The sequence below is a fragment of the Durio zibethinus genome, chromosome 26, assembly GCF_047325235.1.
Source record: "Durio zibethinus cultivar Kanyao isolate XHJ-2024 chromosome 26, ASM4732523v1, whole genome shotgun sequence".
Classification (NCBI taxonomy): Eukaryota; Viridiplantae; Streptophyta; class Magnoliopsida; order Malvales; family Malvaceae; genus Durio; species Durio zibethinus.
The window spans coordinates 6,003,862-6,106,614 of NC_143187.1; the positions used below are offsets into that span (position 1 = coordinate 6,003,862).

Genomic DNA, 102,753 nt, shown 5'->3' on the forward strand with positions numbered 1-102,753 from the left:
ATTGTTTTGATAAAGAGGTTGACCTGTCCTAACCCAGTTGACTCGTATGCCACTCGCGTGCAGATTCGACTCATAACGCAGGTATTCCCTTTTATTTTTTTGTTTATTTTTTGTTTTGATTTTTTTTGTTGATTTTATTTTTTATTTTTTTATATATTATTTTTTACATTTACATTTTAATATTTATTATGTTAAATGGTTGATTAAATTAAAATGGTGAGAAAAGAATTATTATTATTATTATTATTATTTGCATAACGTTTTTATGAATTTAATATATTTTGTATGATTTTTTTTATATAACTAATTGCATGTTTTGTGATTTATTAAATATATTTGGCACAATTGCATGATTATATTTAATTGCATGATAATTAATATATTTGCTTTATTATATTATTTTTGCATGATTATTATTATTATTATTATTATTATTGCATGATATATTATATTTTATTGTATGCTAATTTTTTCATTATAATTTTATTTATTTATTTTATTTGAGTCTTTTATTTAAAAAAGAGAGTTTTCAAAAAGCAAAAAAAAAAAAAAATTTTCAATCCCATCAAACTATTGAAGGATTTAAATCTTAAGTTAAATCTTATCAAATTATTAGAGAACTTAATAAAGTTTCTTAAAAAATATTTTTTGCATAAAATCTTATCCACAAATTGGAGGATAATTTTGGACATGAAGTCTTACCAACAGATTGGAGAGCATTTATGAATAGAAACTCAGTTTAAAGATATTTATTTCTTAAAGCAAAACTAAAAGAATCTGATGACGAAGCCTCTTCAAAGTAGAATACCAGTTTTCATGTATGCTTATGAGGTGAAAGAATTATCTTAAATTGCTACCAAACTATTGAAATAATTTTAAGATCAATTTTCAATATTAAATATGTTGTTAAATCATGAATATGGTTAAAGCTTGGATAATTTGAAATCAAACCGGTGTGACACCCAATTTGGTCCAGGCCCGGATCAATTGGGCCTGACCCAAATGGGTAAGCGCAATTTAGTTTTTATTTTGTATTATTTTATTATTTTTCTTTTTTTCTTTTTGTATTTTATGAATTTTATTATTTATTTATTATTACTATGTATTAATATATGTATATCTTTATTGGTTTTTTTTTCTGTTAATATTTATATGCATTTTATTTATATAGTTATATATTTATTATTATATTATAATTTATTTATCATTATTATTATTATTTATCTTGTAATATTTTTTTGGATTTATCTTATTTTATTTTTAATTATCTGTTATTTTTTTTATCTGATTTTTTTGTTTATCTGATTATTCTTTTTTTTTTTTTTTTTTGGGGTTATGATTGAAGGCTGAAGAATCTTACCGTGAATGGGGATTCAATTAAGAGTCCAGATTGGATTCAAAGATTGAATCTCCGTCCAAAGAGAAATTGAGATTGATCAGAAACTCCTGATCAATCCCTATAAAAGGGACCTCCTGGAACAAAACAGAACACACAGGAAAAAAGAAAATCAGTAAGCAAAAGCTACTGATTTGAGAGAAAAGGGGCGTGTAGAAAATTTTAGAAGGCTAAGAAAAGGTTTAGAGGTGTGCTGGGAATTAGCAGAATTTTTTTTTGAAGATTTTTGGTGAATTTTTTCTGGGAATTTCTGGAAAATTCCAGATTTTGGTTGAATTTTTTGGTGAAATTTGCATTTTTCAGTGAAAATTTTGACCAATTTTGAAGTTTTTGGCAAGCTGCTCAGTTTTCGACGAGGATCCCAGAAATCGACCAACTTTCGGTGAACTTTCGATGAACTTTTCGATGAACTTCCGATGAAAAATCCAGATTCTGACGAAATTTTTTAGAGTCCGGTGAACATTCAACCGGAGTTCTTCGGCTGTTTAGAGAGAAACGAGAGGAAAAATAAAGAAGAGAGAGAGAAGAGAGGAGCTTTCTGCCAAAAAATAGAGGGAACAACCTTATATACCCTCCCAAAATGACGTCGTTTTTACGTTAAGTGACTCAACGGATCCGTGCGTTTTGTCGAGATCCGACTCGACCTGAGCGTCGACCCGCTTCTTGACTCGCGCGTGTCTTCCTCCTCTGAGCCGATAGTCGAGCCGAGTCGAGGTTCCAAGCCGCTTCTCCGAGCCGTTTTCTCTTCCTTGATCCGAGCCGAGCCGAGCTGTACTCCGAGCCGTTTCAGGTTTTTTTTTTTGAATTTTTTTATTTATTTTTTATTTATTAGATTAGGTTTATTTAGTATTCTTTTCACCTTTATTTTATTTTTTATTTTTGTTTTACTTTTCTTTATTTTATTTTATTTTTATTTTCACTTTATTTTGTTTTACTATTTTATTTTCTTTAAATAAAAATCAAAAAACAATATTTTTGGGAAAAAGTTGAAAATATCAATTTTCCTTGAAAATCAAAATTTCCAAAAAATATTTTTAGGGCAAAGTTGAAAGTATCAATTTTCCTTAAAAATAAAATTTAAAAAAAAAGGTTTTTGAGGAAAAGTTGAAAGTATTAATTTTCCTTAAAAATCAAAATTTCCAAAAAATATTTTTAGGAAAAAATTGAAAGTATCAATTTTCCTTAAAAATAAATTTTCAAAAAAAAAAAGGTTTTTGAGAAAAAGTTGAAAGTATCAATTTTCCTTGAAAATCAAAATTTTCAAAAAATATTTTTAGGAAAAAGTTGAAAGTATCAATTTTCCTTAAAAATAAATTTTCAAAAAAGGGGTTTTAAGGAAAAGTTGAAAGTATCAATTTTCCTTAAAAATCAAAGTTTCAAAAAAAAAACATTTTTGGGGAAAAGTTGAAAGTATCAATTTTTTTCGAAAATCAAAGTTTCCAAAAAATATTTTTGAGAAAAAGTTAAAAATATCAATTTTCCTTAAAAATAAATTTCCAAAAAATATTTTTAGGGAAAAGTTGAAAGTATCAATTTTCCCTGCACAAAAACAATTATTCTTTTCTTTATTTTCATTTTGATTTTGATTTTGATTTTTTGCTTTAAATAATCTGACGACGGAGCTTCTGCAAGTGAAATAGTAGTTTTTCTTGCCTACTCTTGAGGTGAGAGGATTTTTTCAATTTTTTGCTAAAAGTATTAGAGTTAATTGAGAATGATTTCCAATAATTAATTACTTGGTAAAATTTTAAGGCTCATTGGATAACACAAATTTAAGCTGGTACCATCTTTCGATGGACGTTGTGAGGGTGTTATAACCTTCCTCACACGTAACCGAACTCTCGAACCTTGTTCTGGTTAGAAGACCTGAACCTATTCTTTTAGGGACCTTTGAACTTAGGTGTTCTCTGAAAGGACAGATTCTTTAGGTGGCCAATCGCACCTAAATAAAAAAGATTAGTGGCGACTCTCTTAAGTCAATGTTTAGTGATAGATCCCCGGATCTAGACGTTATGATAGCTTGACGACTCCACTGAGGATTTTGAGAGTCAAGCCAGCTAATAATTTGTGTTACCTAGAAGCCTAATAAAATTGAACCTTTTTGTATATATGTGTTATTATTCATTCATGTTTTATTTACCTTGTTAATTATGTCATTCATGTGCATGTGCATAACATGAGCTCTACACCCGAGCTTCGTCCCTTTAGGAGGAAGTAAAGTACCTATTGCTTTCGTGAGATATAATGCCTCCGCAGTGGCTAGCGAAATACTCCCACTCAAATTGAACCTTTTTCGCTTGTAACCTATAATGGGTGAGGATTAGGGTGCCTTACTAGTTTGTAATGGACAAAGATGTAAGGAACAATTTGAGGACCTTTAGACTTTGACCTTAAAACCGCATATAGTGAACCTTAAGAGTGCCTAACCTATAGATAGAGCCATCACTCTTCCCTTTTAAAATTGACCAAAAGCATAGGATTCATCCCTTTTACTTTGTGTGATGTTTAAATTTACTTAGTTATTTATTCTTTTTCTAGGTATACTAACCGTTTTCTTATTCTTTTGCATTGGTTCATACACATATCATAAAGTTGCATAAAGAACATTTGCTTAAAAAAATGATCTTCAACAAATTTTTTCATGGATGCCAATGAACGCTTAGTTTGTTCTTCATCAGTATTAGCACCCTGTGGGACACCCAATGAAGTAAGGGCCCAGTCAAAAAAGACTCAACTGAAGATGGGAGATTGCTTGCCAATTGGGTATGATTCTACTCTATCTCAAAAAACATCTATCCTCCTCAAATAGAATAATTTAAAGGATTTGATTGATATCTGGAAGAAGATGAGTCTGTCAAGACAAGAGCAGTTTTGCCAGAAACATAGGCATATAGCACACCTTCTAGCAGTGGTTATTGATGATTAACTAATTAGAGCTGTAACATAATTTTGGGATCCTGCATATAGGTGTTTCATCTTTAATGAAGCTGATATGACTCTCACCATCGAAGAATATTCGGTCTTATTGGGTTTGCATCTCAAGACTCCTGACAAGATATATGTCAAAAAGCATAAGTCAGAATTTCGTAAAAGTCTGGCTTAACTCATGGGGATAGACAAAGAAGTTATGGATTCTCATACGAAGAAGAAACAAGAACAGGTTTGCCTACCTTGGAAGTTCTTTCATGGTTTTTTGATGCAACATGCCAATGAAGAATGGGGGTTAGACATATTTGCCTTGGCTATATACGGACTAGTGATCTTTTCAAAGGTTTTGGGACATATTGAGATAACGATGATTGATTTCTTCGAAAATGTGATCAATGGCTGTAATCATTCAATGGTAATATTAGAAGAGACTATCAGATCTTTAAGTTATTGTCGTCAGAATGGAGGACGTTTCATAGGATGCATACAGTTATTGTACTTGTGGATGAAAAGTCATTTTGAACAAAAAAAATGGTGCTTTCTCGAAGCTTTATATTCGTAATCATTTTTCGATCAAGAAATTCTGTGAAAGTGGGTGGTCAAAGCGAAAGTCTAAATAAGAATGGATAACTTTCTTACAAAAGTTGAAAAGCGCCAGGGTGAGATGGTTGGCCCCATGGATGAATCATGAGCCTATGTTATACCAATGTGGGGATAATACAGTGGTTCTACTTTTGGGTTTATGAGGAGTGACGAATTATGCACCACTCCTAGTGAGAAGGCAATTGGGGGGAGAACAGTTTATTCTTATGACTTATGAGCTTCATCAGTTAGATTTCTCTTACAGTGAGCCTAAAGCATTTCAAAGGATGAATGAGATAATTAAAACATGGAAAAATCCCTAAAGAGTGAGTCCTGGATCATTCACTGAAAAAGTCACCCTAGGTTACTTGGTTTGGAGAACAAAGAGAAGACAAGAAATGGTATTCACTTATGAAATCTCTCAACCACCAACAAAAAAAAAACTTGAAGAGACACCATCAGAGTTAGAGCTGGCAACAAAAGAATTTGAGTTTGAGAAGATCAAGTTAAAGAAAGAGATTCAGAAACTTCAAGAAAAAAAAGCCAGTGGAAAGGTAGAGCTGAAAGTTATGAAGTTAAAGTTCACAATATTGCTAGAAAATGTGATACAGCTACTGAAAATCTAGCAAAGTTACACCAGGAGCATAAGAGGCTATGTGTGAGAGAAAGAGCCAAAGAGATAACTATTATCGAACTGACTGAGAAAAATACAAGATTGAAGCAAGAGTACGTCGAATTGGAAGAAGAACAGTTATTTGAGCAGGTTAAGTAAAAAGTTGGATGAACAAGGAGACCACATCGTTGCATTGGTTAGAGAACATAGAGAATTATCATACCAAGTCTGGTGTGGTAAAAGAGAGAACTTAGGAAGGCAGAAATACATTGAGCACTTAACAACCCAAATCCATAAAGGGGTATGTAAGGCAAGAGAGGTGGTGGAAGAGGCAGAGGCAGTGAGACAAATAGTGACCCCAGTAGGAAAACATGGACAGCATCTGTTGAACTTCATAGAAGAAGCCAAGGCCCAGTATGAACAGATCAAACAATTTTATGGCTATAATTCTAGGATGATAAACTCAATGTAGATCAAAGTTTTTGGAATAAATGAAATTTTTTAGTTGAATACCATTTTAAAGCAAATGTTCTTTTTCATTCATTGCATTCTCATTCATTATACTTAACAAAGTAACCATGTGATGATCATGTAATTTACTAATTTTAAGATATGGTACTCAAGGTTCCAAGATAGCTCCATCTAGCGAAAACCCTACCCATCGATACAACACAAGGTCCAGAACAAGGCAAATGGAGTAAAAAAATTCCTATAGATTTGAAAAGATAGAAAAAAGATTGAAAGTGAACTAAGCAAGATTCTGGAGGCTCTTAATAACATGAATAAAGGAAAAGGAGTTGAAGAAAATACAAGCCAGCAAGTTCCCCCATTACAAGAAGTGGCCGACCTATTGTACCCTCCAGGTTTTGGCCCACCTCAAGCCCAGTCTGCTCAAGAAGTCCCGCTACAACACTTCACATATCCAACATATTCTGGAATGCCATCAGCTTCTAACCCAGGGTAGTATAATAGCTATGTAAATCCTGTCTTCACTGAAAAGACAACAGAACCAATTCCTGATTTAGATGATTTAAAGGAGAAGGAAAAAGAAAAGATAAGAGTGAAAGTTTAGGAAAACTCTAAAATTAGCATGCTAGAGCAAAGGCTGCAGGCTGTGGAAAGATTTAGCTTTTATGGGTCAGTTGATGCTGCTGGGCTCTGCCTAGTTCCTGATGTGATTATTTCCTATAAGTTTAAAGTACCAAAATTTAAAAAATATGATGGTACAAAATGCCCCAAAACCCACATCACCATGTATTGTAAGAAGATGGCAGCTCATGCGTATGATGAAAAATTCTTGATGCATGTTTTCTAAGACAGTCTTACTGGCTCTACGGCCAGATGGTATGTTCAGCTGGATAGAACTCGCATTCGTTCTTGGAGCGATATGGCACATGACTTTATTAGTCAATATCGACATATCATCGATTTGGCCCCTGATCGTTTGTCTTTACAGAATCTGGAGAAAAAGGTAAATGAATCTTTTAAAGAGTATGCCCAGAGGTGGAGGGATGTTGCTTCTCAGGTACAACCTCTTTTGACCGAGAAAGAAACTGCAGTGCTGTTTGTTAGCACTTTAAAACCTCTCTATAACAAAAATATGATAGAAAATACAACAAAAAATTTTACTGATATAGTAATCTCGGGAGAAATCATTGAGAGTGCCATCAAGAATGATAAGCTAGAAGAAAATGAAGCATCTAGCAAAAGAGTCCCGAAGAAAAAAGAAACTGAAGCTCAGGCTGTGAGCTTTGATGGACAGTAACTTAGAGGTTATTCACCCTACCCACCACCAGAATATCTGTCATATCACCCCGCTGTAAATAACACTTTCTTTCACCCATACCAACCATTTACACAATCACCATATCCTCAAACATATCAAACCCCTCATAGACCCCAAAATACCATGTACAGTCCTAACATTCAACCTACCCTAAGACCCCAAAATCACCCAACTAACCCTATTGGTGGCTCGCGGGAGCAACGAACCACTCGTGAGAAACCTATTTTTGACCTAATTCCAATGACCTATTTGAAATTATATAAGGAGCTCTACAACAATCATTTGATTGCTCCAAGTAAATTGGAACCCCTCAAGCCACCTTACCCCAAGTTGTATGATCCCACCGCCCATTGTGACTACCATTATGGGATTGCTGGTCACTCTACCGAAAATTACACTATCCTGAAACACAAAGTGCAACGGTTGATCAAGGATGGGATGATTTGCTTTAATACTAGAGAGATGACTGCACCGAATGTTAGTGGCAATCTTTTGTCGAATCATAATGTGAATGCTATAAGTGAAGAATAGAAGCGCCATGTGAAGAAGAAAGTGGCAGATATTAAGACACCTCTCGACCAACTGTTTGATATTTTATGAAGAACAGACATGATACAACTGGTAAGTCCACACAGCTATTATGGAGCATATATAGCTGGCACCAGTTGTAAGTATCATAGTGGGGTAATGGGTCATTCCATTGAGACCTGTGAGTAGTTTCACTAAGAGGTGCAAAAACTCTTGGATTCACATCAAATTGAGATTTATGAAGAAAGAGAAGACTTGAAGAATGCTAAAGTGTACATGACTGATAGGCCTGTAAAGTTGTTTTCAAAACCAGTGACAATTCAGTGTGGGAACAAACCAAAGTCAGTCATAGATAAACTCTTCCCCAGGCCAGTAACTTTTAAAGTCTCGACGTTTTTTCCATACAAAGATGATAAAGCTGTACCCTGAAGATATAGCTGTGACACTGTAGTTCAGGGGCAAAAAGAAGAGGTCTTCAAAGTTGATGCTTCCAATATAACTGGTGTATGAGGCATTACTCGAAGTGGGAGATGTTACACTCCAGAAATGTTAGAGAAGGCTAGAAGGGAGAAAGTTAAAGAAAGAGAAAGATAGAATAATCTTGAGCTAGAACCTGAAGAAGATCAGTCGAAGCCAGTATCAGAAAGAGAGGTTTGTGAATTTTTGAAGCTGGTAAAACATAGTGAGTATTCTGTTATGGAACAGTTGAATAAAATGCCAGCTCAAATCTCATTATTATCATTACTGTTGAACTCAGAGCCACACCGAAATGCTCTGCTGAAAGTGTTGAATCAGGCATACGTGACACATAACGTATCTGTTGAATATGTGAACCATCTGGCTGGAAACCTAGTCATGCCAGATCATATTTCATTCAGCGATGATGAGATTTTTTTGGAAGAAAAAAGAAATGCCAAGGCTCTGCATATCACAGTCAAGTGCAAGAGCCATATTATAGCCAAAGTCTTTATCGATAATGGCTCTGCTATCAATATCATGCCTATGTCAACTTTGACAAGGCTACCCATTGATTACTCACATATGAAAGACAGCCAAATGATTGTGAGAGCCTTTGATGGGACCAGAAGAGAAGTCTTGAGGGATATTGAGATACCTTTACAAATTGGGCCATGCACCTTTAATATAAAATTTCAAGTGATGGATACCTTTTCATCCTACAGCTGTCCGTTAGGAAGACCATGGATTCATATGGCAGGAGCTGTGCCCTCTACTTTGCATCAGAAGATCAAGTTCAATGTGAAAGGTCAATTAGTAGTGGTAGTCAGAGAAGAAGACATGTTAGTGACCCAACTATTGAACACTCCATATGTAAAGGTTACTAAAGAAGCATTGGAATGCTCCTATCGATCTTTTAAATTGGTCAATTTTGTAAGAGAAGGATTTCAAAATAAACCATTTTCAAAAATAGTGGTGAGCCAAGTCATCAACAAGGGCTGGTATCCAGGACTGGGGCTGAGTAAAAACTTACAGGGAATTAAAGACCTCTGACAATAATAGACAATAGTGACAGGGTAGGCCTAGGTTATGAGATGGCAGAGTGAGAAGTCAAAAGAAGGCCATCAAGGAAGATAGCAAGACTGACGTTTATCCCACACTTGTATGAAACCTTCAGACCTGGAAGATTCATGTACCCAGATGCAAGAAAAAGTATGAAAGATGCTTTTACCCAGTTAGCTATTAATGCTGTTGAAGATGAAGTAGAGCTTAATAGAGAGGAGTGGGTTCGCCTTTGTCCACCAGATTTTGAGCTCAATAATTGGAGTGCCATCAAGATGCCTTTGACTTTTGATTTTGATACAATGTAATTGTAACATCTCAATAGCTAGTGCCCAAGGCTATGGGGTGATTTTTTTTTTGTTTGGGCCATTTGTCTTTTATTATTTCTAATAAAAAATATGAAGGATGCATTTTCATTCATTTTTTTTGTGTCTTTATTATTTCCATCTTTTCAAGCACATCTTGCCAACATATCCCATTTCATTTAATTTTCAGGTCTTTAAATGAACATGAAGATAATCATGATAACAATCAAGATGTTAGCTTTAAGAATTTAATTAACACTGATGAGCTTGACAATGAAGAAAATTTTGAAGAATATGTTGTACCTCCGAACCTAATGAGGATGATTGAATAAAAGAATAAGTCAATTGAGCCTCATCAGGAGGTAGTGGACTTAGTGAATCTGAGAGATGAAGAAAATAAGAAAGAGGTCAGAATGGTACTTTACTTTCGTTAAGAGATAGGCAACGATTGGTAGACCTTCTTCAAAAATTTATAGATATATTTGCTTGGTCTTACCAGGATATGCTAGGGTTAAGCACAGAGATAGTGGAACACAGATTGCCCCTAAAGCCAGAATGTAAGCCAGTTCAGCAGAAACTAAGATGGATGAAGCCCGAAATGCTACTAAAGATTAAAGAAGAGGTAAAAAAATAATTTGATGTAGGTTTTCTGCAAGTAGCTAAGTATCTAGAATGGGTAGCCAATATAGTCCCAGTTCCTAAGAAAGATAGAAAAGTATTAATGTGTGTAGACTATCGGGACTTGAATAAAGCTAACCCAAATGATAACTTTTCTTTACCTCATATTGACACACTGGTAGATAACATGGCTAAGCATTCGATTTTCTCTTTTATGGATGGTTTCTTGGGGTATAACCAAATAAAAATGGCTGCAAATGATATGGAAAAGATTATTTTTGTGACCATATGGGGAACCTTCTGCTATAAAGTCATGCCTTTTGGGTTAAAGAATGCTGGGGCAACATATCAAAAGGCCATGGTAACACTCTTCCATGACATGATGCACAAAGAGATCGAGGTGTATGTAAATGATATGATTACAAAGTCTTGTGAGGATGAAGATCATGTCACTAGCCTCAAAAAGTTATTTGAGAGGTTGAGAAAATTTTAACTCAAATTAAACTTAACCAAGTGTACCTTTAGGGTAAAGTCAGAGAAGTTGTTAGGCTTTGTGGTCAGTGAAAAAGAAATTGAAATCGATCCCGATAAGATATGAGCTATTCAAAATCTGTCACCTCCCAACACACTAAAAGAAGTTTGAGATTTTCTGGGGAGATTGAACTACATTTCTCGGTTCATCTCTCAGCTTACTTACAAATGTGATCCCATATTAAGCTTCTCCATAAAGGTAATCCTGAAAAATGGAATGAAGAATGTCAAAAGGTGTTTGATAAAATTAAGCAATATTTATCGAACCCTCCGGTATTGGTGCCACCTGTTTCAGGGAAACTTTTAATCTTATACGTAACTGTATGTGAAAGTTCAATGGGATGTATGCTGGGGCAGCAAGATGAGGCTAGCCGAAAGGAGAGAGCTATTTACTATCTGAGTAAAAAGTTTACAGAATATGAATCCAAGTATTTTTTATTGGAGAAAATGTGTTATGCATTAGCGTGGACTGTCAAAAGACTCAGACAGTATATGCTCTATCATACTACATGGCTCATAGTAAAACTGGATCCAATTAAGTATATCTTCGAGAAACCTTCTTTGTCTGGAAAAATCACTAGATGACAAGTAATGCTCTCAAAATACGATATTATATATGTGAGCCAAAAAGTAATAAAATGGCGCATTATAGCAGAATTCCTTGCAGATCGTGCTACTGAAGCTAGAATTTTTTAACGAAGACTTAATGACTATTTCTCAATCGAAGGAAAGGGAGCATGTAGGAAAATGTTAGAGAATGTACTTTGATGGAGCTGCTAATGCCTTGGGGCATAGAATTGAGGTAATTCTGATTTCTCTAGAAGAATAATACTATCCTGTAACAGTGAGGTTAAATTTCAATTGCACAAATAATATCGTTGAATATGAGGCATGTATCATGGGCTTACAAGCTGCTATAGATAGAAAAGTGAAAGTGCTGAAAGTGTTTGGAGACTCAGCTCTAGTCATATATCAGTTGAAAGGAGAATGGGAGACGAGAGATTCAAAACTCATTCTGTATCATAAGTATATTCTAGAGTTGACGAAACAATTTGAAGATATCCAGTTTGATCACTTACTTCAAGAAAAAAATTTGATTGCTGACGCATTGGCTATTCTGGATGCGATGATTCGAATTAATGATAATATCGATATTTAGTGCATCAAGTTAGATGTTAAAGATATACTAGCTTATTGTTCTAATGTAGAGAGAGAAGAAGATGGAAAGCCCTGGTATTATGACATCTTACAGTATGTCAAAGATCAGCAGTATCCAGTTCAAGCAACAGAAAATGATAAAAGGGTCATCCGAAGATTGGCTATGAGCTTTTTCCTAGATGGGGATGTCCTGTACAAAAGATGTAGGGATCAAGTACTATTGAGGTGCATAAATAAGACTGAAGCGAAAAAAATCATTGAAGAGGTACATGATAGAATATGTGGGGCACATACTAGTGGACATATGATGGCAAGGTAGATCATGAGAGCAGGATATTACTAGTTGATAATGGAGAATGATTGCATTGATTATGCTTGTAAATGCCATAAATGCCAGATATATGCTGATAAGATTCATGTTCCGTCGTCTGCTTTACATGTTATGGCACCACCATGGCCATTCTCAATGTGGGGCATGGATGTCATTGGTCCAATCACCCTGAAAGCTTCTAACGGGCACAGATTCATTTTTGTGATGATAGATTACTTCACAAATGGGTAGAGACAGCATCATATGCAAATGTGACACGCTCTGTGATTTGCAAGTTCATAAAAAATGAGATCATCTGTAGATATAAACTTTCGAAAAGAATTATTTTAGACAATGCCAAGAATCTAAATAGTAAGATGATGCAAGAAGTATATGCTCAATACAAGATCAGGCATCATAACTCGGCACCATACCGTCCGAAGATGAATGAGACAGTTGAGGCAGCCAATAAGAACATAAAGAGAATTTTAGAGAAAATGACTGAGACTTACAAAGATTGGCATGAAAAGTTACCATTTGCATTACATGCATATCGAACGTCAGTTCACACCTCTACTGGGGTAACCCCATTTTCTTTGATTTATGGAATGAAAACTATACTACCAGTGGAAGTAGAGATCTCCTCTTTGAGAGTTTTAAAAAAAGTTGAGTTAGAAGAAGTCGAATGGATTCGAGAACGTTATGAGCAGTTAAATTTCATAAAAGAAAAGAGATTGACTGCACTGTGCCATGGTCAGCTGTATCAAAGAAGAATGATGAGGGCTCATGATAAGAAAATTCGACCCCGTTGCTTTCGAGAAGGAGAGTTAGTCTTGAAAAGAATTCTCCCAATCTAACACGATAGTAGAAGAAAATGGACTCCGAATTGGAAATGACCGTATGTGGTGAGACGGGTTTTTTCGGGTGGAGCGCTGATACTGACTGAGATGGATGAAAATGATTTACCCCATCCTATAAATTCTGATGTTGTGAAGAAATACTATGCTTAAAAAAATGAAAAAATGAAAACATGAAAAAAAATGAAAAAATGAAAAAATGGAAAAAATGAAAAAATGAAAAAATGAAAAAATGAAAAAAAGAAAAAAGTGAAAAAGAAGGACTCAAGGCGAAAACTCTAAAAGGGCAGTTTGAGTCATAAGGGGTTTGTCTAAGTCGAAAACCTGAAAAGGCAGCTTAGATAAGGAGAATACAACATTGAATTTAAAAGTCCGCTGATATGGAGGCTAACAAATTCGAAAGAGTTTCAAGTTGTTAAATACATCAGAGGGTTGAGTTTTTAGAAAATCTTTGAGATGTGTTATCATGATTATTTGATTGTTCATTTTGGGCTTTGTCCCCACACCTATCCTTGTAATTCTTTCTTGGCCAAAGTTTGCCAACATTTTGCTAATAAGAGACATTCTATTTCATTCTTTGTATCTTTTTCTTATGATTGTTTCTCAACATTCAGATTCTTTTCTTTTTAATACCCCACCATTGAAGAAATGTACAAATGCATTCTTACTTTTTGAGTTTGAAATAATGATAGATGAATGAATAACAACATGAAAGATTTTTACATTACATTGAATAAGTCAAAAGTGAAAAATGCAGAATCGAGATGTTCAGCTCCTGATTAGTGCATTGAATCTGGGAAGAGAATTTTTACAAGAAGAATGTAAATGGAATAGACAATTAAGAGCTACACTGGTTTGATCTCAGAAGAGCAGTGTAATTGGATCTCTGAAGAATCAAAAGGCTTGATGCCCAAAAAAAAAAAAGCTTGAGAAACTTGAGTACCATACATTGAATAGGAATTAATTGGCCAACATTTGCATAGCATGCATTGAAATTCATATGCATTTTGCATAGCATACACTACTTTCAGGAAAGTATAGAAGCAGGGGTGTTCCAACATCCCACATGAAAAAGACAGATATGAAGATATTTTACAAATTTGAGAAGAAACTTGTCAGGTAAGTTCATAATCCTTGAAATATGATTCTTTTGGTATCAGAGTTGATTTATAAGACCTTTGGGCATAATCTCCTGAATTCTTTCAAACATAATTTTCAACTTCTTTAGACATGATTGTCAAGGAGCAATTTATTTTCCAAAGTTTCGTTGCCTCTGTTTAGAGGAGCAATTTACTTTTCAAAGTCGTGGTGCCTCTGTTTAGAGGAGCAATTTACTTTTCAAAGTCATGGTGCCTCTATTTAAAGAAGCAATTTACTTTTTCAAAGTCGTGGTGCCTCTGTTTAGAGAAGCAATTTACTTTTTAAAGTCGTGGTGCCTCTGTTTAGAGGAGCAATTTATTTTTTTAAAAGTTGTTAAGCCTCTGATTAGAGGAGCCATTTATGTTTCTCAAAGTCGTTGAGCCTCTGTTTAGAGGAGCTTTGGTCAAAAACAAAAACAAAAAAATAAAAAAAAACAAAAGATGAAAATGTTGAGTTGAGTCTTGATTGGGTGTCTATGTCTTTGCGTAATTTTTGTTTCACAGAAAATGTGCAAAGAAAGGCAGCTGTAGACACCCAATTTGGTCCAAGCCCGGATCAATTGGGCCTGGCCCAAATGGGTAAGCTCAATTTGGTTTTTATTTTGTATTATTTTATTTTTTTTCCTTTTGTATTTTATGAATTTTATTATTTATTTATTATTACTATGTATTAATATATGTATATCTTTATTGGTTTTTTTTTTCTGTTAATATTTATATGCATTTTATTTATATAGTTATATATTTATTATTATATTATAATTTATTTATCATTATTATTATTTTTTATCTTGTAATATTTTTTTGGATTTATCTTATTTTATTTTTAATTATCTATTTTTTTATCTGATTTTTTTGTTTATCTGATTATTTTTTTTTTCTTTTTTTTTGGGTTGTGATTGAAGGCTGAAGAATCCTACCGTGAATGGGGATTCAATTAAGAGTCCAGATTGGATTCAAAGATTGAATCTCCGTCCAAAGAGGAATTGAGATTGATCAGAAACTCCTGATCAATCCCTATAAAAGAGACCTCCTGGAACAAAACAGAACACACAGGAAAAAAGAAAATCAGTAAGCAAAAGCTATTAATTTGAGAGAAAAGGGGCATGTAAAAAATTTTAGAAGCCTAAGAAAAGGTTTAGAGGTGTGTTGGAAATTAGCAAAAATTTTTTTTGAAGATTTTTGGCGAATTTTTTTTGGGAATTTCTGGAAATTTTCAGATTTCGATTGAATTTTTCGGTGAAATTTATATTTTTCGGTGAAAATTTCAGCCAACTTTGAAGTTTTCGACGAGCTGCCCAGTTTTCGATGAAGGATCCCAGAAATCGACCAACTTCCGGTGAACTTCCGATGAAAAACCTAGATTTCGATGAAATTTTCCAGAATCCGATGAACATTCAACTGGAGTTCTTCGGCTGTTTAGAGAGAAGCGAGAGAAAAAAAAAAGAAGAGAGAGAGAGGGGAGGAGCTTTCTGCCAAAAAACAGAGGGAAGAGCCTTATATACCCTCCCAAAATGACGTCGTTTTTGTGTTAAGTGACCTAGAGGATCCGCGCGTTTTGTCGAGATCTGACCCGACCCGAACGTCGACCCGCTTCCTGACCCGCGCGTGTCTTCCTCCTCTAAGCCAATAGTCGAGCCGAGCCGAGGTTCCAAGCCGCTTCTTCGAGCCGTTTTCTCTTCCTTGAACCGAGCCGAGCCGTACTCCGAGCCGCTCCAGGTTTTTTTTTGAATTATTTTATTTTATTTTATTTATTATTTATTAGATTAGGTTTATTTAGTATTCTTTTCACCTTTATTTTATTTTCTTTAAATAAAAATCAAAAAACAATATTTTTTGGGAAAGTTGAAAATATCAATTTTCCTTGAAAATCAAAATTTCCAAAAAATATTTTTAGGAAAAAGTTGAAAGTATCAATTTTTCTTAAAAATAAAATTTTAAAAAAAGGGTTTTTGAGAAAAAGTTGAAAGTATCAATTTTCCTTAAAAATCAAAATTTTCAAAAAATATTTTTAGGGAAAAGTTGAAAGTATCAATTTTCCTTAAAAATAAATTTTCAAAAAAAAAAGTTTTTAAGAAAAAGTTGAAAGTATCAATTTTCCTTAAAAATCAAAGTTTCAAAAAAAAAACATTTTGGAAAAAAGTTGAAAGTATCAATTTTCTTTGAAAATCAAAATTTCTAAAAAATATTTTTAGAGAAAAGTTGAAAGTATCAATTTTTCTTAAAAATAAATTTTCAAAAAAAGGGTTTTGAGAAAAAGTTGAAAGTATCAATTTTCCTTAAAAATCAAAGTTTCAAAAAAAAAAAACATTTTTGGGGAAAAGTTGAAAGTATCAATTTTCCTCGAAAATCAAAGTTTTCAAAAAATATTTTTGGGGAAAAGTTGAAAATATCAATTTTTCTTAAAAATAAATTTCCAAAAAATATTTTTAGGGAAAAGTTGAAAGTATCAATTTTTCCTGCACAAAAATAATTATTCTTTTCTTTCTTTTCATTTTGATTTTGATTTTGATTTTTTCTTTAAATAATCCGACGACGGAGCTTCTGCAAGTGAAATAATAGTTTTTCTTGCCTACTCTTGAGGTGAGGAGATTTTTTTAATTTTTTGCTAAAAGTATTAGAGTCAATTGAGAATGATTTCCAATAATTAATTACTTGGTAAAATTTTAAGGCTCATTGGATAACACAAATTTAAGCTGGTACCATCTTTTGATGGACGTTGTGAGGGTGCTATAACCTTCCTCACACGTAACCGAACTCTCGAACCCTGTTCTGGTTAGAAGACCTGAACCTATTCTTTTAGGAACCTTTGAACTTAGGTGTTCTCTGAAAGGACAGATTCTTTAGGTGGCCAATCGCACCTAAATAAAAAAGATTGATGGCAACTCCTTTAAGTCAATGTCTAGCGATAGATTCTCGGATCTAGACGTTATGACAATCGATACTATCTTTTAGATAGGTGCTATGAGGGTGCTGTAATCTTCTTCACGCATAATCGCACTTTCGAACCTAATATTTGATTTCATTGACTAAAATATACTATTTAAAGATACCTAAGTCAACTTGAGACTTCTCTTTAAATGAGATAGTTTCAATTAGGTGACCAACCACACCTCAACAAAAAATATTGGTGATAGCTCTTTAAGTCTATGTCTAGCGGTAGGTTAATGAATTTATACATTATGATAGTTTGACAACTTTATTGAAGACATTGAGAGTAAGGGCAGTAAATGACTTCTTATTATATAAGCCTAACCTAATAAGTTTAAGATTTTTTTTCCTTTTTTGTTTGTATTTTATTTGTTTTATTTATTTATTCATTTTATATATTTGTCATTCATTTGCACATACATAACATGAGCTCTATACCTTGAGTTCTATCTCTTAGGAGGGAGTAAAGTATCAATGCCTTTGTGAGATTTCATATTTTCGAATAAGCCAGCAAAAACTCTTACTCAAATTGAACAATTTTCACTTGTAGCTAATAATAAGTGAGGATTAAAATGCCTTACTAGTCTATAATGCATAATGATGTAAGGGACAATTTTGAAACTCTTAGATTGTCAAATCTTTGAATCTAGCATGTAATTAAACTCTAAAAGTATGAATCTAGGTTAGAGTCATGCCTTTCAATGTATTAGAAGACCTTAAATAAGGCATATGATGAGATATTTATTTTACTTGTAAATTTATGTATTATTTTTGTATATATTATTTGCATACTAACTTTTTATGTGATTTTTTGTAATTATATATTGTTCCTTGTATGCCTACTAACCTTTTTTTTTTAAATTATGTGTGTGTTCACATCATCACTCTGTCATAAAGAGTAGTTGCTACAAAATAATTTTAACAAAGAAAATCTTAGTTACATCCATATAAAGCTTAACAAAGTCTTTTATTGGCCTGAAAAAGGAATCTGAAGAGTTGAAACTTGCAAACAAAAGGCTAAAAGGAAAAGTTCAAGTACTCGAACAAGAAAATGATGAATGGAAGAGTTTGTTCATTGACCTTAACACAACATGGTCATCCACCAATAAAGAACTAGCCCAACTTTTTTTAAAAAAAAGACAATTACAAGCAAAGCTTCAAGAAAAAGATGAGGTGCTCTCTAAAACACAAAGGCACATCTAAATGTTGAATGAAGTGATGGTGAAAATTAGAACACAAATGAGGATTGTAGATGAAGAATGTGAGTAATTAAAAAAGGCATAGTGAGAAAGTATAATCAATTGAAGTCTCTGCTTGACCAAATTACTATGACTGCTTACAAAGCCAAAAACATGATAAAAAAGTTTGAATAATGGAAGATAAGGGTAACACTAGTGGGAGCACGTAGCTAAGAATTGATAGATTTTCTTAATGAAGTACAAAACTAGTATCGACAAATTAGAGATTTATTTTCTCAGTGAATTCTAACTTTTCATGGATGCACTAGTGGATTTAGTTAGAGATAACTTTTAATTCAATAAAGATTTTTTTTATAACAATTGTTAAGTGGTGAATTCTCTTTATTTTATTCATACATTCTTTGTATTCATTCTCATACATAATCTCCTAGGAATATGGATGATTGAGAATATTGATAAAATACTTTTTTGATAAAGAATTCTGAGTTAGAGTTCATAATTATCTGAACAATTATTGTTTTGGATGTTAATAACCCATTTCCATAATATTTTGCTTTTGTTCACCTTTAATTTGCTATTGGCCAAACTTTCTTTTGATAATGAACACCTATTTTTCTTGTTTGCATACCCTGAACGAATTGAAAAAATGTATCATGTGTGTCATAAATTGGAATGATAATAAATAAGTGAATGAAAATATCATTCTTTTGAAAAAAATCCAAGATGACATAAATGAAAGAAGTTTGAGAAGATAAGTTGGAAAAGGCAAATAAGGTGACCTAGTGATAAATGCAATGATGAACTAGTAAACATAACTTGTGAGTAGTGATTAAATAAGGAAATTGACATGGATTAATTGATGGAATTTGTTATAAAATCATTAATGTTGAGAAGCTAAGAAGGAATATATGAGATGGTAGAGTTTTAAGAATCTTGTTACCTCAATTGAAATTTTATGGCATTAGTGACATCTACATTACATACATTGTGTTTACATTATTTAATTGTATTTGTATCATAGTTGGGGCATGCATTTACATAATGTAGAAAACATTTGCATCATTGTTTAAGACATGCATTTGCATTATTTAGTGAGAATCTGGATTGTTACATTTGTAGCATGTAGAAGACATTTGCATTGACATTTATTGCATATAAAATTTATTTTGATGGGAGAAAATGTTCAACTTTTGAATCCTCAAATGAGTAAGATCTTTCATAATAAGATTTTTTGTTGACAAACTTTCCAAACTTTTAAAGTTATAGAGCCTTTATTTTGCAAATGAGAATCTTTGAAACTTTGGATGAGAAACCCTAAAATTTTTTTGAATGAAAATCTTAAGGTGTGAAGCTATAAAGTTTTTGAAAAAAAAAACTTTTTAAACTATGGATGTGAATCTCTAATCTTTTGAATATGAATCTTTAAAATTTTGGATGTGAATCTTCACAATTTTTTGAATGTAAACTTTTGAAATTTTGGATGCTAAAATTTTTTGAATGTGAATCTTTAAAATTTTGGATATGAATCTTTACAATTTTTGGAATGTGAATCTCTAAAATTTTTCAAATATGAATCTTTAAAATTTTGGATGTGAATCTTTAAAATTTTTCGAATGTGAATTTTTGAAAATTTGGATGCAAAACTCAAAATTATTTCATATGATAATTTTTGAAATTTTAAATTTTGAATGTGAAATTTTAAAATTTTTTATGTGAATCTCTACATGTTTTAAAGGAAAATCTTTAACTTTTGGATGTGAAACTATGAAAATTTTTCCAATGAGAATCTTTGATGTGAATCCTTGAATTTTTTTATATAAAGCTTTAAATTTTGGATGTAAATCACTAACAAAAATCCTATGAATGTAAATCTTTAAATCTTACATTATAGTTTGCAAATCTTTACAATGACAAAGTTGAATCTTTTACGAATCTTTAAAGTCTTGCGAACCTGAATTTCTTACAAAGCTAAAATTATTGCGAATCTTTGAAGTTCTTACAAGTTTAAAATTCTTGTGAACCTGAAGTTCTTGTAAACTAAAAATTTTTATGAATCTGAAAGTTTTCTTAATATATCAATTCTTATGAATATTTGAAACTTTGTGAAACTAAAAACCTCACGAATTTGGAACCTATGCGAAACTTGAAACCTTTGTGAATCTTGAAACCTTTACAAATCTTGAAATTTTTGTGAATTTTAAAATTTTTACAAATCTTAAAATCTTTGTGAATCTTAAAACCTTTATGAATCTTGATATTTTTTAGAACCTTGAACCATTTACCAACTTTTGGAATCTTTGCAAAACTTGGAATTCTTACAAACGTTTGCGAATCTTGATTTTTGACAAATTATGAATCTTTTGCGAATCCTTAAGTCTTAGAATCTTTCAATTCTTGTTATGGAGCTTTGCGAACCTTTAAAATTTTGTGAATCCTTGAATTTTTAAATTGTGAATATTTGGATTTCAAATTTTTAGTTTGTTTGAACCCGAACAAAACAAATGTCCTTTGTGTTTGTGCAATTTCTATTTCATAGAAATTGTACAAATAAAGACAATTGTAGACATCCCATTTTGTTTGAGATTTTTTTTAGAATTGAAAATGGGCTTTTGGCCATAAATTGGGGTTGATTGGTGAGCTTTGGGCCCAACAAGAAATTTTTAATTTTATTTAATTTTATTGTTTAATTTTACTTGTTTAAAAAAAAAGAAAGAAAATAAAAAATTGGGAACCTGGGGATCGGATCTTAAAGTTGATTATGGATGAATCTTTGGGCTTAATTCATGCAATCATTGCAAAATCAAATAAAATCATGCAATCAAATCACATCCCAAATCATAATCAATTTGATTCCCAGAATTAAAGGGATTCAATCCTTATAAATGAACAGAAACCACAAATAGACAAAAGGGAGATTGGTTGGATTTTTAGGGTCCTAAGTGTTTTTTAAATTTGGTTTGAGGGTTTTAACATTCAAGAGGGGGGAAAGATTGGACTTTGGGTTGTTTTCTGGAATTGTAAATTTTTATACTTTTTATTTTTAAGGTTTTATGAAATTAGTTGCAATTTTTTTTTTTAATTAAGAAGCTTTCTAGGAAGCTTAGGTTGTCTGAACAATTTTGGTTTTAAATTTGGCCTTTTAATTGGTTCAAGCTGGTGATTTGAACTCCTAGTGAAATTTTGTATCTAGTTTTGTTTGGAGATTTTCTAGGATTTTGGGGGTTTTTTAGGCAGTTTTTTAGTTTCCTTGAATTGTTTATTAAGTTTTTAAATTTTTCGATGAGTTCACGGTGGCCGGAAGATTTCCACGATGATCGAGTTCTTGAGTCTACAACCATTTTCTGGGTTCATATAAGTTTCTAAAAACATTTGAAGATTTTGACTGCCGTTTGAATATATCGATGCCAAAATCTAGAAAAGCTAGCTGGTGTTCATCAGCCATCTAAAGAGAAGGCAGAGAAAAGCCAACTTAAAGGGAGAAATGGGATTGAGGCAACTAAAGGAAAAAACATATTTTTACCTTTTATGCCTACAGAAAATAATGATGTTTTGATAGAGGGGTTGACCAGTCCCAACTCGATTGACCAAGTTGCCATTCGTATACATATCCGACCAGCAGCATAGGTATTTCCTTTTCTTTTTTTTTTGTTTATTTTTCTTTGTTGATTTTTTTTCATATATTATTTTTTACATTTATATTTTAATATTTATTATGTTAAATGGCTTATTAAATTAAAATGGTGATAAAAGAAAAAAATATTTTATTATTTTTTTTGCATGATATTTTTATGAATTTAATATATTTTGCATTTTTTTATATAACTAATTGCATGTTTAGTGATTTATTAAATATATTTTGCACAATTGCATGATTATATTTAATTGCATGATAATTAATATATTTACATGCTTATATTATTTTTGCATGATTATTATATTGCACAATATGTTATATTTTATTGCATGATAATTTTTGTATTATAATTTTTGTATTTATTTTATTTGAGTTTTTTATTTTCTTAAAAAAAAAGTTTTCAAAAAACAAAAAAAATACTTTTCATCTTACGAAATTATTGAAAGATTTAAATTTTGAGTTAAATCTTAGCAAACTATTAGAGAATTTAATAAATTTTTTGAATAAAATCTTACTAATAGATTGAAGGATAACTTTCAATGAAAAATCTTACCAACAAATTGGAAAACATTTTTTTACTATAAACCCAATTTATAAATATTTATTTCTAAAAGTAAAATTAAAGGAATCCGACGACAAAATTTTTTCAAAGTGGAATATTAGTCTCTATGAATACTCTTGAAGTAAGAGAATTATCTTCAATTGCTACTAAACTATTAGAGTAATTTTAAGATCAAAATTTCAATATCAAATATTTTGACAAATCATGAATATGATTAAGGCTTAGATAATTTAAAATCAAATTGATACCATATTTTAGATGGACAATATGAGAGTGCTATAACATTTCTCACGTGTAATCGTATTCATGAATCTAAAATTTAGTTTTGGAAATTAGAATATACTATTTGAAGATACCTAAATCAACTTAAGACTCTTCGTTAAATGAGATAAATTCAGTTAGGTAACCAATCATATCTCAACAAAAAAAATTGAGAGTAACTCTTTAAGTTTATATCTAACGATAGGTTCATGGATCTATATGATATGACAAATCGTTTTCTTACAACTCTGCACTGCTATTGCTTGTTTTGAGTGTGTCGATTGTTGTTATGAACTCTTTGCTTGTTTCTAGAGATACTATTAAAAGTAGTTGAAGTCTTGAAGACCAAAAAAACAATGGGATATGAATATTACTGTTATTGTATATCTACACTGTTGCAAATCATAGGAACATTTTTATTATAATGTTACTTACACGAGCATGCCTGAAACCTATATCATACGATGCCATCCTAGTCCTTGTGTGATACTCACTGGTTTTCTTTTTCCACAGCCGGCTGATATATGATTCAAAAGGAGGCTAAAAAATGTTATACTGTAATACATCAGACAATTTTCAAGAAGTTTAATTGCATAGAAGCCAGATATCTTAGGCCAAGTAATAAGCCAAACGATTAAGTTTACCCCATTTCCAAGGGGGATTATAGTTTTCTTCCTCTGCAGCAAGCTGGGGTGGAAGATCCGTCATCCGAATGTGCTTGCTTAAACCAAGATGTGCCATGAGAAGGGCTACGTGAGTGAGCAGCTCTTTACCATCCCTCAGCTGTATTATGTGATCTTTCCAATCGCAATGATTTGCAGCAGAGACCAGCATCTCCATCCACACACAACTGATTATTTCCCACACCTCTTCCTCATCCATCCGCAATTTTTTGCCCCTGTCCCGTGACAACGATCGCAACTGGATGGCAAGCGCACTCCCTTCGAAGAATACTGACTTCCCCTCCCCTTTCATCTGATAAAGGAAACTTCTACATTCAGCATCAATAGCTAGCAGTGTCGTGGCCGCTAATCTAACGCCACGGCCTTTCATTTCCTGGTTGAAAAATTCGACTGCTTCCCTACAAGTGTCTCTGTATCTCAACTCACCAATTCCTTTTCGAAGCATAAATGGGACCTTAACAAGGAGGTGCATCATATAATCAGACAAGTGCTTACTAATTCGGCAATGGGTACTGAAACTTCCTTTTGGATACCTTCTTCGTTGATCATAGTAAAGAATATCCGTAGCAATATGCCAAACAAGAAGACTGTGGGTAAACTCTTGATCCTTAAAGCTCCAACTCACTTCCTCGTGGAGTTCTTTTCCGTTCAGCAACTCATGAGCTCCCTTTTTAAGTAAACGTGAGAGAAACTTGAATTCATTTTCTTCATATTTCTCACGTTTCTTTTTGAGATATGAGTAAATGAAATTCTTCAGTTCAAGGTCTATGTCCATCCAAGCAGGAGGCTGCAGCTTCTGATATAATTGATGCAGGGAATTCTCCAAAAATGAGTTTCCCAGGCAAAGTCTCTTTGCAACTGCAGTAATCGTGGCTGCCTTGGACTTGAGGCAATATTTTAGAATGCTGCTTTGTGCCATGCATGTGATTCCTTTCTTCTTTTTTCTATAATTGAACCAACGATTAATAACGTGATAGAGACATTTAGATAGCTTCTTGCTGTCAGGTTTGGTCAACCTGCGCAATGTCCACTTGGAGAATAGCTGTGTAACGAGTGCAAAGGTGTCTGCAAAAATAGCTCCAACCAGCAACAAGTAAGTTATGGCAATGTCGACATGTGGGTAGGCACGCTTGCTAATGATAACTGAGAAGGCAATGAATCCTGAAATACATGACAGTAAGCTGATGGAAAGGAGGATGAGAACCCCGACAGAGTTAAGGATAATGGTCTTGGTGTAAAGCGAATCGTATAAGAATTCTAGTTCAATGTCTACCAACTTGAAGGCCTCTTCAGCATTCATAGATTTCTCTAAATCGAAGATGTCTTTTAAGTTCTTGTAGACCTGGAGCTTCAGGCCTGAAAACAGTGGCACGAACATCTTGAAAGAAAGATATGCTTGATGGAGATATTCAGCTTCTTGACTTACACCTTTCCCTCTCAAGTAAGACGCCAGTAGCTCATGCTTTGGAAAACCGAATTTGCCCTCGGAGCTGTCTGGAGTTTCAGGGCTAGGAGCTCTCAACACTTTTTTTTTGTAATTCTCAAAGCCTGAGAAACGGAGAATCCAAATCCGCTCCCCACACTTGATAATCCCAGCTATGAATATCAAAATGGCTGGAAAATTGAACCCAGGATGTTTAATTTGGAACCTCAAGTAGATATAAAAGGCCATTCCAATTTGGATGAGTAGGCCAACCAAGTATCTTAACCACAATGCACTTTCTTCCAAGTAATTAGCAGCCATGGTTTCGGCATTCCCAAGATGCAAGAGAAGGAAAGGAGCCCATAGCACTTCAATAGCATTGAACTTCTCTGCTTGGCGCTTTAGGAGGGTAGTAAGTGAAGCAGTTGACACCCAATCTCCCAGGTGGTATACAACCCAAGCCAGGAATATAACCCAACGGTTACCTTTTCTGTTGCTTCCATATCCAAATCCAATGAGAATAATGTGGAAAAAAAGGCTAAGTCCTATGAGTGAACATAGCTCAATTTTGTTCCACAATTCCTTGCTAGAGCTTGATAGCCCACTACTGTTCGTAGCCCACCCACTGACCTCCGCAAAGATCAGGCCACTCGCAACTGAAAAATTCGGGATACAAGTATTCAAGGCAAGGGAAGAAAGATGAAAAGAGTCCGTGCAAAATGTGAAAAATCATGCTTTCAAAGTATGATTAATTACCCATGTTAAAAAGATAATTGCGTAATTAATTACCTCACAATTTTAATTGATACAAAAAAAAAACTTTTATAGGAAGGTTTAATACAAGAAAAAAAGAAATCAAAAGGAGAAGCAAAATAGAGCAAAACATACTTGAAATTAGCATGGATTACTGGTTTTGAATTTTGTATAACGAAGATGAGCTGATGATCCTTAATACGCTTGGTGCTGCGCACATGCCAGATGATCAGCCTGCTTACAAACAAATTTTGTAGAAGTCCAGTGACCAACAATCTTGAGTACTTGTTAAACATAGGCCTATGAGAAAGGGGATACATACATATATATGTATATATACTAGTATTTTACGCTTGCTTGAAGTACGTGTAATTTTTATATATAAAAATTTAATTTAATAAATAATTTTTTAGAAACTATGATAATAATAATAAATACAAATAATTTAATTTTGATTTTAATAACTTTTGATATATTTTGATAATATCTTATGAAAGTTTAGATAATCTTATAAAATTTGGATAACCTTCTATATAATTTTGATAACCTTTATATTAGTTTGATAACTTATAATATAATTTTAATAATTTTTTATAAAATTTTGATAACCTCTTTATGTAATTTTGGTAACCTTTTATGAGATAATTTTTGTAATCATTGATAAAATTTATATTATGCTATATTAAACAATAGATTTCTACAACAAAGTATGGGTCCCATTCTAATATAAGATAATTTTTTTATTTAATAACATTATTGTTTAATTTAAAGTTAGATATTTTTACTAAAGTTTTTTATTAAATAAGTTCATGATAATTTATCCTAATTTTTTTAAATGAAAGTTTTAGTTTCATTTTTGCTAGTAACAAAGGTTCAATTCCTAATAACTTCAAAAATAAAAATTTATCAAAAATTAATAATTAAATTATCATCAACTTACTACTATGTTATTAGTGATTTGCTACCAAATTATTATTAATTTAAAAACTAATTTATAAATAAATTACAATTAAGTTATGAATGATTTATCACTAAATTATTAATAATTTACTATTAAGTTTCTAATAATTAATTATAAAATTATAACTAATTTACTACTAATCTATCGATTATTTATTACAAAGTTATCAATTATTAACTAATTTATTACTAAATTATCACTATTTTATAACTATGTTATTAGTAATTTACTATTAAATTACTAGTAATTTATTATTATATTCTTATACTTTTACTACTATGTTAATATTAATTTATTACCTAATTTTTAATTATTTACTATAAAATTATTACATATTTATTATTAAATTATCTATGATTCACCATTAAATTATTACTGATTTATATAAAATTATTCATAATTTACTATAAAATTACAATGATTAACTAATAAGTTATCGATTATAATATATATATTAAATTATTGATGATTTACTACTAAATTAGATTGATATACTTTTAAGTTTCTAATGATTAACTATTAAATTATCATTGATTTATTACTAAATTTATCAATTAATTATGATTAAAGTGAAAATAATGTACTATTAAATTACCATGGATTTATTACTAAACTATATATGATTAATTGCTATGTTATAACTTATTTTTTGCTAACATATCCTTGATTTACTAATATTTTGTTATATATTTACAATTATAAAATATGGAGTTTAAAAAGTCGCTAACAATATATAAGATAAATTTTTTATATAATAACATTATTATTTTATTCAAATTTAATTTTTTAAAAATATTTTTATTAAATAGGTTCATGGTAAATTTATCTTAGGCCCCGAGATGAGAGTTTTTGTTTCATTTCTGCTACTAACCATAGTTCAATTCTTAACAATTTCAAGTATAAAAAAGTTTATCAATAATTAATAATTAAATTATCATTAATTTACTATTATGTTAGTACTAATTTACTATTAAGCTATCAATGATTTAATACTAAATTATCACTACTCTAATTTATGAATGACATGCCATTAAATTGTTATTAATTTATTACTAAGTTATTGATAATTTATTATAAAGTTATAACTTATTTACTACTAATTTATGAATAATTTATTACAAAATTATCAATAATTAATTAATTTACTGTTAAATTATATATTATTAATTTATAATTAAGTTATTAGTAATTTACTACTACATTATTAGTGATTTACTATTAAGTTATCAATAATTTACTTTTAAATTATCAATGATTTACTATTGCGTTATAATTGATTTACAATTTAATATTTGATTATTTACTACAAAATTATCATTGATTTACTACTAAATTATTCATGATTCCTTACTAAGTTATAACTAATTTATATTAAATTATCTATAATTTATTATTAAGTTATCACTGATTAGCATTTAAGTTATCAATAATTTACTATTAATTTATATTAATTTACTTATAAGTCTTCAATAATTAACTATTAAATTATCAATTATTTACTATTAAGTTATTATTTATAGTATAAAAAAAGTTATTTATGATTTACTACTATTAATTAATTACTATTCAACTAAAACTAATTTACTATTAAGTTATCACTAATTTACTATTAACTTGTCATTAATTTATTATTAAGTTATCAATAATTAACTATTAAGTTATCACTTATTTTCATTAAATTCTTTTTTATTTATTACTTTATTGTTATGTATTTACAATTATATTATAATTGGTTTACTACTAAATTATTATACATTTATTATTATGTTATTATTAAGTTATCAATAATTAACTATTAGGTTATCACTTATTTTCATTAAATTATTTTTTATTTATTACTCTATTGTTATGTATTTACAATTATATTATAATTGATTTACTACTAAATTATTATACATTTATTATTATGTTATTGCTAATTTATTACTGAGTTATTTATGATTTATTATTAAATTATTACTTATTAACTATTAAGTTATCAATAATTATTATTAAGTTATATTGATTACTTTTAGTTTTCTTTAATTAATTACTAAGTTATCAATTATCTACTACTATATTATCATTAATTTGTATATATCCAAAAAGAAAGTAACCAAAGTGTATACTAAATGATATATAGATAACTTGAAAAAAAAGAGTAAATGCTCCTCATTTGTTATTTGTAGTTTAATATGTAATAATAAGTTAAAATCACAACTTTTTACACTAATGCTAGAATCAAAACTAAATTAAATAAATATACATTAAGTTAATATTTCTAAGAAATTCTTCAAAATTTTTAGTTCATAGTAAAAAAGCTCATATTAAGGTAAGTTTTATTAGCGATTTGATTGAATGATTAGTGTATATATTTTCACACTTGTTGGCAAAGTACAATTGCATATGAAATATTAAAAATTTTGAAGCATTGTGCCAACAATGAAAGTAATAAATTTCCCCCTATATTTCTATCTTTAAATATATAATTTTAATTTGTTCAGTTTTATAATTATGTGTGTTATATTTTTTTAATTATATTAAAATTTAAAATGAGTAAAAATTTTATGTACATTCAATTTGGGTTTTGAATTGTTTCAAGTTTAAATTGATTAATCCATATTATTTTTAGCTACACTTTTATGACATCGGTAATAAATTTTGAAATAGAACAAGAAAAAAACAAAACAAAAATTTAAGTGCAATAGTTGTAGAGATATTAATGATAATTCTAGAAAAAAAATTTTATGCCTAAGTCATGCAAAGATTAAAAAATATATATTCTTTTAAAGATTTTAAAATTCGTATTGCAAAAATTTTAATCTAAATAAAAAAATTTATAATCATTTATTTGTTGATAAGTTGTTATATGGATTGAGGGAAATAACTCAAACATTTCATTTAAAACAGATATTATAGTTTATACTCATTCAAGAAGATAATATACAATTAAATATTATTTGCGTTGTTATGACATTATTTTTAAATATAAAAGTTGGTTGACATCAATATATATATATATATATATATATATATATATATATATATATACCTTCTGTCCCAAAATACTTGTCATGTATTGACTTTCACGGAGTTTAAAAAAATTTGTTGATTTTAATGTATTTAATATTAAAATTTAAAATTTTTTTATAAAATGAATGCTTCATGATTTTTAATGTAAAAAAAGTAAAAAAAAATTCATAAAAATAATTTTAAAATAAAAAAAGAGTTTTAGATGTTCAAAAAATAAAAAAGGACATAATTTTGGGACATGTAAAAAAAGAAAGATTTATAAAAAAATTTTTTGAGACAAAGGGAGTATCTTTTATTTAGTAAAAAAAAATTGGAGGAAAATGCGAAGATAATTATTCTCAACTTAATATTTTTTAAAATTGTTATCTGTTTATTTTATTCAAATTTTATTTATAAATTTTTTTTCTTATAACTTTTATTTCAATTAATTTTAAAAAATAAAAAAACTAGTAATTATTGAAAACTTGAAATGATTAAAAATAACCAAATTTTGAATTAAAATAGTAACTCATTCAAAATTTAATTTTTGTTATTCATTTTACAATCAATTTAAAAGTTATTTATTTAAATTTTTTTCTTTCATTCACAATGTCTCATTTTTGTTATTTTTATGGTTGAATTATGTAATTAATTTTTAAGAATATTTCTAAAGTGGAATTGAAATTATAAGTAATTTAATATACTTATTTTTTATTTAGATTTAGGATTATTTGAATTCAATTTTTTTAAAACATGAAAAGCATGCACTAATTATTGAATCAAATTTACTTGGGCGATAAGTGAATAATTGAGTATATGATGAATAGACATAAATGATAAAACTTGATTTAACGTAATTGATTGTGAATCTTAAGTTTAAAACCCAACTCAAAATTATGAAAAATCAAAAATCAAAATAGTTGAAATATTAAATATATAATTAAGTAAAATTTATTAGATGAATTTTGTTAATAAATACCTTTAAATCACTTTTATGTTTAATTAAAGTATAATTTATAATAATATTTCATATTAAATGTAATAGTGATAATTAATTTGATGAATTTCAAATCATTTAAACAAATATTATCCAATATGATAATCTTAAAACTTTTTATATAACCATGAGCATTCTTCAACTTATATAATGAAAAAAATAAATGAGTATACAATATTTATCTTAATAAAAAAGTTTTATATTGATCCTAAAGAAAAGTGAAATCAATAAATCTGTGTATTTTTCATTGAAACTTCATATAGTATTATCATTATTTGTTACACGGAGAAGACAGAATAATACACAACTAGTCAATCATTTATTTTATTTTTTTTTATTTGCTTAAGATAATCTTCAATCAATACTTTCATCAATAGAGTGTAATTGTACATTTTACTAATTTAAAACTTAGATTTTCTTTGGTTTAAATTCTTTATTATATAAAACTATTACAATAAATAATTTTAAAAATTAAAATAAAATAAAAGGATTTAATTAATTTCTCTTTTGAATTATTTAAAGGGACTAAAAGGATTTAATAATATTATCAATGATCAAATCATCAACTAATAAAACATACAAATAATAAAATCATTAATATACATATATAGTTAGCAAATCCATTAAAACAAAAAAATTGAAAGGAAAAAATGGAGAAAAAACAAATATACTTCAATGACTTAATTATAAAAAATGAGTTTAATAAAAAAAAATTCATTTAAATTAAAATTTATAAAAAAATTTAGTATGGTATTTTAATCAAACATTTTTAACATTTTTAAAATTAAAATTTTATTTAGAGTATTTTAACCAATCTCTTTTAGCATTTTTTTAGTGTAATTATAAAAAATTAATCAAATAATAAAAATATTTTATTTAAATTAAAATTTATAAAAAATTTACAAAGAATATTTTAGTCAATTATTTTTAATTCTTTTGGTATTAACATTTCAAAATTTTAAAATTTTAACTAGTTTCATTTCATACAAATTCTATTTTAATTTTTAGTTAATTTATTTTAAACTTGAATAAATTAATAAAAATTATATATTTAAGGGTAAATTTGTTAAATTAAAAATTCAAAGGGGTATTTAAGTCCTTTTTTGTTTGCTTAGGGTAAATTTCAATCGGTGCTTACATTTTGCCAATTTAAAACTTAAAATTTCTTTTATTTAAAAATTTTATTATATAAAACTATTACAATACATAATTCTAAAAATTAAAATAAAATAAAAGAATTTAATTAATTTCTCTTTTGAATTATTTCAAGGAATTAAAACAATTTAATTATATTATCAATGATCAACTAATCAACTCCTAAAATATACAAACAATAAAATCATTAATATATATATAATTAGAAAATCAATTAAAAAAAAATTAAAAGGAAAAATTAGGGAAAACATAAATTTCAATGCCTTTATTAGAAAAAAAAAGAGTCTAATAATAAAAAGGAAAATTCATTTAAATTAAATTTATAAAAATTTTACTATGGTACTTTAATAAAAAAAGTTTAACATTTTTTGAATTAAAATTTTATTAAGAATATTTTAATCAATCACTTTAAATATTTTCTTAGTGTAATTATAAAAAAGTCTAATAATAAAAAAATTTTATTTAAATTAAAATTTATAAAAAAATTTTATTTAAATTAATTTATAAAAATTTTTAATAAGAATATTTTAGTCAATTATTATTAATACTTTGGTATTAAAATTTCAAATTTTCAAAATTTTACGTAGTTTAATTTCACATAAATTCTATTTTAAATTTTAGTTAATTTATTTTAAATTTAAATAAATTAATAAAAATTATATATTTAAGGATAAATTTATTAATTAAAAAATTTATAGAGGTATTTTGGTTAATCACTTTTAACACTTTTAGAGTTTGCATTTATATATATATATATATAGCAACAGAAAACCAGAAAATTTACTTCATATTGAAATAGGTTTTTTGGCTCTTGGTTAAGCTTGGCAAGATTGAGGATTTAGACAAGTTCTTGGAAAAATAGCAGTATGACTAAAAAATGTTTTAAAACAATGGTAAAAAAGTTTGCTAACCCATTATCAAATCCAAGCATTTGCTTCGTGCCTGGTAGTATTTGTTAATTGTTACTACTGTCTCCACAACTTCAATAGGTAAAGAAAAAGAAATACAAAATAAAACCAACTTACAGTTTAAGTTTATTCAAGCATTTGGTTTAGTGATTGTTGTTTAATCATGTTCAAATTTCCTTCTCTAAATAAAAAAAATATATATATACAACAACAACATACAGCTCAGGTATGCAGCCGTCCCAGTTGGTGAATGCTCTGATTTCTCCTCCAAAACTATTGTTAGAAGCTGCAGCAATACCAAATAAAATTCAATCACTTTTGTTTTTTCTTTTTCAGTATGAATCAAAGGAACAACACCTTGCATTTACTCTGCTATTTATCTGCAGTTACACTTATAAGGTGCATTGGCCAATGATACTAACAATGCAGACAAATGGATTTAAGCAGTAGCAGCATAAGCAAGAGAAAGATTAAGGTACTGCTTAGAGTAAAATGGAAATGGCATAAAATTCTAGTCTTGATGAGACGGGGAATGAGTTCATAAGGGGAAATGTAGAACTTACCCGGTTCTGAAACTATTGGTTCAACGTGTCAATTATCATTACCCAAGAACATTTGGCCATAAAACTAATGGTGAAAATGATATTTATGCCTTGAAACAGGGGAAAATGATATATAAAGAAAACTGGTAGTGTATATATAGTGATTCTGGGTGATACAAAAAATGGAAGCATAACTTGCTAGCGTTAAAAGTTGCCATGTATTTTCCTTGTCAGAGGCAGGCTTTATAGAAAGAGAATATACTATAGTAAGCAGTGAGGAAACGAATAGATGCAAAAGAATTTAAACAAAATAACACACTTGACTTCCACAACCTGACGTCATGGGGATTAAATATGTCGAAATTACGGCCCTAAGTCCGAATTTCTGTTAATCTTTTCAAAACTAAACATGATACACGTGTTCACGTGTAACGTGTTAAATCGGAAAACATATTTAAAAAAATAAAAATAAAAGTAGAAGAGATTATTTTATTTTCAAGGACAATGTAAATCATTAAACCGCAAGTGAGATTTATAAATCTTCTAAGATTTTTCAACTTATAAATTACTTATCAATAAAAGATTATAAATATTTGAATCTAAGTATTTTACATTAAGATCATAAATTCTTTCGATCGATACGTGAAATCAATTTAATTTAATAAAAAAAATAATATAAAATTATCAAACCTAAAATAAAAAATAACTCAAATTGAAAATGATTCAAACTTCAAATAATTTATATCGTAAATGATCCAACTAAAAATGATTTGAACTAAAATTAAATATAATTTTATTTTTTTAAAAATAATTTAATAAAAATAATAAGTATAACAAAAATTATTAATTTATTTTAATTGTGTAACTTTAAATTATCTTTTAAAATGTTTTCTTTACTATTACAATTTTATATCATTTTAAATATTATCCTTCTTAATTATAATCAAACAATGAAAACAAATTATTTATTTTTATAATTGAATTGAATTTTTATGTTTATTAGTATATATTTAAATAAAATCAGGTATATTATATATATGAATTGGCCATATATATAAATATATTAGTATATCACACACACACATACATATATATATAAATATATATATATATATGTACACCAACACACACACTTCATAGTAGATGGTAGTCTATTAATATTGGATGATATATGAAAAGTATGACCTTTTAAAAGTTTGAAATTTTAAATTTATTCTATATAAAATTGAAAATTGAGATGATTTTGAGTTAAAAGTGAGCCAATGGCTACAACAATGAAATATTAAGGCGATGTTTGATCAATATTTTATTTTTTACTTTTTGCTATTTGTTTTTATTTTTTATTGAAATTTTATTTATTTATTTTTTAAAAGGAACAAAAAAGAAAAGAGAATAGCGTTTATCAAATGGAATTTAAATAAAAAGCATTTTTATTTAATACAAAAAGTAAAATTAAGTATTTTTCATTTATATAAGATATAAGAAATAATTTTAATTTAAAACATACAAATTATAATGTTTTATTTATTTTTCAAATATTATATATTTTTTTTGCTTCTTAAAATAAAATCTATACCTCTATATATTTTTATCTACATATCATTTACCTGCGCGCGTGACATGTGTACTTTTTGGAATAAAAAGGATATTACATAATATGTTTATAATGTTTGTGGCATTTTACAAACAAATACTAAAATCTAAAAAAAAAAAGAAAAACCTAAAGAAAGAGAGAAAAAGTAGGTTCTGGAATGATGTAAAAAGGAGAAAAGGGATAAACAATAACGGATTTAAATGGTGTTGCGAGTGTCTATGGACACTGTAAAAAATTGAGAAATAAGAAAATTTAAAAGAAAATTTTGTGTTGGACATCTCAAAATTTTCTTATGGACATTTTGAAAATTAAAAAAATTAAAATTAAAATTTAAAGGAAAATTTTTTATAAACACTTCAAAATTTTCTTCTAGATACCCTTTTCATGAGTAAAATTAATAAATTTATTTATAATAGTATAATGTATATATATATATATATTATGAATGAATATCGTGATAAAAATCCTAAATCCACTATTAAAGATAAAACAAGGGATCTGCAAATGGGGGAGAGGGAAAGAGAAGACTGATAAGAAAGGTACGCACCATTCTAGCTCCTTTGATATAATAATAAAGATGGTTTAATAATAAAAATGCAAATTAAAAGACAAAGGAAAGTTCGCATCATTTAAAAATGTTTTCATATTTTTGTATAGTTTTTGGATATTTGGGTTCTGTCTGGTTTTAAAAGAAAAAATCTATAGTTTTTGGAATGTTTTAAAACAATATGATAAGTTATTTGGGTTCTATCAGACTATTTGTTTTGGTTTTCCAACAATTTTTTGGATTTTTTTAAAATACGAGTAAACGTAAAAATTGAGAAACTAACAAATTGATAAGTGGAGTGGTTGAAATTTTTCAGAGTTTACTAATGACTGTTTCATTAGATAGCAAGCGCAAGGCTAGGAAAAAAAAAAAAAAGAAGGAAAATGGAACGCAATAAGGATGATGCCATCGGAGCTAAAAGATGTTGCTGAGAAAATCATTGCGAAGGATATTAAGAGGGCTAAGAAATTTTCTTTGAAGGCCCAGAATTTGTATCTGGGCTTCAGCGTATTCTCCGAATGATAGCCATGCTTGAGATTCATATCTTATATGATTTGGAGTGGTTTGATTATATATTTTAATATTTAAAAAAAAAAAGGAAAAGAGTTTATTTTTTAATTCTGATAAAATTTGACATGATTAAATAATTTGTTTAAATTAAGTATGATTTTAAAAATTAATAAATTAAATCTAAAATGATAAATTTTAAATTTAAATGTCAAACTCAAATTATTTAATTTCAAAATAATTTAAAGAATTTGAAATAACTTGGATCTAAAATATTCAAAACGATATAAACTCAAAATTAACCCGAATTAATCCGACGGGAATTGATGTATATTTTTCTGCAGTAACTTTTTAACGGGAAAGATTATATACATTGCTGTTATAAAATGATCGCGTACTGCTGATCTCACATTTCAATTACAAAGTAACCAACCACCAGATCCCAAGTAGTTATCGTAGTCAACGGTTGACCTCCGCAGCTTATCAGCTATAAGTAGAAGCCGTCGTCTCCCTATCTTCTTCAGACCGATATTTATCCAAATTTATTTTTTCACCCGACATTTCCTAAACTCGTGTATTTTTCTTTTTTTAATTTTCCCGCTCCCTCCTTTTTTCCTGGAAAAATAATCTGGTAAGTCCTCCTAAGAACAAATCAAATAATTCAAAATTTTGGGAAATAAAATCTCTTTTGTTAAATGAACCAACTATTATTTTTATTATTATTATTCTTTCGATTTATGTCTTCTCTTTTTTTCTTTTGTTTTTGAGAACATCGATTTAGGATTAACAACTAATTTTCTCTGTTTTTTCTTTCAACAGATTTGATTCGACAAATGAAAGTTGGCGTAACTCAGTTTCTCACCAGATTTCTCTTTTTTTCTATAATTTTGAGGTATATAATTTTATTTTGAGTAATTATGAATATCTTTTATTTTAATTGATTCTTATGCTTTATTTTTAAAAAACAATACTGTAGGTGTTGTTCAAGTAACGGAAGTGGTGAAAAGGAGAGAACTTTAGGTATAATAAAGCCAGATGGATTATCTGGTAATTATTCTGATAGAATTAAACAAGTAATTCTTGAATCCGGTTTCAACATCAATAAGGAAATGGTAATTCAACTTGATGAAGAAAATGCAGCGAATTTTTATGCTGAGCACTCTTCCAAGCCCTTCTTTACTAATCTTATCAAATACATGACTAGGTTATTACTTTTGTCTTAATTGTGTAGTTCTACTTCATGCCGTCTTTAAATTACCGCGATTTTGCAAATGTTGTGCATTTGTTTTCGCCTAATTTTGTTATTTCATAGACAAAGAATGTATGTATTTTTCACACTTTTTTATTGTCAAATACCTTAATCCAATTGGCTAATATATGACTAGGTTGTTGCTTTTTTCTTGATAAGTTTATGCATGCTGTCTTTAAATTATGTGATTATGCAAATGTTCTGCATTAGTTATTTTAACTACTTTTGTTATTTCATTGACAAAAAATGTATGTATTTTCACACTTTCATATCGTCAATGGCTTAATCCAATTAGTTGTGTAGAAAATATATCTGAAACACTGTCTTGCTATTTCGATGATAAATTCTCCATGCATTTTCAATTTGATACAACAAAAAAGAATATAGAAGAGGCAGAGATGTTGAGCATGTGAAAAAAAGCTTTTTCTTTTTTTTTTTTGTTAATACACTTCTTATGTTATTGCACTTGATTATCTGAATTGTCATGGCCTATTAGGGCCTGCTTTTTTGGTTTTGAATGTTTGATGTTATTATTATTTGTTGTTTTTTAATTTGTGAATCGAAGAGAAGTATTGATGCAGCATTTGCTTTAGTCTTGCCATAAGTTGCATATGATTGATCTCATATCTTGCTAATGTGTTTTTGTTAACTATTTATCATATCAACCTGTGGTAGCGTCTTACTCTGTTGCTACATAAATATTTCTATCTCCTTCACTGACATTTCATTTTTAACAGTGGTCCAGTGTTGGTTATGATTTTGGAAAAGGAAGATGCTGTTATTCATTGGCGAGAGTTAATTGGACCCACTGATGCTGGCAAGGCCAAAATTACTCATCCTCAAAGGTTATACATATATCTTGTTGATCTCGTACTTTGTTCTTATATTCCTATTCTTTGTGGGTTTTCTTGTATAATTACTTAAGCTTCAAAATTGGATGCATGTAAAGACGGAGATTAGTTGTCCTCCCATTATATTGCAAGATAAAGGTCCCTGCCTACTTTAAATTAGATCTTCTTTCCAAATGTTCATCCTAGAAGAAATTTGATTGGCTGATGACATGGCCTCTTAAGTGATCTGCCTTTCTGTTGGTTGTTTCTTCTGTTCCAGCCTCAGAGCAATGTGCGGGGTAGATATAGAAAAGAATTGTGTACATGGTTCAGATTCCCATCAGTCAGCTCAAAGGGAGATTGCATTTTTCTTCAAAGAGGCACCTTCAGGTCAGCTCTTGTTCCCCTTTTACAGTGAGTGTAATGATGGAAATATAACCTAGTCCATGCAGATCTATGATTTATAACTGAGATGGGATGATAACAAGCATATGATAATATGTAATAAGTAAGGAGTGAGCAAATATAACCTAGTATCAGTCATGATTTTGTTTCCATCTTATAGAAAATAGAAAGACTTCTAATGCATGTTTTGTAAAAAGGCTTTATGTATACTTTTGTTTTCATATTTCAGCTTTCAAAACTGAGGCAGTCAGAAAGCATGATGAACTGTAAGTGGTATGCGCTCAAAGCTGAAGCTATATATTATGGTTAACCTATTTTTAGATTCTCCTTTTGTCTGTGACTGCTTAGATTATAACATATAAAAACTTGACAGTTCTAAATTACACACTCTCTGTTGTATCTGGAAATTGGTTTAGTTTAGTTTGTAACTGAGCAACACTATAGGAACTAAATGTATACTGAGTGGATATTACAGTATGTATATTTTCTTCTGTTGTGAGCACTTTTTTATTTGAACTGCCAATCAAACATTTTCTGATATCCTCACAAACCAAATAGAGAGTGAAGTTTTTGAAAGGGTTAATGTCATATTCGGCTTCTAAATTATAGTAAATTGTTTAATATGGTATATGTACTTTAAAAACGCTCAATGTGGTGTTTGTATTTTGATTCCATTTTTTTTTTAATACAAGACGTTGCAGCCTGAGAGTAGAAAAAGTAGTTGTATGTATTGGGATTTGAACTCTAAATTTGCTGGATGCTACTTAAAAATGATTTGTATGAACTATTAAGTTATCAGTTGTGCCCAGGCATATATAAATTTGCAATGGTTAAAGCCAATTCATAATATTAGGGGTATACAATGTCCAGCAGCATCATTCTCAAAACATTACATTCCTCTAACCACAACATTATTATAAGACAAAAGGGCAAGTGGGGAGGGATTGAAAGAAAAGAAAAACCGAATTCATCTGAATAGTTGAAAAGGAAGTTAATCAACAAGCAGGAAGCCAGATCTCAGTGTAGGCTAGCTACATCTTAAGCCAAGTAAGAAGCCATTTGACCAATGTTATCCCAGTCCCATGGAGGCTCATAGTCAGACCCTTCGTGCTCCTTTGGAAGCTTGATCATGTGAAGATGTTTGCTTAGACCAAGATGAGCCATGAGGAGGGCAACATGAGTCAGCAGCTCTCCACCTTTCCCAAGCTGGTGCATATGCTCTTTCCAATCACAATCATATGCAGCAGAAAACAGCATCTCCATCCACACACTGCTAATCATTTCCCAGAGCTCCTCAGGATCCCACCTTGCATTCAAGGTGAAACACTGCAACTTCTTGGCAAGTTCACACCCTTTAAAGAATACTGATTTCCCAACTTCACCTTCCACCTCAGAGATGAAATTTCGAGATTCAATGTTCAGAACAAACAATATCATGGCAGCTTCACCCAAGTCTTTTATATTCATTTGCCGACCAAAAAAGTCCATAGCTTCGAAGCAGGTATCTCTGTATCTTAGCTTACTAATGCCACTACGAAGCATAAATGAACGCATAACAAGGAGGTGCATCATATAGTCAGATAATTTCTTACTAATTTGTGGGTATTTTCTTCCAGTACTGCCCGGATATCTTCTTCCATGATAATGGAAAAGAATATCCGTAGCAATATGCCAAAGGAGAAGGCTGTGGGTAAATTCTACCTTGTTTATGCTCCATTGAATTTCGTCATAGATATTATGGTTATCGTTAGAGCCTTTATCTCTGAGCACGTCGGAAGCTCCTTTCTTAGCCAAACGTGAGAGACATGAGAACTTGAACTGTCCTTGGTCATATTTTAGACGCTTTTGTTGGAGACGAGAGAAAATGAGATCCTTTAAATCAGCATCAACAAGGGCCCAAGTAGGACGCACATCCACCCAAGCATGCTGCTGCATGTTCCAGAAGATTTTTAAAATTCTTCTGGCATCCACTCTGTTACTGATGGCTGCATTAAACTTGTTTACCTTGGCCTTGATGCAATAATTTAAGAGGCTGTGCTGTGCCATGAATTTTACTCCCTGCATCGACCTTTGTAGCTCTAAATGAAAAACAATAAGCCGATAGACAAACTTAGGGAGGCGCCGCCAGTTCTCGGGAGAGGTCCACCAAAGCAATGCCCAATTGGAGAGTAAATGTGAAATGACCGCAATGCCATCAGCAAAAAATGCTCCGAACAGCAGCAAGTATGTTATGCAAATTTCGAGTTTAGAGTGATCCGCCTTATGAGTATTAGCGTATGAGAAGGCCAGTAATGCGACAGTGGAAGAAAGGAAGTATATGATGCGAAAGGTGAAACCCCGGTAAAATTGAAGTATGATAGTCTTGGTATAAAGAACATCGAACAAGAAATCTAGTTCGGCTGCTACCATTTGGAAGGCCTCTTCAGCTAACATGGATGTATTCAGGCTGAAGATGTAACTTAAGTTCTTATAAATCGTGATATCGATATCTGCAAAGAGTGGCACAAACATCATAAATGATAGATGTGCTCTATGGAGATGTCTACCTTGTGGAGTTGACTTCCGAGTTAAATGATCATCCAGGCGCTTCTCATTCTGATCACGTTGCCTGAAGCGTTTGGATCTAGACGATGTTTCGGGGTGAGCTCCTGATAACGCGGAATCTTTAAGTTGTTTGAATCCTGAGAACCTGAGAATCCAAAGCCTTTCCATACACTTCAAAAGTCCAGCTGCAATTATGGGCATGGCTATGTAAGCCAAGGCATTATCAGTTCCCCTTTCGAATCTCAGAACAATGTACGAAGCCATCCCAGATTGGATAATCAGGCCTAATGTGTATGTTCGCCACAATTTCTTTTCATCCAAAAATTGAGCTGCAATGGTTTCAGTGCTCCCAAGGTGCAAAAGAAGGAAGGGAGCCCAAAAAACTTGGAGTGCGTCAATCTTCCCATGTAATTGGCGCTTGAGAAGGGTAGTTAGTGCAGCAGTTGCCACCAAGTCTCCTGAGAAGTATCCTAGACTAGTAAGCAATGCAACCCAAGTTTTTCCTTTTCTATTCTTTATTACATATCCAAGTGCAATGAGGACTATATGTAGAGTGAGGCTAAGTAGAATGAGAGCATATAGCTGCAGTCTGCTCCAAAGTTCCTTAACGTCCGAGGAGCCCCTGATATGTGCTGTCCTCCTTGCAGCAAAACTACTGGCCTCCGTGATAATTAGGGCAAGAACAACTGAAAATTTGATGATGTTTTCAAATACATTATATTTATGTATTGTTTAAATATTGAATAATATATCAAACTATAACTAGTACTATAAAATTCTCACTCCTCCATTAATGGACTACTCACGAGCAGATAATCTTATTTCTTAAAATAGAATAGTTTTAAATTTAATTCCCAAAACGAGATACTTGGAACGCATGGAATCTACGTTGCAACGCACGTCAAAAAAAATTTACAAATCATACCAATATAAAAAAAATTTACAAATCATACCAATATAAAAAATTCACAATTTTTAGCAAGATGGAAGAACGGAAATCTTGTCTAAGGAGTTAGGGTTCTTTTTCTATCCATTCTCCTTTTCTAAAATGATTTTTCAAACATCTATAAAGAATGAAATATTTAAAATTTTGAACTATTTACTTTTACAAAAAAAAAAATTCATAAAATCCTAAAATCTAAAACCAAAACCTAAATTTATAGAGATTTGAGGTAGTAAAACAGAGAAGGGAAGGATCTCATAACATAATAATTTAAAAAAATATGAAGAGCACCTTTTGGTTGGAAAGTGAATGGGCAAGTAAATAACAAGAAAAGATGAATTTATTTTCGAAAATTCGCATCCAATTTATAAGATATTATTATTAAAAAGTTTTATAATTTTATCTCACAAAAATGACTTCACAAATATAAATTTAGATTTTTACGTATATATTATAATATATAATTTTAATCTTATTATATGAGAGTAGGGTATCAAAAGCTTTGCCATAAAAATTTAACGTTTTCATCAAACCTAAACACAAAACTAACAAAGAATCAAGATCACAACAGATGTTATGATTCTAGAGATAACTTTTATCGTATAACACTTAGTTATCTCAAGACTTTAGATGTGATTCTCACAATGTAACACTTAATTTTTATTCGACTGATGATTATTCTAATATTATTTGTAAAGATTCATTCCTAATCTAAGAGATTTATCTATTTTAACTTAAAAATCTTATAATTTTATCCCATAAAAGATATTTCATAATAATAAATTTAGATCTTTACATATATATTATTATAGATACACAAAATCTTTTGATATCTGAATAAAGAGAATATATTACCTATAATTATTATAATGCAATTAACCAATCATAATTTAACTTTATGTGGGACTTATCAAAAATTTACATGGAGCCCAAACTTTAAAGTGGTGGACCCCTACATAATCCTTAATTGATTAATTTTAGTATGGTAGAAAAGAGAATTGTACGTGAGGAGGGTTATTAGAGTAATATTATCTCATTTTTAATAAATATATAATTTTTTATAATTTTATATTTAAGTTTGACACATTCACTTATAACTAATTGATTTTAAATTAAATATTTAATATAATATCAGACCCAAAATTTTTTTCTGTTATTCTTTTCAAATTTATCATGTGAGTCTAATAAATATATAATTTTTTATAATTTTATATTTAAATTAGACATATTCATTTATTACTAATTGATTTTAAATTAATTGCTTAACAAATGTCACGTTATTAGAGAAAATTGATAATTTTTTGTAGATCTCAAGAAACTTTGGAGAATTTTCAAGATTTAAATAATTATTTTTCGTTCAAATATTTGCTTTTTACTTTTCTTTGTTGATGTTCTTTTGTGTTGGCAAAAGAAAAAGGAAATTTTGATAGGAATATAGATATGGTTACAGGAAAGAAAAAGGGAGAAGGGAGGAACATGGGAAAAAACCTTGAAAGAAACAACAGTGGCATCAAAGTAATTTTGATTTATAAAATGCTGACATGAAACTTAGTAGTCTCAAATTACATGTTTTTAGGAATAAAGTTTAAAAATACCTCATTTTGAGAAATAATATTACAAACAATATTATTTGGGGGAAAAACTCAATTATATATTTGGGCAAAAAATTCAAAACTGGAGTCACAGATGCATCTCTGCGGGTGGTAAGAAAGGGTTTCATGAAATCTATATTGCAATCTATGTCTTATCACACTATGTCATGTTTCTTTTTCCCCAGAGGTTTGTGCCAATAACTGACTATAATTATGGGAACATACTGGTGGAGTCATAACAAAGGGCATTAAGGTACTCATTGGATGGCCTGGACAAAGCTTTGCAAAACGAAGAAGGAAGGTGGAATGGGGTTTCGGAGATGAAAGCTTTCAATCGGGCTCTCTTGGCAAAGCAAGCGTGGAGACTGCCACAGGACAAAACATCACTAGTCTACAGGGTTCTTAAGGCTAAATACTTCCCTCATTCTTCTTTTCTTGAAGCAAATATGGGACAATGCTCCTCTTATATGTGGAAAAGTATTTTTAAGGGTAGGGAAGTACTAAAGCTAGGTCTCCATTGGAGAGTGGGAAACGGACAAAATATCACGATGTGGTATGATCCATGGATACCAGGGGTTAAAACTTTCACACCCATACCAGTAGAAGGTGGCAACCTGGATGTTGGAATGGTTAAAGACCTTATTGATGAGAAGGTAGGTAGATGGGATAGAAGTAAGCTATTACAATGATTTTCAACAGATACGGTGAAGAACATCATGGAAATACCGCTGAATAGAGTAGATGCACAGGACTTTCTTGTTTGGCACCATATTAAGGACAGGGTGTTCAGTGTAAAAAGTGGATACCTCATTCAGAAAGTACATGAACAACAAGCGCATGTAACTCGGGAACAAAACATGTACGAAGTCGAGGCAAGAGAAATGAAGTTATGAAGGTTTTCGGCTGAAGGAGTATAACAAAATCCTTCCTGTCTATAAAAATTTACAACGAAAGAAAATAGTTGCACAAACGGGTTGTCAGAGATGCAATGTGGGGGAGGAAACGGTGCTACACGCTATAGCTGAATGCCTGAGAGTTGAGGCAGTATGGCAGGAAGTGGGACTGAATAGCCAAGATGAGGAATCCTAGGAACAGAGGGTTGATTATGGTTAAGAAGAATTACCAGGGATTTTGAGGAAGATATGATGGAGAAGGTGTTAACGGCATCTTTGGCGATATGCGCAAGTAGGAATAATCATGTCAAGAACCAAGTAGACCGAAGAAGCCTACAACTCATTTCGCCATACAGTACTAGAAAGAGTACAAGAGAGCACAGAAGCATACCAAGAATTCAACAGCAAACACCACAGGACAGTGGCCGGCACATGATGACAAGGTTAAGATAAATTTTGATGGGACTTTGGACGTAGACAAGGGCCTGTGGGGCATAGGCATTGTAGTTCGTGACTCAGCAAGTGGGGTCCGAGGAGCAAGGTGCAAACAGATCCCAGGTATAAGAGACTGCGTGGTAATTGAAGCACTGACAATGGTGGAAGTAGTTAAGATGGCATCAGAGATGGGCCTTCTCCAAATTGAGCTAGCGGGTGACGTAAGGGAGATAGTACATCAATTAAAGCAGATGGACGGGAACCAATCCCATATTGGCTGGCAATCTCATGGAGGAGATTAAAAGTAGACTGCAAAACTTTACGTCATGCGAAAGCATGCACGTCAATAGGAAAGGAAAAGTTGTGGCCCACTATGTGGCAAAAAGGGCCTTAGGGGGAGAGGGATGAGTACCGGATTTGAAAATTAAAAAAAAAAAAATAGAAAAGTAGTACAATATTTAAATTATAACCTTAACTAATTTCTTTCATGTAAGCTTTCATTTATCTGATGTTTAATTTAAGGATTTATATTAAAATTATATTTTTAGGAAATGTCATTATGACTTTACTTATAATGTATATATAAGTAAGAATTGATCAATTTCAGCACGGAAATCTTGAATTAATAAGTAAGAATTGATCAATTGCATATTTAAAAGTTTGAGATTTCTGTTAATAATATTAAATCGAATTTATCCTACAACTTATTATTAAAAAAAAAAAAAGAGAAAAGAACTTACTTTTGGTTAGCATCACTAGCTATTGTTGGTATGAACAAAATTCAGCCAATGATCTCAGATGTTGTTGCCACAAACCTTCACCCAAAACCAATTGTGAATTCTATTTAGTTTCTAATGGTGGTGAAGGCAAAACAAAGGTGGGAAATGATTTTTATAGGAAAACAAAATGGATTCTTTTCCATGAATTCTTCTGCCTCTCAGTATAAATTACACTTGTCTACTAATAAAGCACACGCAAAACACGAAAGAATATAAATGCCAAATTATTCTGATGGGATTGGTTAGTTTTCATGCAATTAAGTGCCATTTGCATATAAAGGTTTGCCTTCCACTTTTAGTAATATTGCAGTAGCATATGATACAGCATGGATATCTTGTTACCTTTAAAAGCTATTGTACTTGGCATAATTATCATAAGAACAATTAGCAGCAAAAGCAATAAGCTAGGAATTTATGCAAAGTGCTGAAAACATGGATTTAAGCAAAGAGATTCATGGAAGCACATGAAACAAGCAGACAAGCAAAGTATCTCCCGAATTGAATTGAGTCAAATATAAATTAATTGATTTAGTGAAAAGTTTGAGTTGATTGTCTCAATTGCAAAACTCAAAATTTGAAGCTTAATTAGCTTGATTTCCATTGATCTTTGTTTTTCACAATTGAAAATAATCACTAGCTTAAGTTACTCAAGTTTGACTTAAATCTAATTGATTTTTATTAACTTAAATAATGAGTTTCCACACTCTACTTTAAATTCAAGTTTGAAATTAATAGAATTTGTACTCAATCGGTTGTACAATTTTTATTATGTAAAATTTCTATCTGTAATGTGAATCAATGTATTTAGCTTTCATTTGACTATTTCTTTCGATAAAAGAAAATGAATAATAACTATGAAACAAGTTATAATTAAAGAAAACTGCATGCATGACAAAATAAAATGAGACCCATTGCATTATCCGCGTGTTCAAAACACGTGGATACGTGAGCAGCTAACTTAACAAATTGTACATTCGTCTATCGATATCAGGTTCAGTAACTACAACTAAGCAACTCCCTCAGACTCAAACACTCATAAATACACATAGACTACATGCTGGATATGGCTGTCTTGCTAAATAGACAAACAAAGTCCTAGTTAGCGGCCAAGAAAGGAGGAATTTTCCCTTCATAATTGAGAACAAAGGGCCGTGCTTTCTTACCATCCTGTTAGCTAGCAAGATATACTAAATAAATATCTTGTACATTCTGGCAGCTTCATCATGCCCCTTCTCGCAGCAATCAAACATTTGCTTAATCTTAATGCAAATCAACCTTTTTTGGTTTAAATATTGATGTGATTTGATTTGATTTGATTAAAAAATGTAGTGAAGATCCAATGAAAGGCGAGCTAGTCAAATGCATGATTGCTTCCACCTCCTGGAGGAATGAGGTCCACATCACCACAGGCCTTAGTTTATGTTAGCCAATGTTCCTAAACATTCCAGAATTAGTAAGGTTTTGCAGATTTTAGTTTGGTTCCTAAACCCTAGACATCTAGTAGATACACTAACTCACATGGCTTTGCTTTGCAACCTTTTTCTTTGATTTTAGTAGTATCTTGGTGGGAGTGATCCTTCCTTAAAATATTTACATGCATCTCGAGGAATTCATTTTTCTTCACAAAATACCTTAATTTATTAATTAATCAATATTACGATGTTACGAGTTAGATGACGGTATAAGATTTTATTTAGACTAAAAAAATTGTTTTATTTTTTATACACGAGGTTTTTAGAATTTAAACTTTACTTATTAAAATTAAAAGTATAATAATTTATAAATAAATCATGTAATTGTTGATAAATTTGTTTTACATTTTATAATAAATTAGAGATATTTTTAAATTTTATTTGAATTTACGTTAAGAATTTTAGTTTGAAAAGTCTTTGTAAAATGATAGAATTTTAATTACCAATAAAAAAGAAATCTAAAACTAACTTTTGTGCATGATATTTTATTTTGTTATTATTTGCTTTCGAAGGAACGTATTCTTTGCATTGGTTTAGGAATCTAACCAAAGAACATCCTACACATAGCTCGTTGTGTTTCTAATTACTCTTAATCGAAGCAATTAGCCACGTTAACCCACATAAACCACACAATTAACCAATAATCCTCCTCGCTTGGAAGCTGGCACGAGCTCTCATGCATGCAGGTTGTTTATTTTGTGGTCACAAACTGAATTCGTGTCAGCCAATCAAAATGGCTTGGATTAATTCAAAACCTTTCAATCGTTAATAATTAATCCTGTTTATATCTAGTTTAATTTGCCTTGGATACTGTTTGAATCTATTGATCAGATCATGAAACGGGGTTTCTTTTTTAATCGGGGTCAATGAATTTTGAATGGCTATAATTTGTGGAAAGTCAACCCGACCCCTTTGGTACACGTGTTGGACCGACAGCAGATGATGGGATTTCACTTGTCTTTGACTGTTTGACACGTAGCGTGCTGCTCTCACCGAACCCAACCCCATTATGCTTTGGTGACAGAATATCTGACGTGGCAGCGATCCATCACGTCAATGGCTCGTGCCTGATGGGCCCCAAGTTTCTTCCTACTTGGAAAATTCCTAGTGGCTAGCGAAATCAGCAACATTCATTTTAGGATGTTACCCTTGCTTTCTGACCCTTTCTGCCAAATTCCATATTGAATAATTTGACGACAAATTGAGGCTCTTTTCGGGTAAAAGCGAAAGTAAGACACACAATTGATGTTACAAATGAAAAACTTTATAGCAATCAAAACCATACATCTGTAATCTGTTACATGAAAGGGAAAAGGTTTGTCTTCCAATGAACCTTTTTTCTTTTCTGAGTAGTTGAAGTATCGCGTAGCTTTAATAAACATGGTAAAGCATTAAGCTTGTATGTACTAAAATTGATCTTGGTCGTTGCCGTATTGTTCATGGAATCAAAGGCGTACAGGTCTAAGGTCTTGGTAGGTTTCGGGTGCCCTACATTCTGTAGCAGGTGAGATTGAGTGGCTGATTTGGTCGGTGAAGGGGGCATTCCCACGAGGGAGTGGGGTTTCTTCTCTCAAAGTGTTACCTCTCCCCTGTTGCTCCATGCTTCAATGTTTGGTCAATCAGTTTTTAGGTCATTAGTCAGAAAATCTGTCTTCTTCGTTGCTGAATTTAGCTGATAAAAAAGGTAAAACACTGAAATTAAGCTACTAGTAATAGAGAATGATTCCAAATACAATGTGATGATAAATAGATTGTCTTTTACTAAGAACAGAAGAGAAAACTTATATGGTTTTGATTTGAAAACTCATGGCATAGCAAACAAATTATGCAATAGAAAAGATCATTTGCATCACACTCAAGCTCCCTGTGACAAATCCACCATTTTGACAAGCTACCTAACTCTCTATGAATAAAGAAACATTTTCCTTTTCGTTTTATAATAGACTGAGCAGAACTGAAATCGACAATAATTTTAAGCAAGGCATTATTTTAAGTAATCTTTAACATAATTTTGATAGCTTCTAGTGTATGTAACATGTGCAAGCGCAAAATATCCTGGTATATGATCAATAAATAGAGCCGCTCATTCAAGGTAGATGGGTCATATGAAAGTTATGTTTAACATGAAAAGAGAAACACTGTATAACACAATACTTTTTTATATATTTCATATTACAAGTTGTCGTTTAAACCTTTTTCGCAACAGTATCTTGTGTCACTCCAACAACCGTTGGATAATTTATAGAGATTGATTCTAGCAGTTTCACTAGAAATTTTGTCTTGAAATCAGCATTTTTCGAGATCTAATGGACTAAACCGAAGCCACGAGGGCGTCTGCAGCCGGATGTTCCTGAACCATGACCATGGAATCCCCAATTCACGTGTTATTGCATAGATATGGACATACATGCATAGATTATATATATATATATATATAGAAGAGAATGTCTTTAAGCTATAGTGGGGAATGGGTATGTTAGTTGTATAAGGTGGTAAGAGAGGGAAAGAGGTTAGGAACTCAGAGAATAAAAGGTTGAACACTAAGAAACAAAAGGTGGGAAGGAAGGGATGAAATTGCAGAAGGCCGCCGTTTAGGAACTTGAACCAATAAAGGAATGGTCATGAAATTCATCAAAATCCAAACCATTTTTTTATTCTTCCAAAGCTCAATTCTCATTGGCTTTTAAGATCTGCTTCCTCACACCCGAGTTTTCCAAATACATTTCCTCCAGCACTTCCACCTCTATCCATATATTCATTGCAAAAAACTCCTAAAAGGCAGTTAGCTTCATCCTGTTCTACTTCTGAAAATGAAGGTAAGTTTGTTTTGCTATATGTTTCTCTACGCCTGAGCTGTTAACAAAGAAAGCTCAAGTTTTTCGACATGTTTGATTGCAGTTCTTTGGTTGGATGCAAAACAAGCTTAAGGGGAATAAACAAGGAAGCAGTAAACCAAATGCAGTTTCTGCTACTCGTAAGCATTATTATTTTTGTTTTCTTTTATTTAGTTTTGAGAGTTATATTACATGCTTGCATGCACGCATATTTTCATGTTTATACAATATATATCAATCCTTTTTTTGATAAGATGAAGAAAAATTCACATCCAAGACAATATTTCAAGATATAGAACCCTAGCTTCAAATTGGGCTGAATCAAGATCTTAAATGACAATATCAGGGTCTGCAGCAGGGTGTCAGAAAGAAGTAATTTCCACAAATGGTTTAGTCAATAGGGTAATGGATGTAAGTTTCAATTGAAATTGATAAGCAAGAATGTTTTTGAGTATATATATATATATATATATATATTGCAAGTTGTCCTACATTATTCTTGTTTACCAGTGCTCCCTTCTCATGCACTTCCACGGATCCCGAGTAAGTTCTTCGACTTTGTTTTTTTTTTCAAAAAACCAAAACAAGAGACGGGATCTAAGTCTTTGATAAATTCATTTTCTTTGTCGTTAAAAACTGCACCAAGCAGGTTAGAAGAACCTGACGATGGTCCAGGACAAGTAGAACATGTGATCTTCAATCTAGAACACCTTAACAAAGTTAAAATAATAAAAAGAAAATTGTTCTACTCTTTAATATCTCGTTTCCTGTTCTTTTTTCTTGTAGGTCATATGGAAAAAGAGCCTCGAGAAGAGTTCAGTGATTGGCCTCATGGGTTGTTGGCAATAGGAACTTTTGGTAACAATGACCTTAAAGAAAACCCTCAATCCCAAGATATCATTCAACAAGATACATCCGATATTCAAGAGGAGTCATCTTCATCTGAGGAATTACAAGAATTTACACCTGAAGAAGTTGGGAAGCTACAAAAGGAGTTAACAAAACTCTTGTCCCGAAAGCCTGCTTCCGATGTGGAAAAAGAACTAGCAAATTTACCATTGGATAGATTTCTTAATTGTCCATCGAGCTTGGAAGTGGACAGGAGGATCAGTAATGCACTCTGCAGTGATTCAGGGGATAGATCAGAGGAAGATATTGATCGGACCATAAGTGTTATTCTCGGCAGATGCAAAGACATTTGTGCTGAAAATAAGAAGAAAGCCATTGGGAAAAAATCAATTTCTTTCCTTCTGAAGAAGATGTTTGTTTGTAGCAGTGGATTTTCACCTGCCCCAAGTTTGAGAGATACACTACAAGAATCAAGAATGGAGAAGGTAATGATTTATATTAATGTCTTTATTAAGTGCAAATAGTCTCTTTTCTTCTGATCTTTGATTGATTTTTTCTTTTGTCAATCAAATATTTGTCATCAACAGCTTTTGAAGGTAATGCTTCACAAGAAGATTTACAGTCAGAATCCATCTCGAGCATCATCCATGAAGAAATACTTAGAGGACAAACATACACCAAAAAGGCAAAATAATCAAGATGAAACGCAGGAGAGAAAGAGTGAAGATGGATATAAATGGGTCAAAACAGATTCTGAATGTAAGTTCATCTTGGATTTTCATGACATTTAATTATTAACCAAAACAAGCACAAAGTAATTAAAACTTTAAATAAAAAAAACAACAACAAATGGATGTTATTTTTTTAAATTCCTAATCTATTTTTTACCCTATTAACCCCTATATAAGATATCTAGTTAAAAAAATATCATGTATCTTTAATTTTCGAACTCGCAATCTTCAAACTCCCCTCCAGAATTATTTTATAATTACTTGTTCTTGACTTTTTTTTTTTCTTATTGCAGATATTGTTCTGGAGATCTAAAATCTACATCTATATTTGAAAGCACCAAGATTACAAGGTAAGAGGAACAATTTTCCTATAAATGCTTCCAAAATTAATGTTCTAAAGTGTCCATTAATTTCTAACTATATGGTTTCTAACTTTGCAGGTTCCAATGTTCAAATCTAGGATTCAAGAACTTGAATAGCTGCCTTTATTGATTCAGGACAAAAATTTGGAAGAAGTAACTCTATGAATAAATCCGATATCTGGAGGCTCAAAATTACAGGGCAAAAAAACAATTGTCTGATTCAGACAGCAATCTCTGTTTTGTGCTAGCTGTGTTCCCCCCCTTTTTTCATGGTTGTACCTGTGGATGCAATGCAACCCATGTTTATTAGATATCTCCAATGGATATCTGTATTAGCACTGGCACAGCTAGACATTATTTAATTTTTATCCAATTATTCTGCACCAGCCCCTTTTTTCTAAAGCTTCGCCTTTTGTAAGATGAATTTTAGGTGAATAATATTTTGATTGACAAGAAATTATTGAGATGTGGGACACTTCATTGTACAAATCATGTTTCTTGAGCTCCAATCAATTAGTCTTCTAGAAATCAAGTTTAAATAAACCCCATTTGTTGGTAAAAATTTTATAACCTTTATCAAGTGTACATTAATTTAGAGGCGAAGCTAGAGGCAGGCAAGGCCTACAAGTTATGGCTCCCAAAAAATTTTAAATATCTTTATAAAATAGTATCCAATCCTGCCCAAAATAATACTTAGCCCTTTTTCTCAATTTAATTTATTATTTGATTTTTTTTGTTTATATGATTTCGCTTTTGGTTAATTTGATCATCATTTAATTAAATGTTGTCTCAAGGAAATGATAACTATAATGAGAAATAACATCAAAATAAAACAAAACTTAAATTGTTTTCATGGTTAGATACTCTTAACATCTATGAATTTCTAGAGTACTTCCTCATTCAAGAAATCCCAACTTTGCCTTTTATTCTAAGGGTTAATTTTTTGAGCATATGAAAGAATCATAAGGAGACAAAGTTACCTTTTATTGTGTAATTCAATGAACAAAACAAAAAGTTCATCTCTCATTGTTTCATTGATTAAGAACTTGACCATATCATATATTAGTACCACTTGAATAAAACTAGTTTTTATACTTGGCTTTGAATTCTTCAAGCAAATTGGCAACTTGGCATTACAAATATACAAGCTGTTCTTTTGTAAAACACCAAACAGGGATGGAAATTAAAAAAAAAAAATTTACCCCTTGAATATTCCCTAACTTTAATGTTCTTAGTACATGAAATTAATTTTGCTTTGGGAATATAAGAAAAAGTGGATTGGATCATCAAAGCATTGATTTGATCATAATTATTGATGCTTTGCTCTCTTTTTTCTATTTTTTTCTAAAGTTTATGTCACAAAGTTTGGACCCTTTTCTTGATTAGAGCCATGGATTACTTATCAAAGTACCAAAGTATTTTTCAATCATTCAAGACCTTCAATTAGTTTCCTAATTAACTATGTCTCAAAAAAATAAAACATCTTACTTTCATTATTTCTATATTTTTTTTGTGTGATTAAAAAATTTTTATTATTTTTTATACAAAATCAAAACATATAAGAATTAGAGAAAATTATAAATAAGGGAAATTGAATTTTAAACTTTATAAAAATTCCATCCCTTATAAAAACCAATTTAAACTATACGGCTTCATTCGTTATCAATTTCTGTCACTAATCATCTTATAAATTAAAAAAATTAAAATAAAAGGGGAAAAATACAATAAAAGTTATTCCATTTTGTCCATAATTACACTCAAATACAAAGTTTCAGAATCCTACGCTCCACCCAAAATAATGCCTCTTGCATTTTAAAAAATCCAACCGTTAGTGTGCCGTTAGTAAATCTGTTAAAAGGATGACAAGATATCACGCGATGCCAGAAATGCCCTCCATTTGGTTTGATTTCCTTACCAATGAGCTTCTCCCACGTAATGAAATCAATGCTTAGTTCCCCTCATGGCTTCATCTAATCACGTCCGCAGTTCCGCTCCGATGTTATTAATAAAAAATAAAGAAAAAATCCGCTTCTTTTTCTTTTCTTTTATATTTTGTTTTAATTTTTTACTTTTAACCAAGCTACTCCCTAATCTTTAATCAAAAACCTAAAATCAGAAATATAGAAACAGAAATGAAAAAACGAACAGCGAAATCTACTCAAATAAATCCAATTTCCACCATGTTAAACGCCACACCCTAATTCCCAAGTTGCCAATCCATTTTCCTATCTTTCTCTAATTTTCCCGCATTTTCTCGGGCTTCATCTCTATTCTCTCTCTCTTCCGGCGCGATTGGATCTGAGTGCTCTTGAATTTTTTTTTTCTCCAACCCCACTTAGTCCCTTCAAACCGGAAGAGAAAAAAAAAAACCCCAATCTATTAGCTTCCCAGGGTTTTCAAGTTAGGGTTTTGTTGGATCTAGCAGTATTGGAATTTAGGGAATTTCTTTGGGTTTTTGTGTAATTCGTGATATTTACTTATCTGGGTTGCCTTTGTTTTTCTTGGAAGGTTAATTTTATTTATGTTTTTGGAGGTTCAGAGTTAGATAAAGAAAGAGAAATTTGAATAGCAAATGCCATATTTGGGTAATTGGTATTTGAAAGGTGTATTTTTTCGGTAATTTTTTGGAGAGACCGAAAAAAAACATTGATCAATGTCTTGGGCAGGCCCTGAAGATGTTTACCTTTCTACTTCTCTTGCCAGTTATCTTGACAGTATGCTCTTTCTCTCTGTTGTTATTGCTGTTAAATTTATGGTGTTTTGCGGTTAATATTTTCATTTAAAAGTCTAGTCTTTTGGCATTGCTGTTGAACTTTTTTTTTCCCTATAGTACGAGTGATTGTGGCTTTCATATGTTTATATGCTGGTTGGTTGTTGAATTTTTTGTTGTATGCTTAAGCTCATGTAGGATTATTCTTAATTTAATTGTTTATGGTTGACGATTCTGCAATCATCTTTTAGTTAATAATTAGCAAATAGTTAGGGGAAGTTATCAGTTAGAAGTTTGATTTGATTCTATAAAGCGATAAGGAGGATTGGAAGATGGACAAATGTTCAGGATTTCATGTCGATGAAAATTGAAAATTTTTTAATTTTCAAGAGATTGCTCAGTTGCATGATTATTGATAGTCGTTTTAGTCAACAATGTCTAAATTATGATATGCTAATGAACTGTGATGAATTGTGGTCAAACTCGTACTTAATTGTTCTTTTTTCTGGAGCTTTCGGATATTGCCATGAGGTTTTCGAATGTTATGTGACATCTCTTTATTTTAATTGTCACTTTCTGCAAAGCATAGATTTTTTGCACAGCATTTAGATGTAATATTAGATTCGAATATATATTTGGAGCACTCTTTTGTGTTTTCAATTGCTGACATCTCACTCTTCTATGTATGATGCAGAAAAACTTTTAGTGCTTCTGCGAGATGGTCGAAAGCTCATGGGAACATTACGTTCTTTTGACCAATTTGGTACCGATTTCTTTGTCTCATCTAACTCTTCTTGGCTTCACATGTTACCATTTTATTCTGGTTCCTGACTTACATTTGTCTCAGCTAATGCTGTTATTGAGGGTGCTTGTGAAAGAGTTATTGTTGGTGATCTTTATTGCGACATCCCTTTAGGTCTATATGTAATCCGTGGGGAGAATGTTGTCTTGATTGGTGAGCTGGTATGACTTGGCTAAGTTATCTTGTTTCATTGACATCCATGAGCCTTTGCTTTAGTTTGTAATGCCTTTCACTTGTCCTATAAATTACATTTGATGTGTTAGGACTTGGAAAGAGAGGAACTTCCTCCACATATGACCCGTGTTTCTGCAGCAGAAATTAAAAGGGTAAGTAAGTCATATTTTGTATGAATTATGTGTTTCCATTAGCAATTGTAAAACAATTTCTCTGAGACACATTTGGCATACTGAATGTCCTTAAGCTCCTCTTCTTTTTTGAGCGTCTGCAATCCCTATGTGGGCATCTTCACATTTTTAAGTGTTGCCATGTAGACAAAACTAGAGAGTAAAACATTGATAATTGTTGATGGCAAGAGGTCCTGATTCTTAGATACATCTAACATTTAAGTGTTCACATGGATCTTGAAAATGAGGATGGTGGAGATAATGATGATGTGACGAATGATTTTGGTGTTTGTTAATATGGGTCAAACGGAGAGCTTAACCAGGTGTTTCGTATGATTCTGTCCATATTTTCTGATGTTTGTAACGAGGAAGAATAAATTAAGGAAATTCTAACTATTTATGAATTATAATAGTAAAACATAGAAATACTTATGTGAAAGAAATTATCATCTTCACTTCTCAGATAATGAAAGATTTTTGTACTTGTAGTCTATGTCAATTCTTTGAATGGCATGTGTATCAGTACTTGTTAACTAATTAAATCATAAGAAAATTTGAAGTTTAAAAGAAAACAATTACACCAGACCTCTTCCCTCAACCTGGTTTCTTGGGTAAGATTGGCATGGTTCCTAATGATGGGAGTGAATCGCTAATTATATAGCTGCATGATTTCATAATGCTTAAGATGCAACTATATACACATAATGATTGTTTTTCAGTGCATTTCTCTTGACACTCTGAAAACGAACTGCCTCTCCTCTTATAGAGGCTAATTTGCACAGAATGATTATGTATCAGTTAAATTTTTGAATACAATTAATTAAAGTATGCTATTGGTCTATACTTTGTCCTGAAAGTAGTTTACACTATGTTTGTAGATAGAAACGTTCTTTTTTTTTTTTTTTTTTTCAAAAAACTACTTCATTACATTTGTATATGTTTGTGAAATGTGACGTATTTTATGTTGTGGAATGATTGGTAGTCTATAATATCGTTGTTAAAGAGACCCTTCTGTTATTGGATTTTGAGTTTCCTTAATAAGTAGCATTGTAACTTATGCAGGCACAGAAAGCGGAAAGGGAGGCAACAGATCTTAAAGGTACAATGAGGAAAAGAATGGAGTTCCTTGATTTGGACTAACTCATGTTTCCTGCATCCTGTTTTAACTATCCGCAAATTTTATGGCGGTTGGTGGTGTAGGAGATGTGGAGGCCGCTAGAAGATGCTCCATATCTCTTTGTTTCTCTCTTTCCATCTCAACATTAAATTCTTGTAACATTTGCAAACAATGTATCTGACAAAGCTTAGCCGCGATTTGCCGGTGCTCTAATTTAGTTTTGGCTTTTAGTAAATAATAGTAAGAGATTTCACTTCATGGAAGTCTCCAAGTTATCTTGAAATCTCAGATATAATTGCTTCAAACAGCAATGAACATTGATCTCTTGATATTGATGCTAAACAGGAGAGTGTGCATAAAATAAAAACAGATAAGTAAAAGAAATTCACCAAATGGAATTCAAAGAAGAAACGTCGAGGCTTAAATAGGAATCATATAGTTGTCTGAAAGCAACAAACATTTAAAACGTATTGGTGGACCATTAAACAAGGGAAAATACTAGAGGCCACTGATGAATTCTGTATTTTCTGGCCCCCGAAGAACAAAGAGAGATATAAACTCTGTATTTATGGAAGACAAGGTTCATGTGAATAATTTTGTGGGCAATCAAAACTTAGCATACTGACATAGTCGCATGCGGAAGCAGGGCGGGAGCAGGGCAGAAGCAGACAGGATTGGCATGACCCATGGGCCATAGTCGAATTGCGAAAAACTGGGTTTGGCTCCTTTGCTTTTGTTTATCGATTGCTATTAGTTTATGACAAAACAGGGGAATGGGAATAAACAAACCGATAGCGTTCACATCACATTGTTCTTACTTGCTCTAACCCCGAATCCCACTTTAATTATCATTAAGCATTGATATGTTGAAATTTGAATAAATTAACATATTATTAGAATTGGCATTAGGATTTAAAAAAATTTTATGCATGTAATAGTATTTTTATTCAAATAAATATTAAAATAGAGAATTCAAAGATAGATTAAAAAAATCATTAAGCATTGATGTAAGAACTTATCATAGTCTAATCAAACATTAAACCCAGAAATCAAATATCTAACGGTCAGGATTTATTTGTCTTCAGCTTTGCCAGTACCTTACCTTATCATTTTCTCATTTTCTCACTAATGTAACAAATTATTTTTTTTTTAAGCGAGGGAGAGGTTCCGAATTGCTCGGTACAATATTTTTTTCAATCAATTTAAATAAATTATTTAAATAAACGTAATAAATTATAAAAAAATATTATTTTTATAATCTCTTAACAAATTCAAATTCATCCAATAAACAAAAAAACTTATGAGTTAACCCTTTATTAATTTATTAATATAAAATTCTATCATACATAGTTTGTTTGCGGGAGGAATTAAAAAATTTTATATTTTTTAATTATTAATTTTAATAAATTTAAAGATTTAAAAGACAAGAGAATAAGTAAAAAAAAAATATTTAATCTAATTTTATGAATTGATTAAAATTAATTAATGGTTAAAAAATGTAAAACTATTTTTTAAAGTTGATCTTTCCCCGTTTGCTTTTCACCTGTTACTTCGGCCTTGGGCTTTCTCAGAGAAAGAAGATTTTCCTTTCACTCTGCAAATCAGCAGATCCAACCAAAATCTCCATCTTTTTCTTTTCTAATAGAACTTTGGTTGGCAATGCTGAAGCTTCAAAATCCTCTTTTCCTCCTACCCCTTTTGTGTTTCTGCTTTGTTTACCTCAGTGATGCTTCAGTTCATGACTACAATGGAGAGAAATTCGTCAGTAAAGGCAATGCGTTCATCGTCCATGGCGGCAGCGAAGGCATTTATTCTTCTTTTGCTGATCCCCAGAATGTAACTTCCATTGGTGCCGACTCTTACATCCGGTTAGTTTTCACTTTCCCATTTCTTTTTTCTTTATATTTCCCTTTTTGCATGCAAGTATCTGATAATTTTACCATTTAGATCTCTTTATTTTGATGGTGGTTTTAGTGGGGGTTTGTTTGAATTGTATGGGATTTGAGAGTTGTTAGGATCTGATGCTGAATTTGACACAGAACTAAGGAAATTTAAGCTTATGTATTTTAAGCGAAACGAAACTAAAAGATTAAACCTTTTGCACCCGAAAGAGCAAAAGATGAAAATTTACTCAAAATTTTAAGATTCTTGCAGATTTTTATTTGATTAAGTCAGTGGTCGGGTCAAGTCATTTGAACATGGTACTAACTTATTAGGAAAACCAGGAAGCAGAACATGTTTAACGAATATGATTTTGAATGTGTTATTGACTTATATTTTTAGATGTTTGAAGAGCAGTTGGTATTGAAGATGTTTCTCTTTTTTTTTTTTATGAATACTGAACTTGTGGGTAACCTTGAACCAGTTTTGAGAAGATCACATTCCATAGACCAAAAGAATTTGCTAACTTTAGCTCACAGTCAATCCAAGCAATTGTTTTTGAAGTGCAAGATAGAGAGACAATTGGGGGTTCAGCTTATGGGGGTCAAAGAGCTGTTTGTTGCACAGCAGATCTTGCAAAACTGGGTGTTTGTTCGGAAGGAGAAGTTATTCATCGCCCTTCCACTCACAATCCTAGCTGGCCCAAAGTGTTGCGCATATCATTTAATGGAGATGATGTGGTTGCAACATTGCCATCACAGTCTATACAGATTACTAAAACTGGGATGTATAACTTGTACTTCATTCACTGTGATTTAAATCTTAAAGGTTTGACTGTAGAGGGGAAAACTGTATGGAAAAATCCTACTGGTTATCTACCTGGTAGAATGGCACCACTGATGAATTTCTATGGGTTCATGTCCCTTGCTTTTGTGATCCTCGGAGTCTTTTGGTTCTCGCAATATGCAAGATTTTGGAGAGAGGTTCTTCCTTTACAAAACTGTATAACATTAGTGATAACGCTTGGCATGCTTGAGATGGCTCTTTGGTATTTTGATTATGCTGAATTCAATGAGAGTGGAATCAGGCCCGTCGCAATCACTATGTGGGCAGTCACCTTTGGTACCATCAAGCGTACAATTGCGCAGATTATTATGCTGATGGTTGCCATGGGTTATGGTGTTGTGAGACCTACTCTTGGTGGGCTTACTTCAAAAGTAATCATGCTTGGTGGAACCTTCTTCCTGGCATCTGAAGTTCTTGAGTTGGTAGAAAATGTTGGTGCAGTGAGTGATCTATCTGGAAAGGCAAGACTGTTTTTGGTTCTTCCTGTGGCAATCTTAGATACCTTCTTCATTCTTTGGATATTTACATCTCTCTCCGCAACTCTAAATAAACTTCAGGTATTTTCTCTTTACTTTGTCAGTGATGTCAAGTTAATAGCAATATTAATATTTTCCTTTTGCAACTCATTCATATGTAAGAGTGAATTCTTGAGATCCTCTATGATAAAGATTCATATCTTTCGTTCTTTGCAAGTGGATATATACAAGTGATCGCTGACACTGACAGCATATGAACATATGAATTTTTAAAATCACAAAAATAGGAAATGAGATCCTTATAAGTTCCTTGATGATTAGTTGATATCATGTAAATGGAGACAGATGAAGATCCTTATAAGTCCCTTCATGTTTTAAGACCATCTAGTTTAACAGCCTGCAGCAACAATATTAATCATAATTAAATGGAAATACTCATTAAATTTTCCAATACAATCTTAAATGAAAAAAGTTATCCCTTACCAATTGTGTCTTTGACTGCAGTAGAACCTAGCTGCATAGATTTGTTTCTATTCATAGAAATAATTGAAGGTGTAACATTGCAAACAAGGTAATAATAACTTTGATCTGTGGTCTTACACCAAGATAATATTTGTTGCTTGATCTGTGGTCTAAGACATGTTTATGCATGCATTTAATCCTGTATTGAATTTTTCTCTTTCTAATGCCTCGCTATTATATCTTTTGAAATTATATAATGCTAGTGTAACAACAGTACATCATCCATCTTTTATTGTTTGTTTTATTATTAAAAATAATGACACTTGAACTTTAAAGAAAATTGCTTTCCAATTTTTTCTCGCTAATGGGTGCAACAGGCTAGAAGGATGGTGGTAAAGCTGGATATATACAGGAAGTTCACAAATGCATTGGCGGTAGCTCTTATTGTGTCTGTGGGTTGGATATGCTATGAGGTAGTCAAGTCCATTAACTTTAATGCTTTTTTTGGCTGTTTTATCAATAAATTTAAGCTCAGCATATAATTTAGAAGAATGTAAAGAGCATGCCTGCAATTTAATTGTGTAGTCTTGCATCTTTAAATAGGAAGGATGAGATAGAATAATCAGAATCTGCAACATAGAGTGAGGAAAATGTAAATTACCATTTTAGAAATGGCGTTGTTTTCAAACCTCTTGCATCTAACAACTTTTTGTAACCGTATTTTCAGCTTTATTTCAAGTCAAATGATGTTTACAATGAGCAATGGCAGAATGCCTGGATCATCCCAGCCTTCTGGCAAGTCTTATCCTTCTCTCTGCTATGTGTCATTTGTGTTCTTTGGGCGCCCTCTCAGAATTCAATGCGGTAAAGATCTAGCTTGTGGAGTCTAAGCTTCTTTTTCTGCCATTCCTTTTCTGATATTAGTTCATTTATGAAGTGTTTTATGGACATTCAGAAAAATTGCATTCACTCAATTGTTTTAAAGATTTACTTATTGTAAATCAAGGTTACACCCAGCAACTTGAGATGCCAATATAGGCTTTATTAGTATGGGATTGTATCAGTTTTAAGCTAGTTTCTCTTTGTTACTAAGTTTAGAGACCATTTAGTTGTGTTCCATTGTGTCTCATATTGAAGTTCAAGCATTTTTTTAATTTTGGTTTGGAGCTCAGAGAACTTATTTCAATGTCTTTGCAGCATCTTATGTACTTTCTATTTGGCTGTTCTGATCTTAATAGGTATGCTTACTCTGGAGAACCAAATGAAGATTTTGACAAAGATGATACTACTTTGACACTCATAAAACCATCTCCAACACTTTCAAAAGATTTTCGAAGTGCAACTGAAGCTAAACCAGTGCAGGGCAGTAATGGAGCATATAATGGTGACTTGGAAGAAGACAAAACAGAATGATTTAAAAGCTGTGAATCTGTGATGCTTAGAACTTGGTTCAACCTTCGTTTGAACTACAACAGTATCGGGGTATGGCAAGCCAATCATTACAACCAAAAGTCAGCTGTTGAACTTTTTATTTCCTTTTTTTTTTCTAACCTCAAAGTTCATATTGTTTCTTTGTATCTGTTCATTTAAATTAGTCAGTAAATTGTTCACCTGTTAGTTGTTACAAAGGGAACAGGCAATCCGTGCAATGTCCTATCTGATATTAATATAGTTTGTGACATGTAATTTAACACGCTTTTTTTTTTTTTAACGAACTGGTATTGGCCACTGATATTTGGAGAAATCCATTAAATGAGAAGTCAACTGCATAGACCACCTAGCTCTTCTTGAAAGTGATTTATGCTCCAGAATCCTCGCGTCAAAAAGAAGGAAAATATGGGAAGAAGCCTTTCTTTTTTTTGTTCTCCTTTATCCTGTCTAGAAAGAGAAGGAGAGGAGAATGGACATCATAGTCATATGTTGCATGCTCTTCAGGTTAGTCCGCATTAAACTGTCCTTGATTGGTAAGTATAACTATCCTTCCCTCATTCTTGAGATGGCCATTGTTTTCTAAATTGTAACATGCCCTTTTTTTCTGTTTTGAGAAATTGTGCAACTTTCCTGGATGAATTTCCATCTATTATCTAATAATAATGGACCTTTTGAGAGTCAACCAATTTATCTAATTAGATTTACTGAATTAAATAGCAAAGTGTCAGGTAAAGGACCTTTTGCAGTGTGCTTTTGGATGATCAATGAGAGGCATTTTATTTATACGCTAACAAAGTCATGCAAAAGTAGTGCATTGGCAAGGCAAGCATTGACTTGACCCAAGACTAAGAGCCATCGTCTGCTTGAATTTTCAAGCAAAACTCAATTATCGTGCCAATTACTTTAGGTAAGTGGATACGCCAAATTGTGATAGACCAGTTTGAAAGAAATCTTAATAGAAAACTAATTGGTGCAGTTCGAGCGTGTGGATCATAGTCATAAATTTTGCCATAAATCCAATACATCATTAATAATTGTCAAAGCATCACATTTCAATTTAAGCAGAATATAATTTCTCCTTGTATATTGTGTCCATCTATACAGGTAACTTGAACTTAAGGCACCACCAAGAATGCTTAACTTCAATATCGACGCCTACTAGGGTTAACCTTTCTGAGAATGCATAATTGTGGTATGCAAACCGAAAAAGGTTACTGCAACAATAGCTAAGAGAATAGAAATAAGGAAAAAAAAAATGCTTCTTCATATCATTAATAATAGTAAAAGCAAACACACAAAATTACAAATACAATAATAACAATATGAACAAATGGAACAAAATCTAGAATGTGGTAACAAACCAACATAATGCTTACAGTGCAGAAAGTATTCAGGCTCCAGGGGCCTGGCTATTCTGGAAAGCTAACACCTGATCTTGTTGGTTCGTCACCCGTGGAAATAATTCAATCAGCTGTCATTAACAAATTGGAGAGCTCAGGGAAGCCCCAGGTTCACCAGCACCATATCGCCCAAACACCCCACAAAAAATTGAAAGAATGTCTCCTAGTTTCTACCATGACAAAACTCATCTCATCTCCTCCTCAAGTGCTGGGATACAGGGTATCCCTCAAAGAAATCCAACACAGCAGTTTCCAAGTCTTCAACTGAATACTTGATGTAATTCTCGGGGTGCTTTCCACTCTCTATATGGCTCCTGAACCGCCCAAGAAATGACCTATAAGCTGGGATCAACCTCTCGGACATAGAAATCCTTAGTTCCTCCCTAAGCTGAGCATCGGGTATCAACCATGTTGCTTGAGATCTATGAACCTCCTCAAACATAGCATTGAAAGCCTTAAACCTTTCCCTCAATGCATTCTTGGACACCCCAGAAGAAAAGGCCCCACTCACGTGCAACCCTTCATCTCTCAAACAATACAAAACACTCACCCAGGTAGCTCTCTGATAACTCGTTGCCGCCTGCCTAAACTTCCCTGTCAGCTTCCTCAAATAATCATCCCCAATCATTTCCCTCAACTCGGGTGACCCTTTAACCTTATGAACGATATAATGAACATTATTCATTATAAACAAATGTGCCAAAGATGCATCTTTATAATGCTTAGACTTCCCATCCAAATTGAATTGCAAAACCACAATAATCCAAATCAAATGCAAAACTAAAGGAGTTTTCCCTTCCAACTCAGCAAACTCCATATCTGGGGTCGATGGATCACCCGAATACCTCGGACCGGCCGATGGTTTCGACATTATAAGCTCAATCAAAGTCTGATTATAATCAGATATCAAACTGATATAATTCATAACATACCTAGTCAAAGGATGGATCGTTCCACCAGGGACAGGGACCCTAGAAGGCTCTCTTAAAACTGCGTTTTCGAATTCGGACAAAATCCCCCGAGCGGCCTCAGCTAACCTGGACAAAATCTCCGCAGCCTGAACTCGAACTGAATCCGATGATTTCGAATCGAAAACCGCCTCAATATCAGGCAACAAATCCATCAAAGCATCATGTAAATCAAGTATCTTAAAAAGCTTTTCAGGAGATCTCCTACTTATACTTATGGCTTCCGCGAAGTTAAATAACTGAATTGCCGGGCCTTTAACCGTTTCCATAAAACACGCGTCATCAATATCCGTTCCGACACACTCAAAGATTTGCTCACAAAGCTTCTTCTCGCTCGCAAACAAAATCCTCACACAAACTCTCGCGGCTCGAATCCAACGCCGAATTTTACTCTCCAAAGCTTCCCATTCAAGCTTTTGGATATCTCCGATGCTGAGCTTCTCAATACCCACTTTCCTACAACTCGAGTCAACGACCGATTTCCTTACGCTACCGTACACTTGAATACACTCCCGTAAGTACCCAGACGAGATCATCCTCATCGCGATCGCTTGTAAATCGCAAATCGCTTCGGCCGGCATCAGATCCACTTCTCGTATACTGCTTGTAGATCGGTAACTCGAACTATCCGAAGATTCACAGTGCTGAAGCTGAAGCAGATTGCTGTGACTGCTATTGTCGTTGTTTAAGCTATCGTCTTCTTCGAGTTCGTGATAAGAAGGAGTTGATACTGAAGACGATGTCGGATCGAAGAGGGAATCGGTTTCCACAGCAGAGGAGTGAGTGATGAGGATGTTGAGAAACTCGTCTTCTAGACGAGCCATGGCGATCTGGATTGTGGTGTTGACTTTTGACTGGTCATCGGCGGCGTTGTTGTTGTTGGAAGAAGTTGAGATCGACGCGTTGGATAAGGATCGTTGGATTTCATCGACGGCTTGGAGGTAAAGATCAGCTTCTTGACGATCCGTTTCGAAAATCATTCTCTCTCTTGCTTCCTCCGATGCCGTTGAATCCCACCGTAGGATTATTTTCTCCGCCAATTCGTAGCTGTTACTATCCTTACTACTATTCTCCGGAGGCTCCATAAAAAAAAAAAAAAAACTGAAAAATTTGCAAAAAAAGAAAAAAAATTCCTCTTTTGGAATCTTGGAAAAAGGTTTAGCAAAAGTAAAAGAATAAATTTGTAACTTTTTGTTTTCTTTTGTAAGAATATAGGAAAAAGGCAGTGGCTTTGGTGGTGATACGATGGCGTAAACGGTGGCGGTGGTGGTGATACGATGGCGGAGGATTAAAAAAAAAACCGTTTCTTGAGAGATAGAAAGGAAAAGATCGAGAGAGTTACTAATGGAATGGAAAGTGGGTGATGCAGTAAGGCAGCTAATGGGATTGTTGTCTGAATGTCAAATTTAAGAGAGATAGAGAAGTGGGTCTTTTGTGGAATCTTTTGAAGGATTGTTGTTGTTGCACTTTTAATTTTGACACTTTTGGCTTTTTTTTCACTATCATTTTCTCCTCTAAGATAATTTTTTTCAAAACTGCCGCCGATTGTGTCTTTCGCCGCTAATACCTGCGAACTTGCCACGAAGTTTACTTCTTCCGTCTTATCTTGAATTTTATATTGGACTTTCTTTTGCCTTTTTTTTTTTTTTTTCTCTTTTTTTTTGAATTTTTTTCCTTTGTTTTTGGATTTTTTTAAAGGAAGATTGAAAAAGCGAAACGATGTAATTTTGCAGGATAAAAAAAATGGTAATAAAAGGAGATATTTTAGAATTTTGGGTGGGGTTGCTGTCAAAATGATTGGCCAATTGGACGATAGCCGGGCCTTCATTTTAAAGCCCATATATATTCCCTGCACGATTGGGTGGGCTTGTTCTTATTCGGTTCCCCACATGTTTTCTTTTTTAAGGCAATATCTAAATTCAAAGCTAAATTAACTAGTTTAATTACAGACTGCCTACTAAATAACCCTATGATCAACTTTGCTAAGAGGATTAATTCATACTTGAAATCCCAGTGTTTTATTTATTTATTTATTTATACTTGTAATCTTTTAATTAGAGAATGAAATTTTGTCTTCTTCCATCTCATTTTTTTCACCTCTAAATTTTTTTTTATGCAAAAAAAAAAAAATCAAAATTTAAAAGGATAAGAAGAGAAATTTTATAAGTGTTGAAAATCGAATTTTAATTTTACGATAATTTAACTTTTAAAATAATGAATAAACTATTTAAGTTAAGTTCAATTTCAAATCACAAGTAAATATTAAGCATGTAAACTTTAAATTCCTAGAAACTCTTAATTTAGCATCTCATGTTCTAATTATTAAGATAGTTCTTAAAGTGGTAATAAAAGTTATAAGTAAGCAGCGTACTATGGTTGGTGTTAGAGCTAGAAGTTAGCCAAAAAAAAAAAGTTCGAAAAGCTAACTAGAGTATTATATATGTGAAATACTACTAATAGATACATATCTTTAATGTTAAAAAAAATAAAACTTCCCATGGAGTAAATATTTTTGGTGAAATGAGAAAGATTAACTATATTGGAAGAAAAAGAATGACAAAAAAAAAAAAAATTGAGTAATATTTTTAATGCATTAATTAAACAAATACAGGAAATTCAGATGCTGTTCTTGTGTTACCCTTGTGGTATTGGGAATTGCCAGATGCACAACAAGATAAATTATATTACGATTTAAATGAAGTCAACTAATCTACTGCCAGATTAGGCCGACGTTCACGTGCATGCATGCTTTGCATTACGGATAATAATAATTAATACATACTTAATTACTACTATAATAATTTAATTTTTTTTCTTTTTTAAATTAGGAGTTGCACGAGTGGATGCAGCCAAAAGGGCGATTGAAAGTAGAAAAAAAAATGAACATATTTTTTTTTGGCTTTAGCTGATGTACTTTTTCCCTAATGGTAATGATCTTCTGCTGTTTAAAACATTAAACAAAGTTGCTTTCTGGCTGAACATTTATTAATATGATATCATTCAACTGTTGTATACTTATTGCGGGAATTATAAGTAATTTTTAAATATTAAGAATCCATCCTAAAACGCATCACGATAAAAAAAAAAAAAAAAAAAAACACTCAGCAAAAGCTCTCAAGTATTAGTGAAAATTTTACTTCTAACCCAAGCCATCTAGTGAAAATTCCTAATAATAGTAAGGGCCGAGGGGCCGAATCACTGTCCTGATTCAATGTGCAAGTATGGGAATATGGGAAGATGTTAAATGAATTTTGGATTATTATTATTATTAAGTAGTACTACCACTTACAATGTTCAAATATTTAATGTGAGTGCAAAGTCAGGCTCATTGTTGCATGCCAGGTCGGTGCTCTGGAGTCTATAAATTGGGTTAGTTTAAATTATTCATTTTTTTGTGAAATCTCCAGCTGTATTGAGCTATATGAGGTAGTGATCGGTTGACTAATCTAATGTTTAATCTGTAAATTAGTTGGAAACTTGGAAGTCTCAAAGGGTTCTAAAATTTCCCGTCAGAAGCTGAGTGTTTTATGCCTAATAGTTGGGCTTGAGCTTGATATATATAATGTGGAAAATCCCAAAAATCATGGTTTAATTTTTAACCAGAATTATAGGGAAATTTTCTGACAGCGAAAGCCAAACTCCAATGCAGCAAAGTCCTTTTCTTGGGGTTGGGCACCACATTGTCCTCAGACTTGCTAAAATTTAAACTTGTTGGGTAAAGCTAGAGGAAATGAGCTTCATATTTGACAATTAATGGATAGAAACCATTTATTACATGTTGTGTGTGAGGTTCCTATAACACAAGTTTCTGAATTCGACATAGTTCCATAATTTGTTATTCAAACAGCACAGAATTGCTTATAAAACATGTTTCAGGAAAGTTAAAACAATGCAATTAATTTATAGGTTAAAAGAAGTAGGAAAATGCTAATAAAGTTACATCTCAACATGATCTTTTCACTTGTTTTTAACATCAACCTAAATTTTCTACAGTAGGGGCCAACAGATCATTGTAGAAGCCCTTGCAAGTCAATCTCCGTTGAGAATTATATACAGAAATGTTTCCACATCACAAAATTAAAACTTCTATTTACATAGTTGTGCACGTAATTTCTTTGTAGCTGGCAGGTGGCTAAGACAAAACTATCACCATCACGAATGTCCCTGTCTATCTGCAAAGCTTTCTGATTTATGACTCCTTCTTGCGTGCTCACCATTCCATTCTTGGAAACTAGATGAATTACTATTTGGTGCATCTGCAAATCCTTCTCGAAGAGATGGTAAGACTTGCGTTGTTCTAGCCTGAGAGCAAGACCCTAGTCCGCCCTCTACTTGTATCTCCTCTATCATTCTAATGGCTTCTTTCATTTCTAATCGCTGTTCAGGACTACTTTGAGAGCAAAGTGTGCCTATGTGGAGGAGCCTCTCCATGCTGCCAAGTGAGTTTTGGCAGCCGGTAATCTCTGGATCAAGCAATTCAGCCTGTCTCCCTTCTGAAAATGCAGATGTCACCCATTGGACTACGTCTGTTCCACCTTTTCCATTGCTAAGATATTGAGAAGGGAATTTCCCTGTAAGGATCTCAAGAATGATAATTCCTAGGCAGTATACATCACTTTTAGGAGATACTGTTCCATGTCGTATAGCTTCCGGGGTCTTATAAGCAAACAGGGCTTCTACCCCGCTACTGTTTACTAATGGGCAAAATCCATAGTCCGAGAGAAATGGATGATTATCAGGGCCGAGCAGAACATTGCTTGCTTTGAGATTGCCATGAGGCACATCAAGAGAAGCAAGTTCAGTGTGAAGATAATCTAGTCCCTCGGCAATTCCTTGCACAATCTTTAGTCTGGCAGGCCAATCAAGTTCAACATGGGATGTGTCACGATCACCTGGAGAATTATATGTTATTTACCAGAATCCATAGATGGTTTATTATTGCGTATAACAGTATAAGGCATACAAGGAAAGAAAATGTTGAATGAGTTGAAAAACGACCACAGAATCGAGAGCATTTCCGCAATGATTTTGAAGCAAGAAAATAGAAAAAGCTAGTCAGTAATCCTCTAATCCAGAACTGAATGACTAAATAATATGGGGCATGCTTCGTTGTTAAGACTTAAGAGCAATACATTGAATAACGTTTGAGACATATAAAATACAAAGGCAAAAGGTCATATAAACTTCTGGGGAAGGGAATCTCATACCATGCAATTGGTAAAGCAAATTGCCTTTAGGAAGGTATTCATAGACAAAAAGCTTTTCCTCTTTCCGGTAATAGTAAGCTAAAGGTGTCAAAATATTGGGGTGTCGTAGATTCCCAAGCCTTTTAACCTCTTTATCAGATGCATCTTTCCCTAATGTATTCATCTCCCTCATCCTTTTCACCACCACAGTGACTCCATTAGCCATCTTGACCTTATAAGAAGACCCCAGCCCTCCATTTCCAAGCACTTCTGCGGCTGCCTTCATCAAATCTGGCAACCCAAAAACACCCTTTTCATTATTTACCATGACTAGCTCTGCTACTGCATCAACACCGGCCTTTGCATGATTAGAACCTTTACGGCTAGAGCTTGCACTTTTTCTGCCTACTTCCACTTCTCTTCTAGCTGCCACCGAAACCTGCACCTCAACCGCCTCGTTAGAGCTTCCCTTTCCAACCACATTGACATCCTCCTGCTTCTTTTTCCTCCATCTGGTTGCCAAGAAGATAATCATAAAAAATAGCATCACTCCTAACGTTATGATTGGTGCAGTAATCTTTTTGGAATCACTTTTTTCATCTCTGTTATCATAGTTGTTAGAAATTGACGTTGATTCCGGAGAAGTTTCAACTGCCTTGCTACAGCTAACACCCGGCTCTTCTCCGCAAAGACCTGGATTACCCGCAAATGAATTTGCATTGAATTTTGACAAACTAGAAGGAATCTCCCCTTCAAGTTCATTATTTGATAAATTGATAGACTTCAAAGTTGGGTGATTAAATGCCGGAATATGTCCACTAAATTGATTGTTTTCGAGATGTAAGTCGATGAGATAAGGCAACTGACCCAATGAAAATGGAATGTTCCCTGTAAATTTGTTATGTGATAACCAAACTTTCTTGAGTGATCCCATTTTGGCAAAATACTCGGCCGGAATTGCACCCGAAAACTGATTCCCTGACAAGAATAAAGCCTTTAAAGCACCCAAACGATTGATTTCAGGAATGATGCCCGTAAAAGAATTGTTAATAACACTGAAAAAACGCAAATCCTTCATCTCGATCAAAGCGCCAACATCAATATTTCCTGATAATCCCATTCCTTCAAGACGCAAACCCGTGACAGTGCCATTGTAACAAAGCAGTCCATTCCAAGGTCCTTCTTGGTTGCAAGGGGCTGAACCGGCCACCCAAGAATCGAGAGCACTAGCATTGGTAAAAGATTTCTTTAGCTGTAGCAAGGCCTCAGAATCTGATACCGAAAGTGTCAACGGCAACAGGACGTACAAAGATAACAACAGGAGAAATGGCCTGAAAAACCAACCTACGGCCATTACTTTAACCGGACAATGGAGGCCTCAGGCCGGGTTTTGGCAATGTATTTTTAGCATTACGATTGTGGGGAGCTATTGTTGTGCTAATTTTTTGCATTCCTTTGGATTGTTGTTGTGTTTTCCTCATGGTATCGTTTTGTCTTTTTTTTTTTTTTTTTTCTTGTGAGGGCAAAGAGAGAGGGAGTGGGAACAAGTTTTGAACAGGTCAAGCTTGGAAAATCCGTTATTACCGTAAGCATGTATGGATTGAAATGATCGTCACCTGTCAAAACTTGGGCTTCAGCATTCGGCATTCAGCATTCAGCCTTCAGCCTTCAGCCTTTACTTTGTGCTATTCACATTGTGTATTGTATTGTGTAAAAAAATAAAACTAGACCATCAACAGATTCAGGGCGACTGTGGGATTTTTTTTTTTTTCCTTTTAGAAATTCATTTGTGGATTCAGAAGATTCACATATCTTCTTTTCATACTTTATTTTTAAAAAAAAATTTGTAAGTGAAATTATTTAATTACTTTTCTCGTAATTTTTTAAAAATTTATAACTTTTTAAAAATAAAATTTTGAAAAGTTATATAAATTTTTAAAAATTTATTTTTTAAAAATTATAAACCTTTTCGAAAGTAAATTTTTTCATAAACTTAATTTTTTAAAATTTTATTTTTAAAAAGAGTTATGATTTTTTGAAAATTTATTTTCAAGAAGTCATATGATTTTTCAGAAACATATTATCAAAAACTTGCTTGAAAGAAAAAATAATAATTAAGTAATTTTATTTATAAAAATTTTTGAAAAAAAAAAAATAGAGTATGAAGAAAAAAATTAGGATGTATTTAGCAGCACTCTTTGTAGAATATTCAAGGTGTTGTTGGATTTATGACCCAACAATCAATTTCGGGCTAGTTGCTAAAGCTTGTCTCAGTGATGGGCTTCTTTGTTGAATCCAATGAGGACTAAGACCATGGCTTAACAAAAGACATTATTCATAGTAGAATTTGGTTGGGTGTTTTGAAAGAAAATAATAATATTATTGTAAAAAAAGATAAGAAAGTAAAAATATAGTAGTAATTTTTTTAGAAGTGGGTAATTTCTTTAAAATATGTGCTTTATAAAATTAAATTTTTTTTAAAATCCAAAAAAATTTGGTCAAATACCAAAAAAATAAAAACAAATTAAAAGACATAAATATCTCTAATTTTTATTTATTTTGGTTTTTATGTCAATTTCTTAACTGAATTGATGTCACATAGCTTGTGAGTTGTGGCACCAATTCAATTAAATACTTTATATACATAATAGATAATTATTTATTTTCTTATTAAATTCATCTTTTATATATTATTAATAAAAATAAAAATATTATCACATGCATAATTATTTTTACAAAAATTTATTAATTTTTTAGATATATTTAAGTAGGATACGTGATAATTTTTTATTCTGTTGATATTTCAAACTTTATGACGATAGATGAGATCATTTTCCTTTTTTATCAATAAAAAATCTTATAGGCTCCAAGAAAAAGTTTCCATCAGAGCATAAAGAATCTAACACAAGAAACCCAAGACAGCAAGGATAAAGACAAATAGTAAAATGTTCAATCATGAGCTATATATGGAAAAAAAAGTTAAGGATAGAAAATAAAATCAACTCCAAATCTTTGGTGCATGAATGAGGAAGAGCATAGGTTTATTCACCTAACATATGTTTATTCATATAAAAAAATTTATATTCAATCTTTCAAGAATCATTCTATTGTTTTTCATCTTCAAATTTTTTTGCTCATGATTCAAAATGAATTAAAAAAATTGAAATGCAATTTTATTTTTTTAATTTAAGTAATGTATTTTAAGAATAAAATTTTTAAAAGTTGATTTACACCTAAAAGAAAATTTTATTATATTTAAAATAAATCAAATATTTATCTAAATTTCTTTTTTCAAATTATTTGCATTAATTATTACATGTAACACGGAGTTCCTTAACAAAAACAAGCAAGCAAATTCCTTTTTTTTTTTTCCTCATTTTTCCTTTTCGTGACGGCAATTCCGCACAAACAATACGAAGCATAGATGTGACTTTCAATTTGAGTACTTTTCAAACCAACCCATGGTCCATAGTGGTAGAGATTGGAAATACAAACCAGTGATGGCAATGCTTAGACAAGTCACCTCATGGACTTTGATTTTTTCCTTTTCTATTGATGTGATTGGAGTAGGCGAAGACGTTTGGGCTTATTTTGGCTAATACATTTTCCACACAACAGCCCAAGGCAGACGCATTCAAATAATGCTTGCCTGACCGACTAACTGGTCCCGTTGGCAAAAAAAAAATCATCAATTTCATTTGCCACATTATTTTCGTGCGATCAGCCTTTCCTGTCCATTTGAACTTTTCGTAGTTTTCTCCGTGGCCCTAATCAGTTGTCATTGTCTCTAACTTTCTCGGACCACAACAAAAAAGTACAGTTCACAGAGCGAAAGCAAAGGCAAAAGCAAAAAAATTAATAAACGAAGTGTTGAACAATAATTAAAAATATATCTTCAACTTCTTAATTTGGTGATCAAATAAACCATAAAAAGATATAAAGTTGAAGTTCGATCTTAACTTTTTTTTTTTAAGATTTTACTTCCCATGAAAAAAAAATAATAATTAAAAAAATCAAAATAGTAATTAATAATTAGATCTTAACCTCTCTTCTTTCTCTTTTATTGTAATATTCTTTTTTTTAAATAATAATAATTAAAAATTTTAAAACAGTAATTAATAATTAGGTAAGATTAATTATTGAATAATAAGTGAGGTAAAAATTTTGAGGTGGGGATCATGAACCTTTCTTGTCAGGATGAGAAAAAAATAAAAAAATAAAAAATTAATTAAAAATCATAGTATTTAATTTAAATTATATTAATTCTTTTATTTGATTCAATTTAAATTTAAATTATAAATGTATATATTGTATTTGGTTTAAATTTCAGATCAAAAAGTAAAAAATAAAAAAAATCTAATCTAATCTAATTATATATTTTTATTAATTTTTATATATTTTTTAAATTTTTATAAAATAAAAATAATTATTTTATACCTAAATTTATTTCAATATATTAAAAATTATATTAAAATAATATATAAAAATAAAATATTTTATACTTAAAAAATGTTGAACGATGTTCAGTTCGAATTATATGAAAATTCAATTCATATTCAAATTAAATTTTAAAAATTCATAATTTTGTATATTATCTAAAAAAAATGAATCAAATTCAAATCATTATTACCTCTATCCAGCGTCACTCTAAGCAATAATACTATCCAACACCCAAGATTTTATAAAAGGTGTTAAGCCAAATAGCTCAAATCCAATTACACTAATTAAAGTAAAATCAAATAATCAATTAAGCGAACGTAAGAGATAATAATTTAACGTGATTTGATCTAATTGACCTACATTCACATATGAGAAATAAGATTCACTAGTTGTAGAGAATTACGAATATACATTAAATTAATCTCACCTAATAATCAATATCTATATGCTCTCTTAATCTCTTATAATCCTACAAAGTATTCTTAACCCAAATAAACATAAACTCATGTACACTATTTCAACATAAACAAATAAATACGTATATGTACCCATTCATCATACCTATATAGACTTTCTCAATCTCTTATAGTTTTTTCTTAAACATTCAAACATATACATTCATAAAACATAAATCCTTAATACTCTTATGGGATATCTATCCCACAAAATCTTACAACTCTCGTATATATTTTTTTCATACTTAACCTTACAAAGACTTCACCTATTTATAACTATTCAAACTTGCCTATTAAGAATCTATTTCTTTTTAAAACTCTTATTCTGCAAATCAAACTTACCCATTAAAAATCTATTTTCTCTTTGAATTTTTTTTTTGCAAGTTTTCTTGTCCATCAAGTAATATCTAACAAATTTCAAATAAATCTCTTATGGGATTTGAGTCACTATTCCTAACAATCTCCATATTAACTTAAATTTTATCAAATTATTTATTTTCATGCTAAACATACTTGACTCCATCTACAATAAAATTCTTACAATCATATTCTTTTATGTGTATTCACGCTTCACGTAAATCGATATTCAATTTTTAAATTTTAAACTCGAATTCTTTTATTGAAACGAGCTCCTCTAAACTTATCTTTTCCTATGTATCGAACATCAGCTTTTCTCACGTCTTGAACTTTCAACTCTAATATCACTTGTTAGGTCAAATAGCCTCAATCCAATTACACCAGTGGAAACAAAATAAAAAAATCAACCAAGCACATATAAGAGATAATAATTTAATGCGATTCGGTTTAATCGACCTATTTTCACGAATGAGAAATAAGATCCACTAGTTGTAGAGAATTACAAATTTACATTAAATTAATTTCACTCAATAATCAATACCTATAAGCTTTCTTAATCTCTTATAGCCCTATGGAATATTCTCAATCTAAATAAATATAAACCCATGTGCCACCCTTTCAACATAAATAAACACATACCTATATGTACCCATTCATCATACCTATGTAGACTCTCTCAATCTCCTATAATCCACTTTTCAAATATTCAAACATATACACCCATAAGACATAAATCTCAAGTACTCTTGTGGGGTGTCTATCCCACAAAATCTTATAACTCTCTTACATCTTTTTCTTATACCTAATATTGTAGAGACTTCACTTATTTATAACTATATAAACTTGCCTATTAAAAATCTCTTTCTTCTTAAAATTTATCTTCTGCAAGTCAATCTTGCTTATTAAAAATTTATTTTCTCTTAAAATTATTCTTTTTGTAAGTTTTTTTGTCCATCAAGCAATATTTAACAAATCTCAAATAAATCTCTTATGAGATTTGAGTTACTACTAACAAAAAGGTGATTCCTCATAAGCAAATGTAAATAGTACTCTAAAAGGTTAAATAAAAAAATAGCACATATATTATACATTTTTTATTAGTTTTGTACCAAAATAAATAAAATTATCAAATTGATACTTGATTTTCATTCCATCAATCACTTTAATACTTCAAACTTGTTAACTTACTGATGCGATATGCACATCCAATAAAATGTTAAGACATATAAAAAAAGTTTAGTCAATGTCACATCATCAATTGCCACACTAGTATTAAAAAAAAATTTAAAATTTTAAAATTCTAAATTTTTTTAAAAAAATCTGAAATATTATAAAAATTATTAAAAAATAAAAAAATATATGAAATATTTATAGAAATTATAAAAAATTATGAAATTTGAATATTTTAAAAAATCACAAAATTTTAATAAAAATTAAGGTCTTCAAACTTTCATTACGTCATTCATTTTGATACCTTAAACTACTGTTGTTAGTCAAATTACTAACGTGACATAAATATTTAATAAGATGTTGACACATATTAAAAAATTTAGTTAGTGTTATATCATCAATTGTCATGTTAATATTAAAAGAAAAATTCAAAAAATTTGAAAAATTTTAAAACTTTTTTAAATGTAAAATATTTTAAAATTATAAAAATTAAAAAATTTATGAAAACTTAAAAACTTCAAAAATTTTCAAAATTTTGATAAAAATTCTAAAAAATTCATCAAATATATATAAAAAAATAAAATTGTAAGGTTCAAAATATGAAGCTTTTTTTCATAAGTTTTAAAGAATTTTTACAATTTTTTACAAATTTTTAGATTTTTTTTGTTTTCAATTTTTTAAGTTTTAGTATTTTTTATTTTAGAAGAAATTATTTTTATTAAAATTTTTATTTTTTATGAAAAATTGAGATTTTTTTTTTATTTTTCATTAAAATTTTAAGATTTTTTAATTTTTTTAAGTTTTCATAAATTTTTTATTTTTAAATATTTCATTTTTTAAAAATTTTGAAAATATTTCAAAATTTTTGAAATTTTCATTTAATGTTGACTTTGCAATTGATTATGTGGCATCACGTAGACTTTTTTTGACACATGTAAGCATAAGCGTTTTATTCGATTTTTATATCATGTTAGTAAGTTAATTAACGGCATTAGTCTCAATTACTAAAGTGGATGACTAGATGACAAAATGAAAGTTGAAGAATCAAATTAAAAATTTTATTTTTTTAGATACCAAATTAATAAAAAATGTATAATACATGAGTTATTTTTATATTTAACCTTGCTCTAAATTAATTTGAGCTAAAAATGAAAAATTTTTAATGTATTCTACCGTAAGTTAAAAAAAATAAAAGAATTTACAATTTAATTTATTTGATTCATATAATTATTTTTAAAAATTAATACTTAATAAATATAAAATTTAAATTTTAACATTTATAACCACTTCTATTATATTCTAGATACAACCTAAAAAACTTAAAACTATTTGTCTCGTTCTAATGCAAATTCTATTAATTTATTTAAATGTTAATTTTTTTTTATCTCAAATACTAATGTTTTAATTCGATTTTTAAAGATCAGTTTTTTAAATTTAAATTTAAATTTCTTTTAAACATATTACTAACTAAATATAAGAAAATATTTTTTAAAAATCTTGAATGAAAAATTTACAAATACAAGTTTATAAATAATTAATTTCTTCTTAGTTTTCAACCAAATATGTATTTCATTTTTTTCCTTTATTTTGAGTACAAAATACAAATGCCAAGTCATAGAATTAAACAAAGGAAAACAAAGCATCGAAGAAGCATTGATTTTAATTTTTTGGCAAAAGGATAGAAAAGATTATAAAAAAAATTTAATAATTATTTAAATTTGTATTACTTTATTATAATTTGTTAAAATTTTAAACATATATTTTTATTAATTGAGTTTTATTAAACAAAAATTGATTAATTGTCAATATCAATTTTCATCAAACCGATGACTTTAAGTAAGGTGATAATATATGTTTAAAGTTTTAATTAAATAAAAATAAATATTTAAGTATTCAATTAATTAAAAATAAAAATTTATATTGTAATTAATTATAATAAAATCAAAATTTTAAATTATTATCAATTTTTTGTTCCATGATTTTTTTTCCCCTCTGAGCTAATTTTTTTTTTTCTTTTGTCTGAATTGCCAACAAGACAACAGACATGACACCCGCGATAATAATTTGGGAAATTAAACAGAAACCAAACGAGTTTTCATTGAAATTTTTTATATGGACACACACACTCAGATATATATATATATATATATATATATATATATATATATATATATATATATATATATACAACAGACATGACACCCGCGATAATAATTTGAGAAATTAAACAGAAACCAAACGAGTTTTCATTGAAATTTTTTATATGGACACACACACTCAGATATATATATATATATATATATATATATATATATATAGCCAGTTGAAATGTCTGTTCTTCATCGTTTTGTTTGGTTTAAATTAAGAATCTTCCCATCGATCAAATTTCCCATCGTTTCTTTTTTTTTTTTTTTTAAACTTAATTGTTTTTATGAAAGCAACAACATGTGGTAGGTGTTTTAATATTTTTATGCACGAAATTATTACTACTTTTATTAGAATCACGAAATATCTTTGTTACAACAATTTGAAATTTTTTTTAGATTTTAATAACGTAATAAGCTTAATTTTGAATTGAAATTTACAAGTTTACAAATCTCACGTGGTATGAAATTTACAAGGTTTCATCACATATTATCTTTGAAAACTCCCATTATGTTTACAAATTTTTGAATAAAACTCAGTAACATAAAAAGCCCTTATACCATAAAAAATCCAATCATATTCCTTGCATATTTAAATTGTGTTTTTGAGTGCAAATTTGCCTACAATATTAATTGTTTACCTAAAGACTATTTATATTAGGGACGAGGTATGGGGCATGTGGCACGAAGGACTGGAGGACGTGACTACGGAGTACGGACCACATTGTGGGGGTTCGGATCCCTCGACCGACCCAAAGAGGAAAAAAATTGGAGTTGGAAAATTAGGAGATTGTGATTTTTTAAAAAAAAATTTATTAGTAAAGGTTAAAAAAAAAAACAGTATTTGAGATAATTTTATATTTTTCTCTTATTCTTGCATATAAGCAAAACTAAGAAAATAATTTTTTAATTTCCTTATGTTATTTAAATAAATTTTTATATTTATTGTACTCAAATAAATTTTTATTTTTAATTTGTATTAAAAATATACTTTTATTTTGAATAAAATATTAATTTATGTTAATAGCTTATATAAGTATAAATAAAAAGATAAAAATTTATTTGAATACAAATTTAAATAAAAATTAAGAATTTATTTTAATATAAAATAATACAACGACTTATCTAAATAAAAAATATATTTCGAAAACTCTTTTAGCATTTTAACCTAATGTAACCTTTTTTTTTTTTAAATAATTAACCTAACCTAATGTAACCTAAGCTTGCATCAAGGATGCAATTGCTGTTGTATTTATTATGGTTTACTTTTTTTTTTAATATTTTTTTATCACATATTTTCCGTTATCGTTTTTGCTTATCTTATTTATTAAAGGCGCCTAAATATTAGTAAAGCAATCAATAAACCCGAAACCCACTTACTAATAGTTAAAAGAAATTCACAAAACATTGTAAACTCATGAAAAATAATAATAAATCTCATATTTTCCTTCAAAGGAGACGAATAAAAAAAAAAAAAAAAAACTAAACCCCGCTTTCATTTTACATATAGTTAGTTAACAATTTTCACCAGCCAAATTCACATTCTGACCTATCAAGCCATTGATGTTTTGCTCTTTGGACAGTTTTTCATCGTTGCCATTGTTGTCCATATATTTGACATGGATTCTTCCCCTTTCATGACAATGGCAAAATAGTTTTTCCATTTTTTATTTAAGCATAGGGGAGTACTGGTAAAAAATGCGAATTGGCTAATGACTATGGTTGATAATAGTTTGGTTTGATTTGGTTTAAATTTTGTTTATTTTGATTAATTTATATTATTATAGATTAAAAAATCGATTTGAATTTAAATTAAATTTATTTTAAAGTCAATTCAATTTGAATCAAATGATATTGATTCAATTTGATTCATTGGATTTTAAAATATTTTAATATTATTTTAAAAATTTATTTATTATATTTAAATGAATTTAAATAAAAAAATTATTTTGTTTTATAAAAAATTAATATATATATAAATTAATAAAACTATATAATTTGGTTGAATTCAAATATTTTTCATTTTTTTTACATTTCAATCTAAATTTAATTTAACATTTAATATCTAAATTTAAATAAAATTGAATAAAAAATAAATTGATCGAAATTAAACACTATACTTTTAAATTAATTTTTAATTTTATCCTTTTTTTTTTCTCCTGCTACTAATGGCTATAAGGAATCTTGAAGAAACAACTATAGTCGTTGGGTCCAAATTTAATGGTATTAAAAAAAATTGAAAAATCGGCAGGTGATAATATTTTAATACTCTTACCATTATTTTGGCTTTTATAAGTTTTATTATATAATTCGACAGGTGGCAGATACACCAAGAGTAAATTACATTTTTTTTATCTATACTTTGAGAAAATGTATAAATTAATAATTAAAGAAATAAAAAAATTATAATTTACATCATAAACTTTTAAATAATATATACTTTACATTATAAATTTTTAAATCATATACCATATTAATTCAAACTTTAATTTCATTAATCATATAATATTATATACGGTACATTTGACAAATACTATCTTGTTATATATTTACTATAATACTATGAACATCTTTTTTTTTAATATAAATTAAAAACATATTTCTTTAATTTTCTTGAATCTCTAAGATCCATCAATAATTTTTTATTACATGATATTCATATGAAAGTTTTTACTAAATATTTAATAAATAATATAAATTATAACAAAATTATTATAATTATATATCATATAAACAAATTAAATTAATAATATTAAAATTTGATAAAAATAATATATTATTTAAAAATTCATAATATGAATTGTAAATTTTATTTCTTTAAATATTAATTTATATATTTTCTCAAACTTTAACTATAAAAAATATAATGAAAAAATGCGTCTTCTATTCCCATATATATGTGGTTGGAGTCCGATCGACTTTGAACAAAGTATTTTTAAAGGTTTATTTAGTCAAAATTTGAGATTAATTTGATAAAATTAAAAATAACGATAATCTGAGTGGGAAATCAACAAATCATAATCTGTATGGTCCTACCACGTGTTGTTCGAATAACATGACCAAATTACCCCCAACATGTCCTTTCTATTCCACCGATACGAATTGTTTATCACGTGCTTTATTATACTGTACACAAAAGAAAGTCAAGGAAGCGAATACATAGAAGAAACGTGAAGTAACCGTTTTTGCTTTTTTGAAAAAAAAAAAATGACGAGCGTGGGCCCACGTGGCTGTCTCCCACTGTCGGCATATAGCTGCACCTAACTAACGCCGTCAAAAAGCGCCAAATTCCGTCTGTGTTCTGAAAGTCACTAGTATATCACCCCTATTTCCCTATTTGCATTTAATTACCAAAGTACCCTTCTAGTATAAAAATATATTTTTCCAAAATGATCAAATTAATAAAACTATATATATATATATCATTTAAGATATATTTAAAAAAGTAAAAAATTAATTAAAAAATAAATGATGCCTGTATCACCATATTAATTTTGCTTATAAAATTTATTTCCAAAAAATTATTTTTAAAATTAAAAAAATTTCATTAATAGTATATCATATAATTTATTTATATTTTTTGATATAAATATAAATGTAAAATATTGATAAAAATATTATATATTGAAAAAAAATAAAACATAAAAATTTAAATCTCTTGACTCTTTTGAATTAAAAGTTTCATGTTCATGTTAATGAATAAAGAAATTTTTATTTTATTTTTCACATTTAATAATAAATTTTTTTCATAAATTTCGTATGATCCATTTTGAGTTGTGGAACTATTTTTTTTTTATTTATTTTTTTCATCTCTTAAATCTACTAAAATTAATGATTAAAAAATATAAAATTAAAAAATCTTACATTAATATAAATTGATCTTATCCCTTTTTATAAATTCTAAACTATGTTTGAGATTTATTTAAAATTTTTATCAATTTATTGTAGTTTTCATTATTTTCAATTTTAAGATAAAAAATATGAAGTTTATCCGAACTCTACCTAAATTTTGTCTCCCTTCATCACTTTCCTTAATTTGTTGAACCTAGAAGCTATAAGATAATTTAGATTGCCATTATAATTCTTCGTCAGTTTGCTTTACAAGTCAAAGATCATTTATTTTTTCTTTCCTTATGTTCAACATTTTCACCAAACACATTGCAAATTTTCTCCATGATTAAACCAAAACATTTCATTTAGACGTAATTTAATTTTTGAATAAAAGATATTGTATTAATTAATAACTCAAATTTATTAGATATTATCTTATAAAACAAATAATTAAATTAAAATGTAATATGATTATATATTAGGACCATAATCATTTTTCTCCTCTTTCTCATCCATTAAACCCACAAGATAATTTTCAACCTACCATTTAAAACCTAGTTATGTTTAACTAAAATTTAATGCACAATTGGAAAACCTAATATATGACAAGTCAGCTAAACGTGGTTACATTAAATTAATCATATTTAATATTTTTGCTTCTTAGCTTGAAAAATGTGAGCAAAATCTTAGAACCCAAAACCATGAATTTGTACCACTGAATTTTCTGCGTTTGCCCTTTCCTTGTCTATGAATTTGAAGAATTGTTCAGAAAAGACTTGGTCCACAGGCAAAGGGCAACCATGGAAAAAAGTGAGTTAGGCAATTGCAAGGAAAGCTCCCCCGTCCAACTTGACTGATGACTCTGCCCTATTCTAGTATTATCTTCAACGTTGTTATACCAATAATATTTTCTCTTTCCTTAACTCTTTCCTTCATGCAAAAAAAAAAAAAAAACGTGCTTTAAATAAAATAAATAATTATTTTAAAAAATTACAAGATAAAGAAACCAGGACAGCTCATAGTTAATCAGGTTCGAAGAACATGTGGTATTTGGAGAAACCTGCTTCCCCCCTTATATTCCTTCATGTCATACTCTTTTAGCAGTAATCTCTGAAAGGGGCAAAACACTTGGATAAGACCCTGAAACTTGATGTTTTACTAGATTTTATCTTTAACAATAGTTTCATTCAGCTTTTGTTAGAAACTTGAGAGTTTTCAGACAACAAGAAAAAAAAAAGGAAGCCATGTCCAATTCAGGCCAAAAGTCCGGTAAGGCTACTGAGAGAGCAAATTTTGTCAATCTTCTTAGCCAGTACTTGAAAGAAAAAATAAATCTTGGAGATATCAGCGTTGGGATGACTTCAAAACGTGAAACCAAAGGTACCCTTTTGTTTTCTGTCTAAGCTTCTGTTTGTTGTTGAAGAAAGGGTTGTAATAAAATTCTGAGCTTTTGTTTGGGTTTACGTGGGGGGTGTTGGATATGAAGATTTATGGTTGGTTGATGTTTCAAAGATTCTTCTTTTCCCTGTGGAAAGAAAAGTTATTGGATTGGGGAAGAAGGATGTTTAATGTTCTTTGTTTGGTGATGTTGCAGGGGTTGAAACATCTAGGCAACAAGCAATGACAATGAACTTTTTGCCCCATATGGATAATTCCTCTGAGAGTTCAAGACCAAATCTTGTGGCATCTACATCAAATGTGAAATCTTCTGATTTCTTCCCAGAGATTGGCAGTTTTGGTGCCTCCAGTTCCAAGGAAGATGCCACTAACAAAACAGATTTCAGGTGTGTGTTTTGTTTTCATTAATTTCACAAGATATTTAGATGTCCCGATCTTTTACAACCCCAACCTTTAAAAAGAATGCCTTAAAAAAGTTTCACCATGTTTCACAGTTTTTACTTAATTTGGAAGCAGTATGTGTTTAATAGTTAGGGTGACTTCAAGTATGTTTTAGTTGAGGAATTGTTACAAGTTTAATGCCTTCCTGTTTAAAAATTAAAACAAAAATGGTAATGAGAAACTACTGAAATACTCATACTATGGACAGAAAATTGTTAAAAGTTTTTGTTTGTTACTTTAGGAAACCAGCAATAGCGGAGCCAAAGAATGCCCATCTGACCATATTTTTTGGCGGACAAGTGCTGGTATATAATGACTTTCCAGCTGACAAGGTCAAGGAGATCGTGGCCTTGGCTAACCAAGGATGCTCAAATGCAGGTAGTGGTGTTGTTTCTGAATCTGGCATGGAAAAAGTATATTCCAACATAGACAAAATTGATTCTACCTGTTCTGACATTCCTGACCTGAACATCGCCTCGATGACTGCAAATAGTCCTGCTCAAGATTCTTCTGTTGAGCGGCATCAATATGGTGGTTCAGGTAATTGATATGTGGCCTTGAATCAAATCGAGGAAGTTGCAATTAAAAATTTTTAATGGTTTTAATTGTCAACCAGCAATTCTAATTTGTTGGCATATCTTTGCTCTCTGCAGATTTACGAATTGCGAGAAGAAATTCACTTCACAAGTTCTTTGAGAAGAGAAAAGACAGGTTAGAGTTTTCCCAGCACTAGAAAACTTTTGGATCCTAGGAAATCATGATTGGATTCTGCAGAACTATGGATCTCATATCTTATGACAAATGAAACAAAACTGGTGCCTTGCATTGCAAACTTTTTCCTTTACTAGAAAACTAGAGAGAACATTTTTCAATTGATCCGTGAAACACCTGATATAGGCATTCAAATATTCGAATACGTTATCTGCATAGTCTGGCCTTAAAGGTGGCACTTGGAATACCAGATTAAAGATCTAATTTCAGATATAATCTTGATAGTCCTGACTTCATTAAATGATCACTAAATTGATCCGTGGCTTAATTTTCAGGGCAGCCGCAAGGGCTCCATACCAAGTTAACAACCTACGAGGATCTCCTCCTCCACCTAAACCTGATGAAAGCAAGTCATGTCATGAGGAAGGTCAATCATCAAAAGAAGCATCAAGAGATCTTGATCTCAAGTTATAGTAAATATTGTCAGTTCATCGTGTTGTAACTTGGGATACCTTAGTGATCAGGCATAATGATCTTAATTCTTAACTATTGTTGTTAGGCATTTTACACTTCTACCAATACATTTTTTTGCAACTAATCTGTTACAATTAAATTGAGATCTGATTTATTTTTTGTCTATAAGTTTAGTCCATTGATAGTTAAAACCCCAAAAACTGCTTTTCTATCTTGTTCTTGATGAAACTTTGTTGTTAATTAGTTATGGCAAGTAGGGAAGCAGCCAGATGACGCCTTCATTCAATGGTTTAAAAGTGATGAATAAGGAGAAGGGTTGAGTGTTGAACTTGTATTATCAGAAGAGCAAAAGCATCTGTCATGATTTAGTAGGAAAAAATGGGAAGGAGAATTAAGTTATGGTTCCTACAGTGCAGAACATTCGTAGTCAAAAAAGTACTCCTAAGCAACAGCAAGGCCAAGCCAATGTGTCAGATACCCAAACTTAATTGAACGGGCCAAGCAAACAGTGTTGGATTCCATATTTTGACCTGTAGTTTTGCCAATAGTGTTAAATTTACGACGACTGTGGGTAATCTTGGTGACTTTAGACTATCAGCTCCTCCTGTATGAAGCAAGAAAATATGATTTTGACCTGCCATGAGAGGAATGTGAGTGTGAATGAGAATTAAACTATGGTTCCTACAGTGCAGAACATTCATAGTCAAAAAAGTACTCCTAAGCAACAGCAAGACCCAAGCCAATGTGTCAAATAACCAAATCTGAATTGAACAGGTCAAGCAAACACTGTTGGATTCCATAACTAGACCTATCGTTTTGGTGACAACTTTAAGTTTACCATGACTGGGTAATCTTGGTAACTTTAGACCATCAGCTCCTCCTGTGTGAAGCAAGAAAATATAATTTTGACCTTCCATTAGAGGAAAGGGAGTTTGAATGTGATAGGGACTAGACAATCTGTTTTGTTTGATTCCTTTAATACTTGTTTCTGCCTAGGTGACAAAACCATTAAACCTGAGATATTCAAATTCAAAGCCCGAAAATTTCTGAAAAATCTTCAAACCCTCTCTCTGTCTCAGTGTTCCCCACAGCACAACCGACTAAGCCACTTAGCCAAAGACTAGCAAAGGCAAATACTTAAGGCAGAAAATAGACGATGGCTTGCCCAAGCCTAAGCTTGTTCATCGGGGGGGGTAGGTGAAGGCTCACAATTTACACACTCAAGCTTTTTCAAATTCAGAAATGGCTTCACAAGAATCACAACATAGTTTTTTCGGCTACAATGCCATCCTATGAAGAGAAAATATAGAGTTTCCAATCCAATGTGACATAAATGAGAAAAGCTTTACCATATTAGGATTAACAGCTTTTCTCTTTCAAAAGAAAAAAAAAAGATGTGCACCATGAATTAGTGTTGGGGAACATCAGCCGCAGTAGCAGAAATCGTTTGTTCAACGTCGCTTTGAAAGCTTTGTTTCTTTGCCTCTATGGCAGTAATACTAACAACCAATTCGCCAGCTCCAAAGTACAAATACATCATTATAAAAACAATAATCTCATATGTATCTGATGGGAACACTGCAGTAAATACCAGAACAGAGAGCAGGAAAGAATTGTACGACTACATTAATTCTGAAATACAAACTGCAACCAAGTACGGACATTGCATGTTTCCTTGCTAATAGAAGTATGGTCAAAGACAAAGGGAGCCGTGCCATATTCTACTATCCCCGAGCCCCAAACTATGACCGAATAAATTCTCTATCTCTGGTAGGCCGAGTAGTCCTTCACCTTCATGGAAATCCCATTTCATATTTGTAATAAAGAAATCCATGATCAATGGTAGATTGTTCAATCTCTGTTTCATGGCCTTTGTAATAAGAAATCTTGCATGGTACTTAAAGTTTTCAACCAATCTGCCTGTGTTTAATCTGGATACCAGATGTAAGAAGGGGACCAGTTGATGCATGACATTGCGATTTCCATGGTCCAAAATTAAATTTCCATATCGACTGTTTGTAAAGCGAAAGATTTTGATATACCAGAATCTAGAAACCAAAGATCATGTGATGGAGTTAAACTCGCATGTCCATTTCAAAGATACCTTTCGACTTCTGCCTGTGTAGTCACATACTACCCAAGTTTGATACTGATACCTGGGCTTGAGTTCAGACAACCTTTTTTTTTTTTTCTTTTTCACAAGTTTGTCCATCAAAATGCTACTTCCTAAGCATGTGGAGCTAAAACGTCGGTGGATTTCAATACATGGGGATAGATTTTGGTAATTTACCACTAAAACTCTGACATGTCAACAACAGTTTTAATCTTTGACTTGAAAACACCAGAAAACTTGGTAGAAAATTTATTACACAGGAGTTTAAAGAAACAGAGACAAAATTTACAAGGCACATAGCTTTGCAGGGAAACTAAAAATGAGTGCTAACCGAACACTAACTACACTGGGGAGTCTAGGTTCATGCACTTAGGCTTTGACTAAGTGTGCTTGAAAACAAGGCAGGTTCAACCAGAGGTCTTCTTTCTATCAGATCAGGGCCCAAAAATTGATGGATTAAAAACAAAGCAGGAAAATATTGCAGGATTAACCATACTACTATGTTTCAAACCATCATTTTTTTTTTTTAAAACGAGGACTTAAGCTAAATGATTTAACATTTGTCGCAAGACAGAAATTCGATCTCAATACTTGTAAATTTCTCTTTCTCGGTTATTTTTTCCTATACTTTGGCTTCTTTTATAAATTTTTGTTTTGAACCATGCCTTAGACCACCTGGGTATTCTAGCGGGCATGACAAAAATGTTTTGTTAGACCATTATAGCATGATTAATTAATCGTATCAAGAACCCTAATCCCAAATTTCCAAACATTGTTCTATTTTCATTTACATATACTATATATTTTTGGGGGTGGGGGCTAGGTCTGAATTACAGAGCAATTTGTTTAAATCAATTTTAACTGTTAATAATCTGGGTTTGGTGAGTTGCATAATGCAAGTTAGTTTCAATTTTAAATGGACCAATTTGTATATTACACAAAAAGAAAAAAATTCTTCTATCATAATTGAGTTTATATGAATTTGATATTAACAAGCATTTTTGTGAATTCAATATTTAGTTCAATTAATTTGTATAATAAATTTTAAAAAATAACATCTAATAAATTTAAAATTTAAAATTTAATATTTACAACCTATTTATGCAAAAAATTAATTTTGAGCTCCAACTAATCCAACTATAGATCTATAGACTCGGCCCGTTTTATTAAACAAGCCCATTATCTGCCCTGTAAGCTGGCCCATTTGGCTGACAGCTTTTGTACTTTTGAAAGCTTGTCTACTTTTACTTCCCTTTTGGACATGGATTTCGTTGAACGTAACATAACCAGTAGTAAAGTCACCTCTTTTGACACGTGGCATTACCCCATTTGTCATTTACAAGCACAAATAACATTCAGCCGTTACTTTATCTTTTTCCTTCCTTCAATAATATCCTGCTATAAATACTTTTTGGAGCCACTCATTTTTGTTCCTCTCTCTCAGAGGCCTGCTTTCCTCTTCCACTTTTATTTTTTTTCTGTCACTTTCTCGAGGCCCCTCTTTTTTCGAACCCTAGCAAAGGAGGAAAAGAAGAAAAGAAAGGGTAATTTTCTCGGAAACCAAACACCGGATTGATTTTCCCTAGAAAATTGCCGAGAAAAAGATGCAGCACCAGAGGCTGAAGCAACAGCAACAAGCCTTGATGCAACAAGCTCTCCTTCAACAACAGTCTCTCTATCACCCAGGCATCTTAGCTCCTCCCCAGGTTTTCCACTCTTTTGTCTCGCTTGTCTCTTTAAATTTTCGTCAAATTTTCTTTTCGTCGATCATCTACGAGTTTTTGATCCGGTTTTTAGGAATGATTTGCTGGATCTTCGAAATCGTGTTTTGATCTTGGAGCTCGTGTGTGGTTTCTTGTTTGTGATTGATTGGTAGAGCTAGGGTTAGTTTGGGAATTTTTATGCGGTGATGATTTAGCTTTTGAAAGTTAGCTTTTTCAATGAATTTGGATGAATTCGGTGGACTTTGTTTCTATTTTGTTGTTTCTAGGCTTTGAATGCTATTTTTTTTTTTGTTTCTTCCGGCGTTATTGTTCGTGAAGAGAAATTTTTTCATTTGGTTTTCAGAAATGAGAAGGTCTATGACTTTACGATGTTTTTGGTGTAAAGTTAAGCTTATTGTTTTGGGTTTGAAATTTGATGAGAGATTGTTTTGTTTCTTAATATTTTACATTTTCATTGCTTGGAGTTCCAGTTTTGTTATTTCTCTTATATGGAGTTGCAATTGGCAAGCAAGTAGGTTTGCTTTTGGTGTTTTCTTTTTCATTTACTTGTGTTTCTCACTACTTTGGTTTTATTTAGTTTACTACTTATCAATGCCTTGTTGTTTTACAAATGTTGAGAAATGATTTAATGCGTTGAGGTAATGTTTAGTTGTCATCTCTCTCGTACACTCTCACAATTAATCAATCTGTCTATTTGTATATGTTTATATGTAGCTATCTGCATTTCTTTTTTTTTTTGTTGTTGCAAATATTGGGTAAAAATGTGCAATTTATCTCTCTCCCCCGCTTGTTTGAAGTGTTGGAGTGTAAAACATGGTTCCTGAATTTCATTTAGGGACTTTAGGGTTATAGTGCTGGAACATAACAGCGTGGAGCAAATTTATGAAGTATATCGTACTTTCAATGTATTTTGCATCTTTCGAAGTTACATTTCCGGCTGACTTTTTTTGTTTGAATTGTGTAAAAAGATATAGATCTTTTTTTTTTTTTCAATTTGGAGGGAGCTCAAAGGAATTTTGAGTTGCAATATCCTTGAATTTACTCTAACCTACAAACTACAGTTCTGCTGAAAGTATGTCTTTTCTAGGTGAGGTGGAATATTTTGTTTTGGTCTGGTTGTCACTGAAAAGTCAGGGGAAAAAAGAGATCATGCTAAAAACAATAAAATATATTGTCTTTTTGTCTATAAGTTGACAGTGTTTTCAAAGAGGTTGGAGAAGTGATGCTCTCATTTCTGATGGTTGTAATTAGCATTTTGTTTTTTTTTTTTTTTAGGTTGAGTGTTGGATACCTTCTAAAACTCTTCGTCCTTCCAGGATTTGAACACTTTAGAATTGGATTGAGTGGGAAGGGACTTTTTTTACATCATTTCTTATTTCCCCCCTTTTTTTATTTCTTTTAGTTTTTCACTTTTTTATTTTGCAGATAGAGCCCATCCCAAGTGGAAATCTGCCTCCTGGTTTTGATCCAAGTACTTGCCGCAGTGTGTGAGTGTTTGCCTAGATTTTTTTTACATTTTTTCTTTTTCCTTTTTGTTTCTTTTGTATTTTGTGCGTCTTTTATTTCCCCTTCATGCTTAAACAACTACCCTAGTCGCTTTTATGCTTATGAAATAATACATTGGAGACACTTTCCTTCATGAATCTGGTGATTGAAAATGTTGCTACTGCCCTTAGTGTAAAATTTTAAGCTAATGGCTCTGATAGTTGATATTTAAATGGTTTTGGGAATGTGATAGATACTTGTATGTACTTGCATCTTTCTAAGAACTCAGATAGTTACTTACATAGCCTTTTATTTATTTATTTATTCTTTATTCTTTTTAATTTTTGTGAAACTGCAGGTATGTAGGAAACATCCATTCACAAGTGACTGAACCACTACTCCAAGAGGTTTTTGCAAGTACTGGTCCCGTTGAAGGTTGCAAGCTTGTCAGAAAGGAAAAGGTGTTATTTTCAATATTGAATCCCTTTTTTTTTTAATATAAAACTGTGAGGATGCTCTAATTGTGCAATGGTTAACTTTTTTCACTTAGTTTTTCTCGCTTTAACTTTTTTCACTTAGTTGTTCTCCATTTCCTTTTGCCTATTGATTGCCATATGGTTGAGATGTCTTTTGTTTCTCACTCTACTTAAGCAGTCATCATATGGATTCATCCACTACTTCGATCGCAGATCAGCTGCTCTTGCTATATTGTCTCTAAATGGGAGGCATTTGTAAGTATTAACTTTTAATTTTTTCCTCTTACTTTCATTTTGAGTGTGCATTTGCATTATATCATGTAATCTGCAGATTTGGACAGCCTATCAAAGTCAATTGGGCATATGCTAGTGGTCAGAGAGAGGATACATCAGGTTTGCTCACGTTTTTGTTTGCAAAATTTTGCTCTAATATATCTATGATGTGCTGGCAATTAATTTTTAATTATACTGTTTGATAGTATCATAATTGGTGCAGGTCACTTTAACATTTTTGTTGGGGATCTCAGTCCTGAGGTTACTGATGCAATGCTATTTGCATGCTTTTCTGTCTATCCCAGTTGTTCGTAAGCATCTTCTCTTTTTTTTTTTGTTGATTTCAGTAAATGCATGTGTTGACAGTATTGTAACTTAATTGAAGTATCTGCCTTAACTATCAGGATTTTTAATTTATTAGTTAGTATACCTTGATGTAAACCTTGATTAATGTTTTTGTATTGCTGACAGTAGTGATCTATTGGTGTCACAATGAATAACAAATCTGATGTATTTACTGATTTCAGGGATGCAAGGGTTATGTGGGATCAGAAAACTGGGCGTTCAAGAGGATTTGGGTTTGTCTCATTCCGCAGCCAGCAGGTACTGCTCCTTAGTTAAGTTTCTGGTGGCTCTTTGTGTTTTTCTTCCATTATAATGTTGTTTCATTTATTGATGTTGACTTTTTTTTCTGTGTCCAGGATGCACAAAGTGCAATTAATGACTTAAGTGGTAAGATTGATGTTTGTTACTCTATACTGCACTTTGTTATCTTCATTAGTTGCAGATTTAGCTCATCAAATGAAGCTGTGATTTTTAGCTTCAAAACTTTTATTTCATATCTTTCATGCTTTGGAGTGAACTTAATAGGTTGCTGAAATAGTAATCTAAAATGTTTTTTTTCCCTTTCTTTTTTCCCTGTTATTCTTTCATGAAATTTTCTCTAAAATCACCATGTGTAGATTATTGATTCATTAAATTCTTGTTGCTGAGCTGGAAGAATTGTATTTATTTCTAATATTTTAAATGAATTATCACTTGCATGAATTGCTGTTATTTGATATTGCAGTAAAAATTCAAATATGCTTTTGATTTATTTTTGTAGGAAAGTGGCTTGGCAGTCGGCAGATCCGTTGTAACTGGGCAACAAAGGGTGCTTGTAGCAACGATGACAAGCAGAGCTCTGATGCCAAAAGTGTGGTGGAACTAACCAATGGCTCATCAGGTGCGCATGTTGCTGCAACAATCATTATCTTTTCTTCAAATATCAAACATTCATAATAATTATTACTTTCTTCAATGCAAACCTCATAACTAAATAATATTTAATTATTTTTATTTAACCTTTTATGGATCTTTAAATTTGTGCCAAATGGGAAATAAACTTACATCTATTACCTTGGCATGCAGAGGATGGTAAAGAGACAACCAATACTGAGGCTCCTGAGAATAATCCTCAATATACTACTGTTTACGTGGGGAATCTTGCTCCAGAGGCAAGTAACTATCTCCAACAGCTTGTCTATTTATTATTTTGCACATGCAAGTTAATATTGAAATAAGTGTACAAAGCATTATGAGCTTATTTACATAGGACAAGTGAAATGGGCGGCATTTCTTTATCACTTCTACAAAATCTCATATTTCTAGATGCATGTAGAACACTCAAAATTTACAAAACTTCGGTCATTTATTTCTTTAAGACCCAGCTTGAGTAAAAAGAATAATTAGTCTTTTACCTGTCAATTCAAGCTTCTCAACATTGATGGTATGAGCTTGAACCAGCTGTCCAGTATTTGCACCCTGAGAATTCCCCACTTCTAATAAAGTTTTGCGTGCATGTGAGAGTTGGCCTTGTGTTTTGAAAGCTCCAGTTTGTACTGTAAAAGTACCATGTTAGGTTCTCCAATAAAACCTATTATATTTTGTTCCTGCAGGTCACCCAACTTGAACTTCACCGTCACTTCCATGCTCTTGGTGCTGGGGTGATTGAGGAGGTTCGGGTCCAGCGTGATAAAGGCTTTGGCTTTGTGAGATACAGTAGTCATACTGAGGCAGCTTTGTCTATTCAGATGGGGAACACTCAGTCATTTCTATGTGGCAAGCAAATTAAGGTTTGTTCTCTGCTTTTAGTCAAAATTTAACTTCCTCTTATATTGGAGAAATATAAATATGTAACATAATGTGTATTTTGAAGTCTTTGGAGGAGGATGCTATGGAAATTCTTTGCATAGGTTATTATCTTCATCAAATCATTGACCCTTAGGTATCCTACAATAAGCCATAGAATGAGTAGGATGATTGTTAGGAATGGTTGATGTTCTTTGGATTCAATCATTTTTGTTTAAAAATCTTGTAGTTGTAGTTGCAACTTTCATTTTTTAATCCCTTGGATAATTAGAAACTGACATATTTAATTGGTTTGTGTAGGGCTCTTTTGATTGTTGTGGATGGTTGATGTTCTTTAGATTCAATATTGCTTGTCTAAAAATCTTGTGGTTATAGTTCCAACTTTCATTTTCTAATTCCTTGTGCAATGAGAAATTGAAATCTTTAATTTGTTTGTATAGTGCTCTTGGGGCAGCAAACCTACACCACCAGGGACAAGTTCAAATCCACTTCCCCCACCTGCAGCTGCACCTTTACCTGGCCTTTCAGCTACTGACCTTTTAGCTTATGAGCGGCAACTTGCCATTAGCAAAATGGGTGGTGTTCATGCCCTAATGCATCCACAGGGACAGCATTCTCTCAAGCAGGCAGCAATGGGAGTGGGTGCTGCTGGAGCAAGCCAGGCTATATATGATGGTGGGTTCCAGAACGTTGCTGCTGCCCAGCAGCTAATGTACTATCAGTAATAAAAATAGAGTTTGTGTGGTAATATCATTATCCTTATTTCCTGCATTTGCAGGTTTTTTATTTGAGTTCTAAACGAAACATTTAGGAGGCATTTTAATGTATTTTTCCTTTTTCAGCAGTGAGCTTTTGCACCCTGCTTTTATCTATAGCATATGTTTGCCGATTGTATCAATCTTTATATGTTTCCAGATTTCATTTGAGTCCCTAAACGGCTAGGAAGCTTTTTAATGTATTTTCTTCTATGTATTTCAAATGTTTGATGTCCCAATGGATAACTAAAGCATATTTGCAGCTTTCTCGAGTTCTACTTCTACATATTCGGATAATTATTTTATTTTTTTCTTCTAATATTTGTTTGGGTATTTTTTAATTGATTAATGTGAAGAACCATTCCACGTGTGATGCTACAAATGCTCGCCTCTGTAGGCTAAAGAAACTTTGTTCAACTGATTGAGGTTGGAAATGCAAATATGGTGCAACCTTAAATGATGAAAAGATGACGGCAGTAGTAGCGCATGATCCAACCAAATAATCCTCGGAATAAATCACAATTTCAGTTTCTGCAACAAACATGGATACTGAAGGTTGGGGAAAATGGGAAGGGATAACCGGAAGAAACAGAAGTTGCAACATATGATCCAACCCACATCATTGTTAAATTTCCAATCTCAGTATCTGCAAGACTCAGACAAATAACTGCAATAATGAAGTAGAAGATATCCGCAAGCTGTCTGCAATATCTACAACTATTTATAATTACATTAAAGAAAGAACTATAAACCATCGGATACGCAGCTTCATCAGTCTGTTTCCAACCTAGCAATATATTTATCATAGAATTTCCCTGCTTTCTCAAGGTCTCCAAGTTCAGTGTAGCAATCCGCAATTGCTCCATAGGCTTCTGTGTTTCCAGACTCCTCTCCTTCTCGCTCAGAGATTGCTAAAACCATTGAGTGGTATTTAATGGCTTCTCGATATTTGCCTTGCCTTTGCAATGAAGCACCTAAATAAAGCAAACTTAAGTTAGAGGCTGTTATAATTTTTGCTAACTTTTACGGAACGAACTCCAGGTTTAAGGACCAAGTAATAAGAAACGAAAAATTTTAGGCTTCGATAAATTGGATAGCTCTCCCAGATTATAAAAAAAAAAAAAAAAAAAAAAAGAACAACCACATAACAATCACATAAAGTTGTTACAAGTTTAAAAGCTTCACAGTTTCCCCCCTCTATGTTTTGGTGCTACTACTCTATTCATAAATGACTTGGGATTCTTCATGACCAAATATATGGTTCCCAATGGAAGCACTGCTTTGAGCATCTTAAAACTTTACGCACATAGATCCAAGGCAATGCCATAAGGTATCATAATCCTAATTCCTCCTTTTTACTTGGTTTGGCTTAAACCATGATAACCATATATTACAAAATCAGAGATGGAGACAAGATGGGTAAACAGAGATACATACCTAAACCCCTGGCAGCTTTCTTCTCCTCGATTGGATCTTTTAGACTCTTAGCAAGCTGCAGGGCTGTTTTAAACTCCAGAAAAGCCTTCTCAGGTTCTTGATTCCTTAAAAAATTCTTTCCACTCTTCAATCGGGAAATCAACTCTTCGTTTCTTGGATCAACAATTACTTCATTTTCTGACATTCTACCAACAACGGGAGCATAACTCAGGCTGGGAGCATATGACTCTATCTTAGCCTGCCTTCTTAGAGCAGCGTTGATCTGGCGCAGCTGCTCATTCAGTCGCTGCAATTCCCCTCTCCTCTGCCGTGCAAGCAATCCTGAGGTACAAGTTGTAGATTATCAGGGAAATAATAATTAGGGCAACAAGGTTTTTGGTGAAATTTTTGTGGATATCACATCATATCATTTTCTTAAGGTGAAAAATATAAAAAGAAAGGAGAGTGAACAACTAAATCTAACATAATGTAGAACAAGACATGGGAAGTTTATTTTCTTAAGTTATATAGACGGGTCAGTGGTCAGGATGAATTCCAGGGTTTAGAAGGGGAAATTGTAGTTTTAGATGTTGCCATCACTCAGTTACAAATTTGTATTTCAAACTGAAAACAGGTATGTATTTCTAGGCTTTTGTGAACTGAGACATATCTTCAACTGTGTAAGTAATGTATTTAGAATCTCTTCTACATGATATCTTAACGTGAATCTGAGTTTGGGTATTTTAGGTGTAACAATTTCTTCAAGCAAAGAAAAGATTGTTTGAGCAAGGAATATCAATTGCTGACTTGTGTATGTATGTCATTTGCAAATTACTCGGAGATGTATTATGGGCCAGAGCTAAAGATGACCAAGAAATACAAAGATACCTCCAACTGTGGCACCAATAAGGGCTACAAATAGCAGTAAAGGCATGTTGAAAAAGGAGTTATCAGCTTCACACGTTTCTGCCAGGGCTTTGAAAGGAGCAGTAAATATCAAAATGTTGGTGGCAAGAAATGCTGTCACTGGGACTCTTAACCGTAAGCCTCCCTGCCCCAGCATCAGCTTCAATCATTTAGAACAGTTTGATGAAAATGGAGAAAATTATGTTAATTTTCAAAGAGTAACGAGATACACAATAAAATGCCAAAATTCAAACAAAATTCAAGCAATTTAAAGGCATACGCCTCTTTCTTAATCTTCAAACATTAAACTTTAAGCATTCTACAAATCATATCAGGTGTGGAGGTGGACATGTAGCTCACTAATCATATCCAAGTAAACACAAAATACAAATAGCTAACTAGCTTAGTTTTTGTAACCATGACTAGAAATAATAAAAGCATGAAAGCTGCCTATAGAGGACTCACCGTCATACCTCAAGAGCAGATAACTGTTGTAGAAGTTCATCATAAGGTGATGAAATACGATTCAAGACCCACTTTCTCTCCGATATTTGGCAATGGAGTAAGGACTGTTTACCCATTTCTTGCAACAGATGACGAATCTCAACCGGTCCATTAACATTTTTAAATGATTGTCCAAAGTTTCCTACTTTACATATAAACGATGCTATCTTCCCTGTTTTCAATCATCAAATTTAACTCCAAAATTAGTTACAATAATATTTTATTCCACCATTAATTCAATTCTACCAGTAAGCCAATTTACTCTTTATTTTAAACTTTTCCCATCAGTTATTTAATCATTATTCAAATACCCATTTCAAGACTTCACATTTATTTCCAATTTTGCATCAAAATTCAGTTTTTTCTTCGGGATGAAATTCAGGAAAAATTTCATATTTGTAAATTAAAAGAACCCCCAAGCTTACATTGCAGCCAAAACTAAAGAAAAGCAAATTACAAAGAAATAAAGTTTTTTTTTTCTTAACTAAAGGCAAAGAAAAGAAGAGTGAAAAAAATGGTAAGAGGAAGGGAGCACTGACCAGAAAAATGGGGCTGGGCGAAAGATGGTGAGAGAAGGGAGCATGGTGGGGTAACGAAGCAAGAGCAATGGATTATCACTGCCATTGCTTTGGATAAAACTTGGATACTCCAAACGCAGTGTCTTTTATAGTGTGAGAATTGGAAGACATATATGGCCTTGGAAGTTTACAAAAGTTACACTTATGCCATTCTTTGTTGTTTATCAGAAAAATTGATTTAAAATGGATTTGATTGTGATGCTTTATCCTTCACCATATATAGCGAAATATGTTCGATTTTATAGGTTTTTTTACCTCTATTTTCTGTTTATTGCTGGAGCAAACAGACCATTAAACCAAATTCCAATGGACTAAGGGCTCAATAAGCTCAAATAAAGTGGCAGCCCTGTATAATTTTTTTTCTTGAAGAGTTCCCAATTTGAGATTAGAAAAAAAAAGAGATTATTAGAATTTAAACCAAAATCTTTTAAATGTCACTTTTTAAAAATGGTTAAATGAACCAACATAGGAGCTTCCGCAACCCTGTATATACTATTGACTGCAAGTTCAAAACTTTATTCCAACAATCCTGGAATATCATTCTTCTAGAAAAACGGCTTAAAATTTGTTGTTCAACTATGGGAAGAAATCTGCTAGTGATTTCTCTCTTTAAGAACTGGTCAAGGTTTGACAAAGTACATGAATTCAGCACAGGAATTCAATATGGCGCTGTCTATTTTATAAAACAAGGGAAAAAAAAATGACAATTCAGGAATGGGAATTCTCTGGTCAAGAAGAAACAATAAGGGGAAAGATTATTTCTCCATTACAATATTTCCAGTCTTGAAAAAAAGCAAATTTAAATAGGCAATACCAAGAAAAAGAAAAAAGCACTTATGACAGCAAGCTAGCCTAATGCTGACAAACTACTACTCGATAAGCTATTTGGCGGTCAGCCTGGAAATTTCACGGGGTTGTAGGATTTGGAAATGATCAGTTAAGCCCAAGTGTGCCATCAGAAGCCAAACATGGGTTAGAAGCTGTCCTCCTCGCCTCAGATGTTGTCTGTGCTGACTTCCTTCACAATGACTTGCAGCATGAGCAAGCATTTCCACCCAAGTATCAGCAATTAAGCTCCATTTCTGCCATAAAATAGTAATAATAAGTTCACTAATGAGATCTCAATCTTCAAGAGGGGGAGAGTTGGGAGTAATATTATTTACCTCTTCCTTGTTTGATATTTCATTCAAACTTCTTGCAAGGCTACTTCCATCCATTAACATAGATTTCCTTGCACTATACCTCCTTCCAAGAAATTCAACCCCCGTAGTAGCTTTAACCAACTTATCATACGTATCCCTTTTGTTTTTTGGTGGCTCTGGTGTATTGCAAAAATCAATGACTTCGGCACAAGTGTCTTCAATTAGAATATCACCAATCCCAGCCTGTAACATGGCAGGATAATTAACGAGCAAGTGCATCATATACCTTGACATGAGAATGCTCATATGGCGCTTTGATGGAATGGCCTCTCCAAGTTCCTCCGAGTAGTAGCAGATGTCTGTAGCAATGTGCCATATCAGAATTCTCTCATCAAATCCTTTCTCCACGCTCCACTTAAGTTCACTGTGACCATGAATGTCCACTCCAAATTTTTGTCTTCCTACATCTGAGGTATCATGAACTTTTGCTTTAATTTTAGCTCTCTCCTTGAGATGCTTGAATATCCATTCCTTTAAGGTGCTGGGTATCACCTCCTTAGTAACATATCTCTCCTTTTCTTGCTTTTCCGCAATGCCTAAGAACTTAAAGTGTTTTAGAATTCTATGGCAAAGGTGAGGTTTTACTTCACTTAAGATTGGATCGTAAATCATTGGTTTTTCTCTAAGCGCAAAGTCTAGTAGATTGAATTGAGCCATGGAGTTTGACCATCGAGGATTGTTAAATAGTTGGATAGAAGCAATGGCTTTCAAGATAGAAGTTTTTTTGTGCAAGCTCAACCAGACAAAGGTCCAGTCCGAGAAAAGAATGACCAGTGCCGCATATATGTCAAGTACAATAGCTAATACCAGCAATAGGAAGGTTATGACAAGGTCAACCTTGTTATACTTGTGCTTATCATCAGCCAAAGAGAAAAGGACTAATACAATGCAGGTAAGTGATAAATTGATGCAGCGCAAGCCAAGGCCCCAACGAGAATAGACTACTGATGCTTTCGTGTAGAGCAAATCATACATGAATGCAAGCTCCATTTCAACTACTTTAAAAGCCTTTTCAAAGGACAGATTCTGAAATATAGCTAGGCTGCTGTCTCGATGCCGAGAGGTAAGTAGGAGGTTTACAAAAATACGCTTGAATATCTGAAGTAGTCCATAAGCTTTAAGTAATTCATTGGTCTTGTAATTGGAATTGTCTTCAAAAGCAAAGGTCTCCATGGGCAGTTGAATATCAATTACTCTGTTTGGTATTAGGTTGCATCCCCCTTCTTTCTTCACATCGTACTCCTTGAGTAAATTTGGGTTACTAGAGCCTAGAAGATCACGACGAACAAGCGTGGAACCTTTAATCTGTTGGCTGCTTGCTGAACGGAGGACCCAGGTCCTTTCTACATACTTGCTGAGGCCTACAAATACCATTAAAGTGGACAGAATTGATAGATGAGAACCTCTCCATGCCATGAGGTAGGTGTAGAATGCAACTCCCGCTTTTAAAGCCAACCCAAGCAGGTGCCTCAACCACAACTCATTGTCTTCTAAGGCGTAAGCAGTGATGGTGTCAGGGCCACCCAAATGCAACAACAGAAATGGTGCCCAAAATACATGCAGTTCAATGTTGGCATCCGATTTACCATTATCACTAGTGTCTCCCAGGTCATTTGAGATAATGCCAAGGGCCATTGTTGCCACAGTATCTGAAGCTAAGTAAGCTACCCATACTGCAAACCTGACCAAAAGTTGGTAACTATATTTTCTGTGATTGCCCATGACAATGAGTATTGTCTGAAAAATGAGGCTAAGTAGAAGCAGTCCTCGTAGCTGCCAGTCCTTCCATAGATTTTCTAAGTTTTGAATGAGTGCCTCCATCATTTCTTCTTATTCTTTACAACAATCTGCTAAGAATTATATAATTATATTTAATAAACTTTAGATTGACCTAGAAATATAACATCAAAACAGAAAAGAAGGTGACTAAGGCTTTGATAGGCGGGTAGACTGAACTAACTATTGAAAGTAAGGCCATCTAGGTCTCATTATAAAGGTAGAAACATATAATGAAATGGGTATGAAATGCTACCATGTCATCAGCTCTACTGTTTCTGATTAAGTACTTTTTTGTTCCACGAATAAAAGCAGACCATTGATCCAAAATAACAGAAACAAAGAAATGTTACAAGCAGCCCGAGTAATTACATTAGGACAAGTTCAACAAACAAACACAGAGAAACAAACAGGAAACAAGCGACAAGAATAGAAGAAGTCCCTTCTTGAAGATGGCTAAATATACATTCAAAAAGTTGGTTCAAGCCAAACAAAGACTATGATACAGTTACTGAAGTGCAATGAGAAGGGAATATGAAGAGAAGATTAAGTACCTGTGGTAATCACGGATGACACAGCTCTATGGTCTAATCACCAATGCTTATCCTCCTCACTTAAAGTCAAATTTCCAGAGGAAGAGAGAAAGAAAGAGAGAGAGGAAAAAAAAAAAAAGGAAAAGGTAATTATGGATCCAACTGCAATCCGCTTTAGTCCCAACTGCTTGGAAATTACTTGCATACTGCATAATGACCACATTTGCTTGGCTTTGACTTCATGTATAGATAAATTTGTGACCATACACTCTTTTCTACATTAACTGGATAAGAGAAAGGTATCCGAATGGGAACAAATTGTTGATACTGTAGTAAGGTTTAAGTTTAGGAACCTATTTATTACATATAAAAATCATAGAACCAACACAAATTTTTTTAAAGATTATTTTAAGTTTGATTAAATGTTAATATATATTTTGATCTCTATCAACAAAATTAAATTTGAAAATGAATTATGTGCAAGTAAAGTTTTAACACTCTATTGTGCCTAATTTTAATAACAAATTAATAACAAGTTATTTTATTTAAGCCTTAATCAAAAATAAATTTTTATTAATTTTGTTATTTAAATTTTTAAAAAAAAATTTAAAACTTTTTTTTTCATCTTAAGAATATTCAAAATAAATTCGTTATTCATTTAAAGAGATTTCATTATCAAATTTATTATATATCTTATCAAATTCATATCTTCATCATTTTTATTTATTTATAAAATATTATTATATAAAAATTCTATCAAAATTATCATACAATAATATCAAAACCTGCAAATAAATCATACAAATATCATAAAAAATATGCCAAAATATTATAAGAATCATATGGTGCAAAGATATCATGCAATGAATGTCATAAAAAACATAATGCAAAAATATTAAATAAATCATAATCATACAAATAAATCCCATACAAAATATTATAAATTAAATTTATGCAAAATATCATACAAACATATATTATAATTTTTCATGCAAAAATATCATATAAATATCTTGCCAGTAAATATAAAAAGTCATAAAAAAATGCAAAAAATATTATCAAAATTTCTTTCTTCTCCTTTTTCTCATTATCATATAAAAAAACAAGGATAAAATATCAGAATTAAAAACAATAAAAAAAAAAAGGAAAAAGTTAAAGATCGGGTCGGGTCAACTATCATGCGGGTCAGTCTTAGATCTTCTTGGTGCAAAACGACACCGTTTCTTTTCAATCCCCAAAGTCATATTCTTTGCTTCATTTTCTCGTCCCTGCTTCTTTCTCTATATTTCAGATTCCTCTTCCTTCTCTCTTAAACCAGCCAAGAACCAAAGCAATCGGCAGCCTCTTCAGAACACCAAAGCGCTGGTGGTCCAATCCAGATTCCAGCAGCACGGCGCCACCTTACGCCGCCGTAGCCTATGCCAGAAACTTACTCGTCCAGCAGCGCCTCCTTTCTCACTTTTCTATCTCTGTTTTAAAACCCAGAAACTCCAAAAATATCAAATTAAAACCTTAAAAAAAATCCCTTTATTGTCAACTGCTTGCTTTTTTGCGATTTTTGTGTGGATTGCTGCTAACTGATTGTTATTGTGTTGCTTGCGTTTGCTTCTGTTTGTTGGAGTTTCTGATGTGGCTTTTGGGTTTTTGATTGAATGCTTTCGGTTGTCTATGTTGGGGCTTGCTTTGGATTGACTTGATTTCTGAAAATTGTTTTGCTGGCTTTCTGCTTGTCTTCTAATGGGATCTGGGTATGGGTTTCTCGTTACCGTATATGAGGCTGTGTGTGCTGGCTTTCTGGTGTGGATTGATTTTCAGGCTCCCTGGTTCTGGTTATGAATGAGGCTAGGAATTACTGTCTGTGAATTGGTTTTGGTTGATTCCTTGCCTTGTTGAATAGCTGTGTTGCCTTGCTCTGTTACTACTGCTGAATTACTTGGATGCTTATTGCCGAATTACTTTCTTCTGCTTGATTTTCTGTTTGCTTGCTTTGCTTGTTAATTGAG

General features: G+C 31.5%; 12 protein-coding genes across 17 annotated transcripts; 6 read left to right on the plus strand and 6 right to left on the minus strand.

Moving 5' to 3' along the window:
- Nucleotides 1–23,269: 23,269 nt before the first annotated feature.
- Nucleotides 23,270–25,330, minus strand: LOC149511272 (uncharacterized). The gene has a single exon (XM_089755709.1). The coding sequence runs from the start codon at nt 25,281–25,283 to the stop codon at nt 23,466–23,468; it is 1,818 nt and encodes a 605-aa protein (XP_089611835.1). The 5' UTR covers nt 25,284–25,330; the 3' UTR covers nt 23,270–23,465.
- An 11,086-nt stretch (nt 25,331–36,416) lies between these two features.
- On the plus strand, nt 36,417–38,892 carry LOC111274707 (Nucleoside diphosphate kinase family protein). The gene is made up of 6 exons (XM_022859566.2): nt 36,417–36,548; nt 36,737–36,809; nt 36,894–37,121; nt 37,904–38,011; nt 38,277–38,386; nt 38,631–38,892. The coding sequence occupies exons 2-6, from the start codon at nt 36,751–36,753 to the stop codon at nt 38,669–38,671; spliced, it is 546 nt and encodes a 181-aa protein (XP_022715301.1). The 5' UTR covers nt 36,417–36,548; nt 36,737–36,750; the 3' UTR covers nt 38,672–38,892.
- LOC149511273 (uncharacterized) lies at nt 38,782–42,975 on the minus strand. Its single transcript, XM_089755139.1, has 4 exons — nt 42,972–42,975; nt 39,466–41,631; nt 39,295–39,372; nt 38,782–38,996 (listed from the first exon to the last, which is right to left on the minus strand). Exons 1-4 carry the CDS (start codon nt 42,973–42,975, stop codon nt 38,782–38,784), a joined length of 2,463 nt encoding a protein of 820 aa, XP_089611265.1.
- A 6,524-nt stretch (nt 42,976–49,499) lies between these two features.
- LOC111318626 (protein NEGATIVE GRAVITROPIC RESPONSE OF ROOTS-like) lies at nt 49,500–52,321 on the plus strand. Its single transcript, XM_022921499.2, has 6 exons — nt 49,500–49,875; nt 49,958–50,033; nt 50,680–51,227; nt 51,330–51,501; nt 51,767–51,823; nt 51,914–52,321. Exons 1-5 carry the CDS (start codon nt 49,870–49,872, stop codon nt 51,784–51,786), a joined length of 822 nt encoding a protein of 273 aa, XP_022777234.1. The 5' UTR covers nt 49,500–49,869; the 3' UTR covers nt 51,787–51,823; nt 51,914–52,321.
- Nucleotides 52,322–53,813: 1,492 nt separating this feature from the next.
- Nucleotides 53,814–57,066, plus strand: LOC111274708 (sm-like protein LSM1B). Its single transcript, XM_022859568.2, has 5 exons — nt 53,814–54,549; nt 55,240–55,308; nt 55,393–55,508; nt 55,611–55,673; nt 56,754–57,066. The coding sequence occupies exons 1-5, from the start codon at nt 54,489–54,491 to the stop codon at nt 56,829–56,831; spliced, it is 387 nt and encodes a 128-aa protein (XP_022715303.1). The 5' UTR covers nt 53,814–54,488; the 3' UTR covers nt 56,832–57,066.
- Nucleotides 57,067–58,332: 1,266 nt separating this feature from the next.
- Nucleotides 58,333–62,205, plus strand: LOC111274710 (uncharacterized). The gene is made up of 5 exons (XM_022859573.2): nt 58,333–58,676; nt 59,174–60,092; nt 60,851–60,946; nt 61,201–61,337; nt 61,712–62,205. The coding sequence occupies exons 1-5, from the start codon at nt 58,468–58,470 to the stop codon at nt 61,884–61,886; spliced, it is 1,536 nt and encodes a 511-aa protein (XP_022715308.2). The 5' UTR covers nt 58,333–58,467; the 3' UTR covers nt 61,887–62,205.
- A 940-nt stretch (nt 62,206–63,145) lies between these two features.
- LOC111274709 (exocyst complex component EXO70A1-like) lies at nt 63,146–65,848 on the minus strand. Its single transcript, XM_022859572.2, has one exon. The coding sequence runs from the start codon at nt 65,355–65,357 to the stop codon at nt 63,495–63,497; it is 1,863 nt and encodes a 620-aa protein (XP_022715307.2). The 5' UTR covers nt 65,358–65,848; the 3' UTR covers nt 63,146–63,494.
- A 2,069-nt stretch (nt 65,849–67,917) lies between these two features.
- Nucleotides 67,918–71,216, minus strand: LOC111318627 (pollen receptor-like kinase 3). Its single transcript, XM_022921500.2, has 2 exons — nt 69,480–71,216; nt 67,918–69,164 (listed from the first exon to the last, which is right to left on the minus strand). Exons 1-2 carry the CDS (start codon nt 70,810–70,812, stop codon nt 68,425–68,427), a joined length of 2,073 nt encoding a protein of 690 aa, XP_022777235.2. The 5' UTR covers nt 70,813–71,216; the 3' UTR covers nt 67,918–68,424.
- Nucleotides 71,217–82,849: 11,633 nt separating this feature from the next.
- LOC111274711 (protein TIFY 11B-like) lies at nt 82,850–85,047 on the plus strand. Its single transcript, XM_022859574.2, has 5 exons — nt 82,850–83,235; nt 83,450–83,639; nt 83,936–84,234; nt 84,348–84,405; nt 84,741–85,047. The coding sequence occupies exons 1-5, from the start codon at nt 83,100–83,102 to the stop codon at nt 84,877–84,879; spliced, it is 822 nt and encodes a 273-aa protein (XP_022715309.1). The 5' UTR covers nt 82,850–83,099; the 3' UTR covers nt 84,880–85,047.
- Nucleotides 85,048–88,421: 3,374 nt separating this feature from the next.
- On the plus strand, nt 88,422–94,107 carry LOC111274712 (oligouridylate-binding protein 1B-like). Of its 3 annotated transcripts, none has more exons than XM_022859575.2 (12): nt 88,422–88,698; nt 90,142–90,203; nt 90,560–90,662; nt 90,853–90,932; nt 91,009–91,070; nt 91,174–91,261; nt 91,478–91,553; nt 91,652–91,682; nt 92,056–92,175; nt 92,361–92,446; nt 92,888–93,064; nt 93,521–94,107. In XM_022859575.2, exons 1-12 carry the CDS (start codon nt 88,597–88,599, stop codon nt 93,803–93,805), a joined length of 1,272 nt encoding a protein of 423 aa, XP_022715310.1. In that variant the 5' UTR covers nt 88,422–88,596; the 3' UTR covers nt 93,806–94,107. The 3 variants fall into 3 exon arrangements, with proteins under 3 accessions (XP_022715310.1, XP_022715311.1, XP_089611618.1); XM_022859576.2 differs by having other exon boundaries at nt 90,856–90,932; XM_089755492.1 differs by having other exon boundaries at nt 88,435–88,698; nt 90,560–90,732; nt 90,856–90,932.
- A 333-nt stretch (nt 94,108–94,440) lies between these two features.
- Nucleotides 94,441–97,323, minus strand: LOC111274715 (protein FLUORESCENT IN BLUE LIGHT, chloroplastic). Of its 3 annotated transcripts, none has more exons than XM_022859578.2 (5): nt 97,201–97,323; nt 96,631–96,833; nt 96,140–96,302; nt 95,273–95,593; nt 94,441–94,809 (listed from the first exon to the last, which is right to left on the minus strand). In XM_022859578.2, the coding sequence occupies exons 1-5, from the start codon at nt 97,283–97,285 to the stop codon at nt 94,607–94,609; spliced, it is 975 nt and encodes a 324-aa protein (XP_022715313.2). In that variant the 5' UTR covers nt 97,286–97,323; the 3' UTR covers nt 94,441–94,606. The 3 variants fall into 3 exon arrangements, with proteins under 3 accessions (XP_022715313.2, XP_022715312.2, XP_089611619.1); XM_022859577.2 differs by having other exon boundaries at nt 96,140–96,317; XM_089755493.1 differs by having other exon boundaries at nt 96,140–96,317; nt 96,623–96,833; nt 97,201–97,291.
- Nucleotides 97,324–97,865: 542 nt separating this feature from the next.
- On the minus strand, nt 97,866–101,015 carry LOC111318628 (uncharacterized). 2 transcript variants are annotated; one of them, XM_022921501.2, is made up of 3 exons: nt 100,772–101,015; nt 98,403–100,288; nt 97,866–98,321 (listed from the first exon to the last, which is right to left on the minus strand). In XM_022921501.2, the coding sequence occupies exons 2-3, from the start codon at nt 100,263–100,265 to the stop codon at nt 98,121–98,123; spliced, it is 2,064 nt and encodes a 687-aa protein (XP_022777236.2). In that variant the 5' UTR covers nt 100,266–100,288; nt 100,772–101,015; the 3' UTR covers nt 97,866–98,120. The 2 variants fall into 2 exon arrangements, with proteins under 2 accessions (XP_022777236.2, XP_022777237.2); XM_022921502.2 differs by having other exon boundaries at nt 97,941–98,321; nt 98,403–100,291; nt 100,772–100,902.
- Nucleotides 101,016–102,753: the final 1,738 nt, after the last annotated feature.

Excerpts from the sequence above, each read along its gene's own strand:
- LOC149511272 (XM_089755709.1), bottom strand. The coding sequence starts at position 25,283 with ATGGCTGCTAATTACTTGGAAGAAAGTGCATTGTGGTTAAGATACTTG.
- LOC111318626 (XM_022921499.2), top strand. Across the intron at positions 51,228-51,329 it reads AAGAATCAAGAATGGAGAAG|CTTTTGAAGGTAATGCTTCA; the intron begins GTAATGATTTAT and ends TGTCATCAACAG. Across the intron at positions 51,502-51,766 it reads GGTCAAAACAGATTCTGAAT|ATATTGTTCTGGAGATCTAA; the intron begins GTAAGTTCATCT and ends TTCTTATTGCAG.
- LOC111274711 (XM_022859574.2), top strand. The coding sequence starts at position 83,100 with ATGTCCAATTCAGGCCAAAAGTCCGGTAAGGCTACTGAGAGAGCAAAT. Across the intron at positions 83,236-83,449 it reads TTCAAAACGTGAAACCAAAG|GGGTTGAAACATCTAGGCAA; the intron begins GTACCCTTTTGT and ends GTGATGTTGCAG. Across the intron at positions 84,406-84,740 it reads TTTGAGAAGAGAAAAGACAG|GGCAGCCGCAAGGGCTCCAT; the intron begins GTTAGAGTTTTC and ends CTTAATTTTCAG.
- LOC149511273 (XM_089755139.1), bottom strand. Across the intron at positions 39,373-39,465 it reads ATGGGACTGGGATAACATTG|ATGAATTCGGTTTTTCTTTT; the intron begins GTCAAATGGCTT and ends TCAACTATTCAG. Across the intron at positions 38,997-39,294 it reads AATGTTGTGGTTAGAGGAAT|CCGAATATGACATTAACCCT; the intron begins GTAATGTTTTGA and ends ATAATTTAGAAG.
- LOC111274712 (XM_022859575.2), top strand. The coding sequence starts at position 88,597 with ATGCAGCACCAGAGGCTGAAGCAACAGCAACAAGCCTTGATGCAACAA. Across the intron at positions 88,699-90,141 it reads GCATCTTAGCTCCTCCCCAG|ATAGAGCCCATCCCAAGTGG; the intron begins GTTTTCCACTCT and ends TTTATTTTGCAG. Across the intron at positions 91,554-91,651 it reads TCTCATTCCGCAGCCAGCAG|GATGCACAAAGTGCAATTAA; the intron begins GTACTGCTCCTT and ends TTCTGTGTCCAG.
- LOC111274709 (XM_022859572.2), bottom strand. The coding sequence starts at position 65,357 with ATGGAGCCTCCGGAGAATAGTAGTAAGGATAGTAACAGCTACGAATTG.
- LOC111318628 (XM_022921501.2), bottom strand. The coding sequence starts at position 100,265 with ATGATGGAGGCACTCATTCAAAACTTAGAAAATCTATGGAAGGACTGG. Across the intron at positions 98,322-98,402 it reads AAATATCAAACAAGGAAGAG|AAATGGAGCTTAATTGCTGA; the intron begins GTAAATAATATT and ends ATTTTATGGCAG.
- LOC111274715 (XM_022859577.2), bottom strand. The coding sequence starts at position 97,285 with ATGGCAGTGATAATCCATTGCTCTTGCTTCGTTACCCCACCATGCTCC. Across the intron at positions 96,834-97,200 it reads CGCCCAGCCCCATTTTTCTG|GGAAGATAGCATCGTTTATA; the intron begins GTCAGTGCTCCC and ends GATTGAAAACAG. Across the intron at positions 96,318-96,630 it reads AACAGTTATCTGCTCTTGAG|CTGATGCTGGGGCAGGGAGG; the intron begins GTATGACGGTGA and ends AAATGATTGAAG.
- LOC111274707 (XM_022859566.2), top strand. The coding sequence starts at position 36,751 with ATGAAAGTTGGCGTAACTCAGTTTCTCACCAGATTTCTCTTTTTTTCT. Across the intron at positions 36,810-36,893 it reads TTTTTTTCTATAATTTTGAG|GTGTTGTTCAAGTAACGGAA; the intron begins GTATATAATTTT and ends ACAATACTGTAG. Across the intron at positions 38,387-38,630 it reads CTTCAAAGAGGCACCTTCAG|CTTTCAAAACTGAGGCAGTC; the intron begins GTCAGCTCTTGT and ends TTCATATTTCAG.
- LOC111274708 (XM_022859568.2), top strand. The coding sequence starts at position 54,489 with ATGTCTTGGGCAGGCCCTGAAGATGTTTACCTTTCTACTTCTCTTGCC. Across the intron at positions 54,550-55,239 it reads TCTTGCCAGTTATCTTGACA|AAAAACTTTTAGTGCTTCTG; the intron begins GTATGCTCTTTC and ends TGTATGATGCAG. Across the intron at positions 55,509-55,610 it reads TTGTCTTGATTGGTGAGCTG|GACTTGGAAAGAGAGGAACT; the intron begins GTATGACTTGGC and ends TTGATGTGTTAG.
- LOC111274710 (XM_022859573.2), top strand. The coding sequence starts at position 58,468 with ATGCTGAAGCTTCAAAATCCTCTTTTCCTCCTACCCCTTTTGTGTTTC. Across the intron at positions 60,947-61,200 it reads TGGGTTGGATATGCTATGAG|CTTTATTTCAAGTCAAATGA; the intron begins GTAGTCAAGTCC and ends CCGTATTTTCAG. Across the intron at positions 61,338-61,711 it reads CCCTCTCAGAATTCAATGCG|GTATGCTTACTCTGGAGAAC; the intron begins GTAAAGATCTAG and ends TGATCTTAATAG.
- LOC111318627 (XM_022921500.2), bottom strand. The coding sequence starts at position 70,812 with ATGGCCGTAGGTTGGTTTTTCAGGCCATTTCTCCTGTTGTTATCTTTG. Across the intron at positions 69,165-69,479 it reads TTTGCTTTACCAATTGCATG|GTGATCGTGACACATCCCAT; the intron begins GTATGAGATTCC and ends ATAATTCTCCAG.